The sequence below is a fragment of the Lagenorhynchus albirostris genome, chromosome 6 (genome assembly GCF_949774975.1).
Source record: "Lagenorhynchus albirostris chromosome 6, mLagAlb1.1, whole genome shotgun sequence".
Lineage (NCBI taxonomy): Eukaryota > Metazoa > Chordata > Mammalia > Artiodactyla > Delphinidae > Lagenorhynchus > Lagenorhynchus albirostris.
The window spans coordinates 58,750,279-58,894,457 of record NC_083100.1 but is presented as its reverse complement, the minus strand read 5'-3'; the positions used below and the strand labels follow the sequence as shown (position 1 = coordinate 58,894,457).

Below are 144,179 nucleotides of genomic sequence, written 5' to 3'. Positions count from 1 at the left end.
TATACTATGTGGAATACTGGCAAAGCCTTCTAGCTAGAAGTATGCAACTGTAAATGAGACGAGCTTGTACCCTCTGTCCCACTGTGCTCACCCATGGGATCTCAATTGTACAGAGTACTTGCTTTTTTGGAGAGTTATTGAGTTGAAGGTTTCATCTCTGTTCTTATATTTAAGGTCCTCCTTTGCTTCTTTTTTGGGAGGAGGGGAGAACTAGAGGTCCACAGCATGTCATGTCATATGGATATGCAATCAATATTAACCCCGAATCATTAAAGAATATGTCCTTCATAAAATTAGACCTTTGTTACTCTTTATACTCTGAGTAAGCATTCACACACACACACACACACACACACACACACACACACTCTATATTGTAAATCAATGTACCTCAATAAAAAATATATATATATATGTCAAAATAAGAAAAAGCGACACTCTAACCACCTACAAATTAACTATGTGAGTTTCCAGGAGCATTCACAAAAGCAATACCATAGCATTATTCTAGCCTGAATTCCTGCCCCTTTACCACACAAACACACAGCCAATTCATCCCACCTGCCAAATGACCAGTTTGATGCCTGCCAGTGAACTTCTGGGAATACTGTACTGTATTTGTGAAGACATATTCTAACCCTTACCCACCACCCCATCTCTTTGTATTACCAGGGATCATGCTAAACTGCCCTTTAATCTGTCACCGCCCCCCCAGCATGCCCAATGATCAATGGTGCCTCCACGTGAAGCCTCACTGTTCCTTTTTTTTTAATCATAATCCTTTTTTTTAACATCTTTATTGGAGTATAATTGCTTTACAATGGTGTGTTAGTTTCTGCTGTGTAACAAAGTGAATCAGCTATACGTATACATATATCCCCATATCTCCTCCTTCTGGCGTGTCCCTCCCTCCCTCCCTATTCCACCCCTCTAGGTGGTCACAAAGCACCGAGCTGATCTCCCTGTGCTATGCTATCCTCACTGTTCCTTGACTGGAGCATACAGACGACTCCTCAAGGCTTAGCCCCCTTGCAGTTGGGCATGGCCGTGTGACTAGTCCTGACCATTGGGCTGGGAGGAGGAGGGAGTGCCCTTTCTGCGAGAAAGCACAGAAAAACCCCATGGGACCCTCCAGGGCGATGAGGGGCAGCTTACTCCAATGGGCTTCTAAGTGGCTGTGTGGGCAGAGCCTCCTGCCGACTGAGGGGAGCACGTAACAGGAGCAGGAAATGAAGGTTGCTCTGTTAAACCCCGGAGCTTGGGGCGTGCTTGTTTCTACAGCAACCTGATGAATCCAGAGACTTCAGCTGGCATTGCTTCTAAGCCACCTGGACCAGGTATTGTCCCTATAAATGTTCCGCACCTTCTCCAAGAAGCTCTATTTTCCGACCCTGTGGAAGGACACATAAATTTAGTTGCACAGATAGAGAACTTCTCCAGGAGGTGCCTTCTAGCTCAAGAAACACCACCTTCTTTTGGCCCGCCTCACGCACCCCTCTGCTGCTCTTCCCAAACACGTTCGTGAGCATCCTGGAAAGACAATTGCTGGGAATCCCTGTGCAGCTCTCTTCCAGGACGTTCCTCCAGGGCAGCTCATACCCAGAAACCAGCTCCCTCGGGAAACTAACCTGCCCTTAGTTGGCCTCCTGGCTCTCCTCCAGCCCACGCACTGAATTCAATTCACAGCCCACTTCTCTGCAAAGCAGACTGAGACTCGCCTCGGTACCTAGGAGAGACGCTACGTTCTCCCTCAGTTCATAAGCAAACACCTGTATTTCTGTATTTCTCTCTCCTCTACCAAGGAAGGAATCAGCTGCTTTCCACTGGGAGCAAGAAGCGGAAATCTGAAGCGCAGTCCCGAGGTCACAGGGATGATCTCACACATCTTATCATCCATTCCAACGCAGGCAAGTCCTGGGTACATGCTTCCAGCTAAAGCTCTTCTGTGCTCCACTTCTGAGTTGCCAGGGTTTCCTTGCCTGCCGGTTTCAGCCTGCTCCCTCCTGTTATTTTTAGATTTGGTTTTACTCCTTATAAAGGGCCAGGGGTGGAGATGGGGAGAACATTTTTCCTTTTTCATTGGAAGTAGATGACAAAAGACAAGTCACTCATGGGGATAACAGGAGTCGCACCGTCTCTGTCCATTCCCTCCACCAGCTGCCACTGAGCAGAAAAGCAGCCACGCTAATCCAGTCTCCTCTGACTTTTCTAGAAGACACGCATTATCTAAGCAGGTGCCTACTGAGATTCCATCGGAAAACGGCATATGGTGTTCCCTTTCCATTCCTGCTCGCAGAATGATTGCATCTTAGAGCTGGTAGGGAGCGCCTGTGATTGTCTTCACGTTACCAGGGAGGAGCCCGGGGCAAAGGGAGGCCAAGGGAGGTGACCGAGAAGGTCTAACCGCTTGAGGTCTCTCCAGTTCCACCTTGCAAACACTGAGCCTGTCTGCTGAATCCACGTTTCTCTGCTATCAAAATAAAGCAAGAGCTCCTTCCAGGGAGGAACCCCTGCCTTGTATTTTCTGTTGCTCAGGCCTCAGGAACTAGCCCAGGCAGGTAACGGTTCAGGGCGAAGCACTCGGCCTTCGCTCATTCTCGCACGCACACTTCTTGCTGTTTACCTCCTTTCCAATGACTTTTTTCTGTCTCTCAACCAAATGTAGCCTTGCGCATACTCTGTAAGCCTGGATATTTGTTTGCTTCCCTGTTTCTTGACTCAAAGATAGTTTAATTCCAGATTTTCTTACAAGACTTCATTTAGACTCAAAGTCCCATTATTAAATGTGTTTACAGTTGAGATGTCCCAATATTGGATGTAATAATTCAAAAGTCCTAGTCTGTGTGCTCAGGTAAGTCACGCGGAACAAGCACAGTACTTGTGGTCATAGCATGGAATGCAGTTTGCTACTGTCAGACTCTTGCCTTCCTTCCTTGTTGCCCCAAACGTAAGAAGAAGGCCATGGGGCGGGTGTGACCAGATGACATCACTTACAGGTTATCCGCGGGATTGAGCCAGGGAAGGCCTGGTGAGGACAACCTCCGTTTCCTGTCCTACAGCTGATGGAAAAGGCATACATTCTGGAATCTCGGTGCTGCACACCAGGAAAATTAGGACACTCGACTGCAAAAGACAGAAACCCAAACTAGCTTGAGCGAAAGCGCAAACTTATTGGAAGGCTCACATCCCCATCTGGGGTCTGGGAAGGGCAGGGAGGCCACTGGACGTCAGAGGGGGCCGGGCCCAGGGCCTCACAGCCCCCATGTGCTCTCTTTCTCTCCCTCTCTCTCTGAGTCAGCATTATTTCTCCCAGGAGGGCTTTGTCCATGGAGTGCAACCACGACCTCTTCCTCATTCCCAGCTTAAGCACTGGGGAGAGGTTAGCTCCCTCTCCCCAGTTCCAGCTGCAAAACCCCCAGGGAATGATTCGGTTGGTCTGCCGAGGGTCAGGGCCCTCCCCCTGACACCTGGGTACTGCGGGTCTTTCTCAGATGAGGAGAAATCATAGCCGGCCCCGCAGCTACCTTGATTCACTTCCACTGCCACATGTGGCGATGGGCAAATTCCTTAGCTTCCCTGAGCCTTGCTTTCTTCACTGTAAAATGAAAAATTAGGGGTTTTTTTTGGGGGGGGAGGCAAAGATAATCGCTTCTTCAAAGAGCTGTTGATCATTTTACATAGACAACCAATGTCAGTGGCTGGTGCAGAGACTGGTGTATATGAAGCATCAATAAATATTCATTTTCTTTCAAGGTGAGTCTTAAAGTCAAGGAAGAAGTCAGCGCGTTAAAATGGAGAGGAGAGGGCTTCCCTGGTGGCGCAGTGGTTGGGAGTCCGCCTGCCGATGCAGGGGACACGGGTTCATGCCCCGGTCTGGGAAGATCCCACATGCCGCGGAGCGGCTGGGCCCGTGAGCCATGGCCGCTGAGCCTGCGCGTCCGGAGCCTGTGCTCCGCAACGGGAGAGGCAACAGCAGTGAGAGGCCCGCGTACCACAAAAAAAAAAAAAAAAAAAAATGGAGAGGAGAATTATTTGGAGCACAGGGAACCAAGTGGGAAATGCTATACAATTCAGAGTATGAGGCACTATAGGCGTTGTTAAAAGGAGGGTAATTGAGTCTTAAATCATTCCTACCCTTAAATCACACACAAGATCTGTATTCTAGAAAAAGGGGGGCCAGCATTAGCTATCGGGAACCTGGAATGTCAAGGATATCAATCAATCTGTAGTTTGTGAGACATTCTCTGCTATCCAGGGGAAGATTATTTCAGTCAAGTAACATTTTAGGGCCAACATAAAAAGAATTGTAAAAGGTTCGGATTTTGATGAACTCCAAGGAGTAGAAGCTGCCTTTGCGCACATTCCCTTTATAACTTTTTGGAGTCAGGCCAATGAACGGACCCAGCTGTGCAGTAGGATAATTTGAATTTACTACTAGTTCTACAAAAATATACCCTGTGTTGTCTTCCCTCATACATTTCATCCTTAAGTTTTATGAGAGGAAAAATAGACTTCATATTAAACATTTCTTAGGTACGATTGCTACACCAGTGCACCAATGGAGCACTGAAATCAATAGATCGTAAAATTTCCAGTTTTCCCAAAGCTTAGAGAGTTTAGTGCACCTAAGATTTGGTGGTTTATGCATTTGAATCAATTTAACTCACACCAACGTCTGCTCTTGATAAAATACTATGAAATTTAACATCTTCCTGGTGGCACAAGATCAAACTCTATCCCCTCTCCCTACTCTTCATCCCTTTCTTCCATAGTCTGCATGTCATCTTCTCTGCCAGTTTGTAAATGACCATGACGTCTGACAACTCACTAGAATTCACCCACCCAAGGACACACTTGTGGTGTGTGGCGTCCTGCACAGTTCAATCTCCACACCTGTCAGGTTCATCCCACCCCCTTGAGCTTTAACTCAGCCCAGAGCCTGGCCCTAAGACCCAGCCCCTCAATGAAAGCATCCTTTACTGTCCCAGCACAAGGCACATTCTCCTCCAAGCTCTTACTTAACAGCATCAGTACTTTGATCTTAATCAAAGGCTGCCTGGTATTGCAATTTCATCTTTACGTGCCTGTGTCTGGGACCTTGCTGTGTACTTGTTCCCTGGTACCCAGCACAATGCCGATACACGGTTGAGGCTCCATAAATACGTGCATGGGTGAATGAGTGAGTGAATGGGACGCTTTTCTACACAGCTTGGCATTTAAGTCTTTGGGAATTGAGGTCTATGTCATATTTAGGTCTAAAGACAGCAGATTTTGGCTCAACCCTGTCAATTTCTCTTATAACAAATTGTCTCATGGATCTGGAGAAGCTAAGATCAGCATATGGAGATAGAATGAAACAGGGGGCTGGAAGGATGAGCTGTGGGCAGGCACAGGTGTGGGGATGGTGACACAGGATGGGGCAAACATCTCAAATCCTTGTCCAAGAACCACATGACCTGCATTCTGCCCCTCGTCCATCACTAAAAAGCAGGTTCTGTGATCTAGGGCAAGTCACTGAATCTTCCTGAGCCCAAGAAAATTCATAGACATCTACCAATGTGTATATAAATTCCTCCTCTTCATTGGCAGAACAAATTCCAGCATCCATTTGAAAATCTAAGTCATGGACCCACTGTTAACCTGGCAGGAGACTTGCTACCCCAGGAGAAAATCATATGCAGACCTGAGGGCTGCTGGGATAAATCATGACATTGTGCACAGGCCATCAAGATCACTGACAGGTGACCCTCATCTTTAAGGATCATCTATCCCCTCTCCCTTGATACACTGGACCCCTGAGCATCCCCCTACACCAGAAACCAGACTGGCTAGAAGAGGAGGAAGGGGGAGAAACTCCCAACGTTTGAGCATTTACCAGTAAGACCCTGAATTAACTGTTTTAAAGCAGAAAATAGAGATATCAGTCTTCAGTTTTCAATCAAAAATTTTCCCCCGGGCTTCCCTGGTGGCGCAGTGGTTGAGAGTCTGCCTGCCGATGCAGGGGACGCGGGTTCGTGCCCCGGTCCGGGAAGATCCCACCTGCCGCGGAGCGGCTGGGCCCGTGAGCCATGGCCGCTGAGCCTGCGCGTCCGGAGCCTGTGCTCCGCAACGGGAGAGGCCACAGCAGTGAGAGGCCCGCGTACCAAAAAAAAAAAAAAAAAAAAAAAAAAATTTCCCCCATCCCCTAAATCATCTGTGAGATGGGGTTCAAAAATAAGTTGAGGTAAGTTATATTCTATACAGAAAAGCCCTACCATGCTGACCAATGTTCCACAATAGACCCGCTCGCTGCTTTAGCTGAGTCCATTCTCTACCATCCATTAGGAGATCCAGTACTAATGCCCGAGGCTGAGTTTGGGATGAAAAGAGGGGGAAGTCCTAAAACACTTTTAGCGTTTTTTTATAAATATATTTATTTCAACATTTAAAAAAAAATTGTCAGCAAAACCACCAGCAACTCCAAAACTCCAAACTCAAATATTTCTTTTTCTCACATAGGCTTGTGGGTCTCCTTCTGCACTTCATGTTGCTTTAAGGCTGCGTTTCCAAACCTCCCCCAAGATAAGAGCCATTAGATGCCTATTAACAAAACTAAGCCCGAACCCGTCCCTGGACAGTCAGGTACAGCAAGTTGGGGCAGGACCCAAGATCCTTTGTTCCTTAACAGGTGCCCCAGGAAAGGAGGGGAAACACTGCTTTAAGGCAGTGGTTCTCAAAGTGTGGTCACTGGACCAGCAGCAACAGTGTCACTTTGGATCTTGTTACAAGTGCAAATTCTCCTCCACCCCCAACACACACACATCTACTGAGTCAGAAGGTCTGGGCGTAGGGCCCAGTGGTCTGGATTTTACCAAGCTCCCCAGATGATTCTGATGGGGGAAGGGGGGGGAGGGGGAGGGGGAGGGGACGGCAGGGGAGGGGAGGGAGAGGGGGAGGGGGAGGGGAGGAAGAAGAGGAGGGGAAGGGGAGGAAGAAGAGGAGGGGGAGGGGAGGAAGAAGAGGAAGGGGAGGGGAGGAAGAAGAGGAGAGGAAGGGGAGGAAGAGGAGGGGGAGGGGAGGAAGAGGGCGGCAGGAGGAAGAGAACTAATGTTCTTGAGAGGTTCCCGTGTGCCAAGCTCCAGGCCCCAGTCATTTTCTTATCTCCCTTTTGTAGAGGGCGATGGGAAGCCAGGGCAGGGTACGAACTTGCCCCCGGTCACACCCGTGAGTAGCAGAAGCTCTCACCAGTCAAGATGCGAAGGCTGCTGAGGGATCAAGGATGCCAAGGGACAGGAAAGAGACTCGGAGGCGGCAGACGGAGGATGCTCGAGGCTCACTGGGGGCCAGAGCTGTGACACAGTGACACTTTACAAATTAACCTCACCAGCCGGTTTAGTCTAGGCACGACATTCTGGATCGTGGCGGAGCGAAGGGAGGCTTCCCGTGGGGTCCAGAGCAGCGGGGGCGAGGGAGAGGGCTCGGCACAGGGGCTTGCGGCAGGCGCATCTGCCAACGGGCACAGATAGATGTCCACCTTCAAGCAGCCAATACACACACGAGCGTGTGCCAGCAGAAGGAGAGTCCCGGTTTAACCCGGTGCGGACACAGAGCATAAGGGTTTTTGTGGTTTAGGAGATTTAACTTTTGCAAAAGCCCTTTGGCGTCCTGCTTAACCCATCTTTAATGAGGTCCCAGATGTCTCAATTGGGCCTCGAGCACAAGCACATCCAACTGCATCCAAGAGAACACGGCTCCCCTCCCCCACCGTAAGGCCGTCCTGGGGGCTCTGATCGGAACCTGAGGTGAACAGTCATTGCACGGGAAGAACTAGTAGGGAGAGTGGTAGGGAGAGGGGGGGAGAGATTCATGAAACATTACCCAGATTTATCTCAACTTTCACATTTGAGCTCGGAAAACACACCCAAAACATAACAAATAGGAGGAGCTCATTGCTTCAGTGTTGCAAGTTTCCAGTCTGCTAGGCACGGGCATCACAGTTTTGTCATCTTCAGAGGAAATGTCATCCAGCTGGGAGGGAGGGTGAGTGGGAGGAGGGAGGGGCGAGGCCCACAGGAAGGTCAGAGGATTATGACAGAGCTGGGAGTCTCGGGAGATTTCAGTGAAAACAAATCACAAGTTTGCCACTTCAGAGATGTTAACCAAATTATGGCACAGAAATTCCTCAAGAAAAATGTGGACTGAAATGTATTGTTTCTGCAATGCTCTGGCAATCGTTTTGCACAGATTTAAGAAAATCAGAGCATATGGGCTTCCCTGGTGGCGCAGTGGTTGAGAGTCCGCCTGCCGATGCAGGGGACGCGGGTTCGTGCCCCGGTCCGGGAGGATCCCACATGCCGAGGAGCGGCTGGGTCCGTGAGCCATGGCCGCTGAGGCTGAGCGTCCGGAGCCTGTGATCCACAAGGGGAGAGGCCACAACAGTGAGAGGCCCGCGTACCGCAATAAATAAATAAATAAATAAATAAAAGAACAGTAGCAAACAGCACGTGTGGAAAGTTTACCTCGTGCAAGCACGTCCTGACTATGTTCTAGATGCTGGCTCGAGTAACCAACGTGGCAACCTGTCCCCAATTACAAGGGAGGAACAAGAGAGGCCACACGAGTGGCACAAGGAAGAGCCAAGGGGTGACCTCAGGCAGCCTGATTCCAGAGCCCATCATTTCTTTATAGTTATGTGCTCTTTGCTTATGCTATAAATCAGTGACGTTTCCTAAGCAGCCCTAAGCACTGTCCTAAGCAGTTTACAGGTATTAATTCATTTAATTCTCATTGTTATGAGATACTATTCACACACTTTTCTCTTCTTTCATTCTTTCTTTTTTTTTTTTTTTTTGACAAATGAGAAACTGAGGCACAGAAAAGAGATGTAAATTTTCCCAGGTTTCATAGTACGCAGTGGAGCCAGGGTTCAGAATTAGGTAGCCTGATTCTGGGCCTCATGTTCCTCACCAGCCAGTTACTGCCTAAGAAACGCACACATCAGTATTGAGGAAAAGCTTTCAGTGAAAGCGTGAAAGCAGGAAAAAATTCTGCTGCCTGAAATCTAATCATGGTCATGGATGGGGAAAACCTCCACCTGACTGCCCGCATTAAGGCCGAGGGAATCATGGGAGCAGGTGATGAGCTCACCCCTTGGTGTTGCTGCCGTGCGAGCCTGGGTCCCAGTTTAACATGCATAGCTTAGCCTGGGTACCACCCTCTCGGCACAGGTGGGATGGGTCTCCACCCAGGTCAGGGCATCCCTGAACTCCGTTGTTTTTCTCATAAATTTGGTCCCTCTCTTTAGTTTCCCAAGCATGTGGATCTGCCCCAACTAGCACGTTGAGTAACCAACACTCCAGCCGTGTCAGGGAACCTAAGCTCAGCCTGCTGCAGCCTGCTCCAACCCAAACCCGCGGGAGGAAGTGACGTTTATGGAAAGGTATACTTACTCTAGGTCCCAGCCTTGCATTTAGATGCACCAGCAGCAAGTTGAATCCCTGCACTATGGCACCCTCGTCCCTCGTAGAATGTCTTTCCTAGAGCTGCATTTGGATATTTTGCTGTCAACATTTACCAAAAGTCCTGTGTGAAGCGGTCAAATGAAACGCTTTACGGCATCTGCCGTGGGAAAGTTTTTGAGGATATTGTCCACTGTGTCACCCAGGCCCCAAAGGAAAAGCCCAAATAAAAAACTTCCTTTTTTTTTTTAAGCTGAGAAAAGCTTTGCTTATCTTGAGAAAATAATATGTTTTGTCATTTCTGAGCATGAAAATTATGTCCTAACTGTCCATCACTCTTTCTGTCTCTCTCATTTTTTTAAACTTCTAGGCAGCTCAGAATCAAACTTGAAGTTGTGGGCCTTTATAGCCTATACCAGGGGCCCCAGAACCTTTTTTTTTTAAATCTCACCATCTCCATAAGGGAAAAATTTAAAGATAAATCCCTATTAGGTATAGGGATTTATCATTAAATAAAAGATAATATAGGGCTTCCTTGGTGGCGCAGTGGTTGAGAGTCCGCCTGCCGAGGCAGGGGACGCGGGTTCGTGCCCCGGTCCGGGAAGATCCCATGCCGCGGAGCGGCTGGGCCCGTGAGCCATGGCCGCTGAGCCTGCGCGTCCGGAGCCTGTGATCCACAACGGGAGAGGCCACAACAGTGAGAGGCCCGCATACTGCAAAAAAAAAAAAAAAAAAAAAAAAGATAATATAAATCATAATATACACAGAGCTTGAAGTTCATTGTTAATGAATGGGGATATAAATGCATATTTCAAAGGGTCTTCTAATAATTTCAAAATTATTTTAGCCTCTTCTTTCAGCCCCAACTAGATTATATTTACTTCTAATTTTATTTATTTATTCATTTATGGCTGTGTTGGGTCTTTGTTTCTGCGCGAGGGCTTTCTCTAGTTGTGGTGAGCGGGGGCCACTCTTCATCATGGTGTGCGGGCCTCTCACTATCGCAGCCTCTCTTGTTGTGGAGCACAGGCTCCAGACACGCAGGCTCAGTAATTGTGGCTCACGGGCCCGGTTGCTCCACGGCATGTGGGATCTTCCCAGACCAGGGCTCGAACCTGTGTCCCCTACATTGGCAGGCAGATTCTCAACCACGGTGCCACCAGGGAAGCCCTATAATTACTTTTAATGAGTCTAACAAAGAGCTTGCTCAGGCAACACCAGTACCTTCTTTGCTTGAAGATAATACCAGTATGAAGCAAAACCGGCAGTTTCTTTGCAGAAATATTTTTAAGCTACTATCCTCCTTTTATGAGGATATACTTAAACATGGGCAATACAAACTAGAAATCCACTTAACTGGACGCACGTGTGCTGCAAGATGCCCCAGGCTGCACAAGGAGGCTCTGGGGTTCTCTGGTTGTAGGGCGTCTGCCCAGGGTTCCTCAAATGCCTTCCAGAAGTGTCAGGGGCCAGCTGAGGGAAGCACATGACAGACACATGTTAGATGGCACTAAATCTTAACACCTGTCATTCTAGATGAAAAATGTCTCTCAACATTCTAATGTATTTTCTTCCCATACCACAAATGTTCTCATATACGGACGCCTCTCTGGAACCTACCTGTACCTCTGTCCGTTTTTATCTTTTCCTGGTCCTGACTCCCTACTTATGCTTTTCCTCGCCCTCACTCTATTCTTATTTACACTACCCATTATTTTGGCCTGTGTTCTCGTTAAATCCTCTATGGAATGAGAGTGTGTGTACATTCCTACATGTTGTGAACAGAACAGATACGAGAAAGTGAATGAAAACACTTTTCCTCAAAGTCCTTATTGTTATTTTAGCTGATCATATATCTGAGAATCTGTAAGTTTGGGGTTATTCCATACACCTATGTCTCCGAACATTTCAAGGCCATGTTCAAAGGAATAAATGTGAGCTGGCATTGATTATCAGCAGAAATGCAAATATTTCGGCTTTAACGAGATGTTAAGTATCTACCTAATCAGGATTAGGTTTGATTAGGAAACCCTGAGAAAACAGTGAGAAACCCTGAGAAAACAGTGACTTTAACCCACTAGGTTTTAGCCTTTCATGGAAAAGAAGTTCAGAGAAGGTTTCTCTAGGGTTAGTCTGGCAGCTCCATGAAATTATCTGGGACGCAGCCACCTTCAGTCACTCCCAGGATGTGGTCTTCATCCCTGTGCTCTAAGACGGCAGCTGGGGCTCCAGCCACCTCGTCCGCTTTCCAGGCTAACAGCAAGAGGAAGAGGGGAAGGGCGTGTGTCCCTAAGGACACACCGCAGGGGGCTCCACACCACTTCCCTCACATCTTCTCAGCCAGGACACAGTGAGACGGCAGGTGGGCGGGAAACGGAGGCACTAAAATCAGGGAGAATGGATACTGGGAGAACAGCAAGCAGTCTTGGCCACAAGCGCTTTAAAATTTGAGATTTTCATTAGCCAAGTACAGGATCCAATACTAGAATTGCATTCAACAGAATTCTAATTCTAGGCCATCAACTTATAACTGATTCCAACCTTTTCTCTTTTTTTTTCTATTCGAAGAACTATTATCCATTGCTACCCAAGGGTATTTAAAACAAGAATCATCCCAGGAATACATTGTACATTGTAGAAGCCCTGAAACATGTCTCTGTGAATGCACAACTAATACAGACATATCAAAAGACAAACTTTTTCTGCTTAATAGAAACCACAGTAAGTATCTTCCTAAGACATTGTTTTGCATCAGGTTTTGCAAACCTGATCCTCCTTCAAATGCATTAGGAAAGTCAGCTACTTCATGGAACCCACAGTGAATGTGAGGCAGGGATTTGGGATGGGGGAGACTCCCATCTTATAATGTGAATAATCACACTCTAAAACATCTGTATCAGAATCTGAAATGTTCACTTATCAGATTTTCCTAAATTAATACAATCTCACAGATGATTTTAGCAAACTAAAAGAAAGCCTCTGAAATAAACCCCAAATGTGAATCTCATCATGGGTCATCATTTCCCTTTTTAAGTCTCATCTCAGCCATTGCCATGTGTTCTCCAGTAAAGGCCCCACTGGGAAGACAGTCAGCGGATGTTGCTACTTTCCCATCGACTTGACTTCCACAGTGGGAGATGCAGGCAGATGCTGAGTGGCGATCTTGCTGAGAGGATTCATTGTGCGACCATGCGCACCTCTCATCTTTCAGATGCCAAATGTTCCAAGTAGAAAAATACCTCATCTGGTCACTGAGTGGAATAAGACAGGCGGTGTTGCATTCATGAGCTCACACCTCATGGGTGACATCACACTCTAACCAGGAGGGCCTGTGCAGTTTATAACTAACCAACCCTCAAGCCTAAAATAGACAAAAGTTCTCCTTTGCTGGGCCTCATGCCCCCTCACCAAAGCTGGAGTGCTTGCTCGCTCGAGTTTACAGGAGAAGTCCAGGAATCTGGAGAGCTCCACTAAGCTGGAGAGTAAAACACGCTGGGAGACAGGGGTTGAATTTAACTGTGTCCCTTACCAGTAATGAAACGGCCATCTCAAGAGGTGTGGTTTCCAGAAAGCTGCCACCATGTGAGCGCATTCATCGACCCATCAACATTACTTCCAACCCACAGGAGGGGAGGAAATCTCTTCCTCCGTTTTGTATTTTTCCTCCTCTGAATTTTAAGGGAAAGAGGAAAATTATAAAATCAGGAGACTGCCTATCCCCTGAGACATTTAAATTTAAGCTGGAGCAAGCACTACCCCTGTAACACAGGCAACAATTTCACCCTGGCAGGGAAGTGGACTAAGTGACTTAATGGGTATTTTCCATCTCTAATTTCCATGATTAAAAGAAAGAGGTTGAGAGGGGTACATGTGGAGCCTATTGTGAGTTTGCCAATGAATCCTAATTTAGATCAAAGAGAGCCTATGTGACACTGAACCATAAACACCCTAGTGTGCGTTACTTCAAGGAAGTTGTTAGTGTGTCCCCGATGGCTATTATGGGATATAGTTGCGCTCTATAGGCTTCACCCTTCAATTACTAATATAGAAGAAAATCCCATATAAGAGGGAGGAATGTAAATGAGACCTCTGCTCTTTTGAACATTTTATGCACTTGCCAAATTAAAATTTGCTGTGGACTTTGGTTTTCCCTGAACGCTGTTGGTAGTGATCATTTGGCTCGTGGGATTAAATCTGACTTTCCAAAAACTATTTCCGATCAGCGGGCAGATTTCCAATCTTTGTGCGCGCTTTGCTCAAGACATGGATCATCAGAACCAGACTGGGAACAATTTTTTTGAAGTTTTCAAAGGTAGGGAAGAAATCCTCTTTCATCCTCATCTTTCTTTGTGCCAGGCACTGTTCAGTGCAGGTTGAGAGGGCTGCCACTGAGAGAGGAGCCCAGGGGTCCAGAGGCACAATGTCACACCACACTCGTGCACTGCCCCCAACACGTGCATGTGCTCCTGCGCTTTAGGGACGTGGGTCTGGCTCAGTAAGCACAACCATGCTCAAAGGTGTGGGGCTTGTTCACGCTGAGTTTTAATGCACAATTTCAGGATGAGGACAACCACAAAGGTCAACTTGAACAGCATGATTTTTATGCTACTTCCTTCCCTAGGATTCTCCTGTCCTCAGCCTTTTGTAGGGGAAAAGGATTGAGAACAACTTTGCATTTAAATGAGGAGCTGAGTGTAGGTTCACATGGATGAATGGCCCCAGGGTGAGGGACAGCAGCCCCGCCTCTCCAGGGGACTCTTCAAGACCAGCAGCCCTGTGGCTGACAGGGTCTTGGTGCTCTGGCCTGGTGTCAGGCTTGAGCCTCTGAGGTAGGAGAGCCGAGTTCAGGACATTGGACCACCAGAGACCTCCCAGCCCCACGTAATATCAATCGGCAAGAGCTCTCCCAGAGATCTCCATCTCAACGCTAAGACTCAGCTCCACCCAACGGCCAGCAAGCTCCAGTGCTGGATGCCCCATGCCAAACAACTAGCAAGACAGGAACACAACCCCACCCATTAGTAGAGAGACTGCCTAAAATCAGACTAAGTTCACAGACACGCCAAAACACACCACCGGACACGGTCCTGCCCACCAGCAAGACAAGATCCAGCCTCATCCAGAACACAGGCACCAGTCCCCTCCACTAGGAAGCCTACACAACCCACTGAACCAACCTACACAACCCACTGAACCAACCTTACCCACTGGGGGCAGACAGCAAAAACAACGGGAACTATGAACCTGCAGCCTGCGAAAAGGAGACCCCAAACACAGTAAGCTAAGCAAAATGAGAAGACAGAGAAACACACAGCAGATGAAAGAGCAAGGTAAAAACCCACCAGACCAAACAAATGAAGAGGAAAAAGGAAGTCTAACTGAAAAAGAATTCAGAGTAATGATAGTAAAGATGCTCCAAAATTGTGGAAATAGAATGGAGAAAATACAAGAAATGTTTAACAAGGACCTAGAAGAACTAAAGAGTAAACAAACAATGATGAACAACACAATAAATGAAATTAAAAATTCTCTAGAAGGAAACAATAGCAGAATAACTGAGGCAGAAGAACGGATAAGTGACCTGGAAGATAAAATAGTGGAAATAACTACCACAGAGCAGAATAAAGAAAAAAGAATGAAAAGAATTAAGGACAGTCTAAGAGACCTCTGGACAACATTAAACACACCAACATTTGAATTATCAGGGTCCCAGAAGAAGAAGAGAAAAAGAAGGATTCTGAGAAAATATTTGAAGAGATTATAGTTGAAAACTTCCCTAACATGGGAAAGGAAATAGTCAAGTCCAGGAAGTGCAGAGAGTCCCATACAGGATAAATCCAAGGAGAAACACGCCAAGACACATATTAATCAAACTATCAAATACAAAGAAAAAATATTAAAAGCAGCAAGGGAAAAGCAACAAATAACACACAAGGGAATCCCCATAAGGTTAACAGCTGATGTTTCAGCAGAAACTCTGCAAGCCAGAAGGGAGTGGCAGGACATATTTAAAGTGATGAAAGGGAAAAAGCAACAACCAAGATTACTCTACCCAGCAAGGATCTCATTCAGATTCGACGGAGAAATTAAAACGTTTACAGACAAGCAAAAGTTAACAGAATTCAGCACCACCAAACCAGCTTTATAACAAATGCTAAAGGAACTTCTCTAGGCAGGAAACATAAGAGAAGGAAAAGACCTACAAAAACAAACCCAAAACAATTAAGAAAATGGTAAGAGGGACATACATATCAATAATTACCTTAAATGTAAATGAATTAAATGCTCCCACCAAAAGACACAGACTGGCTGAGCGGATACAAAAACAAGACCTGTATATATGCTGTCTACAAGAGACACACTTCAGAGCTAGGGACACATACAGACTGAAAGTGAAGGGACGGAAAAAGATATTCCATGCAAATGGAAAGCAAAGGAAAGCTGGAGTAGCAATTTTCATATCAGACAAAATAGATTTTAAAATAAAGACTATTACAAGAGACAAAGAAGGACAGCCTCTTCAATAAGTGGTGCTGGGAAAACTGGACAGCCACATGTAAAAGAATGAAATTAGAACACTTCCTAACATCATACACAAAAATAAACTCAAAATGGATGAAAGACCTAAATGTAAGGCCAGACACTATAAAACTCTTAGAGGAAAACATAGGCAGAACACTCTATGACATAAATCACAGCAAGATTCTTTTTGACCCACCTCCCAGAGAAATGGAAATAAAAACAAAAATAAACAAATGGGACCTAATGAAACTTAAAAGCTTTTGCACAGCAAAGGACACCATAAACAAGATGAAAAGACAACCCTCAGAAAGGGGAAAATATTTGCAAATGAAGCAACTGACAAAGGATTAATCTCCAAAATATACAAGCAGCTCATGCAGCTCAATGTCAAAAAAAACAAACAAGCCAATCCAAAAATGGGCAGAAGACCTAAATAGACATTTCTCCAAAGACGATATACAGACTGGCAACAAACACCTGAAAGGATGCTCAACATCACTAATTATTAGAGAAATGCAGGTCAAAGCTGCAGCGAGGTATCACTCACACCGGTCAGAATGGCCATCATCAAAAAATCTACAAACAATAAATGCTGGAGAGGGTGTGGAGAAAAGGAAACCCTCCTGCACTGTTGGTAGGAATGTGGATTAATACAGCCACTATGGAGAACAGTATGGAGGTTCCTTAAAAAGCTAAAAATAGAACTACCAAATGACCCAGAAATCCCACTACTGGGCATATACCCTGAGAAAACCATGATCCAAAAAGAATCATGTACCACAATGTTCATTGCAGCTCTATTTACAATACCCAGGACATGGAAGCAACCTAAGTGTCCATCGACAGATGAATGGATATAGAAGATGTGGCATATATATACAATGGAATATTACTCAGCCATAAAAAGAAACGAAATTGAGTTATTTGTCATGAGGTGGATGGACCTAGAGTCTGTCATACAGAGTGAAGTAAGCCAGAAAGAAGAAAACAAATACTGTATGCTAACATATATATGGAACCTAAAAAAAAAAAAGGGTTTTGGAGAATGTAGGGGCAGGACAGGAATAAAGACGCAGATGTAGAGAATGGACTTGAGGACACGGGGAGGGGGAAGGGGAAGCTGGGACAAAGTGAGAGAGTAGCATATATGTATATATACACTACCAAATGTGAAATAGATAGTTATTGGGAAGCAGCTACATAGCACAGGGAGATCAGCTCGGTGCTTTGTGACCACCTAGAGTGGTGGGATAGGGAGGGTGGGAGGGAGACACAAGAGGGAGGGGATATGGGGATATATGTATACATATAGCTGATTCACTTTGCTATACAGCAGAAACTAACACACCATTGTAAAGCAATTATACTACAATAAAAATGTTTTAAAAAAGAGACACTTAAACTATAATTTTAAAGAAAACTTAAATTAAAAAAAAAAAAAGATGAGTGTAGAGCCAGGCCCTGTGCAAAAGCCAAGATGCTTATTAGAAAGAATGAATACTGCAGATATTAACCATTCAGGGAGATTTGCCATGTCCAACAATGCATCTTGTGCAGTAAAGCAAACTCCTTCTTTGCCATCTGTCTCATACTACAAAGGGATAATAATACTAAAATCATTGCTTAATGAGTAAACTAAGTAGAGGATAATTCCCTGGTAGATCATACTGGTGTTCTTCTCCAAAGGATGCCATATTCTCAATGAGGCAGAGAACACAGGGGAGAGTGTGTGCTCGTGCACAAACGAGGATGCCTAAAATCAAAAACCAGTGCAGCATATGTCAGTATTTAAAGGCCCATCAAAGAAACATCCAACTTTTCAGCTGTAACCCAAATATAAATTTTCCTTACCCCATCAATTAGCAGATTACAAAACTTCTGTAGCAGGAAGGCCATTCTGCCAACAAAGCCGTAGCATTTGGAATGGGTCCAGGTCTGACAGATGGTGTGGAAAAGAGGTGCAATGAGACGTTCCCTATCAGCAGAGGCAACTGTTCTTCCGTGCAGCAAACGTACCCTTCGAAGGGAGGAGCCCCAAGTTGAAGTGCATCTCCACACAGCTGGAGAAGCCTACACACATCCAGAATCACCATAGTAGTCAGTGACAAGCACGACAATGGGCTTGCTTAAGGGGAAGCATTTACAGAAGGAAAATACGCAAAATACTAAATAACCGGAAACCTTGGTTTTGGGCACCTAAAATGTGCGCCCCCAACCCTAAGCCGATGGGCATAAAAAAGCAGAATCACATCTTCTCCAAGTAAGACATGATTGCTAAGTTAGGATAATAGTTCTTGCTCTCTTTGGAATACTGACTATACTATAAACACTTGAATGATGTAACCACAAGGGGAAGACAAAGAACATGTGTTATACTATTATTAAGTGCCGCCTGTACATGTCACAGTCTGTTTGCAAAACTGGCTCACTTAGAAACAGCACCTACCCAGCTGCACAGAAAAGCTTGATTCGGGGTTGGTGATCAGTGAAGTTATTATGAATAGTAATAACAGTAATAGCTCATTGGATTTTAAAAGTGAGTTAAAAAATGTAAACACTAATTGACGACTTTTAAATTGCTTTTTAAGAATTTAAATTCGCTTTCATTAAAATCAAAGAAGCAAACCTACTTCATCAACTGAAATGTTTTTAGGTCAGTAAAAGTGACTTTGTCGCTATTTCTTTAAATTAATAGTGACCAAGCCACTAGTAAGCACCAACAGTACACAACCTTTGACGCTTTACACGTGTCAACCTACTTAACCCTCTAAACAGCCCTACAAAATGGAAAAATTCTCACCATTTTAGAGGTAATAAATTAAAGATCCTAGAAAGGAGCCTGGCCACAGCAGCAATAACGCAAAGCACTGATATTCCAAACCCCGGGGTCTAGCTGGAAGGCTGTTTTCTCTCCATGCCACTGCAACGCCCTCAAGGAGGGAGTGGCTGCTTCCTGCAAGTTCTAAGTCAGACTTTTGCCTTCAGATAGAGAAGTGCCACCTGTTGATGTGCAGATGAATTGACCCAATGCAAAACAACCAGTTTCTTTATGTCCTAATTCCTATTTTAGCTAGCTCCAGGTCTTGGCTAGTAGAACATGATTTTGCACCATGAAGTTATTTGCACCCAAACACAGGCTGGAGTCTTACGTTGAAGCAGCTCTTCCTGAAGGTGTTCCTGCAGGACCAGGAACCTGGTTCCACCTGGATGACTGCCTTCTGCCAAGTGAGAGATATACACAACACATAAGGAGGGCCTGGCACTTTAGATCTTCTGGGTGCCCTTCCTCCTTCTACTGGTGCCCACTCACTCACAGAGGCTGTGGTGGCCAGGTGCTCTTGTTGACACGGCATAGAGAGGAAGACACCAGGGTCATCATCCTGACCACACTGGCTAAATCCTTTCCAGCTGCTTTAGCAAAAGTGGACTCTGCCTTCACACAGAGGATGCGTTTTCTTTGCCATCATCTTGATCGAACAAAATAGCACATGTCATGCTCTGTCTGCAATAGCTCCCGATGAAAGAGACTATAGACCTGGCAAAGCATTGGATGCTGTAGAGATTTCAGAACCAAAGCAAGGTTCACCCACCAAGCCTGGAGGGAAATTTTATGACTAGCACCACTGTTTTCACTTTACAACGACCTATAAGAAAGGTCGTGATTAAAACACAGTGATTAGGACTTCCCAGGTGGTGCAGTGGTTAAGAATCCTCTTGCCAATGCAGGGGACACGGGTCCGAGCCCTGGTCCAGGAAGATCCCACGTGCCGCGGAGCAACTAAGCCCATGCGTCACAACTACTGAGCCTGTGCTCTAGAGCCCGCGAGCCACAACTACTGAGCCGCGTGCCACAATTACTGAAGCCCGCTTGCCTAGAGCCCGTGCTCCGCAACAAGAGAAGCCACCACAATGAGAAGCCCGCGCACCGCAGCCAAGAGTAGCCTCCGCTCGCTGCAACTAGAGAAAAGCCCGCACACAGCAACAAAGACCCAACGCAGCCAAAAGTAAATAAATAAAATTAATTAATTAATTTAAAAAACACACACAGTGATTAAAACAACAATTAACTTGGTCATCAGTTTAAACTTTTCAACCCAGGCCCCTGCCCTATATCCACACCCTGAGAAGAGAAGAAAAAGAAAGCACAAAAGCCTCGCAGAAGTAACAATTGCCTACTTTAATGCTGGCAACGTATAAGTGACAATTATGTTGTTAATTGATAGTTATTTCAGCGAGTTGTCATCCATGTAGATTGTGCAGATTAGCCATGTTGTTTTTGCATTGTGATTAAAACACCGAGTAGCTGCACAAAAACTGTTGTATTCTATGGTAGATACACTCTAACAACTCAGAAGAGAAAAGGGGCCAAGGTTTGTTTGTTTGTTTTTGCATTTTTATTGGAGTGTGGTTGATTTGCCGTGTTGTGTTGGTTTTGGGTGTGCAGCAGAGCGGATCAGTTATACATATACATTGGTCCGCTCTTTTTTGGGTTCTTTTCCCACATGTGTCATTACAGAGTATTGAGTAGAGTTCCCTGTGCTATGCAGTAGGTCTTATTAATCGGTTTTGTGTATGGTAGTGTGTATGTGTCAATCCCAATCTCCCAATTTATCCCTCCCCCCCTTTTGTGCTTTGGTTGGAGTCCTGGTTTTCAAACTCTCTTCTCAGTGTGTGCACAATAATTTTTTACTAATTACAAAAAAAAAAGATACAGATGACTTTTAAAAGTCTGGGAAATACAACGTTTTGTTAAAACGTGATTTTTAGCAGAAGGCTGGATTAGTGAAATGCAATGTCTAATTAAAGAAGTTTTTTCCTATGTAAATGAAGTATTAATTAGACAGAAGGCAGTGAAAGAGGGAGTGATAGTTAGCAACATGGTTACTGAACAGGCCGAGGAAAATATTACTCCTGCCTGCGTGAGGCTAACGGAGCCTGTCCCTGCAACTCTCTCTCAAGCTCATGACAGGGGCTGGTTTCTTTTTAGGGCTGAAGACCAGAGCAAGTAAAACGCCAAAGAAGTCTGGCCTGAAGGAAAGATTTAGAATAAATTCACAGCCCAAGACTAAATAGCAATGGATAACTCTACATCCTTTAAAAGAAACTCCCAACACTCTACATCTTACTTAAGTTGTCTGTGGCTTTCCAATCTTACAAAAACAGACTGAATCTCAAAGTTTTCCTACTGTGTAGAAGCTTAAAGCTATAGCCATTTGATTAGTAACATAAAACAGTGATCTTGAAATCTGAGGGCAGCAACTCCAGAAGGCCTACTGGCCCCTCCAATCTCATGGGGACAGTCCTGGCCACAAGATGGCAGCTGCCCAAATCTTGGGTAAGTGACCTTTTGGAAGTAAACAGAGTCTAGAAGCCATTTCATAGAGTTTCTCCTTTTGGGGGGAGGTCTGGCAGGTCTCTACTAAAATGCAAATGCTGTGGCCCAATCTATAAATATTCATCCAAGTTTGTATCTGGAAGAGTAATATATTATTAACCATTAGCAACTTCGCATCGATTTATTAACCAGATTAGAAGTCTAAGAGGAGAGACCTGGATTGTGTGCTGACTTTGGGGGGCCAGGTAGCAGGACCCAGGTGGAGAGAAGAGAGAGATGCAGAGAGAAGAGGAATAGAGAAAGAAGAGTGGCACAGTGCCAAGAACAATCCGCCTAAGTTTCCTGTCTGCAGCTGCCGTTTGCAGGAATCATATCAGCCTTGGTTAAGGGGCGTATTGGATCAGAGCCACCACGCGCCGTTATGCAGGACAGAACCTGGACAAGAGTGCAAGTAGGGACTGAAATCTAGCCAAGTCCCCTTGCCAAGCCCTGAGTCCTAGAGGGGCTGCATCTGCCCCGAGTGCCTTTCTCTGGTTGGTGCAAATACTTGGCAGTGGGAGCCCTGCATCAAAATCATTTTCAAGCCTTTTTTCACCCATGGAGGGACAAGAGCATGTTGACACTTCCTGGTGGCACAATCTTCTCCCACTTTGGGGAAAGTGACGAGGGACCTCATCGCCTTCCACGTCAATGGTACACCCAGGGCAATGTCCCCCAGTCACTCTCCTGACATTCAGGCTTGTCTGGGAGGTGACAGAAGGCAGAGGACTGTAGCCCAGAAAGAATATCGTGGCAGTTATCAAATTACTTTCAATGACAGAGCTACTGGAGCCAAGTCTGTACTGGAAACATTGTGGGCACTGATCTATCATCAGGGTGGTCAGAGAAGGACAGCGGAGGAAGCTTCCATTTTATAAGAATCCTATTCAATGGAAATCAAAAATGAAACATTTTTATCTTCTCTCATTTCTGCTACGTTATTTACTGGAAAAAACAACAACAACTGGAATCAACGTTAGGGAGATCCCTGTGCCCTGTAAGATATCTCTCCCGACACTTTCAGGACGTTAGTTTGCAGGGTTGCTTCTATCATATTTTGACAAGGAAGAAGTGGCCAATTAGCTCATTATTTCTTTTGAGCAGCGCCAAGAGGCTCAGAGAAAATCTTGTCTGGCCTTAGAGTATCTTACCTGATGAAGATAAACAGCAAATGTTCATTCTAGTTTTGCCCAAACTTTTTTCTACAGCTTTTTCTCTGGCCAATAGCAGAAGCTGAGGCTCACTTCGCACCTGTGGTCATCTGGGGTCCCCAGCCCTTTTTTACTCTTTCTCCTCTTTGCATTTTTCTTTTTAATCCATAATAATCTTGGCCTATGTTCTTAGGTTTCCCAGACCCACTAGCCATTCTGTATTACCATGGTGTTTATCATCATCTTGAGCTCTTGACAAAAGCAGAGGCAATTCTCCGTCATGGTGAAACATTTGCTAAGTACTGACAAATGCTATTTAAACATCTCCAAGAGGAGCTACTTTTGATGTGATAAAATAAAAGATTACAGAGTAATCTTTAGTCATAATAATCTTATTATTTGTGATGACCCATTTGATTTCACAAAAATAATTCAAAAGGGAGGAAGGGCAATGCACCAGTTACTGTCAAAATATATTAAGAGGTATCATGGCAAGAGTAAAGTTATTAGGTTAATCTACAGAAACTTTGATTTCTCTGGAGTCTCCCTGCCCACAATCTTCTGTTCAATATTTACTCTGTTGACAATACCTCTTAATGCCTAAGAACTGCTTTAAGATTTTTGAAACAGGAAAAAAGTCATTAACATATATTTGTTCCAAAGGTGTACAGACACTGATGCTGTAATTATATATCATAATAAAGGATATATATAATTCAATGTCCTAAAAGCCAGCTTGCCTGAAAACATGTAGGAGATGATTTGGGCATGTGTTCAGGGACGGAGCAATTTGGTAGTTAGAAAATAATTTAGGCAGCAAGCAATGTGGTCTGCTTTCCCAAACCACAGAGCAAATGTAATTAAAAGGGGGAATGGAAAATATTGTGGGTTTGACTTAAAAAAAACTGGATAGGGACTTTTCCTGACTAAAATTGTCTCTTGTTACAAATGTCAGCATAAGGAAGTATGGATGCAAAGAACATGAAACGATGGTAGATCTGTCCAGGCTCTTCCTCTTAACCACCTGGTACGCAGACAAATAGTGAGAAAGACAGAGATAACTCTAAATGGTAAAGCTGGTAAATTCAGATACTTCATCCCCTCCGATAAAAGCCCTGTACCAGCCCCCTTTCAGTCTTTTGCTGAACTAACATGTAAGGAAAAGAAGTCCAGAGAAGGAAAACAAAGAATCTGGAGGTTAACATAAAAAGAGAAAGACGTATTTCGACAAAACATGGCTATCCCTGCCCACCCCCTTCTGCTGCCCTCAGATTGCTGCAAAAATGCCAGAGGAGATATATGATATAATGCTAGGGAAATCACCACACTCTCTGTTATACATTATTCTATTGATACTTGGAATTTCTTTCTTCATAAAGTTCCAATTTTACCTGAGACTTTCCAAAAAGCACAAGGTCTTGAAAAAAATATTTAGGGCAGCATCACATGGTTATATTTTACTATCTAACACCATCAGTGCCATCCTCAGGACTAGAGAGATTGGTCATTTTTTCTTTTGTTAAGGTCAGGTTCCCCAAGGGGAAGTAGTGAAATAGGGTGAAAGCATGAGAACCAAGAGGACCCTGGTGCCAGGAGCTGGGGACCTGGATAGGCTCCAGCTGAGGGAGCCAGAAAGTGAGCTGATGATACAGATATGCAGAGCAGTTCTCTGCTTTGAGCTCAGACTGACCATTGCCATCAATTCACATTTCTCACTGGAATGGAAGCTGAAAATAAATCCACTCTCTACCCTACTCAGTGAGCCCCATCTGCTCTACAAGGCACAGGAGGTCTTCCCAGTGGACATTTCACAAACTGGAGCTGCCCCTCTCCTGGTGCAGCAAAGATGCAATAGAAGCATCTCAGACAGAAGGAAAAGAATTCAGGGTGCAATTAATGTCAGGCACGGTAGGCACAGTAGTGCCTAGGCTCACAATATGTTTAGGGGTCCACGAAAATGTTTTCAATTTCTTTTAAAATCAGGAGAATAATGAACCCAGCAATTATGCTCCTAGGTATATACCACCCCCCAAAAGTTGAAACAGGCATTCAAATAAATACTTGCACACAAATGTTCACAGCAGCACTATTCACAATAGCAAAAAGGTTAACAACCCAAACGCCCATCAGTGGATGAAAGGATAAACAGAATGTGGTAAATCCATACAATGGAATATTATTCAGCTGTGAAAAAGAATCAAGTACTGATACATGCTACAACACAGATGAACCTCCAAGACATTATGCCAAGTGAAAGAAGCCAGATACAAGTGGCCGTGTATTGTATGATTCCACTTATATGAAATATCCAGGATAAGTAAATCCATGGAGACAGAAAGCAGAATAGTGGTTCTCAGAGACTGGGAGGAGAGTAACTGCTTAATGGGTACAGAGTTTCTCTTTGCAGTAATGTTTTGGAACTAGGCAGAGGGGGTGGTTGCACAACATTGTGACTACATTAAATGCCACTGAATTGGACATTTTTAAATGGTTATGTTATGTGATTTTAATCTCGATAGAAAAAAGAAAAAGAAAAAAAATCCAACCTGGATTATATTCATCTTGGTACCAATGTAGTCATAAAATATATGGTTTTTTATTATTACTTACGAAGGAGCCCTTAAAGGCAAGAGTGCCTAGAGCCCACAGAAGTCATAATGCATCCCTGACAGAATACACGATCCCAGAGGCAAGCCGGAAGGAACATGAGGAAGTGAGAGATGGATTGTGGCCGGAGCACAGCAAGTGAGGTACAGACTCATCTGAGGAGGACCAACCAGGCCACAGCAAAGACTCAGGATGCTATTTGAAGTGCCAATCAAGAGTTTTAATGAGACTGATATATTTTTTTAAAAAATCATTCTGGGCTGCTACTTGGAGAGTAGATTAGTAGGGGTTCAAGAAGAGTGGTTATGGGGAGCCCACATTAGGGGACATTGTCATAATCCAGGCAAAAATGATGGCTGTTGGCCAGGATACTGGCGGAGGAGATGTAGAGCGATCCATGCCTTTGAGACACCTGGAATATCAACGGGACCCATATGGGGGATGAGAAGGGGGCTGTCCAGGTTAACTTTCACTTTTCTGGCATGAGCATCTAGATGCATATGATGATGCTAGTCATTCAGATAAATCCTGAAAGTCCAAGTTTAGGGGAAGACATGCAGAAACTGAGTTTTGAATACATAAAGTTTGAGGTACCTTCAAAACTGCCAACAGAGGAGCCTAAACAGATAGTTCAATATCTTAGCTGCAACTCAAGTGAGGAGTAGAGACAGAACTCTGGGAGTTGCCCATGTCTGAAGTAAAAGGAAATCCCCAGAATGAATGAGGTCATCCAGTAAGAGTGTAATGTGAGAAGAGAAATCAGCTCAGGAGCAAGCCTGGAGAACACCTACCATTTAAGTGTCAGGTAGAAAAAGAAGAAAAGCCAGCAAAGAAGAGGAGACGTGGAAAGAAGCAGAAGGAAACCCAGGAGGACCGTGGATGTTAAGGAAAGCGACTGTATCAAGAAGGGGAGAATAGCCAACTGACCCGAACACTCTTGTCAAGCAGGATGTGAATGTTTGTGTCACAGGATTTAGTGACATGGAGGTCATTCAAGACTTGTCAAGAGCGTTGTCAGTGGAGTGATGGGGCAGAAGAAACTGAGAGGAAACTGAAAAGAGTGAAAGGAAGGTAGGTAGAGAGTGTGGACCACTCTTTCAAGAAGCTGACTTCACTCACCTTCGCTGCCTGTCCATCTGGCAAGAGAGAAATGAAGGCAGAAGAAACTTGGCCAGAAATAAAGGAGCTAGCAACCTGGCGCTGCTGATTCTTAGAGATCCGTGATAAGCACGAACAAGGCCCTTCTGCAGCCGGAGGCCTGTCTGGCAACTTGATAGTAGCCACCCTGGGATCCTGCTAGTTTTATGTCTGTTTGGAAAGGGACAGTCTTCTCTGCCCTTGCAAAGCAAAGCCAGAGGAATAAAAGTTTGCAGCTTGCCCCCCAGCAGCTTTCAAGTTGAGAGGGGAGCCTCAGGAACAAAGACTCTGGGGCAGAATCCCAAGAGCCATCTTCAAATAATGTTAAAACTCTGTACCAGCGGCAAGAAGTTGGCTCCTGTGAATAAATTCAGACGTTCTTTCCGTATAGATGGTTAAGAGCATGCCCAGCACCAGGGCTGAAGGCTGAGCCCTGCCCCATGATTCTCCTGCACATTCCTCCACATCAGCGGCTCTTAGCTGCTCACTTCCTTTCTCCAAGCCTCTCCTCCCTGTGTCCCAATCTTAAATTTTGGGACACAAAAAATATCTCAAAAGCTGTCCCTTTAATCTTTTTACCAGTTGAAGAAGGAAGCAGGCCAGCAGAGAGGAGCCAGATACAAGCCCCTGGGCTTTCTGGGTGGTGTTTACACCTACTGCCCCTTCCACCTTGTCATCAGAGCAATGATTTTACAGGGCGGGATTATTATTTTTTTCCTTCTTCACCCACTGTGATGAGAAAGTTGGTTGTGCGCATATGTTGCTGCCTTGTAGTCTCCAGTTTCCACTTCAGGGCTGACTGTCTCCAGTAGTAGAATAGATTTTGAAAAGACTTTGGCCAGAAAGACAGACCCCATTAGCAACTTTTCTTACTTTGTTTTTTTCCTACCCTGAAACTCGGCCTATCAAGTAAGCCTTGAGCTCAACAGTAGAGCCTGAGCAAGTCAGCCGCTATGTTCTTTCTTTGAATGTCACAGAAGCTTTATTAGGCACCCTCATGTATATAACCCCGTGCCAAGCAGACACAGGGCCCACATCAGGCTCTTGCATGCTTGGTGTATGATGTTCCAGATGTCACAGCTGTGGACAGTTAGCAGGTTTATGCTGTAGCTCTTAGAGGATCATGTGTATTAAAAAAAAAAAGTTAATCTTCCCCTAACTTTGAAATAGAAGGAATATGTTGCTATAATGGAAAGAGTACATGAAACTAGAGAAACCAGGTAGAATTTTTTAAGTCAGAAAGGTAATTATAGTCAGAATGTCATCAGCCTCTCTAACTATATCCTTCAGGACAGGAACTATGGATTGATAATTCTTTTATCCCAAGTGCCGAGTATGTATCAGAAGACTCAAACAGGGTTACGTGTGGGAAAGAAAGGCAAATGGTAGTCAGAAACAGGACAGAGATGTCTGTTACCACCACTTCTACTTAATATTAAGCTGCCAATGCAGTAAGATACTTTTTGTTTAAATAAAGGTATCAGAATTGGAAATGGAGACAAACCTTTTCTTATTTGAGGCCCATTTGACTGTTTACATAGAAAATCTTATAGAATCTATAGGCAAAATATTAGAACTAGCAAAAGATATAGAATTGACAAAATCGATTTATAAAAATCAATAGCATTTATAGAGACCAACACTGATCAATTTACAAATTAACTTAAAAAAAGCCTATTCCCCAGAAAAAAAAATTACATAGGAATAAATGTAAAAATAAGATGTGTTAAGACCTTTCAAAGAGAAAACAATAAAGGACATTAAAGTGGACTTGAATAAGTGGAGATAAAGAAGGTCCGTGGGTAGGAACAGTCAGAACTATTTTGAAGGACAGGTAAGGGGTGGGCAGAGGAGACCTGCCCTATCAGACATCAAGATGTGAAAGCCATGCTGTGGACACAGGGGGAAGGGGAGGGTGGGACGAGTTGAGAGTAGTGCTGACATATATACACTACTATGTGTAAAATAGATAGCTAGTGGGAAGCTGCTGTATAGCACAGGGAGCTCAGCTCTCTGCTCTGTGGTGACCTAGAGGGCTGGCATTGGGTGGGGTGTGGGGTGGGAGGGAAGCTCAAGGTGGGGGGATATATGTATACATATAGCTGATTCACTTTGTTCTACAGCAGAAACACAACATTGTAAAGCGATTATACTCCAACTGAAAAAAAAAAGTGAAACCCATGGTATTGATTGTATGGTCTCAGCACAGGAAAGGCAGAAAGAAATCAAGGAATAGACCCACACGCAAATGGAAACTTGATAAATGAGAGGTAGCATTACAATGAGTGGGGAAAAGTTGGGCCATTCAATAAGCTGTGCTGAGACAACTGGTAATCCACATGAAAAGTGTTAGGAACTTCACACCATGAACAAAAATCATTTCAAAGTGGATTAATAAGCCAAACTGAAAGACAAAATAAGAAAATTTTTAGAGAAAAATACTTTTATGACACCAGAGAATTTAAGACAGAAAAGCTACAAGACATAGATTCAATAAAACTTTTGTAGAACACTACCACACATACAAAACACCATAAACAAAGTTAAAAGATAAGCCAGACTGGGAAAAGATATTATCTGCCCATATATATCTAAAATAATATGTATCTGGAATATTATTATTAAGAATGCTTAAAAATCAATGTAAAATAAAAATAACCATAAAAGCAAATGGGCAAAGAATTCAAATAAGATAATTCCTTTCAGAGGAAACATGGGTTATAAACATAACAAAAATATGCTCGACCTCACCAGAATACAGAGAAATCAGAATCAAAATCATGAATTATTTCATATCATTCATGTAGGAATGGAGATATATATAAAAAATATTTTAGATATATATATAAATATATATTTAAGTGGCAACACTGGGGTCTCTGCAAGAAAGGATTTCCCCAGTTTGAAGTGGGTTTCTGCAGCTGATGGGCTGATCTATGACTACTTGAGCTGGAATATGGATGGAGATGGAGGGGGAAGAATTGGGAGAAAACAGGGCAAGAGGCCACAGCACAGACTATACTCCCAGCCCCTGGGAAAAGTGAACATCATGGAAAACAGCTAGCTAGGCCTGAGCCTTCTTTCCAATATTCAATCCAAGAGGGCTGTATACTGTGTGAAGAAACCCCTACAGTGAGAGGCTGTGGGGAGTACCACACCAAGGCATGGGTTGAATGAGAGTTAAATGGTAGAACCAGTAAGAAAAACATGCATTGTTTCTGCTATAGTTAACATTGTTTGGTTATGCCTACTGGTATCAATATCTTTATATATACATGGCTTTGTTTTTCTGATTCCTTTTTAACTTTTTACACCTGCTTGTCTTTCTCCCAGATGGATTTTAAAGCACTTTGTCAGACTCCAAAATAAAATTCCATTGGTTTTTTAACTGGAAAGAAATACCTGCCAAGTCCAAGGATTTGGGGAGAGTGTGGGAAAATGTGAACTCCTATGTACTGTCACTAGCAGTGGAATTTGGAACATACACCGTGGAGATCAATTTGGCAATATCTGGTAAATCTGAAGATAAGAATATCTTATTGACCAGTGACTGAAGTTCTAGATACATACCTCAGAGAAACACTCACACACATGCACAAGGAAACATATCAAGTATTTCATTGCAGCATTGTTTATAATAGACAAAAATTGGAAATAACTGAAATGTGCATCAACAAGAAAATGGATAAACTGTGATATACTCAACGAACTACAGCATTTAAAATGAATAGTTTAGAGGAACATGTGTTAACATGGATACATCTCAAAAACATGAGTGCAAAAACAAGTGCCCAAAGATTATGTACAGTATGATACCATTTATATAAAGTTTCAAAAACATGAAAACAACCCTATATATGCACACATATAGTAAGCATTTAAAACCATTCATGGTATCATTCTGATAAACATCAAATTCAGACCAGCAGTTACCCCTGCGTGTGAAAGGAAAGAAATGCAATGAGACAGGACTATGTAGATTTCAACTATAGCTATAATCGTTTCTCTTTAAAAGAAACAAGCAAATATGTGTAAAATGATTAAGACTGTAAAAGCTGGATGGTGGATACACAGGTATTTGTTATATTGTTTTCTATATTTTTTCTATATATTTGAAATGCTTCATCAAAAAGGCACAATACGAATACTAGCAATTCTGTTAATGTCTGCTGACAGAAAACCAGGGGGATCTAAGTGAATGAACACATTAATACAAGATGGGGATAATTATTTCCAAGTGTAGGAAGATTATTGATTTCTCTAAGGCTAACATTTACTAATACTTAACTATGTGCCAGGCACTGTGGGAAGTGGTTTACATGCACTAACCTATTTAATCTCCTCCATCACCCTTATGAAGATGATGCTACTATTACCCCCATTTTACATTTTTAAAAACTGAGGCCCAGGGTGGAAAGGTAGAGTCCATGGTCACACAGCTAGTAAGCAGCAGAGCCAGGACATAAACCCACGTGTGCCCAAGTCCAAAATCTATGCACTATGTTACACTGTGAAAAGTTTTCACCTTTACTAAATGATTCAAGATGAAAAAGCCACACAAATTTACCAACAGTAAAAATGGGAAAGATGCAATTAACTAAGAATTCTTAAAGGATCTGGATGAGAGGAAGCTAAGTAATTGGGTACACACAATTAAAAGTGAACCAAACTGCACCTGAGTCAGAAGACATCATGAAAATATAAGACCATGTGGTGGAAGATACTAACCATAAAGCTAATGCTGGCAAAAAGTCAGTGCTCCGTTAAGACCAAACACAGACACAAACATAGACACAGCCCTCTGATAAGTATCCTCAGACTGTAGATGGACCTCTAGGGCTTTTAATCAGTTCTCCTGGGCACACCTTATTGGCCCTCCAAAGCTCACCCTTTCTGACTCATTCAGGCTCTATGCTGAGTTTTCCCTCACCTAAACCTAACTGATCTGGCACTAGCCATGACTTTTCATTGGTATTTTCTACAGCACCAAGTCATCAACCATTTGAACCAGCGTATTTTATTCAAGAAGGAATTGTATCTCAAATATGTTTTAGTTGGCACTATTTGGTAGCAAGTAACAGCCTCTCAAACTTAAGAAAAACCTGAGGATAGAAGTGGGGGAGTCTCTGGAAGGTTTTGAGGGTATCTCATGGAACCCAGGAACAGGAAATGCACAAGCACAAAACATTGGAACAAAAACCAAAGTTATCAGGAATCAAGGCAGCCATTCTCTCTTCATCTTTTTCTTCTGGGATTGTATGGTCTCTCATCTTTGATTTATTCTCTTTCTGCTTCACACGCAGGTTCCAAATGCAACTTCCCAAGACATCAGTTTTCCGACTCCTGGGAGAAATCATCTAATTGGCTCAAATTTGACCAGATGTCCACTCCTTGTCCAATCATCTAAACAGCTCGCCCCTGAAGGTGGCAGGAAGTAATATTCAGAAAATGGGACATAAGTTGGGCAGATATCCTAAAAAGTATCTACCCTAACACTTCCTGTTATTTCACTGTTGCCTATTAATTGGAGGCTTAGACATCTTTTGGAGAAATAAGCTGCATTTCTTTGATGACCTCTTCCAATTTTAAGGTTGGGACCACTAAATTATAAATGTTACCTTTCAATCAAAATGAACCTCAAGATTCTTTGGCTGGTTCCTAGAAATGTTAAACTAGAATTCTCTATCAGGGTGTAATTTCTGTTTCCTTCTTTCCTTCTTATTCCATCCTTTCTGATGAGGCAGTCACTTCAGACACATTGTCCACTATCAATTTAGATTCTATAGCTCTCTTTTCAGATTTCTGCTTTGAAAACTCCCCCTCATTCTGAAGGTAAAAATCAATGCATGAACCATATTTAAACAATGGACGCCCCAAAACACTGGTCCCTTCACTACGGAAAAGTGAAATCTCCAGTTAATAAACGTGTAGGGGACAGGGGAAGATATCATTTATTGAGTCCCTAGTGTAAGCCAGGAACTATACTAAATGCTTACATTTTAATCCTCGCAACAATCCTATGAGGGATACTATTGTTAGTTATCCCCTTTTTATGGATGATGAAAATGAGGTTTCAAGAAGATAAGAAACCTACCCAATATCACACCATATAGTATGTAGCTTAATATGGATTTAGGAGAGAAGCAAGGCTGTTAAAAAGCTGGGGGGTGCGGAGAGGAAGGCTAAAGGCAATAGACTCCTTTTTCAGCACATCATATATCTTAAAATATGTAATTTAAAAAACCGATATAAATCATGTTACATGACAGCAAATCATGCAGCTTTTTCTAAATTTCAACTCCAACTTCGATATGCATTTTCAAAGGAAATAATAGTTATCTCTGAGTAGCTCAGAGGTTAAATTCCTTCATACTCTTATTTTCTTAATATTTATCAATGTAAGTATCACTTATATAATCAGAAATTTTCCCAACAATTTTCTTAATCCTGACTGAGCCACACATCTGCCCATCTTTCTTCTCTTCACCACTTAATTTAGAATATCCTATGCTTCCTGTCTCCATAGCCTCTTTTCCTGTGTCCTCAGTTTTTGACCCATCGACTGCTAACAAAGATCAGTTGGCAACTCCTTATTGCCAAAATCTTTTCTGTTTTCATCTAACTTGACCTCTCTACTGCATTTGATGTTCATCACCATCTTGACACTCAGTTTCTATGTCAGTCTCCTTGAGGACTCCTCTTTCTCCACCAGTTCCTTTAACGTGGCTATTTTCCAAGGTTCAGGCCTTTGCTCAAATGAATCCCCATGTAGTGTTTGAACAGTTTTAACATTAGACTACAATGAAGACCTATGATCCCAAAAAGATTAGGAACCACTGGTAAAGATTAAAATCTGATCCCCTTCTCAATTTGACAGCCCCTCCTCCAAAACATCCCCACTCCATCTCTCACAATTTCCCCTATCATCCATAGCAAAATTGCACTGTTCCTTTGCTAGAGCCATCTCCTCTGCCTGAATTTCCCAACTTCTCCATGCAGAATTCTCCCTCTTTTAAGTTTCTAGAGCGCTTTTTATCTGCCACTAGCATGTATTTACCACAATATATTTGATTACACACAAATCTGCCTGAACAAGACAAGGGGCCAAGTCAGTATTATCTTTGTGTCTCCAACACTAAATAAAAAACATGATTTCACTAAAGTATCAAATCTTGTTCCCAAGATATTGACCAATTTTGTTCTGTGCTGATTATCAGACTACAAAAGACTTACTGCTCACTCATGGCAAAAAGTTTTAAAAATACTGTTTAGTAAAACAAATTGTTCTCTTACACTGAAAACAATTCTTTTCTACTTAACATAATTAAAACTGAAAACCAAATCGTCTACTAGGGGAGCATGACCAACAATATTTTAAAACCAAATGTTATTATTAATAACCCCACATTTCAAACAATATTGAATACAATAAAAATTTTAATAGAAAAACTCTGGAATCATGAGTAAGTCAGTAATAGGATCCTTACTACAATTAAGATACTAAAGGGATGCTTGCTCTATTTAGAGTGATTCTAACCCAGGAGTGTTTATCAGAGCCACTTGAGGAGCTGTTAAAAATACATACAGTTGACCCCTGAAAAACAAGGGGGTTAATCCACATATAACTTATGGCCCTCACTACGCCTGATTCATCCACATCTGTTAACTCAACCAACCAGACTGTACAGCACTGCAGTATTTACTCCTGAAAAACAGCCGCGTTTAAGCAGACACCCCACAGTTCAAACCCACCGGCACTCACGGGTCACGTGTGTATATTCTCCATCTCCAGAAATGTAGATTTAGGTCAAGAACGAAGCTAGGCCTGTGGACATTTTTAAATGGTCCCAGCGTTTTCTGATGAACAATACTGGCTAAGAACTATTTTCTATGAAATATGTTTGACATGCTTTCAAATTACATGTACATGTATTTTTACTATTTAAGCATTTTCACTATTCGGAAATAACTTAAGCATCTTCATTATTTTGCCCAAAGTTACTTACAGGGCACCCGGCCTTTTGCAATAGGTGTATGTCTTTAAAACTTTATTAAAGTAATTTAATAATTACTTTTAATTTAATAAAGTAATTGAATTACTTTTCAAAGGCATTAAGTCTCAACAGAAAATAAAATTTTCTTAAGTGTTTATTTTCTTTAAATTGAGGTATAGAGTATAGACACCTAGTCCACTAGATGAGTATGTTCTGATAAACAGGAATTATTTGTATGTAAATATACTGAATATGCACTAACTCTAGCCTTTACAAAAATAAAGCAATTGCCAAAAACACCTTATTGAAGAATATACTTACACTAAGAAATATTATACCATACACAATACTAATAGATTTTATAACTAGAAAAAAATTACTTCAGGGTAATTCTTCAAATATTAAGTTTCCAGAGTATATTCAACATTTTTTCAATAAAAATCAAGAAGTATTTAAAATCACCTTGGTTGAGGTTGAACAATAACTTTCATTTCTTTGTTAGGTAAAGATCCAAAATTCACAGGTATATTCCAGGTGGGCACTCAAAAAAATCTAAAAACTTATTTAAATAATATTTAAGACTACTTACTATCTTCATTGCATTCATGTTCTAAGAACTGATAAAATTTGCTTGGAAACTCATGGATCAAAAACTCTCTATAAGCTTACTATAAATTTTCAATATTAAAAACAGCTCTACTATCGCACTCTAAAAAGTTTTTTAATTTCCTGACTTAATAGGTGTTTTTGCTCAAGTGAGCAACCTCCTCACATAATCCTCTTCACACAACCTAATTTTTTAAATTCTAGAAATTATTTACAGGAGTTTGAAGACTCAAATTCTAACCATGTAACTTCAAAATAAATGTACATTCATTAATTTCTATGATTCCAAGTAATACTTCCTATTTCACGTCACAAGCTTAAGTCTCACATGAGAAAAAACTTTGTGTTTTTATGTGTATCTAGCATTGTCCTATGCGTTCAAAGATATTACTGACAGTATCAGATTGGGCCTGGAAAACAGACAATGGAAATCTTTAACCCCACTGTATACACGTAGAAAGTAATTGGATTTTTTATTTTAAAATATCTAAAATAGTCGTATTAATATCCTGTTAATTTTTCCTTCCCTCTTACCCTGCCTTTATGATTAGACATATATAAATTCAAAAACATAACCCTTTCAAATAACTCTTGCCATGGTTACCAAAGCTTGTCTTATGCTATCATTTTCAAGAATCTTCATGTAAACTCAAGTTTTTGATAAATCAATATCCTGCATTGCTTTAACAGGGGAAACAAAGGAAAAATAAGGTTTGCAAAATGGATTGATAAAATTCTAATGAATCAATGTGGGCTAAAAGATTTTTTTCAAAAGTTCTATTTAATAAGTTCATTTTTAGGCAAAAAAAATAGTAATCTGCTAGAGCCTCTACTCTTCCCTTTTTAATATACCTGTTTACAATAATCTCAGCATCTGAAATCAAGAATCTGCAAATAAAATGCTAAGAAAAATAAATCACACTGATTTTCTTACCCCATACCACTGCAATTATTTTAAATGCATAGGAATACAACAAACTCAAAAGAAAAAAAAAATAGTGTTTTATTAACTACCACACTGTTATAATACACTTTAAACGTACAATAAGGTAGCCTTTAAATTTGAGGTGGTCTTAAGAATAACAAATGAACAGAATCCCAAATTTTTGAAATAAGTGAACTGCTGCAGTTATAGGTATACATTTTGGAAAATTGTATAGCTCTTACAAGACCAGCAATGAAACTTTATTTTGTACATTTTTTAATAATTGAAAATATAAACAATAATTAAAAAATAAAAAGAAAATACAGCATAATAAAAAACATACATTTCTCAATTAAATGTACTGGATACATATAAATTTTAAGGGAAAAAGCAAAAAAGGAAAATGGTTGATATTTAAGTGCAGACTGACTACCTAGACCAAAAACAAAACAAACAAAAAAAAAGACTTAAAAAAATATCATAAAACCTCTAGTTCTCTATGACTAATATCCATATGGTTGGAGTATCGTCACTATGGAAGTGATTTTGTTATGTTTGCATATGTTATACTTTACTGGTAATTTACATGATGGCTTTTAAGGCCCTGGCAGACATGTGGTTTTTGGAAACAAGATTGGATTCAAAAAAAAAAAAAAAAAAAAATCACTGCTAAGACGCAATAACACCTTATTTTTTTGGTCCTCCAATACTCAAGAAAAGGGATAATTCACTATAACATTTTCTTACCACCCAAATGCCTCAACCTATACATTTTAAACTTTTTTAAACATTGGTTATATTGCCCAACTTCGTTATTGAAAGAATATTAACAAGACATTATTTTGGCAAATTAAATCTTAAACATGGCTTTTCAACAGGATTTAAAAGGTGACTATCCCTAGAGTTCCATGTTAAAATGTAGTTTTCAAAATCTTACAAGAGTAATGCTTAAAATATTGTACATAGTTAACCTAATTAAAATAATTAGCTTCAAAATGACAAATTGATAAGCTAAGTAAAGCCTACACTATGTAACATTTGCTTGGAAACTTGATTTGTCAGTTATGCATAATAAAAATTCCAGTCATCAAGAAAATTACAAAAAATTTTTTTATCATAACATGATTTCTTTCACCCACCAACTTTTTTTTTATCTTACAATAGATAAATACCAACATGTTCTCATTTTTACACTAAACCACACAGGATTGATGCATTTGGTTAGACTACCATTCGCATTGTTAAATTCAATTTTCTCTTTATATAACTTGGTAAAATTTCATTTCTTCTAGATTCCAAAAGTACCTACAAAACCCATGCAATTTTACCATTTTTAATATACTATGGAATATCATACAAAGTAAGGCATTTCAGTGTCATGTATAACCAAGTTACTGTCAATCCAAAAATTTTTGCACATCAATAAAAAGATATCTAAGAACTTAGGAACAATGTTCTTCTCACTACTGTATAAAAATAACCACGATGAATAAGTATTTGTGTAATATTTACTCCATTGTCTCATTTCCAGAAACTGTGACAAGCTGTAAAGGTATTTCAGTGTTGGTAAGGATATCTTGATTGCTGGTGGTGGAAGTATTAACAGTTCCTATCCCTGAAACAGAACCTTGTTGAATATTTGCAAGGATAAGTGTTGTTCCTCCTGCAGTAATCAAAGTATCATCTCGTGCAGCTTCCACAGATGCCAGCACTGTACTGCTAGAGTGAATACCTTTTTTATTCTGATGTGTTTTAATATGTTTGGCAAGGTGATCACTTCTCATAAAGCGTTTTGAACATTCTGGACAAACAAATTTCTTCTCACCTGTTGAAGAAATTACGTTACTTAGTCTTTTAAATTTAACATTAATAGACTCATCATTCCCTGAGAAAGAAAATAAGCCAACACTGACAGTTAGGGACAGGGAGCAGAGTTCAATTAGAACTATATTAGCTTCATGAGCTGTCCCTGCAAGATTTCTCTCATAGAATACTTTTCCCCTAAATAAACATGTCACCTTTATTTCTGGATGAAAAGCAATCTTCAAACTTATTATACACTGATATTCAGGTAAGAATTTAATACCTCAACTATGCTAATAGTTTTGAAACATCTGTTACAAAATACCAGCTTAAAAACGACTATCTGTAGCATACTTCTCTAAAGAAAAATACACTGTTTTAAGCTATATTTAAGGTATTATTAACATGTCAGATCCCTGATACTCAACCTTCAACTCTTAAATGCGAATTTAAGTAACTACAGAGTACTTCTAGATTAAAGCCAAGACACAAGCTTGAAGTCTAATAAAGACTGAGTAGTCCCAAGAATAATGGAGATGGCCAGATGACCTGATTTCAGCTGGAATAATCAAGAGCAAGCCTAATAAATCATGATGTTAAAAGTTAATAAGACTCTATGATGCCTAAATTTGTTTCCCAGCTTAAATACTTATTTTAAATACAAAAGACAGACAGAACTTCTATTATGTTGAAGACCTACTATGTAAGACAATTAGTAGAAGATAAGGCAAAAGGCCAACCTACAAGGAATCTAAGGAGAACTCAACCAATAAACAAATCCAGTATTTTCTTAATTTATTTTCTTCAAAATGTCTTTCTTACGTATCTCTTGTTCCAGCACCTCTCCTCTCAGCAGGTCCTCATCAGACCTCATGCCTGAACTATATTACAATGGCACACTAGTCTCTCCCTTTCCAATCCAACAAATCAATGCCAGACAAATCTTCCTTAAATACCAAATTTTATTACAGTACAAAACTTCACCACTGTACTAAGTGGTATGGGAATGCAAGAGTAACCTGCAGATAACTGAACAGTTCAGACTCTCCATTACCTAACTTCCAATGACTTCTATAACGTGGTTCAATCCTACGTAACAGAAATGTGTTAAATAAAATCTCATCTTCACTCGTGACAAATGATCTCACTTCTTCTATTCATATACTATTCTATTCTTCTGGGAAGGTATTTCCCAAAGCTTCTCTCGGAACATTAGCCCTGAGACATACTCCATGGCAAAATGGCAAAATGGCACAATGAGAGGTTGCCACTACCTCCCGCGACTTGGGAGATGTACAGTGCTCATTAACATTCTATTAAAGGTCCTAAGAGGCATTCCTTGAAGGTACTTGTATAGTAACCCTCTTTAACACAGTGTTTCCTACACTTATTTGATCATAGACCTTTTTTCCCTTTTACATTATTTCTTTTTATATCCTGCTGATCAAATTCCACTGAGGAAAATTCTATTATAGGGCCATGCTCAAAAATGCCTTACTATCCCAACAATAATGATCTCTGCCTCCAAGCACACTTTATCTACTTTCTTATATTGTCCATTGCAGTTTCAAACAGGTTAAGCTCATCTGTCTACCTACCTGATGAGACAGAAATTAAAACGAGGAGAGCATGTAACATAATACTACATACTTCATGGGTTATTTTATATATTTAGATCTAAGAGACTTCAAAATCCATATCGTCCACCGTTTCACCATAGTTCTCTCTTCTAAGCTCTCTAAACTTTGTAAATGCATTATATATTTTTCAATTCTTCAGTATTGAGCATAGACTGATGAACACCTTGATCATTAATGGCAGTAGAAGAAAAATATCTGTATATGTTATATTAAGTTAGAATTCAATTTGGGTCATTCCTAGGTCCATTTCATGTAACAACCACACAACACTATGTGTTAAAACAACTAAATGAAAGAGTCTTCACATCAACAATGCCTTGGTTATTCCTCAGTGAAATATCTTTTGCTTACCTCACACACATTAAAACAAGAAAGGGTGAAATGCCTGAATTTATCAGAGGAAAAGGAATTATTATTTATTACAGTGTTAAGGAGGAAGAAGAAGATAATGATCAAGAGTAATAACACACAACTAATTTAAAACATTAACATAATTAACAATGATGAGATAAATGTGGCTTAAGACACTGAATAATATGAAAACAAAAGCTAACCAAAGTCTGCATAAAATGAAACATTATTTTATAAAATAAGCCATACTGACTTGTTTGGAATTAGTGTTTTTAAATTGGTGTTACTGAAGATAGAAATATGATGTAATTGGTCATATTTTTAAAGATTCAGTTCAGTAAGGTATGCTTAAAAAAATTTCAAGGTAGTATGTAGCCTTACAGTTAATTTTTATCTGTTAAAAGTAAATATTAGTAACCTGTATGTGTTCTTCTGTGCCTCTGTAATTCATCACTTCGAGTAAATCTTTTACCACAGAACATCCAGTTACAAATAAAAGGGCGCTCCCCAGAATGCCAACGCAGATGAGCTCTCAGATGTGAGGTCTTCCCATAGACTTTACCACATCCTGGTATATGACAAATGTGTTGCTTCTTTTTCCCAAGATTGGTACCTCTAAAAAACACACACAGAATAATATATACTTATATGAAAATATTCAAATGGACATTATCACTCATATCATACTCCCCATGTTGAATTTCAAATAGAAGACATTATCACTGTGAGGTCAATCAGAAACCAAGATCATTTAAAATCAATTTAAAGAAAAATTAATAAGTTTTACATATTCATTTTACTCCACAACTAATGTGAGTGTTGTCCAAATGTAAATATGCTCAAGAAATATATAATTTAAAAGAACACTTCATACATAAAGAGTAAAGTTATTTATTATTCGGTCAGAACCATTCCCAAATTCTATGCATAGGCCCAATCCGATTAAATTAGTTGTACCAGAAACTAAATGGCCTATTCAAAGTCATGATGTCAGCTAATTTAAAAAGTAAATAAACCAACAATAAATGCATAACTAATCATAGGTACAATTAAGGCACCTTAAGAAGACTTTAAATTAAGATGATATAAGCATTATTTATTCACATATTTGTATGGCCACACCCTGAATATACACTGACTTGGAGAAAATCAGAGAAAAAAATCTAGACAAAGCTATTGTCTTAGATCCCTAGAACTACATGAAATAAATTAAAATTATCTTTACAGTTAAAATTCCCTATTAACCATGCAAAGATACCCAAAATTATAAATCAGAGAAATAATAAAATGCAGTTTCTCCACATTGCAAAATTTGACATCTGTTACATTTCAGTATTTGATACCAAGAACAGGGTTTAGAAGATATGTGCTTATTAGATGGGTGAACACAGGTATCTTAGCCTAAGCAAGAAGAAAACGATTTTGATTCCAGAACTGATATTCAAATCATATTAAACACTACAGAAAATGTTATTACTCAACCTCAAAAAAAAAAAGGCTAGTTACTGAATAAAAACAAATGAGTTTATAAAAAAATGACATTTTAGACTCATCAACTGTCAAAATCATATTATTATATAAACTTTGCAGTTTCTCTGAGATTACAAAAAGGTACATTTAAGACCCCCCCCAACTTCCCCTCCTCCCACAATCTCACAGTCTAGGTATAGCCTGTAAACCTTCCATAAGCCTGTAAATCCTCCTGTATATAATATACCTATCGTTTTTCAAATTTTACTGGAAAAATGCATATTTCCCCACATTTATATTTTAATGTACTCACACTCAGTAGCATGTGAAATTGCCATAGGACAAACAGTGCTAAACGGTGCAGTGCTGGCTGTTAGATGCCATAGGTGTTCTGAACAGGGAGACATCAATGTGGGCTCCAGTAGTTAGAGAAGGCTTCGTGGAGGAGGTGGGTAGAATTTAGATAGAAAGGAGGGAAGGCATTCCAGGCAGAGGAATAGCATAAGTAAAGACAAGGAGGAGTCATGCTGTTGTCTCAAGGGCAAGGATGTCATAATCTAACACAATTCTAGTTTCTGCTCCAGTCCACCCCCAATTTCTACTCTCTTCAAAGAGCTGAGTTGAGTGAAACAGGTTTTGCTGGCTCACCTGCAATGCCAAAGTCTTAACCAAAGCCAATAATATTTCCATTTAATTTAGCTTTTTAAATTTGTTTTATTCTTAAATGGCCCTAAGAAAAAGAGCAATGTCTGTGGCTATTGGTGTACAAACCGATTTTACATATTGTGTTCACCATAGCAATTTCACAGAGAACCCAATTCAGTTCACTCTACACTCTTATCTTCTTGCCTCTCTTCTAATCCTACCACTCAGGTGAATCAATGTGCTTTTATAAATTCAAAAGTGCTATTTTACTAACTTAGCAAAATTTAGCTTTGAGAGCACGAACAAAGCACAAGACTATAACAAATTACAGCAACAAATATGAGTTCCCAAAGAACCAAAAATCCAGGGAAAGATGTTTTCATCAACTGAATTATAAGGTAACAAGACATACTCGTTGTCTGAAAATGGGACAGGCAACTAAGAAAAAAAAATGGAGACGGGGCACACAAAAATATACAATATAAGGGAAAAAGTCCAATACCGAGGTCCAAGTTTTTATTTTAAAAAAATTTTTTTACTCAAGATAAGATCTAGATATGCCAGATATGGATTTATGGCATGTGATGTGAAGGAAGAGAACTGAAGTGAATTTATCAACAAACTTCAAGTAGTAAAAGATTACCGTAAGTTTTCCTCTTGATTTATATAGTTACACCACTAATGCCTATTACATGATCTTACAAAACTAACAATTTTAAGTTCATTTTCTTGACTGCTTAAACTTGCTCCCAAAATTTTAATAATGCAAAGACAGAGTGACACAATAAATAAAGCTAAATTCTGAGTAGAGGGATTAAGAAAAGTTAAGTAAATCGAGTCTTTTGCTTGGGACAGGAGAAACGGAACACAAACTGAAAGGCTAACAGGGAAGAAAACAGATTTTACAAATTAACTTAAATTTTTTAAAACTGGATTGAGGTTGTCTAAACCACACAAAACCTATATAACAATAACGCCTTTAGAATTTATTTTACTTTATAAAATTGTCTCTTCCACTAGAGTATAAAGTTTCTGAAGTCTGGTTCTGCTTAATAAATATTGGCTAAATGCCCAAATGAATACAGTTTTTAAATATTTAATTATATTTTACACCTTGCTCAAAAAGGTAAAAAAATAAAATTTAGTTCTCTAAAGATGCCACTTTATACGTACTATTATTTTTTTAAAAGAATACTGTTGCGGAAAGGCTAATATTCTAAAATGTATGAAGTGCCACCTACCTCACCTTTGCAGAACAGGATTTACTATATGTTGTGCTTCTATTAATTAGATGCAGCAACTGTCAATGATACAATTGTGCCTATCATGAGTATATTAGTTGAATTTTGTTCAAATGAGCTCTAAGAAACAACAGTTGTTTTTCTTAAGAACTTCAATTTTAATTGTTAGAATAAGTTATTAAAAAGTGAACTCACAAAAGTTCTGGAAAAATATGAGTATTTTTATAATCCTCAGTTTAAGGAAGACTTTTAATAGCATGATAATAATGCATCTCAACTAAAAATTTTGTGCTTAAAAAAAGGTTTGCAAGCTTTAAGTGAGAACTTTCTTTACTTGTGTAAATAAATGCATTTTGCAAACCACTGACAAAGTTGAAAGACAATGTAAAACTGGAAAAAAATATGTGCACGTATGACAGACAAATTAACAGATTCACAAAAGACAAAGAAATAATTCACAAAAGAAATTTTGAAATGGTAAAATAACACAACAAAAAATGTTCAAATAAAGTAACAAAAATATACTGAATAAAACAATAGTGAGGAATTACTTCTCATCTCTCAGACTTTAAAAGGTTTTTAAAAATTATAAAATCCATTGTTGGCAAGGGTGTGGGAAAACATACTCTCATACACCACTGATGGGAGTATAAATTGATACAACCTTTCTAGCAGACAATTCCCTTTGATAAAACAATTCCACCACTGCCAACTTATAATGATGAAATAATCAGATGTGCAAAGATATATGTGTAAGAATTAGAATTTCAACAATAAACTCCCAAAAGTTGTTAAATTCTTACACATCCATACCATAGAATACCATACAGTCATAAAAAACGGATACAAACTCTATGTACACTTGGAAATATGATCACAAAAATTTTCAAAAGAAAAACAGACACATAAAACAGTGAGAGTAAAGTCTGGAAGGATATATACAAAAATGTTACAACAGTCATCTTGAAGTAGGGTAGAAGTTTGGTATTCTTTTAAAACTTCTCTATATTTCTGAATTTTTATGAACATGTATTAATTTAATAAAAATAATTTTAAAAGATTTTCAATTTAAAGAAAAGAATAAGCAAAATACAGGCAAGGCCTTGACCCTCAGTTACATTTGACTTTCATGAAAATTTATCTTGAAAGTTCCCGTAAAAATGAGAGTAAATTTCAGAAAAGTTGTCTAACCAGAATTCCACACTAACTTATTTAAATTGACCAAAACATTTCAAAGAATAAGTAAAACTTCAAACAAGTGAATAATTACCAGTAGGAAATACAAATGCCTAAGGATCAGATGGAGAAGAAGCAAATTCACCTGGGAGGCAGTACACTGCAGTGGTTAAGGCCTTGATAAGAAACTGGGTCCAAATCCCAGCTGTGTATGCTGTAAAGAATCATTCAACTTCTCCATGCCTCACTTATAAGACCATCTAGAACACAGTAAGCTCTCAGTATTAACAGTTACTAGTCATTACTATCATTGTGAATGGGCTGGCCAATGTACAAAACAACTCAAAAGGCAGAGAGGCTCTACTAGGTCAAGTTCATTAACAGGGTTTTTTTTTTTTTTTTGGTCTATTTAAATAGTTCATTTCTGAGAGAGTTATATTAAGGTCTTTCACTATGACTAGACGACATGGTTATAATGTCTTTAGAGTTCTATCAGTTTTTGCTCTATGTATTTCAAAGTTGTGGGGAAAAGGTACCATGGCTATTAAATCTTCTTGGTGAAAACTTCATATTATTAAGAAATATATCACTGGGCTTCCCTGGTGGCGCAGTGGTTGAGAGTCCACCTGCCGATGCAGGGGACACGGGTTCATGCCCCGGTCTGGGAAGACCCCACATGCCGTGGAGCGGCTGGGCCCGTGAGCCATGGCTGCTGAGCCTACGCGTCCGGAGCCTGTGCTCCGCAACGGGAGAGGCCACAACAGTGAGAGGCCTGCATAATGCAAAAAAAAAAAAAGAAATATATCCCTATCTATCCATTTGATATTTTCACCTTAATCTTACCATGTCCAAGATTCCTTTTCGTTAACATTTGCCTAGTAAGTCTTTTCCATTCCTTTACTTTCAACATTCCTGCACCAATTTGAGATGTTCCTTATAATCAATGTAAGGCTGGGCTTTATGTCTTTTAAATATGATCTGAGAGTCAATCTCTCAATTATTAAGCTTAATCCATCCACATTTAATGTAATTACTGATCTGTTTTGAGTTTATTCCTGTCATGTTATTATTTCTTAATATTTCTGAAAACACTGAATGGAGATATTACAGTTCCACTTTTTAAAAAATTCCATCATTAAGGCTTATTATTCATTTCCATTGAAAATGGAAAATACTTATGCTTTATTAACAATTTCTGAACTTATATAACTGCTATTCTCAAGCTAAGAATCAACTTTTTATAAAAATTTATTTTTATTGGAGTATAGTTGCTTTACAATGTTGTGTTAGTTTCTACTGTAGAGAAGAATCAGCTTTTTAATCAGTATTTAGGCAAATCCACTGCTGGTTTGCAAACAGACTAATATCCAATATGGGCCTGTTAAATGGCATCTTACTATACTTTTTTTTTAAGTAAACTAAGTAATTTTAGTTTTTTTAAAACAGGCATTTAGAACTGAAAATTTGATTTCATATATTTTGTTCTCTAACTTTTTCTGCCACACTCATACAGACAAACACACAAGATGATCATGTAATGAATAATTTCCCTTAGTTAAGTGACATGGCATGCAGCATTTCAAAAATTAGGGTGATGATATTAACAGTCTAAAAAGAAAAGTATGTTTCGTGTGTGCATACCTCCCACCACCTTCTTTACAGTTGGGACAGGTGCAAGCTACCCTTCGAAGTCTTTTTCCTTCTTGATGTTGTTGGTCCCCTTCTTCATCTACCACCTGTACTCTTAAATGTGTTAGATCATTGGTATTCAATGTAGAATCACCACTGAGCTGCCACTCTTCAGGATCAGGTTCTTCTTCCTTGATCCTAATATCTAAAGAAGAAAACAAATACAGATGAGAAGCAGCCCACTGGCCCAAAAAGATAGCATGAGATCTGAGCCTCTCTAAGGTAAAATGAATAAATACTATGTAAAAGTAAAAAATCATCTGTTTGTGGAGCATAATCATTGCTCCTTGTTGTGGATTATTCTTTTAAAACAATCTATTTTATTCTAAATATCAGAGATTAAGCCAAAAAGAGAATAAAGCCACCATGAGAGCTTGCTTTTAAAAATTCATTAAGAAAGCCAATTTCTTTTGAGCAAGCTGAGTCATAAAACAATCTGAAACTTCAGTTATAATTGTTCAAATAGTCAATAAATCAATGGTCAACTCAGAATAGAACAAATTCTAATGCCTGTTAAACCTCTTTTTTACAGCGTGTATCAATTACGCATATTTGTAGATACTATGGGAATGCAAAATGTAGGTCCTATGGGAATGAAATTATGCCTATCAGTAGGTACAATGAAATTATTACTCATAAACTTAAGTTTTAAAGTCAATCCTTACTAAAAATCTATAATGGCCACAACCACAATATCATTGTGGAAGGAGGTGCATAAGTATGAGAGAGTTTCTATTTTCAATGAGTTTTATTATAAAGCAGACTGGGAAACAAAATGAGCATGCAATGGTGAGGAAGAGTGGATATGGCAGGAAGTTACATTGTTCTGTCAGCATAGCCAAACATCTTTCTTTGTATCGATAATGATATAACATCATTTCCTTATGTGAAACTAAGAGGTTTTTTTCAACTCAGAAAACTAATTAAAAGAAAAAAAAAGAAAACAATACATGAGTGCTAGCTTTGGCAGCACATACACTAAAATTGGAAGGATAGAGAAAAAATTAGCATGGCCCCTGTGCAAGGATGACACACAAATTCATGAAGCATTCCATACTTTTACAATTTGTATGGCAACACAAAAGACCCCGAGGAGCCAAAACAATCTTGAGAAAGAAAAACGGAGCTGGAGGAATCAGGCTCCCTGACTTCAGACTATACTACAAAGCTACAGTAATCAAGACAGTATGGTACTGGCACAAAAACAGAAATATAGATCAATGGAACAAGATAGAAAGCCCAGAGATAAACCCACACACCTATGGTCAACTCATCTATGACAAAGGAGGCAAGGATATACAATGGAGAAAAGACAGTCTCTTCAATAAGTGGCACTGGGAAAACTGGACAGCTACTTGTAAAAGAATGAAATTAGAACACTCCCTAACACCATACACAAAAATAAACTCAAAATGGATTAAAGACCTAAATATAAGACCAGACACTATAAAACTCTTAGAGGAAAACATAGGAAAAACAATCTTTAACATAAATCACAGCAAGATCTTCTTTGGCTCACCTCCTAGAGTACTGAAAATAAAAACAGAAATAAACAAATGGGACCTAATGAAACTTAAAAGCTTTTGCACAGCAAAGAAAACCATAAACGAGATGAAAAGACACCCCTCAGAATGGGAGAAAATGTTTTGCAAATGACGCAACCGACAAGGGATTAGTCTCCATAATATACAAACAGCTCATGCACTCAGCATCAAAAAAACAAACAACCCAATCAAAAAATGGGCAGAGGGCTTCCCTGGTGGCGCAGTGGTTAAGAGTCCGCCTGCCGATGCAGGGGACGCGGGTTCGTGCCCCGGTCTGGGGGGATCCCGCATGCCGCGGGGCGGCTGGGCCCGTGAGCCATGGCCGCTGGGCCTGCGCGTCCGGAGCCTGCGCTCCGCAGCGGGAGAGGCCACAGCAGTGAGAGGCCCGCGTAACGCAAAAAAAAAAGGGCAGAAAACCTAAATAGACATTTCTCCAAAGAAGACATACAGGTGGCCAAGAGGCACAAGAAAAGATGCTCAACATTACTAATTATTAGAGAAATGCAGATCAAAACTGGTCAGAATGGCCATCATCAAAAACTCTACAAACAATAAATACTGGACAGGGTGTGGAGAAAAGGGAACTCTCTTGCACTGTTTGGTGGGAATGTAAACTGATATAGCACTATGGAGAACAGTATGGAGGTTCCTTAAAAAACTAAAAATAGAACTACCATATGACCTAGCAATCCCACTACTGGGCATATACCCAGAGAAAACCATAATTCAAAAAGACACATGCACCCCAATGTTCACTGCAGCACTATTTACAATAGTCAGGACATGGAAGCAACCTAAATGCCCATCGACAGACAAATGGATAAAGAAGATGCAGCACATATATACAATGGAATATTACTCAGCCATAAAAAGGAACAAAATTGGATCATTTGTAGAGATGTGGATGGACCTAGAGTCTGTCATACAGAATGAAGTAAGTCAGAAAGAGAAAAACAAATACTGTATATTAACACATATATGTGGAATCTAGAAAAATGGTACAGATGAACCTATTTGCAGGTCAGGAATAGAGATGCAGACATAGAGAACAAACGTGTGGACATGGTGGGTGAGTGGTAAGGGAGGGTGGGATGAACTGGGAGATCGGGACTGACATATACATACACATTATCATGTGTAAAACAGACAGCTAATGGGAACCGCTGTATAGCGCAGGGAGCTCAGCTCGGTGCTCTGTGGTGACCTAGATGGGCGTGATTGGGGGCGGGGGAGGGAGGTCCAAGAGGGAGGGGATATATATACACATATAGCTGATTCACTTCATTGTACAGCAGAAACTAACACAACATTGTAAAGCAACTATTCCCCAATAAAAAAAAATTAAAATGAAAACAAAAACCCCCACAATACATGATTTAGAACAAACACTGAATATAATCATCTTTGATAAAACATAAATTCCTACACATTTTAATTTTGATTTATGTAAACTAAAAATCTTAATGGACATTTATTTTAGATTTACACCAGTCACTAATAATTGGAGCCAAAAATAGCCTAAAGAAATCAAATGTGCCCTAATAGCTCCTGAATTTATACTAATGAAAACTAGAATGTGCAACCAAGAAAAATGCCTCTAACAGTTTAAAATTAATTTATTTTATCAGAAAAACTACAACTAAGAATCAAGGGGGGAAATGGGAAGAGAGGGCACTCTGGCCTGGGCAACAGGGTAGATGGTTGTGCCATTCACTGCAATAGGAAACACTGGAGAAGGTTCAGGTGGAGGTAAAGAAGGACAGTTAATTCAAGGTTGCTGGTCACAGAGTCTTAACAGCTTGTGAGACAAAACAGTAAAAAAGCTGGATCTACACAGATGGAGTGCATCCAAAGTAGTAGGTTAGATCATTCAAGGACTATAAGTAGAATGAAGAGAAAGCAGCCTATGAGGAATGCAGACATTTAAGGAACAGGCAGAAGAGGATGAACCTGTGCAGGAAAGGCGTACCCAGAAAAATGTGCTACATTAAAGAAAGGAAAAGTGGTCAACATCAAATACTGCAGAAAATTCAAGAAGGAAACTAAGAAAATGGGCAAGAAGTGAAAAAGTGTTTAATAACAAGTACAGATATGTCTGGCTTGAGAGGGAGACAGAAACATGACACTACAGGCTAAAGGGGACCAAAAAAGAGAGTCTGGGGGAAGAAGTGTTTTGTTCTATGTTTGAAGACAGGGAAGACTTGAACATGTGTAAATGTTCATGAGAAAGATCCACTATAGAGGGAGAGACTGAAAACACAAGAATAAAGTCCCTAAGAAGTCAGGAGGAGATGATGAGCCATAGCACTTACAGGCTTAACTGCTGGAGCACAGCCACCTCCTCTATTACATGAGGGAAGAAAAGATATAGGCACATTCATTCAATAAGTGATTAGCTACTATGTGCCATGAACTGTGCTAGACCCCAGAGGCAGAGAGAATTTGATGCCTAGAAATTAAGGGGAAATGGTTTCTATTTCCTCAGTGAAAGCATGAAGAATTAGATATGTATAAAATTCATCCAAACACACAACATAAATGAGTACTGACCTCTGTTCCTTTATAATCAGGTGTCCACCTGCATCATTATGACAAGACATTTAAATATATGCACAAATACCGCATAGTATTAGCTTTTTTACAAGTTAAATAAAAGACAGCATATGGATAGCACATATCCAGAGTTGGATAAATTTTAAGTCCATAAAACGAGGAATTTTGTCAGATGTTTTTAAAGCTACTCATCTTACATTATTTGTGACAAGACAACAAGGAAAAAGGACGACAGAATAATATTAAGAGCAGATAAAGGAGTCTAGAGAGAGAGAAGATTTAAAGAAATCGTAGAGAACAAATAAAGCAACTGATGAGAGAGGGCAAGAATGAAATACAACCTGACTGAGGGGATAACGATATTACAGGTCATTCCTACTCCTATTGTTAATTCTCTTAACTGGAACCTACAAAATATCTTTAAAGAGTGTGTCATGGCCATGGATACTTATAACTTAGTTCTCTTTCCTATTGAATTCCAATAAAACAAAGGCACATAGAACATAACATGTCCAAACTGAACACATCTTGTCCACTCACCAAACCTTCTCCTGCTTCCCCCTTTATTGATAATTGCAAGCCACCTAATGGCTCAAACCATCAATTTCAGGTGAGTCCTGTCAGTCCATTCCCAGCCTCTCATGTCTCGCTTCTGCCAATCCAACTTTTACAGAGCTTCCAGAATCTTCTTCCTAAATACAAAATCTAATGGCATCACTTTCCTGATTCATTACCTGCACTAATTTTCTATTTTCTACAGTATTAAGTACTAACTTGTTAATTTGGTACTCAAGAACCTTCTCAATCTGGCCGCAACTGCTCTTCCAACTTCAGTATTAAAATACTGAAATTCTCATCACTGTCAGAACCCATGTCCTTTCTCAATGTCACACCCATAAGTATATGCCTCTCTTGCCTGGACTGTTTTCTAGCTCTTTTCCTTTTTCATGTAACCAACATCTACTTATCCTTCAATATTAGTTCAAATGTCATCTCCCTTATACATGCTTATGGTAGAATTAGTTCTACTTACTGGCTCATACATCCCTTTAGATAATAAATGCTTCACTCAAAAGTGCTCAGAAAATACAATCTGACTAAATGAACAAACCCTTCCTTAAGGAGGAACTTCCAGTCTAGGTAATAATCTACCTGGAAAACTCTGCCCTCTACTTCTCTATGCTCCTTCTATCTGCAAATAATACATATAGAGAAGATTTAAAAATTTAATTTTATCTCAAATGGATACTTAATTTTCTAGCATTACTTACTGAAAACAAAAAAGAGTCAGTTCATATGGACAGGACCACAAAGTGCTCATTAAAGACAATAAATTATTTGCCCAAGAAGTGTTATACCCAATTTTTAATCATTTTTCTTGCTCATACACATCTGGAGTATTTTAGAATCTTAATCATAAATTTCACCCATCTAGTAAATCTTAAATAATTCCTCTTTGCCAACCTGCATTATCAACTTAATACAGACACCTTTAAAAACAGGTCTTCAGGGCTTCCCTGGTGGCGCAGTGGTTGAGAGTCCGCTGCCGATGCAGGGGACACAGGTTCGTGCCCGTTCCGGGAAGATCCCACATGCCGCAGAGCGGCTGGGCCCATGAGCCATGGCTGCTGAGCCTGCACGTCCAGAGCCTGTGCTCCGCAACGGGAGAGGCCACAGCAGGGAGAGGCCCGCGTACCGCAAAAAAAACCAAAAAAACAAAAAAATAGGTCTTCAGTACTAGGCAGTCAAGTTTGTATCTTCCTCTATATCTTAGTGTAGATAATAGCAAAATATTTTTTACCATGCTGCATTAGTGTCCTGCATGGTACCTAGTTATCCTCAGAAATCTACTGTTTATAAAGCTCAGGAGAAGGGGAAGTGATACCCATCAAAATGGCCCACAGAAGTATGAAAAGGTACTCAATATTATTAGATATCAGGAAAATTAAAATTAAAATCATAGTGAAATATCCTACACATCCACCAAGATGGCTAAAACTTTTTAACAGGTCACCTGTTAGCAAAGTAATAGAGCAACTGAAACTCTCCCACACTGCTGGTGGGTGTGTAAATCAGTATAACAACTTTGGAAATCTTTTGACCGTATATTTTAAAGATGAACCTATGTATACCCTATAACGGAAGCAATTTCACTCCAACGGAAAGGCACATACACATGACACCAAAAGTACAGAAATTCATCCTAAACTGGAAGTAACTCATATATCCACTAGTGTTGGAATAGAAAAATCATAATATATTCATTCATACAGTGTAATATGTTAAAACAATGAAAATTAACAACTTACATGCAACAGGAACACCACAGACATAATTTTAAACAAAAGAAGGCACATACACACTCTCTCTTACATATAATACCTCTATCTATAGAGAGACAGATATACCATTTAAATAAAGCTCAAAGCAACAGGAAACACTACTATACAGTGACTGCCTACCTTTACGAGGCGTAATGACTGGGTACAGGGAGATTGAGGAACTGCTGGCAATATCTTATTTCTTGATCCAGGTGGTAATTTTTCCTATGTGTTTGTTTTATAAAAAATCATCGTTACACACCTATGATTTGTACATTTTTCTGAGTGTATACTATACTTTGAAAGATCATTCTAAATAAAAAAATTTAAAGTAATCTATAGGAGATGACTTAGGGAATTTGTTAAAGACAGTCAATCAATGTTTGTTGTGGTTTCATCTCTAGTTCCTGTATAACCAACTAGCCCCTTCTCCCACCACTGGAATTAAAAACAAAAACATAAATAAACAAACAAAACCTTAAGATGACTGGGCTCCCAGCAAAGTATTGCACTGGATCTGAACCCAGGCATTTGAATTTCGGAGCCTGCACTATTAAGCACTAGTCCATATGAAATTAATAAACCCCTCGTTAAGATAACGCAGTAGCAAGACCAAGAAATTAATCACATTTTATTTCTCATTTGAATTTCCAGTGTCTTAAACGCATGATAATACACTTCCATATTCAGTAAGTAATTATTAAGAATCTACTGGATATCAGACACTGTGCTATGGGACAAAGAATTAAAGGGAAAAAAGAGAAAAAGAAAAAAAATGTCTAAGGGATTTTATTGTAAAAGAATAAAGTCATAATCAAAAGAAAAAAAAGATGACTGTGCTCCAAAAATTAAGTCAATTTGAAGTTTAGGACATAATGTTATTCTCTACAAATATGTGAGTGATTACAATATGCCAGTCACTGTTCTAGGTTCTAAGGATAAAAGTGAACAACAGTTAAGCTCATGTCTTTATCAAGTTTCCTTTTTAGTGGGAAAAGACAGAATAATCGAGTAAATATGGCTGACCCTTGAACAATGCAGAGTTAGGAGTGCCATTGTGTAACTTATAGTTCTCCTTCCGTATACATCTGCCTATTCAACCAACTGCAGATCGTGTAATACTGTTGTATTTTCTATTGAAAAAACTCTGCATGTAAATGGATTTGAGCAGTTCAAACCCATGTTCAAGGGTCAACTGTACACAGCATTTTGTGTGGTGGTGAACTGTTATGGGAATAAAGTGAGGTAAGGATAGACAGAAAGTGAAAGGAGAGAAGTACTTGCTGTTTTAAATAAGTGGCCAGAAAAGGTTTTGCTAATACGGTGACATTTGACCCTGAAGGAGGCAAAGGAGCAAGAAGGTGGGGGAAAGTATTCCAGGTAGAAGGAAGAGCAAGGTGGATGTATGCTTGGTGTGTTCAGAGAAATGCAAGGAGGCCTGTGTGGCTAGAAAGAAATGAATGTGAAAGAAGAGTAGTAAGTAACAAGATAGCAGAGATAAAAATGTAAAGGTGGGATAAGATTATATATGATGTTATACATTGTGTACTACCTTGTAGGCCACTAAAAGTTTCCATTTTAGGGCTTCCCTGGTGGCGCAGTGGTTGAGAGTCCACCTGCCGATGCAGGGGACGTGGGTTTGTGCCCCAGTCTGGGAGGATCCCACATGCTGCGGAGCAGCTGGGCCCGTGAGCCATGGCCACTGGGCCTGCGCGTCCGGAGCCTGTGCTCTGCAGCGGGAGAGGCCACAGCAATGAGAGGCCCGCGTACCGCAAAAAAAAAATAAAAGTTTACATTTTATTCAGTGAGTGAAGCCACTGAGAGTAGAGGGGTGATACAGTGGCGTAAAACTAGTTGTTAATGAGTAAGTGGTAAGGAATGGTCAGAATCAGGAAATACTTTGTAGGTAGAGTCAAAGACATTTGCTAACAGGGTTTTATGTGAGGTGTGAGAACAAGGAGTTAAATGTAACTCCAAGGTTTTAGTCCTGAGCAACTAAAAAGATGGAGTTGCCATTAACTGAAACAGAGTAGAGTGGGGGTATAAAAAATTACGGGAGAGGGGTGCCATTCAGGGGTCCATTTTTGGATATGAAAGTTTTGAAGTACCTATGAAATACCCAAATGATCATGTTGATTAGGCGGCTGACGGATCTGGAGTTCAAACAGAAGTATGGCCCACAGATATAAATTTGGGCATCATCAACATTTACAGTTGGTTACTGAGAGTCACCTGGAATGTAGTATATATATATATTTATAGGAAGAAACCCTAGGCACTTCAAAGCTGACAGGCAGCGATTAAAAAAAAAAAAAGAAAGAAAAAAAGCCAGTGAGACAGGAGGAAGCTGGTATCCAAAAGCCAAGTGAAGAAATCATTTCAAGAAGAAAATAATCAGGGGCTTCCCTGGTAGCGCAGTGGTGGAGAGTCCACCTGCCGATGCAGGGGACACAGGTTCGTGCCCCGGTCCAGGAGGATCCCACATGCCGCGGAGCGGCTAGGCCCGTGAGCCATGGCCGCTGAGCCTGCGCGTCCGGAGCCTGTGCTCCGCAACGGGAGAGGCCACAACAGTGAGAGGCCCATGTACCACAAAAAAAAAAAAGAAAAGAAGAAAATAATCAAAGATGTCAAATGCTTGTCAGTCAAGTAAAATGAGGATTGAGAAATGACTTTTGGATGTAACAATGTGGTAATATCTTGACAAGAGCTGTTCCAATAGAGAAGTGGGAATACAACCCTGCCCAGAGTACATTCAAGAAAATGGAAGGAAATGAACTAGAAACAAGTATATACAAGTCTTTCCAAGAGTTCTGCAGGGAAAGTAAGCATTATAAAAAGGGCACTGAAGGTCCTAAACTAGCCCACAAGGGTAGATTTAACACATAGTGAAATAGTGTAAACTCACCTTTATTTTCAGTAGCACTACCTATATAATATACACTAGTAATATAAAAATGAACATGCTTATTTAAACTTGACTTTTGGTACTTAAGGAATAACAAGTTTTAAACGCAAGAAAAACATGTAAGCAATGGAAACAAATTCTCAAGGACATTTGAGTATACAGTTAAGAACTTTATAAACTAACAGCACTGGTTTTTGATTATATCTATTCTCTACCTCAAAATGCTTAAATGTCCACTTCACCTGGCCTGGTATATGACTGACAGTATCTTTGTGCCATAGTTATAGTTGTTTTCAAGGCCTACCCCAATAAAACAAGTTTGTGAAAGGGATATATAAATGAAAAAAAAATTTTTTCCAATTTCCTGCACACCTCGGTAAGAGCTAAAGGAAAAGAGAGAGAAACAGAGACTTTAAATGATGAAAAAATACACACACACACACAACACAGTATGGTTACAAAGATAAGACTGATTTTCTTGTATAGCCAATGGACAAACACAAAATAACAGAAAGGTATTATTTTAACATGTCATTAATACACTTTAAGTAGAGGAATACCAAAAAAGTAGAGACTGGCGTACGGAAGTGTGGTGGTGAGGGTGTAGATGGATCCAACTTCCCACAGACACCACTATAAAGCACTGATGACTTCAAAGAGTTTGGCTGTTTTTGTGGATTAGGAAGAGGATGAAGCCAGTGGTCTCCAAATCTTCTTGATTGCTCGACACTATTAGTAAAGTTGTGAACATGCACCCCGTAAATGTGTTTATTAAGTATATACAAGTAATACTATTCTAACTGATTATTAAACAGTATAAAACACAAATAGTTATATAAGATAAACAAATGTATTGTTAACTGCGATAGCTCAATATTAGATAATGTCACAACAATATTTAGGTAAGATTCAGTGTTATCAATAGCAGATGGAAACTCTACCATTTTCAATGATACTTGCATTTCTTTTCTATTCAATCCATGGTTTCTTTACATGAATATTAAAGCCACTTGTCCACTCTGAAGGACATTCAGTTAAAACCAAAAAATACAATTCCATTTAATCCAAGCATATCCAAGTACATATAAACAGCAATATGCAGCAGCATGCTAAAAGCAACAAAAAGTGGGTAAGTGAGCAGGCTTATCATATGTAACACAAACACAAATGACATGGAATTAGTGAAGGCACCAATGGCAATCTGTATAATCAATATTAGTTAAGCATTAATAACAAGAGTATGTTTAGATTTCTATTAAAAATATTACAAGAAAATGTTAAATGCCTCCTCCTGAGACTATTTGCTACTTATTTGTCAATAGAGCTAATTGAATATTTAAGATAAATTATTTACTGGTTTATCAAGTCTGAAACATGCATATTTAAATAATACCAGATAAATATGAATTACAGTACTATTGATAAAATGAGACATTCTCCTTTATCAATAGCGTATCATTAGGATTTTGTTGTTCTTACCAAAGGCTTTCATGTTCTCTGCCTTCAATTTTTAAAGTACTGATGAAATTACTTCATTTGATTCTGAAAGTTTATTTTCCTTACATTTTTCTTTAATCAGTTTCACCTGCTATAAAAATCACCTAAAGAGAATTACAGGATAATCCTACAAGATCTCGTATATTGTTTAATTACATTTTCACGTTCATAACTATTTAGATTCCTATGGACATTTCAGAGCTACCAAGTCTTTTTTTCTAGTTTTTCTTTCAATGGGATAGTTCTAAACTATAGACATGGATTCCTAAAAATATAAGTTCACTAATCTGATCAAAAGAGGTTAACACTTTAGGGGAAGGTTTTAAAACCAAATTTTCTTTAACAAATATAAACTTTATATATATAAAATCTCTGCTTTAACATGAAGCAATCTCTTTCCCATAAACCCTATCTCCTTAGATTTGGATCATTACTCTTCTATGACTGCTCCCTTCCCCCTCCCCCACTTAAATTTAATCTTTTATTTCATCTCTACTAATCTTTTTCAAATCCAACCCCCTTCTATTTTTTTTTTTTACAGCAGTTTCCCAAATTATTTTCAAACCTTTTCTACCCAACTGGAGATTATACATTAATAGGAGTATTCTTCCTAGTAAATCTAAACAATACAAGCTTTTGTAAGATACACACACATAGATATAAACATAACTGGAAATGACTGATTTTCTAATATGCCTTACAGAAGACCTCATTTTACAGACATACCACAAATATATGAGAGAGACTATGACCTGCAATTAATACACTGTGAACAGTGAAATACTAACTTCACTTTAATCTGAAGTACTAAATAAGTTACTGTTAAAGGAAGTGTTCAATACCATATGCTAACGCATATATATGGACTTTTTAAAAGCTGTACTCGTGAACCTAGTGGCAAGGCAGGAATAAAGACGTAGAGGTAGAGAACGGACTTGAGGGCACGGTGGCGGGGGGAGGAAGCTGGGATGAAGTGAGAGAGTAGCACTGACATATATACACTACCAAATGTAAAATGGATGGCTAGTGGGAAGATGCTTCACAGCACAAGGAGATCAACTTGATGCTTTGTGACAACCTAGAGGGATGGGATAGGGAGGCTTAAGAGGGAGGGGATATGGGGATATATGTATACATATAGCTGATTCACTTTGTTGTACAGCAGCAACTAACACAGCATTGTAAAGCATTTATACTCCAATAAAGGTGTGGAAAAAAAAAGGAACAGTGTTCTACTCTATGATGACGATAACATATAAGATTTACTACTTGTTGGACACTATTACAAGCACTTAACATACACTGACTTACTTCGTACTCCCAACTACCCTAAGGTTTTAGTCATACTTTTCTCCCAACTTTCTAGATGAGAAAACAAAGAGGTTAAGTTATTTGCCTGAAGTCACACAGCTAAAAAGTGGTGGAGCCAGGACATAAGACAAAGAATTATGCAAAACCGTATTATAAACATTGCTAAAAATCAGTTCCCGCGCTTTTAAAAATGTCCGTACCTAGCACCGCCCCTCCATCCAAATACTGGCAACCCTACGGTGGTCACTATAATAATTTGGGGAAAACTGGGATGGGAAACATTACCTGTGTGTAACTTTGCAAAGTCTGAGACCTCTGAGGTAGAGCACAATGTAGAGTAGAGCACAATGGAGGGCAGATGTCAAGGGCCCGACAACATCTTATTCAAAGAATCCATGTTCTTAGACAACAGATTTGTGATTGCCGAGAGGGAGGGGGTACGGGGGAGGGATGGATTGGGAGTCTGGGGTTAGCAGATGCATTATATACAGAATGGATAAACAACAAGGTCCTACTGTATAGCACAGGAATGGTATTCAATATCCTGTAATACACCATAATGGAAAATAATTTTTAAAAGAATGTGTATATATATATAACTGAATCACTTTGCTGTACAGCAGAAATTAACACAACACTGTGAATCAACTATACTTCAATAAAAAAACCAGGGGGCTTCCCTGGTGGCGCAGTGGTTGAGAGTCCACCTGCCGATGCAGGAGACACGGGTTTGTGCCCCTGTCCGGGAAGATCCCACGTGCCGCGGAGCGGCTGGGCCCGTGAGCCATGGCCACTGGGCCTGCGCGTCCAGAGCCTGTGCTCCGCGGTGGGAGAGGCCGCAGCAGTAAGAGGCCCGCGTACCGCCAAAAAAATAAAAATCAGTTCCCTCCCAGGGCTAGTTCCCAGGAATAGCAGTCTAGCCTCCTTACATATGAATATGTAGTTTTAATTGTAGTTTGTTCAAACCAGTGCGACTTAAAAAATCTGGGGACGATAAAGAAAATGTATAGACATACAATGAAATATTGTGCAGCCTTAAAAAGGAAATCTTGTCATGTGCTACAACATGGATGAACCTTGAGAACATTACACTAAGTGAAATAAGCCAATCACAAAAGGACAAATGCTCTATGAGTCTACTAATATGAAGTATCAAAAGTAGACAAAATCATAGAAACAGAATGTAGAATGGTGGTTGCCAAGGGCTAGGAAGAGGAAAGAAGGGGAATGGATACAGATTTTCAGTTTTTCATTATGTAAAGTTCTACAGCCTGTTGCACAGCAGTGTGAATATATTTAACACTACTGAACTATACACTTAAAATGGTAAATTTAATGTTATGTGTCTTTTACTATAATTTTTAAAAATCTGGGAAAATCTCCCGTTACTTCCCACTCTCAGAGATGACTTATGTTAGGAATCTTACAGATGAAATCTTCAGTGTCACAGATAAGAAGTTCAAATTAACTATGAAGGATACACATCAATATAAGATATTACTGCAAACGGTACTCTTTGCTAAGATTCATCCCTTCCTCCATTAGCTGCAGAGACTAGTTTTCCTCTCTAATTTCAGATTTATAAAGACTACTTTAAAACTATTCCGAAGTTTTTTAAAAAGTAAAAGCTGTTTTCCTCCAACACTCCCCCAGGTTAAAATAATACCAAAAAGATAGTTCTCAAAAAGTCCTGATTGCCCTCTAAGAAACAATAAGAAAGTGATTTGTTACCAGCAGCTCTCACAACTCTCACTATTCAAATCCTAACAGTACCAAACATTCATACTAAGAGTAGATTCAATTTTTAGAGACAAGATGATAACCAGAAGTCACATGTTATGAATACTAGTATTTAAACTGGAAGATATAATTTTGCTCTTCATTCAAAACAAACCGTGACCACAATATAAATTGGATCTCTACAGTAGTTTACCTCCCTAGCACCTAATCATCATTGGAATAAGCAGAACACCTCCTCAGCCTAAGCAATTCAGGACCAATTTTTTTTTTAAGTCTTCTTAGGAAGGCCAAGAGGGGAAATATACAAAAACGTAGTAAGTTATACATGATTTTGTTTTTTAACCTCACCTCTCACAATCCTATTCTCAGTTTTTATATCATCCATCCGGTAGATAAACATATCTTCTCCCATGTTCACAAAGCTATGTTTATGTTACTCACCAAGGGTGCAAAATATAGCTCTACATTAATTCTACTACTAATCCATTCTAATTTCATGTTGCAAGAAAATTCTCTTCCAAACTGGTTTGCAGTCAGGAATTCCCTGGAGGGTCAGTAGTTAGGACTCGGCGCTTTCACTGTCAGGGGCCCAAGTTCAATCCCTGGTTGGGGAACTAAGATCCTGCAAGCCTCGCAGCACAGTCAAAAAAAAAATTGGTTTGCAGTCATCTGTTAAAACACTATTTTAAAAAATAGCTATGGAAGAACAGATAGTTGTTTGAATACTATGTATTATCATAATTTGTTGAAATACAATGGCAATAGCATATAGTATACTATATGCTCATCTCAAATTTATATAACCTGGGTTTCTTTTGTAAGTTTTAATTATTAAAAACTCTTTAAAAGGACTTTCCTGGTGGCACAGTGGTTGAGAATCAACCTGCTAATGCAGGGACACGGGTTCGAGCCCTGGTCCGGGAAGATCCCACATGCCGCGGAGCAACTAAGCCCGTGCGCCACAACTACTGAGCCTGCGCTCTAGAGCCTGCGAGCCACAACTACTGAAGCCCGTGTGCCTAGAGCCCGTGCTCCACACAAGAGAAGACCCCACTCACCGCAACTAGAGAAAGCCCATGCACAGCAAGGAAGACCCAACGCAGCCAAAAACAAACAAACAAAACTCTTTAAAAAATTAAACGTTGGAAAAGAGTATGGAGAACTGCGTCTTGTCTCTCAACTCAGGCGCCAGTTGCTGAAGGGGACCGGGCGAGCAGTGCTGCCGCCACCGCTTCCTGATTGGCTGCGGGTGGCTCCCTCTTCGTTCTGATTGGCAGCTGGTGAGCTGGATGATGCTGAGCAAGGGCCTGAAGCAAAAGCGAGAGGAGGAGGAGGAGGAGGGGAAAGAAGCCCTGGCAGTCGACACCTGGTGGCTGGATCCTGGCCACCCAGCAGTGGCACACGCACCCCCAGCCGTGGCCTCCCGTTCCCTCTTTGACCTTTCGGTGCTCAAGCTCCACCACAGCCTGCGGCAGAGTGAACCGGACCTGCAGCACCTGGTGCTGGTAGTGAACACACTGCAGCGATTTCAGGCGTGCATGGCACCCACAGCTGCCCTGCCACCTATGCCCAGCCTGCCTACAGCCCCAGGCATAGCTGACAACCTGCTGGCCAGCTCTGATGCCTCCCTCTCAGCCTCCATGGCCAGCCTTCTGGAGGACCTCAGCCATATTGAGGGCCTGAGCCAGGCTCCCCAGCCCCTGGTAGATGAGGGGCCACCAGGCCACCCCACTGGGGGAGCCGCACCCAGCTTGGGTGCCTTGGACCTGCTCGGCCCAGCCACTGGATGTCTGCTGGTCGATGGGCTTGAGGGCCTGTTTGAGGACACTGACACAATGTATGACAGTGAACTTTGGGCACCAGCCTCTGAGGGCCACAAATCCAGCCCTGAGGATGGGCCAGGCAAGGAAGAAGCTCCAGAGCTGGATGAGGCCGAACTGGACTACCTCATGGACGTGCTGGTGGGCACACAGGCACTGGAGCGGCCACCAGGGCCAGGGTGCTGACTCCCCCAGAGCTGGGATGTTGATCTGGTGTCCAAACTGAGCCTGGTGGCTGGACCAACTCTCCTTTGAAAGACACAGCTGGCTTCCCTAGAGAGGGGCTTTGGAGAGAAAGAATCCAGTCCTGGGCAACTTCACCTCCGTCCTCTGGTCTCTGGCTGATGGGGGTAGACTGGAATTGGCCCGTGTGATGAAATGACAGGGCCTGGTGGCTGGAATGTGACTGGACCAGGCCCAGTGCTGAATCCCTGGAGGCACAGCTTGGTATACTCTTTCCCTGATGTGGGAAAAGACCCCAACCAGTTTTTTTGAAATTAAAGCCAGTCGTGGGAAGTCTCAAAAAAAAAAAAAAAAGAAAAGAGTATGATCTACTACTTCAATGTTTAATTATTTGTATATCACTTTAAAAATACATAGAAAACGTCTAAAATTTTAAACCTTCAGGGCATGAGTTGTTTAGGATGGTAGTTTACCAGATAACTACAGGTTACCATATTTTGAATGGACATCTCTCCAGAATTCATTATATATTTACCTACCTTCTTTAGTGGGAAGCTCAGTCTAATGACTCAAATTCATTAGTAAAAATAATTTATGGTAGTAAACAAGCCCTAGAACATTGTACTAAAAACATATACAGAATTCTGGCTTTTTATTTCTTGTATCTACTTGTGGGTTTTTTGGGGTTTTTTTTTTTTGCCTTCTTCCCAACTCTTCCATCCTCCATCTCTCAGGCTACACATCCATTGTCCATTCTAATGTTTATCTTCCAAGCCAGTTTTAAACTTGGAAATCAGCCAGGATTGTTAAAACTGTGTATAAATATTGGATAAATTAGGTCTACAGAAAGAACCTAAAGCTTTTCCTAAGAAACCCAAACTGAAAACAATGAAGATGGGGACTTACCTGGTGGCACAGTGGTTAAGAATCTGCCTGCCAATGCAGGGGACATGGGTTTGACCCCTGGTCCGGAAAGATCCCACATGCCACAGAGCAACTAAGCCTGTGCGCCATAACTACTGAGCCGGCGCTCTAGAGCCCGCGAGCCACAACTACTGAAGCCCATGCACCTAGAGCCTGTGCTCTGCAACAAGAGAAGCCACCACAATGAGAAGCCCGCACACCGCAATGAAGAGTAGCCCCCACTCACTGCAACTAGAGAAAGCCCGTGCAGCAACAAAGACCCAACGCAACCCAAACAAACAAATAAATATATTTTTTTTAATGTTAAAAAAAAAAATGAAGATGGCCACAGTGGCTATACCTGCTCCAGCAAAGGGATTTTCAAACTATAGTTTCTTAAAAGACACTACAGGTGTCAGCAGAAAAGATGACTATGTATAAAGTCTCAGATCCTCATATAAATCAGAGCAACCCCGTAAGATCAGTGTTATACACTGGAGTTCTATCTAAGGCTTCATTTGAGGTTAGGTTCTGCTCTAGCACTGAACTAAAACTGATGTTGCTGCCACTGACACTAGGGTTAAAAAAAGATAATGGTTTAGGGTTTTTCCCCTACTCACCTCATTTAAAAAAATATTCCCTTTAAACAAAACAGTCCCTTGATTTCCTCAATCCTGTGTTTAAAATGCATATTACTTTTTCTAAGGATTATTCACTACACTTTCTATAGATTCAACAATCTTAATTTGAGCTTTTACCACCAGAAAGAGGAAACAATGCTTTAAATGATCCAGTAAACCATAATGATGCTACGTATAGCTTTGAACAATTATTTCTAGTTAAAATGTTACAGGTTTCATTGTTCTCTAATTTTTCCTGTGTCTTCTACAATCTCTCTGCCATATTACCTCTACATAAAAGAGAGCACTTAGTCCATGTGTGGGCTTGGCTATTATAAGGAATATAAGCCAAAAAGCTGTATCTTGGCAGTTTCAGAATTTGTACATTTTCTTCTGCCCTCAAATTTCAATGTATTCAATTCAAACATTTATTGAGCACCTACTGTGACTAAAATTATAACCTAACACATCAATCGGAACTAGTGAGGTGGTGGTACAGTAACAAACAATCCCCAAATCTCAGTGGCTTGACATAACAAAAGTTTATTTCTCATTAATTTTACATGTCCAACTCTGGTTGGCAGGAAAGATCTGCTTATCACAGTCCCTCCACTTGACACATGCTTCCAAGATTGTCTTGCCAAGGAAGGTAAAAGGTAATGTGGTAAATCACATCCTGCTCTTAAACTTTCATTCACATTTTATTGGCCACAGTAAGTCAGAGAGCCATGCCGGATTTCAATAATGGCATGAAAGGGCAATCCTATCATGTGCTTAGAAGAGAAGTGGTCTATTTATGAAGAAGCATGATTCCCAAGTCCCTGTGCTGATCAAATATTCAATTTACTTTTCCTCCCACATTTGGATACACCTGTCCCCTTTCATGCAGAAGATAACCCAAAAATCCCACCTAGTTATAGCCCCAAGCTCAAAGCTCTCAGGTCCAGACGTGGCCCTTGTTCACAAAGACCTGTTTACTAAATCAAGTTACCTATCTCCCTTCACAGACACAATATACAATGATAGACAAAGCTAAGTATAACCATAAAAAACACTCCTGTTCAAAAGAGGAGGAACAGGAGATAAAATAGTCAATAGTTCATAGCAATTCACATACCCCGCTGAACAGATAGTGTAAGTGCTCTCAGTTCTGGGGGAGAGAATTCTCTGACTGATCACTGGGAGGAATTTCTCAGTCTAGTATTCTCTGAGCCTTTTGGCTCTACCTTCCAGGAGATTTTTTTTTCTTGCCTGCTATCCTCCTCCACCACAAGTGAAGTGAACACAGGGAGTGTACATCCTTAGCTAAGAGGAATTTTCAGCCTGCTGGTAGAAGGTTAGGGGGTGGTGACCAACTCATGCAATCACACTTTCTTCACACTTTCCATGCTGGTTTCTTGGGCTGTACAACTCCCTGAAAAACTTAGACACTTCTTATCTGTTCTAGCCATTGCCAAGTGCCAATGTCTAGAACCATAGCTTTTTTTCTAGATATGTCTTTTAGACTTTCTACATTTCTTTGCTTTCTTGCCCCAAGAGACTGTGTGCTATCTATTTCTCTCTATTTAATTGTGGGTGCCCTGGAACTACCTGGCTTTAGTAGGGAATCCATACCTTTAAAAAAAAGTCTCTTTTCCCTAACCCAACAGAAAGGCACCACCCCCTTAAGTAGACCTTTACTCTGAATCACCTTAATCCATTCAGACTTTTTAACAATGAGTGATGGTCATAACGCTGATTGCCAGAAAAGTTTTAATTATCTGCTCAAAAGGCTTCTTAGTTTCATCTCTTACTGACTGACAGTGAGAAACAATTGCTTCTTCCAATCCTACAATTCCCCAAATTTCTGGCCTCTCTTTATTGCTCTTCATTCCCACTTGCAAACTAGCCAATCATGTTCTAGCTCATTTTTTTTCTTCCATCTTGTCAAATGGAGCCAACAACAGCTAAAATACAATTTGTTTTCCAGCCTCGTCCCTAAAGCTATAAATGCATTAGGTACATTACTGGCCTTCCAAGTTATCGCAGGCAAGTTTTACCAAATGCTTCTCTGCATCGCATCTTCCCAGCCTCTAATATCAGTTTCCTTGCTACCTGACCCCTGACCAATGCAACGTTTGAGGGGTTCTGTTAGAGTACCCTACTGCTTGTACCAACTTTGATTTTAGTCAGGATAGGTTACATAAATGCTGCCCAACAGAAATATAATTCAAGTCACATATGCAATTGTAAAGTTTCTAGTAGCCACATTTAAAGGGTAAAAAGAAACAGTGAAATTAATATATTTCATTTAACCCAATATACCCAAAATAATTACATTTCAACCTGCAAGCAATGTAGAAATTATTGAGTTACTTTACATTTTGTTCATACCAAATCTTTAAAATCCAGTTTATATTTTTATACTTAATCACATCTCAATTCAGTCTAGCCACATTTCAAGTGCTTATTAACAGCATCATGGAGCGAGTGGCCACCATATTAGACCATGCAGGGCAAAATAAAATTGCAGTAGCTAACAGCCCCTGAAATCTCAGTGGCTTAAAACGAAGGCTTATTTTTTATTCATGTCCACCGTAGCCAAGAATGTTCTGTATGCTTTCCTCACTTACAGATCCAGCCTGGTAGAACAGTCAGTAGAGCATACATAGTTCACTGGCCAAAGCAAGCTACACAGCTGCATCCAACTTGGTTGTGCCCGGAAAGAAATCCGGAAATACAGGTAGATAGCTCTAATGATCATCACACCCAATTTTTAAACTGCAATTAAAAACTTCCAAATTATGTCTTCAAAGAACTATATCTTTTAAATTTTCCTTTTTTCCCAATAGACACCTACTTCAAAAAGCAAATAAAGCAATGACGTAGTAAGCTACTACTAGATAGTTAGAACTCTAGGACAAATGCATTTTCTTTGCTATGAAACGTAACTTTTTCAATAAAGTTTCTGAAGAGTCAGTAAAAGCAATTGAAAAAGTGTGACTAGATCTCAAATACTATTCCTTTTACTTCATTTTGGCAAACAAGTACTTCAAATCCTCTATCTTTTCTTATCAAGCCTTTCCAAGGGACTACTGCCACTGAAACAAGGCTGAAGAAAAATTAAATGGCAGAGGAAAAGCCACATTTATTCCTCAAAAGTGGACAAAAGAGAGGAAAATAACATTAATCAAAACTAAAGATACTTCTACTACTTTTTTCTAAAAGATTTCCTTATCTCCTTTAGAAGTTAACATTCCGCCATTTAACACTGTAACATAAAAACCAATTGCCTGGGCTTCGCTGGTGGCGCAGTGGTTGAGAGTCCACCTGCCGAGGCAGGGGGACACGGGTTCATGCCCCGGTCCGGGAAGATCCCACATGCTGCGGAGCGGCTGGGCCCGTGAGCCACGGCCGCTGAGCCTGCGCGTACAGAGCGTGTGCTCCGCAACGGGAGAGGCCACAACCGTGAGAGGCCCGCGTACCGCCAAAAAAAAAAAAAAAAAAAAACCAATTGCCTATTTATTCATCCCAAATAAAGGTATTACTTCAAAGCCTAAAGTTCTACTTTCACAGGTCTAAGGCTGAAACCCCTTTCTTCTAAAAAATAAACTCTTACACTCTATTCCACCTTCACTTAAGCATCCAAAGAAAGAATTTTACCCTATTAGAGGACCCAAGATACTGGCTGGATTACATGAAGTTTTAGGTATTAAACGGTATCTCAGTGAGGTATAAGTGGTAGGCAATAAAAGAGCATCATGACTTTCCTGACGGCACAGTGGCTAAGAATCCACCTGCCAATGCAGCGGACACGGGTTCGAGCCCTGGGCCGGGAAGATCCCACATGCCATGGAGCAACTAAGCCCATGTGCCACAACTACTGAGCCTGCACTCTAGAGCCCACGGGCCACAACTACTGAAGCCCGTGCCTAGAGCCCATGCTCCGCAACAAGGTAGCCCCTGCTCGCCACAACCAGAGAAAGCCTGCTCACAGCAACGAAGACCCAACGCAGCCAAAATTAATTTAAAAAAAGCATCACAAGGAGGGACTAATGTAAATAAAACAGCAAATTTTGCTTAGGGAATACATGTGTGCTGGTATATATGGGGATTGGTTTCATATAACCATTAATACCGCCCTATAAAATCCTTGTTTTGAAGCCGGGTATTCTACCTTAATTATGAATCAGGGTAAAATAAACTCTTAAATAAAGAATAAGTGATAATATCTCGAACTAATAAGCAATCAATGTAGACGACTTTCTGAGAGAAAATAATAAGACAAAGCCAAACCCCAAACAAACAAACAAAACCAAAACTATACTGAATCCAAACTAAACTTTCTGATGCCAGACATCGAAGAGAAATACCTGTTTTTCTGCTACCCAAAGAAATCTACTACCCACTAAAACTTTATAATCCTAAAAGAATATCTTAGAAATGGTACCAAATATACACATTTTCATGCATTTTTATTAATGCTAACAGAGTACCTAATTAATTTATAGTTCCCATCCCCAAAAATCTCCCCCAAATCTTTTTTATAACTTTCTCATTCAGTTTACCTACTTATAACTTTCTCATTCAGTTTACCTACTTATGACTTCATGTTATCACCTCTCTTCTACAGAATTCCAGTCCTCTGTCTTGAGCTCAGTCCTCTATCTCTACCACCAATAGTCATTGCAACCTAGCACCACAAATTCAATCCATTAAAACTGGTATCCCTTTACTTCCCCCAGATCAGTTTCCCTTCCAAACTCTGCCCATGGTATGATCTTTTTAAAATAATGGACTCATCTTTTTTGTCTGTTTGTGGTATGCGGGCCTCTCACTGTTGTGGCCTCTCCCGTTGCGGAGCACAGGCTCCGGACGCGCAGGCTCAGTGGCCATGGCTCACGGGCCCAGCCGCTCCGCGGCATGTGGGATCTTCCCGGACGGGGGCACGAACCCGTGTCCCCTGCATCAGCAGGCGAGCTCTCAACCACTGCGCCACCAGGGAAGCCCTAAAGGACTCATCTTTTATTCCAGATAGCTTATCACTAAATCCTGTAGATTTATCTTTTGAAATGTCGAGCATTTTTACTTCCTTACTTTATCCCTGTATAATTGAAATAGCTTCCTATCATCTACAGTGCCAGTTTCTTCCCATTCCAATATATTCTTAAAGTACAAAGAGTTGACTTATTCATGTTATTCATTTGTTCAAAAACCTTCAAGGACCTACGTTAAAAATATTAAAATCCTCACCAATAGTACTTAGCGCTGTCTACTCTTACCCAAACATGTCCTAACAGTCTCTGGTCCCCAGACAACATCAAAGCCTTCTATTTATGCTGTTACTGCATTTCCCAAAGTGTTTCTCACAATTAACCCAATGAAATACTTATCTCCAGAGATGTATAGTCTAAAAAAGAAAAAGGATGCTGCTTCCTTTCCTTAAACAGTCAGGTTTATTTTCCACAGGATTTCTCAGACTTTAATAAGCTAATGAGAATTTTTCATAACCTATTTAATAATACCCATTAATATCTTACAAGCCATTTTTGGGGAAATGCTGGGCTATTAAACTGTCTTCTGGATAGACTGTCTCTATTCTCACTTATACGGCTTTTTGCCTTGTTAGAACATACCTTCCCCTCATCTTTCTACCTATACAAATCTATATTCCTCTACTGAAGTTCTCTCTTTTCCATAAAATCTTCCCTGACAGCTGGAACCCTCTTTGATCTAAGACTTCTCTGAACTTTAATTCTTCTAAATTTCCTCATATGCAGACAAGACTAAATCTAAATTCCTTTTGCTTCTCTTGTTTTTTTCCCCCCACAGATTTATAGATTGCTTTCTGAAACATAATTCTCAATGCCAAGAGTCTTTAAAAAGCTACACATTTAACACAATTACACAACTGGAAGCAGTATAAAATAAACAAGTACCAGGAATCTCACACAACTGAACCAAGTTAATCATTTCAGAAGCAAGCAGGTAAAATTTACATTATATGTTACCACACAAACCTATGTTTATCCTGTACCTATTACTGACATTTCATTCATTCACTCTCAAAAAATGCAGAGATCAAAAGATGAATAAGAAATAATTGCTGATTTCCAAAAGAAGACAAACATGTTAACTGTAATACAGAAACATGCTATTAAAAATAAAGGAGGCAGGAGTCAGGAAAGGCTATGGGATGAGGTAGTATCTGAGCTAAGCCTTGGAAGATGTCCACTCAAAGGTTACTCCTCTACTCCTCCCTGTTCCCAACTGTGGTTCAATGTTAGTGTACCATTTACCACATTACATCAGAATCTTCTACCTGACTGCCTAACCCAATGGTTCTCAAAGAAAAGGGGGGAAATTTGGCCCTCCAGTGGACATTTGGCAATGTCTAAAGCCCTTTTTTTATTGTCATGAATGAAGGATTAAGGGGTGCGACTGGCATCTAGTGAGGGATGCTGCTAAACATCCTACAATGGAAAGGACAGTCCCCACAACAAAGAATTATCAGGTCGAAAATATCAGTAACGTGGAGACTGAGAATACCCAGTCTAATCTTTAGATTATCAACAATTCTGGTGCAAGAAGTATCTTATTCACCTTTGTATGCCCAGCACTGGACACAGCAGGAACTCTATACACAGTGGTAAGTAAACCTCAATTTAAAGGCAATGGAATACAATTTTACATGTCAATTATACCTCAATACAAATGAAATAAAAAATAAAGCAATGGAAGAGCCAGTGAAGATTTTAAAGAAGGCAACAACATGACCTGTGTTCACTGATGTAAAGGATATACTGGAACAACTTCCAGTATCTTCCAAAATTAAAGATGTATATAATCTCTAGATATATATCTATTCTTCAGATACACATATTTTCCATAAGTGAAAAAAAAATATGTGTATAAGGATATTCACTGCAGTATAATTTGAAGATAGAAAATAAATACCCACCAATAAGGATCTTACTAAATGACAAGATACTTGTTCAATAGAACACTGTTACTGTCACTGCTAAGAATGAGATAGCTCTCTACTTGTAATATTAAGAGATCCAACATAAAAATTTTTTATGCAGAAGAATGGTACAATTTCAGGGAATGGTAGAGAATACATAGGTATGGTAGTGTTTGTAAATGTATCCTTCCACCAGAGATATTCCATACAGTTAAAAAAAAAAAAACCAAAAAACTGGTAACAATGGCTATCTCTAGGGAGAGAAACTGGGGGGTTAAGATAAGGAGGGAAAGAGACTAACTCTTTAATGATTACCCTTTAATATATTTTCTGAATGCATGCCTTGTGCAGGTATTACTTATTATTCAAGAAAAAATTTTTCGAAAAAGAATTTTAAATGCACTATAAAGAGGAAAGATTAGAGGCATGGAAAACAAATTATTGTAACAACAGCCTAGGAGAACAGTAAAAGCCAGACTAATAAAATGAGAATGGAAAGGAAGAACAGATCACAAAAACATGGCAGAGATAAAACCAAAAGGACTTGGAACTTTCTACCAGGAAACAGAAAAGAGTTAACCCTGCACCTGCATGCAAGCAACTAAAGGTAACTGGAGAAAAAACACAATTGTACTAATTATTCAACTGAGCACCCAGTAACACCTGCAACTGTCTCACCAATAATTTCACTTTGCAATTGTCTCAGATGACCATTTCATGCCTTTTTCCTTCTTAAATTTCTAAAACCTGTCCTCCTCACCCATCTCAGCTTCTTGTAACAAAAGGAAATCAGAAGCAACCTGACAAGAATGACCTTATCTTCCTACCAACACATCTGTACCCGCAAAGCCCTATCCCATGCCCTTCCCATTAAAACATGATTATTCCCACTCTTCTCTGTGGCCAACCTCTATACCTGTGTCCTGTATTTCATCTTGCTTGCCTTCGTAATAACTTTCCTCCATTATACCTTCTTCCTGCATCATCAATTTCTTCCTTTTTTTTGAGACATTCCCAGGAAAGCCCACCCTGACCTCAAGCTTACCTCCAACTACCATGTCTTATTTCAACATTCTTCTTCTTAACAGAAAAAAAACCTTAAATTATTTGTCTGTAATTACTGTTGCTACTCCCTCTTCCCTTCATCTCCTTTTAAATCACTCTATTCAGACTTTTCTCCCCAACACTCCACTGAAACCACAACAACTGGATTCCCATTCTTTACCATCTTATGTACCCTCCACAATATCTGAAAAGTTGAGAACTCTTCCTTTAAGTGGTTCATTCACTTGGCTTCCAGGATATTCCTCTCTGCTGGAAGCGCCTTCCATTTCCTTTACTGGTTGCTCCTCTACTTCTTGCCCTCTAAATGTTGAAAATGTCCTCAGATTCAGCCAAGGATTTCCCTCAATTTTGGTCATTTTAAGTTTCAGTTCCTGAATTTGTATTTGGTCCTTTTACAATCTGCCATGTCATTTTCATAACAATCCCCAACTCTCTGTTAAAAATTTTCAACCTTGGCTTTTTCCTTCCAGACCATAGTAAAACAATTGTTTAAATCCATATGTGGTATATAAAGTCCCAGTAAGTCTTACTTCTATTGTCTGATGTTTCTGCTGGTTCTCACTCATGGCATGTCGTCTCCTCATACGCCCAACTACCTCTGATTCTGTGCTAGACACTGCATTTGAAAAATCAAGGAAAATAATTTGAGGCTCAGGATACTATTTTCCAATCTTTTCTTTATCTATATTCTTTCTGTATTAAGCTACTAATTTTCAAACCAGTTGTACTTCAAAATCTCTTGGGGGCTTTTAAAATACATCTTTCCTAGGCCTAATGCAGCAATTAAATTAGAATTGGGAGGATGCTCAACACAAATTGTTGGCATTTTTAAAAAGTTCCCTGTGAGAGAGAGCAGACAGCAGAAGCAAGAACTACAATTCTGCAGCCTGTGGAAGGAAAACCACATTCACAGAAACACAGACAAAATGAAAAGCCAGAGGACTATGTACCAGATGAAGGAACAACACATAAAACCCCAGAAAAGCTAAATGGAGATAAGCAACCTTCCAGAAAAAGAATTTAGAATGATAGTGAAGATGATCCAGGACCTCAGAAAAAGAATGGAGGCAAAGACTAAGAAGACATAAGAAATGTTTAACAAAGACCTAGAAGAATTAAAGAAAAAACACCTAGAAGAATTAAAGAACAAACAAACAGCAATGAACAATACGACAACTGAAATGAAAAATACACTAGAAGGAATCAATAGCAGAATAACTGAGGCAGAAGACCAGATAAGTGACCTGGAAGACAGAATGGTGGAATTCACCGCTGCAGAACAGAATAAAGGAAAAAGGATGAAAAGAAATAAAGACAGCATAAGAGACCTCTGGGACAACATTAAATCCAACAACATTTGCATTACAGGGGTCCCAGAAGGAGAAGAGAGAGATAAAGGACCAGAGAAAATATATGAAGAGATTATAGTCGAAAACTTCCCTAACATGGGAAAGGAAAAACCCACCCAAGTCCAGGAAGCACAGAGAGTCCCATACAGGATAAACCCAAGAAGAAGCAAGCCAAGACACATAGTAATCAAATCAATAAAAATTAAAGACAAAGAATAATATCGAAAGCAGCAAGGGAAAAATGACAAATAACATACAAGGGAACTCCCATAAGGTTAACAGCTGATTTCTCAACAAAAACTCTACAAGCCAGAAGGGAATGGCATGACATATTTGAAGTGATGAAAGGGAAGAACCTACAACCAAAATTACTCTACCCAGCAAGAATCTCATTCAGATTCAATGGAGAAATCAAAACTTTTACAGATAAGCAAAAGCTAAGAGAATTCAGCACCACCAAACCAGCTCTACAACAAATGCTAAAGGAACTTCTCTAAGTGGGAAACACAAGAGAAGAAAAGGACCTACAAAAACAAACCCAAAACAATTAAGAAAATGATCACAGGAACATACATATCGATAATTACCTTAAACGTGAATGGATTAAATGCTCCAACCAAAAGACACAGGCTCACTGAATGAATACAAAAACAAGACCCATATATATGCTGTCTACAAGACACCCACTTCAGACCTAGGGACACATACAGACTGAAAGTGAGGGGATGGAAAAAGATATTCCATGCAAATGGAAATCAAAAGAAAGCTGGAGTAGCAATACTCATATATTAGATAAAACAGACTTTAAAATAAAGAATGTTACAAGAGACAAGGATGGACACTACATAATGATCAAGGGATCAATCCAAGAAAAAGATATAACAATTATATATGCACCCAACATAGGAGCACCTCAATCCATAAGGCAAATGCCAACAGCTATAAAAGAGGAAATCGACAGTAACACAATAATAGTGGGGGACTTTAACACCTCACTTACACCAATAGACAGATCATCCAAAATGAAAATAAATAAGGAAACACAAGCTTTAAATGACACAACAGACCAGATAGATCTAATTGATATTTATAGGACATTCCATCCAAAAACAGCAGATTACACTTCTCAAGTGCGCACAGAACGTTCTCCAGGATAGATCACATCTTGGGTCACAAATCAAGCCTCAGTAAATTTAAGAAAACTGAAGTCATATCAAGCACCTTTTCTGACCACAACTCTGTGAGATCAGAAATGAATTACAGGGGGAAAAAAAAAACGTAAAAACCACAAACACATGGAGGCTAAACAATATGTTACTAAATAACCAAGAGATCACTGAAGAAATCAAAGAGGAGATCAAAAAATACCCAGAGACAAATGACAATGAAAACACGACCATCCAAAACCTATAGGATGCAGCAAAAGCAGTTCTAAGAGGGAAGTTTATAGCTATACAAGCCTACCTCAAGAACAAGAAAAATCTCAAATATACAATCTAACCTTACACCTAAAGGAACTAGAGAAAGAAGAACAAAAAAACGCCAAAGTTAGCAAAAGGAAAGAAATCATAAAGATCAGAGCACAAATAAATGAATTCGAAACAAAGAAAATAACAAAGATCACTAAAACTAAAATCTGGTTCTTTGAGAAGGTAAACAAAATTGATAAACCATTAGCCAGATTCATCAAGAAAATGAGGGAGAGGACTCAAATCAATAAAATTAGAAGTGAAAAAGGAGGAGTTACAACAGACACAGCAGAAACACAAAGCATCCTAAGAGACTACTACAAGCAACTCTATGCCAATAAAATGGACAACCTGGCAGAAATGGGCAGATTTGTAGAAAGGTATAACTTTCCAACAATGAACCAGGAAGAAATAGAAAATATAAACAGACCAATCACAAGTAATGAAATTGAAGCAGTGATTAAAAATCTTCCAACAAACAAAAGTCCAGGCAGGACCAGATGGCTTCACAGGTGAATTCTATCAAACATTTAGAGAAGAGCTAACACCCATCCTTCTCAAACTCTTCCAAAAAATTGCAGAGGAAGGAACACTCCCAAACTCATTCTATGAGGCCACCATCAAATCACCCTGATACCAAAACCAGAGGAAGATACTACAAAGAAAGAAAATTTACAGACCAATATCACTGATGAATATAGATGCAAAAATCCTCAACAAAATACTAGCAAACAGAATCCAACAACACAGTAAAAGGATCATACACCATGATCAAGTGGGATTTATCTCAGGGATGCAAGGATTCTTCAATATACGCAAATCAATGTGATACACCATATTAACAAATTGAAGAATAAAAACCATATGATCATCTCAATAGATGCAGAAAAAGCTTTTGACAAAATTCAACACCCATTTATGATAAAAACTCTACAGAAAGTGGGCACAGAGGGAACCTACCTCGGGCTTCCCTGGTGGCGCAGTGGTTGAGAGTCCGCCTGCCGATGCAGGGGACAGGGGTTTGTGCCCCGGTCCGGGAAGATCCCACATGCCGCGGAGTGGCTGGGCCCGTGAGCCATGGCCGCTGAGCCTGCGCTCCGCAACGGGAGAGGCCACAACAGTGAGAGGCCCACATACCGCAAAAAAAAAAAAAAAAAAGAAAGAAAAAGAAAGAGGGAACCTACCTCAACATAATAAAGGCCATATATGACAAACCCACAGCAAACATCATTCTCAATGGTGAAAAACTGAAAGCATTTCCTCTAAGATCAGGAACAAGACAAGGATGTCCACTCTCACCACTATTATTCAACACAGTTTTGGAAGTCCTAGCCACGGCAATCGAAGAAGAAAAAGAAAAGGAATACAAATTGGAAAAGAAGGAAAACTGTCACCGTTTGCAGACGACATGATACCATACATAGAGAATCCTAAAGATACCACCAGAAAACTACTACAGCTAGTCAATGAATTTGGTAAAGTTGCAGGATACAAAATTAATTCACAGAAATCTCTTGCATTTATACACGAATGATGAAAAATCTGAAAGAGAAATTAAGGAAACACTCCCATCTACCATTGCAACAAAAAGAATAAAATACCTAGGAATAAACCTACCTAGGGAGACAAAAGACCTGTATGCAGAAAACTATAAGACACTGATGAAAGAAATTAAAGATTATACCAACAGAAGGAGAGATATACCATGTTCTTGGATTGGAAGAATCAATATTGTGAAAATGACTATACTACCCAAAGCAATCTACAGATTCAATGCAATCCCTATCAAATGACCAATGGCATTTTTTACGGAACTAGAACAGAAAATCTTAAAATCTGTATGGAGACACAAAAGACCCCGAATAGCCAAAGCAGTCCTGAGGGAAAAAAACGGAGCTGGAGGAATCAGACTCCCTGACTTCAGACTGTACTACAAAGCTATAGTAATCAAGACAATACGGTACTTGCACAAAAACAGAAACACAGATCAATGGAACAAGATAGAAAGCCCAGAGATAAACCCACGCACCTATGGTCAACTCATCTATGACAAAGGAGGCAAGGATATACAATGGAGAAAAGACAATCTCTTCAATAAGTGGTGCTGGGAAAACTGGACAGCTACATGTAAAAGAATGAAATTAGAACACTCCCTAACACCATACACAAAAATAAACTCAAAATGGATTCGAGACCTAAATGTAAGACTGGACACTATAAAACTCTTAGAGGAAAACATAGGAAGAACACTCTTTGACATAAATCACAGCAAGATCTTTTTTGATCCACCTCCTAGAGTAATGGAAATAAAAACAAAAATAAACAACGGGGACCTAATGAAACTTCAAAGCCTTTGCACAGCAAAGGAAACCATAAACAAGACGAAAAGACAGCCCTCAAAATGGGAGAAAATATTTGCAAACGCATCAATGGACAAAGGATTAATCTCCAAAATATATAAACAGCTCATGCAGCTCAATATTAAAAAAAAAACAACCCAATCCAAAAATGGGCAGAACACCTAAATAGACATTTCTCCAAAGAAGACATACGGATAGCCAAGAAGCACATGAAAAGCTACTCAACATCACTAATTATTAGAGAAATGCAAATCAAAACTACAATGAGGTATCACCTCACACCAGTTAGAATGGGCATCACCAGAAAATCTACAAACAACAAATGCTGGAGACAGTGTGGAGAAAAGGGAACCCTCTTGCACTGTTGGTGGGAATGTAAATTGATACAGCCACTATGGAGAACAGTACGGAGGTTCCTTAAAAAATTAAAAATAGAATTACCATATGATCCAGCAATCCCACTACTGGGCATATACCCAGAGAAAACCATAATTCAAAAAGAGACATGCACCCCCAATGTTCATTGCAGCACTATTTACAACAGCCAGGTCATGGAAGCAACCTAAATGCCCATCGACAGACGAATGGATAAAGAAGATGTGGGGGCTTCCGTGGTGGCACAGTGGTTGAGAGTCCACCTGCCGATGCAGGGGACACGGGTCCGTGCCCTGGTCCGGGAAGATCCCACATGCCGCAGAGCGGCTGGGCCCGTGAGCCATGGCCGCTGAGCCTGCGCGTCCTAAGCCTGTGCTCCGCAACGGGAGAGGCCACAACGGTGAGAGGCCCGCATACCGCAGAAAAAGAAAAGAAAAAAAAAAGAAGATCTGGTACATATATACAATGGAATATTACTCAGCCATAAAAAGGAACGAAATTGGGTCATTTGTAGAGACGTGGATGGATCTAAAGACTGTCATACAGAGTGAAATAAATCAGAAAAACGAATATCATATTAATACATATATGTGGAACCTAGAAAAATGGTACAGATGAACCGGTTTGCAAGGCAAAATAGAAATACTGATGTAGAGAACAAACGTATGGACACCAAGGGGGGAAGTGGCGGGGGGTGGCTGTGGTGGTATGAATTGGGAGACTGGGATTGACATATATATACTAGTATGTATAAAACAGATAACTAATAAGAACCTGCTATATAAAAAAATGAATAAAATTCAAAAATTAAATTGAAACAAACAAACAAGTTCCCTGTGAGATTCTACTATACAGCCAAAAAAGCTATGACCCCAATTTTTTCATCTGGTCACTTCTATCTACATTAAAGCCTCCCAAAATTTTATCTCTTGCTTGACCTGAGCTCCAGATTCTGATATACAACTCTTTACTTGAACCATCCACTTGGCTATCTAATAGACATTTCAAATTTAACAAAGCCACAAGTCTTACTTCTCCCTTTACCCCTCCCTTCTCCAGGCTTTCCTTACTACTAGGCTTAGCCAGACTCACTATCTCCTTTTGCCTGTATTACTGCACTAGCCTTATCCTTACTCTTGTTATTCGAACCCCCAACCCCCATCACCACCTGCCACAGGGATCTGCCAGACTGATCTTCTTAAAACATAAAAACCTCCAATGTTTTCATATTAAAAAAAAAAAACCCAAGTTCCTTATCATGGCTTTTATTATCCCTGCCTACTTCCAATCTCATATTCTGACTCCACCCATTCACTAAATCCCAGCCACCTTTGCTCATTACTTTTCCTCCAGATGTCAATAAGACAGGCTCCTCAATGTTCAGATCTGAAATTCTTTTTCACCTCGTTATAAGGTTATTTCCTAACCACCCTACCTAAAATAACAACCAAGCTCCATGGTTTTCCCTATTCCCTACTATTCCATAACCCTAACTTCATTTTCTTCAAACACTAGTCATGTAAAATTACCGTGTTTGCTTATTTGTCTTCATCCACTAAAACACAAAATTTATGAGAGTGGGGACTTTTTCTCTTTTACTGTTGCAAAGAACCTAAAAAACATTACCTGGAGAACTGTAGTATAGACTCAAATATTTGTGGACTGAATGAATTATGACTGACTTCCCTAATCTTAGTTGCCAGTAAGATGGTACCGTTCATCAGAGAATTTATGAGATTTATGAAGTGTCACATGTCAAGTACCCTCACATAAAATAAAGCTGGATACAAAATCTGTCCCCAAGAACCACTAAAATGGACAAAGTAGTTTAAAGACTAGCTTTAATAAAGTTATTCTCCTAATTAAAAATAATATGGAACTACAGAACAATGTATCAAAGAAGGCATATAATGAAAACCACACATTAATTATGTGCTTTCGATTCTGTTGTGTCCATCAAGAATTCTAATCTGCATTATTACTATTACATTATGAGGTAAATTCGTTTAATCATAAATTATACTATTTCAGAAAACAAAGAGAAATGTATTTAAAAACAGACACCAAGCAGCCATTTGTTGAAGATGCATCTGATGAGTTAAACTAGTTGACCTCTCTAAGATTCCATGGTTTAAATAACAGAGATACATAATACTGTTAATATATATTCCAATGTTACTATATATACCATATAATACTACTACTATTCAATATTATACCTAAGATATTTGAGACCTCTAGAAGTATCATTGTCAATGGATTACTCATGGATCTGTGAACACTAATTTTCCACAGGATACTAAGAAAATAACAAGTGTGACCAAAAACATACATTAAAATGATTTATTTTAAAAGACAGTGTACTCTAGATATTTTTCTAGGCATAGGTATTATAATTTGAAATTCCCAACTTCTTGCACAAATTCTTGAATTGCATCAGATGACTTGTAAATCAATACAAACTGAGTTCAAAAGCTATGGTTCAAAGTTTCTCAATTATTTTACTCAAAAAAAAAAGTCTAGGGCTTCCCTGGTGGTGCAGTGGTTGAGAGTCCGCCTGCCGATGCAGGGGACACGGGTTCGTGCCCCGGTCCAAGAAGATCCCACGTGCCGCGGAGTGGCTGGGCCCGTGAGCCATGGCCGCTGAGCCTGCGCGTCCGGAGCCTGTGCTCCGCAACGGGAGAGGCCACGACAGTGAGAGGCCCCCGTACCGCAAAAAAAAAAAAAAAAAAAAAAAGTCTAGTAAGAACTTACATGTACTAAAACTCACCACTAAACAAACTTAATGGCAAACAAATGGAGAAAATATCTGTGGTGTGTGACAAAAGACTGATGTCCTTAACATAAAGATGTCTTTTAAAAATGTCTTACAAATCAGTAGTGAGGGAAAAACAAGCAAAAAACATGAAAGGATAATGACCAAACACAAATAGACAATAAACATGCAAAAATGTTCAACTTCCCCAATAATAAATGAATGTATTAGAGTCTATTTTTACCACCCCAAAACTGCCATTTGATAAAATGACATCCCAGTACAAAAAACCCCATCCTCGCAAACAATGGGGGTGAAAGAGCGTTTCTGCAGTATATATAAAAGCCTTAAATTCTTCTGCATAAGGAAATGATCAGAAGTGTGAGCAACGATTTCTATGTAACGGGAAAAAAATGAAAAATAACCTAAACACCTAACAAGAGAGGATTAGTTAAATCATGAAATATCCTCACCAAAATACTTAGTAATGAAACTAAATAATCATGTTGTGGAAAACTAATGATCTGGGAAATGCACACAATATATTATTTGGAAAAAAAAGATAAAGTTGTGTATATGACCTCAATTTTAAAGTGACCCCAAAGTGTAAAGACACAGTATGCACTATGCACCAAAAAAAGACCAGAAGATTATACAGGCAATTTACCAACTTTATTGGTTGTAGGATTACTAATTTTTTTTCTTCTCAGGACTGTCCTGAATTTCTACATCTGATATTAGTCTTTTTCTTTGCTATACTTCTTCTCCTTTCCTATTTTCTGTTGGATTGATATTTTCTACCTCCTGCCCCAGTTTAGAAGTTAAAAATTGCACTTTTGCAATAGACAGAACACAGAGGGTCTCCAGGGTAGTAAAAATACTCTTACTATACCATAATGATGGATATGTTATTATACACTTGTCCAAACTCAAATAATGTACAACACCAAGAGTGAACCATTATGTAAACTATGGACTTTGTGTAATTATGATGTATTAACGTAGGTTCATCAGTTTTAACAAATGTATCACTATGGTGAGAGACATCATGATGGGGGATGCTATGCATGTGTAGGGGCAGAAGGTAGATGGAAAATCTCTGTACCTCCTCTTCAATGTTGCTGTGAACCTAAAACTGCTCTAAAAAAACAGTCTTAATTTAAAAATATATATATATAAAATCACACTTTTGTTCTCTTAATTACTTATATCCAAATTATAAATTGATGTAAAATGGCTAAAACTATTTTCTATAAAGCTGATCCTCCTAAAAATGACAAGAACCTCTACCCAGGAACCAATCCCCACAAGTCCCACACCGCTATTTCTTTTTTAGGCTTAGTATTCCATTTCTTAACAATATAAATATTAATTTCCAAGAATAATGAATACCATGTATTAAAATACAACTGATAAAAAATGAGTTCACCATGATACACCAAAGGAAAAAAAAAAGAGAGAGAGAACCTCTGATGGCAGCTAAGACACCAACTCATTCTGAAAACAGATAAATAAAAGGAATGGATTTAATAGCTTATCCTGCCTTTCTTGTACAAACTGTGCTTCGGGGGTAACCAAATAGCTAACAAGGGAAGGATCTTTTCAGAAAAAAATCACAGCTTAACACAAAGGACTGAGAAAATTAGAAAAATCACCATTTTGCAAATCTTAATGAAATAATGAATCCAAGTTACAACAATGAAAAGCTGCTAAAACTATTATTTGAAAAGCTGAGACTTGGAGGCACATGAACCAATAAAAGACACAGTGCTTGTTTGAATCCTAACTTGATCAATTCTAAAAAGGTATTTTTAATCATTTGGGGAAAACTAAACATTACAAGGCTATTAAATAATACTAAAGGATAACTATAAATTTAGGGTATTGTAAATAATGGTACTTTGGTTATGTTTCTTAAAATCCTTAACATTAGCGCAGTTTTCAAACTTCTCGATATCAGAATCACCTTAAGTTTTAAAAATTACTGAGGACTTCAAAGAGTTTTTGTTTATGTGAGTAACACCTATTTGCCAGAGAACAAGGGTAAAGGAGAATGGCTGACTATGAAGTTGCATATGGGAATGGAGAGAGGTGGTAAAATGATACTATATCTTAATTATGGTGGTGATTATACAACTGTGTTCAGTTACTGAAAGTGCAGAATGGTGCACTAAAATTTTAGAAGGAATTTTACTGTATGTAAATTATGTTGTTAAAAAAAATAGAAAAAAATCCATTTTTAAAAAATTTGAATGAAGATTTCAGTTGTCCTCTGCTTATATATCAATATTTTCCATATTAAGAATCAAAACTGGGAACATTTTAAAGGTTGATTTATTAATTTCAAAGTAACAAACTCATAAATGTTAACATAAGTAACATCCTCTTATGAAAAATATATATTTTTAAAAATTAGAATAGTTTGACATTTTTGCAAATATCTTTAATATCTGGCTTCTTAGAAAATAGCTAGATCATACTAAGTTAAATAAGTCAGACACAGACAAATATATGCTATCACTGATACAAATTAACATTTACAAAACAGAAATGTAATCACAGACATAGAAAACAAACTTATGGTTACAAAATAGGAAAGGAGAGGGAAGGAATAAATTAGGAGTTTGGAATTAACAGATACACACTACTCTATATAAAACAGATAACAAGGACCTACTGTATAGCACAGGGAACTATATTCAATATCTTATAATAACCTATAATGGAAAAAATCTGCAAAAGAATAGATATATACATATATATAACTTTACTGCTTTGCTGTACACCTGAAACTAACACAACATTGTAAATCAACAATACTTCAATTTAAAAAAAAAAAAAAAACAGCTAGATCTTTATATCTGCTTCTGTGTTCAATCTGCTGTGTTATCATATATCATATAGCCTCTGAAAAACTCCACTGTACACCACTTGTGAGGCAAAAATGAAATAAGCAAATAGCATCTTGGTATTATTATGAAAATAACTTGGACCTCACAGACACCTATGAAAAGGGTCTGGGACTCCTAGACCACACCGTACAAATCACTCCATTAGTATTACTGGGTAAAGTTATACACTCTCTGGAATTTACTTTAAAATACTCCAGCAAGAGTAAAATTTCAAACAGTGGGAAAAGAAGAAAGGCAGAATGTTGATAACTGTTGAAGCTGCAAGGTGGTTACCTTAAGGTTCATCATACATTTATCTGCTTTGGTGTATCTCTGAAATTTTCTGTAACTTAAAGTTACTAGTGTTTTACGGTCAGTTAAATTATTAATTTTTTACCCACTGTAATCACTACTATGTCCTCATTTCCTCTGGATCCATTTTTCTACTTAACACTTCAGTAGTTAGTTTCATAAGGGTCTTTGAATAAGAAACTTTCAGTCCTTGATTATTTTAAATATCTTCATTATATTCTAACTCTTAAGTAGGATTTTTAATTGCATACAGAATTCTTGCCTGCTGGTTACTTTCTCTCAGTGCTATAAAGATACTACATGATCTTCTGGTATGTGTGTGGCTGATGAGAAGTTTGTAGGTCTGTAATTTGTTAGCAATATGACTTTTCTGTTAAAATTTAAGATTATCTTTCTCCAAAATTTTAGTTTAAGACAGGGGTGGACTTATTTTTGTTTATCTTTCTTAATACTTGAAGCAAAATTTTCATCTGTAAACTATGTATCTCCAACACCAGAAAATTCTCAGCCATTATCTCATCCAACACTGCTTCTCTTGCCATTCACTCTATTCTCTTTTTCTGAAAATCTTATGTTGGTGACTCTCAATCTTTCAAGTCTCTACCTGTTCATTATCTCTAAACTATATTCTGAGTAAATTTCTAAGTATATTACTATTCACTCATTTTTTTCTATGTCCAGCCTAAAGATTCTCCTGTTTGTCCCGCCAAATTTTTCTATTTCATCTAAACAATGCTATCAAGACATACCACTACTAGTAAAAAAGAAAAAGCACTGTAAATTAAACACTGACATGCCATGGTCGGTAAGATATACTCATATCTCAGAAGAAATGTTAAAACGTTAAACAATTCGTGTCTTTGAATCAATGAAATATGCTTCTCCTTTCTAGGATTTCTGGTTGTTTCTTTTACACATCTACCTTTTTTGTTTCACAACTTCTTTTCTAAAGATGCTACAGCTTCCTTTATCTCATTGACAGGTATAAACATACTGATTTTAAAGTCTTTCACAGATTTTTAAATTATCTTTCTTTAATTGGACATGAATTCATCTCTTGATTGTTGATTTTACTGGCTATCTTTCATAGATTTTCCCTTCATCATGTATTTTGCAATTTTGGTTTTCAGGCTTATACTGAGTATAATTTTTCTCTCTGCATTATACCTCCATGCCTGGCATTTTTCCAAGTGTTTCCACCAAGTCTGTCTGGCCCTAATGTAGACCTAGGTCTTTTATTGGCTTCAGAGCTAATACTGGAGATGTCATAAATCTAGACACCAAGTTAATCGCTCAATGGTTCAGACTGGTTCAGAATCTGATCACAAGATTGTTGATGTCCTCCTATTTCCCCATGTCCTCTTCTCATTTCTGTAAGTGTACAGCCTCATTTAAGCTGTACCTTAGAGTAACAGACAGCAACAAACTTTTTTTTTTTTTTTAAGCTCACCTCTACAAAAAGGAATCCTACGCCAGGCCCTGGTTTTAGGCAGTGAATTTGACTCTTAGCTCTTTCTCATGTGGGGTCTTTTTAACTATATTAATAGATAATTAAATAGAATATAATTCCTGACCTAAATACTTAACAGGTATGGTCACCCTACCAAAAAAAGTAACTAAAAATTAAGCAGGATAAAAAAAAACTGTACAAGCAGTATAGTTATGACAATATTTTAAAATGTGCATGACACCAAGCTTTACATATACCCAATCTTAGAGGATAAGCCAAAATCGGGTAGAGAACTAAAATTTGAGAAACTGGCTAAGTCTTGGCTTGAATTTGGGAGAAATTTTCTCACTCGAAAAGATGTCAGAAAGATCGCCTAGCTTCAAATACACAGCAAATGGTAGAGTAAAAATTAAACTTCAAAAACAGCATGCATTTCTCAGTGGGCAAGGAAAAGAAATAAAGGGAGTGAGTGCGGTTGCAGCTTGGGGCCCAATGAGCTCTATGTTCCAAGGAAGATGGGGGTTTGGTTTCTAAGGGATAAGAGGCACTAAACATACCCCTCATGAGGAGAGACCCTGAATCAGATTCACTTCTTAAAACAGGTTGGAATAGAGGTCATTTTTGTGAAAGAGGAGCTTAGAAAAAAGGTCAAAGAAATTGCAGAGTCCTAGTAAAAAAAAACGGTGTGGTCTCATTTATTTGGGAAATGTGTTACATTGTTTCCATACTCACCAAAATGCAAACCAATGGTGTCAAAATTTTAAGCAGTTCATCTGTGCATACTATGCTCTAACACTGATAAAGGTTTTTTTTTTACTGATTTTTCATGTAAGAAAACACATCCTAAAATAATTTCTTCCTTCTTGCCAATTAAAAAGACAGTACACCAAGGGGTAGTTTTCCTATTACCAAATTATCCCCAAATTACAACTTCCTGGTTTTTATTTCTAAATATGCTGTTATGTACTATGCAGCATTTTTATTCTGATTCTCTTTAACTTTTATTTTCTCAAGTTCTTTCCCCATTCCTTTAAAATTTGGAAAAAAATTCAAATTTAATGGCCTTCTGGAGTGCTTATTTTACCCTCCCTTGCCAACATACAATAAACTAAATTATCATCCTAAAAATTCGATTTTGTATTTAATTCAAACACTGTTGCTATTTTGATAGTATTCTGGAAATAAATTATTGTACTGAGCACTTAGTGCTTTATATCAATCTAATTTCATGACCAACATAAATCCACAAAATTACAAATAAATTCTCTAGAGGTGTTTTTCTAACATGTATAGATCTCCATAACTTTAACTTTGTGGAAGCTTTAAAAACTGGTTTCTAAAAACTATCTCCTATGTCCTCAGAAGTCTGTCATCTACCAGTATTCTCAAACTTTTTGGTCTCAGGACTCTTTCTAAACTCTTAAATATTACTGAGGTCCCCAAAAAGCTTTTGTTAATGTAGAGTATTTATTTTGATATTTACTGTATTAGGAATTAGAAGAGAAATTTTTAATGTTTTGATTCATTTGAAAACAATAAATCCATTAAATGTTAACACAAATTAAGATTTTATGAAAAACAACTATTTTCCAAAAACATACATAAAAGTTTAATGAGGAGAGAGGTCATGTTTCACATTTTTGCAAATCTCTTTAATATCTAGGTTAAAAGAAGACAACTGGAGTTTCATATTTGCTTTTGCAGTGTGTTGCAATACGTGGTTTGGGCTGAAGCATATGAAGAATATCTAGTTTCACAAAGATATGTGGCTGGAAAAAGAAGTAATCTGATAGTCTTCAGCCAATTGTGGTTATTCTTCTTGGATACTATACCAAATCTGACAAGTGCTAAATTTCTTAAAGGTCAGTTGCAATGTAGAATCTGAAACTATATTGGTAAACTTTCCACATGCTTGTTGTTGGCCTATCTTGAACTCTGAACAGATGGATCTTTTACCCATGCAGGATTTTGTAACATGAGCTGATCATCTGAAAACTACTGGTTCACTCAGTTATCATAAAGATCTTCCAAATGATGGCATATTTCATTATAATACAGTATCCCCCAAAATGCTATTTATTAATATTAATATCACTGTCCATTTCATCATAAAAGTATGTAATTATTAACAAGTTACCAAGTTCATAGTAGTAGATTCAAGTTTTCCAAAATTCTAATTTTCACTGGAAAGCCCAAATTTTATCATTGGTAGCAAACAGTCAAGTTTTTTTCCTTTTAAGGACAGGCTCACTTAATTCATTATACTTTTTAGAAAATATCTGTCACTTAAGTACATGAGTCTCTCAATAACCATAGTTTGTCAGTCTTTCAAGTAAAATGTGTTTCCAAAAAATAGCACCTAGTTCAGCTTGCAACTCATACAATTGCTCAATTGAAAACAATATATATATTTTCAAAGATAATCATCTTATTTTGGTATGCAGAAGTGCTTTATTAAAGTATACTTCCCATTTTGTCATAAAGAATATTACAAAGACATGCAGCAGGAACTACAAATCAGAAACACAATGAGATACCACTTCACACCCATTTTTAGTATATCTAAAATCAAAAAGGAGGACAATGATAAATGTTGGTGGGGATATAGAAAAACCGGAACCCTTTTGCTGGTGAGAATGTAAAATGGTACAGTCACTTTGGAAAAACAGTTTGGCAGTTCCTCAAAATGTTAAACATACAACCCAGCAATTCCACTGCTAAGTATATACCCAAAAGAAACAAAAACATGTCCACACCAAAAAACTGTACACGAACGTTCATAGCAGCATTATTCTTAATAGCTAAAAAATGGAAATGTTGTTCATCAATGGATAAAGGAATAAAATGTGGTATATCCATACAATGGAATATTATTCAACCACAAAAAAGAACAAAGTACGTTTAAAGGCTACAAGACAGATGAACCCTAAAAATATTATGGTAAATTAAAAGTCAGACACAGTGAGCCACATACTGTATGATTCCACTGATAAAATATAATAGGCAAATCTAAAGAGACAGAAAGTAGATTAGTGGTTGCTGGGGGGCTCAGGGGACGGGGCAGGGAATGTGGAGTGACTGCTAATGGGTATGGGGTTTGGGGGAGGTGCTGAAAATGTTCTAAAAATAGAGAGTGGTGATGGGTGCATCAGTCTGTGCCTATATTAAAAACCACTAAACTATATACTTTAAAGGGCGAGTTTTATAGTATGTGAATTATATTTCAATAAAGATATTATTTTAAAAAGGACATGCAGCATTCAAGGGTCAAGGTTTAGTAAAAATAACTCTTTTGACTTGTTCATCAAGGTCATTGCTCAGTGAAGCTAGCTAGCATTTTTCTTTAACTGCAAGTGGATGGTCATAAAGAATACAACTACTAGTACAGTTTAGCATCACAGCTTTGATTTGCGCTAAAACACAGCAGTTTTAGCCATCATCAGTGAAAATGTCTATACAAGAAAAAAGGCAAATAAACTGTACTATTTTTATGAAAAGTAGTTTGATATCAAGGACCTCTGACAGGGTCTCAGGGATCCTCAGAGATCCACAGACCACACTTTGAGAATGCTGCTCTAAACCATAGCTTCAGAAGGCTCAAATGCAATTAAAGGCTTTCTAAGCACAGACAATTCCTATTTTCTAAGTATATATCACAAATTCCTCAAAAGAAAAAATACTATTACTTCAAAAAATTAAATCCAAGTGTCCCAATTTAAGAGTTTAGAATCACTGACTCAGTGGAAGGTTATAACAGCACAATCTCCACAAAAACCAAAATAATGACGTAAAAGAGTAAAAGTAAGAATTTAGTGTACAACAAAGGATTCAATAAAACACTATCTAAATAAATAACAGCACTAAGGTAATGAGGATACTATCTTTTAAAAGAGATTTATATTTTTATTATTAAATAATTATGTACTACTTAATTCTTAACACAACAAAGAGTAGACTTCCAAAATTTCTACCCATGCTATCAATAATAACATATCTAACATAGCTAGGTTTAAGTACTTCACACTTGTAAGAATAAACTATCACAGAACTGAAGAATTTTAGGTCTAGAAGGTACCCTAGATATAGTTACCTAGGCCAACAGCTGCATTTTACATGCTGAGAAAACTGAGTTTGCAAGAGAAAAAGTAACTTAGCCAAAACCACACAGGCTAGCTAATGGGTGAGACAGCATAAACAGTACCTACTCCTAGTACCATGTTTTCACTATACCAACCTGATTGCCCAACCAAATAAAATGCATAGAACATTTAATTTACATCACACCAAGAACAGCCAAGACACCTTACATGCCAAATAAAAATTTTGTGATGCTTGAGAGTACCAATCAGATGTGAAAAAATGTACAAAACTAAGTGACGAAAAACAAATGTAATTGGCATAACAGAGAAATGAATCTTTGACTTCAAAAACTACAATCTTTCAATGAAGAACAATTTGAAACATGTTTTGGTGTTGACTTTTCACAAAGACACAGGGAAATGTATCATCACCTTTAAAGACAGCCAGATACTGATGAACACCTCACTGAACTTATCTATAGCATGACATGACTTGGAAAACTCACCTGCAGGACTGTCAGCATTCTCTCCGGGGTGTAGTTGTATACCAGTAGAATCTATAGAGTTTACTGTAACTGTCTGTAGATTTGGCAACTGACCAGTGCTTAGACTAACTGGAGTTGAAGTCAAGGCTCCACCTGCTGCAACTTGACCAAGCGTGAGTGTCTGAACAGGCGTCAAAGTTATTTGTTGGGCAGCAGTATTCTGTATTTGCAAATTCTGCAAGTTCTGAACCCCTTGTACTTGAAATGTTTGCCAAGTTATCTGTCCAGAAGGGGTCACTGTCTGTGCCTGAATTAAAAAGGTTCCAGGATTCAGCTGCAACTGAAGATTTTGCAAAGCCTGTTGTGATATATTCTGACCACTGGCTTGCACACCATGGATTGTCTGTGGTGTAATACCTTGCACAATTTGGGCTTGACTGGTTGGCTGCTGAGACTCTTGAAGTTGCAGATGTTGTACAACAGGCTGTGCTGTAGAAACCTGAATATTCTGAGCCTGTGTCTCTTCAGAAACAGGCGACTGGATATAATTTCCCTGAAGATCTGAAGAATGGACTTGCCCACTAGTAGTAGTCAAGCTATTTGTATTTTGTTGTAATATACCTGTACTATCTATAGTAACAGGCAACTGTGATGAAGAGGATGTTGGCACAAATAAATCTGTCTCAGTATTAGTTTCATTAATATCAGGAGAAACCCGCTCACCAGTCCTTTCTGAATTGTCTGAACTATCCATAGCTTGTCCTGTGTTTATCAAATGTCCATCAGCATTAATGCCTGCGGTCATTGTCTGAGAACTGCCCGAGAGTCCCAAAGAATCTAGATCGACACTATTGATTGGTACAAAGGTAATATTTCCTGGAAGACCAAGAGGCACATTAGCAACTACTTGGGTTTGGCCAGGAAAGGATGAACCACCAATTGCAACTCCCTGAACCTGGACTTGACCAGTCTGTGGTATGAGATTCTGGATATTAGCAGGAGGTGTTCCAGAGGCAAGCAAGGTTTGATTAGAGCCAGGAATGATCTGAATTTGACCACTTTCTTGATTTATACCCCCATTATCTGAAGAGCCTGTGAAACCAATCTGAACCTGCTGACCATCTGATGACTGAATCTGTGGTATTACTTGATACTGAACATTGGACACTGTACCATTTGATGAATCTGATCCTGGTGCAACTGAAAATATTTGCTGATTCTGCAAATTCTGAAGGGGAAGGACATACTGCCCACTGGAAGTAGCAGCACTTGGAATCTGTACTAGATTACCAGCTTCATCTTTTATAGTTGTAGGTGTGGCTGACAAAACCTCCCATCGGTTTGGTGCTCCTCCTAACTGTGCAGAAGCCAAATCACCTGTCTGGATAAAGAAAACAAAAAATGTTATGTGATATGTATTTGTGGTACATTTAATCCAATCCTCAAAAAACTGATATAAATCCTACCACCTGAAAATAAAAGTTCTCTTAGTAACACAACACAGCTCAAATACAGAAGTACTATATAAACTACAATAATCATCATTTCCAATTTTGTTAGTTATTGCAAAGATAAGCCATGCTATCTGAGCAGGAAAAAAGTACAATTAGAATATTATTTGTTTTATGACTACCAACTGATTTTCTAATCCCTCACCTATGATCTACAGTTAAAAATAAATAAGTAAAAGTAGAAGTAGCTAGAGAAAAGATTACAGACAGCTCAAACCAAACATACCTCACTGAAAAGAGTTCAAAAGGTATAAAACTCACTAAAAACATACCACTAAATCAGGTACATTACATACGCATACGAAAAAGAAATATCAGAGCAGTATCATCAGTTCCCTGAGTTAGAAAAAGTTAAGATTTGTATATTACTGCTATCAATGTAATTGATAGCAACCTTAAATCAAACAATTAAAGCTACTCTTTCATGGCATGTATTAAGGTACTCCAGAGTAAACTCAGGGTGAGGGCGATTCCTTTAGTGAGCCATCAAATTCTTTTTCCCATGAACTACTAAAAAAATATGAGACCTTAAAAAATTTTAATGAGGAAAGGTTATTGCCCTGTGACCACCACTGCAAAGTCAGCCCATCTGAAAGGTTTTTCTTGAATCTAAAAGCTGGAGGATATAGACTTGCTTTACCTACTATTTCTACCTAAGTCTGCAGAAGAATGCTAGACATATACATTTTGTATTCTGTGACCTGCTAGAATCTCAGATATCATCTCCATATTTTATGGATTAGACAAGACTAGAAAAATACCAATGGAGGAAAGTAGAAAGCAATAAAACCCAACAAATCAATGTCAAATTTTTTTTTGACATTGACATTCAAAGGGTAAATTTTTTAAGGAATAATAACAGTAACATCTAACATTTGAACCGTTCTTTTATATGCCAAAAACCACTTTTATATGCCAAGAACCATGATAGGGATTTATAAGATTATATCACCTGTTGCTTACAACTATCCTATGAGGTATTATGACTATCCCCATATCACAGATGACAAAATTGACAGACAAAATCACACAGCTATCAAATGGCCAAAACAGGATTTAAAAAAGCCAGTCTAACTCCAGAAGCCAGGCTCTTAAATACTATACCATACTTGTCTCCCACTAAGACCAAGGGTAAAGATGTGGGGAATGAGACCCTATATGAATTAATCACCATCAAAATAATGCCATCCCTAACCCATTTCCTTCTAGATCTGTATATGATTTCCCATAACTCCACACACCACTAGACAATGAGAACATGAGCATATCTAGCCCAGAATTCTCAACCTAGGATCCATGCCTGGGATTCAAGGGATCTTTAAATCCTCTAAAATAGCATACCAACTTTTTGATAGAGGGCCTGGGGTGGGGGTGGGGGCAATGGTATCTAGAGTTTCTTCATATTCTCACAGGGGGGTCTTGTGACCATAAAAAAAAAAAAGGTTAAGACAAATACTGTTCTCTCAACATAAACCATTCCACAAAATTTAATACAAATATTGTACAACCAGATGAACCTAAAAATTTAAGAAGACTCACTACCTAATTTTCATGTACACACACAGTTGAAGAGTATATATTTCAATAGATGAACCACAGTGTAATGACTCCATTCAAGACATTTGAGCCTATCTGCCAAGATGAAATAAGGATGAGTAAGCCCATGAGATATATAAGGTCATCTTCAAGTGGTTCACAATCTATCCAAGCAGACATACACACACAAGCTACTACTATGTGAATAGTGGTGTACACTAGGCATATAATCAGAACACTTTGGGGGAACACAGAAAAATGAAAAAAAAAAAGATTTCACATAAGAGATTTTTAAGTAATTGTGGATAAAATTTAAGATTTCACTGTGTGTGGTTAGGAAGCAGAAATACAGGCATTTACAAGGTATAGAAATAAAGTCACAGACTTTTAAGAGACTCTAAAAAAATAATGTATAGTTTGGAGTTCTAGAGGATCCAGAAAACATTCATATTCATAGAAAAGAGTAATGGGGAACAGGACTAGACATTTTTATCAGGGCCTGTAGTAAATGGTTTCACAGGTCCTACTAACAAGTTTGGACTTTATCCTACAGATAGTGAATGAAAGCTATAAAAGGTTTTGAGGCAAGTGAGTGGCGCAATCAGATCTGTGCTTTATAAAGATAAACTAAGACCTAGTGAAGGAGACTGAAAGGCTGAAGACAATAAAGGCAGAGAAACCGTAGGACCCAGTACAAATGTCCAGGCCTGAACTAAAATAGTGATCTATCTTTTAAACACAAACATTTAAACTTATCAAACTTAAATTGTTAAAATGAAGCACCAGACTTTAAAAGTAGCCTACATTCTTCAAATTCTACCTGGTATAAAAATTACAAGCTTAAGTAATCTTTCCCTATATTAGAGTAACAATTCATGTTTCACTTCAGTCTCTTGGCTTTTTTTTTTTTTTTTTTGCGGTATGTGGGCCTCTCACTGTTGTGGCCTCTCCTGTTGCAGAGCACAGGCTCCAGATGCGCAGGCCCAGCGGCCATGGCTCACGGGCCCAGCCGCTCCACAGCATGTGGGATCTTCCCGGACCAGGGCACGAACCTGTGTCCCCTGCATCGGCAGGCGGACTCTTAACCACTGCGCCACCAGGGAAGCCCAGTCGCTTGGCATTTTAAATAAACTAAAGATATTTAAATCTATCCTTTATACTGAAATCTACACTAAAGTATAGTGCTTCAAATCCAATTCTTATCTTCTTAAGGTTATTGTTCACCTATGGAGAACCAACCTTGAATTTTTTCTGACCGGCATTAAATATACAATTTTTCAACTTATACCAAATATAGTATCTTACATACAAATTAATTTTACAATGCAGTCATTCGTAGGTATCCCCAGGATATTGGTTCCAGGACCCTGCAGATACCAAAATCCCCCATGCTCAATTCCCTTACATAAAATGTATACTACAGGCAGACCTCCAAGGATGCAGAACCCACAGATATAGAGAGACAACCGTACTGGCATTTTGTCTCTTTTTCATCCTTAAAATAAAAAGTCAAATTTATGGCATCTGAGTATTTTTTTTAACAAAATCTTAATAAGAGCAGATATTCAACCATAAGTGAACAGCTTTCTAGTTCAAGAAATTCCTTGAAAATACTTACAACTACTCAAATGACAAGTCTGAATAAATACTAGAACCCCCTTCTCCAGAAGCTAAATAAAAATAAACTACAGTACCACTTTTCCCAACAATGCAGGCCATTAATTGAAGGGAAATCTCCAAACCTAGGACAAAATGATATACTTGAACTTTTTTGAGTAAACCTAAGGTTAAGAGCATATATAAAAACTACTTATGAACACTGAAACAAGAATACTAGACTTTCATAATATAAGCTAAGACTATAAATGCTTAGAAGGGAGTACATTGCACTAGAAAGGAAAAAATTCATAACTGGGTTCTAGCCTAGCTAGAACTGTGGAATCATGTGTGATTTAGAGCAGGACCTTATGGGAAAAATATTACCTTGCAGGGTCATAAGATCCTAAAGAAAGTGTTAAGCGTCATAAACTGTAAAGCACTATATAATCCTATATTATCCTTATGATAACTAAGATTATGAAGACAGATTTGAAAAACATCCAATTGCGCTTAGCATAATGAGCAATAAATACTTACTGAATGAATAAAAGTATTTTAAAATTATTGCAAAGGAAATGATAGGAAAAATGAATAAAACCGACCTTGAGATATTACAGTCTTCAATGAAAAACTCTACACCAATTTTAAACCAATTCCACAATAACCCCCCAATATTTCAAAACTACAAAGCCTACTAAAACCATTCATTTGTAAGAGAAATTTCGTCAGCAGCATACCAAAAAAATAGGTAAATTAGAATCTGAGACCAAAAAACAGTTGTAAGAATGTGTGATGGGGCTTCCCCGGTGGCGCAATGGTTAAGAATCTGCCTGCCAATGCAGGAGACACAGGTTCAAGCCCTGGTCCAGGAAGATCCCACATGACATGGAGCAACTAAGCTCGTGCGCCACAACTACTGAGCCTGTGCTCTAGAGCCTATGAGCCACAACTACTGAAGCCCGCGTGCCTAGAGCCCTTGCTCCAAAACAAGAGAAGCCACCGCAATGAGAAGCCCATGCACCACAATGAACAGTAGCCCCTGCTCACCGCAACTGGAGAAAGCCCACACACAGCAACGAACACCCAACACAGCCATAAATTAATTAATTATTTTTAAATGTGTGATGTTAGGCTACTGGAAACACTACAAAGGGAGGGAGACATAAAAATACATATCCCAAGCAAGAATTAGTATTTGGTTTGGATTCAAGATAACCCTCTTCATTAAGCCTAGACATTAAAAGAAAAATCCACCAGTGTTTCTCTCAGTAATTCTAATATTCTTATTGACAAACAAAACACCTATTAACATGGACACTGGCATTACTGTAAAAGGTTGTAACTGAAGGTAATCCGAGTTTCCCTCTGTATACAAACACATAATCACATGGTAAATAAGACCACATCCAAGAGTAGCCCTGGGACACTGCTATAGCAAATTCATTACAAGGGCATTCTCCACTACAACCAGGCGTAAAATGGACACACACACACACACACACACACACACACACACACACACACACACACACACACACACACACACACACACACACACACACACACACACACACACACACACACACACACACACACACACACACACACACCAAGGATATCTTCTCCATAACAGCTGTGTAAAGGAAAAAAATAAACTTCATACCAACTTGTTACATCACATTTAGAAAGGATTATTAACCTCTCAGTTAATGGCTTTATGAAAGCCAGAAATGGGCAAGGAAAGAATATAACTGGAAACAAGTGTGAAGCTAAGGTGAAAACAAACTTAAGAACCACTCTTAGGCAAGTACTAAAGTTTCTTAAAATCTTCAAAGGAACGGTAAAGAACACAGACTGCAGATACAAAAACAATTACCTAATGAATTCCTTACAATGACAGTATAAGTCTTATTTGAAATAACAGCCAAAATAACTTTTTTGAAATAAGCTATTATTCACTTTGTAGTTCACCAACATTTACGTAGTAAATGAACACTAAATTTACAAGTTAAACTGAAATTCAGGCAATGCCTTTCATAATATTTACTTGTTCAATTTATTACACTGAATTACAAACGAAATAAACAAATTAGTAATTCACAGGTTCACACAAATGTAGATTGGACAAGTTAATATCTCATAAAGGTCTACTTTTTCTTTTCTTTTTTCTATAAATTTATTTTATTTTTGGCTGCGTTGGGTCTTCGTTGCTGCGCGCAGGCTTTCTCTAGTTGCGGCGAGCAGGGGCTACTCTGTTGCGGTGCGCAGGCCTCTCATCGCAGTGGCCTCTCTGGTTGTGGCTCACGGGCTCTAGGCATGCGGGCTTCAGTAGTTGTGGCACGCGGGCTCAGCAGTTGTGGCTCACGGGCTTAGTTGCTCCGCAGCATGTGGGATCTTCCCGGACCAGGGCTCGAACCCGTGTCCCCTGCATTGGCAGGTGGATTCTTAACCACTGCGCCACCAGGGAGGCCCAAGGTCTACTTTTTCTATACCTTGATCTATTAATAAAACTACACAACTCTTAATAATAAGTATAAAAGCCTTGCCATCAAACCAATTTTGAGAGTCCACACTGTGGGACATTACAGGTGAGACTGCTTTGTGATTAGACCTATTCAGCTCTGTACTGAGGGTAACCAAACACTCTTGGCCAGGATCCAGGATGAACACATAACATACTCTAACAAATTCTAAATTGAAAATATGTAAAGCAAATCTGCAGTACAGCTATTGGCTTTTCAATGCCCTTTTAATCTTAAAATACCAAACTAGGGCTTCCCTGGTGGTGCAGTGGTTGGGAATCCGCCTGCCAATGCAGGGAACACAGGTTCGAGCCCTGGTCTGGGAAGATCCCACATACCACGGAGCTCCTAAGCCTGTGCGCCACAACTACTGAGCCTGCACTCTGGAGCCCGCGAGCCACAACTACTGAGCCCACGCGCCTAGAGCCCATGCTCCACAACAAGAGAAGCCACCGCAATGAGAAGGCCTCGCACCGCAACGAAGAGTGGCCCCTGCTCGCCGCAACTAGAGAAAGCCTGCGCGCAGCAACAAAGACCCAACGCAGCCAAAAATAATAAATAAATAATTTTTTAAAATGCCGAACTAAACTAGTATAAAGTTGCATTTTATGTGTATATTTCCCCTTGGTTTTAAACACAACAATACTATATGCAATGTGGTATCCTGAACTGGATTCTGAAACAGAAAATGGGCATTAGTGAAAAAATGGTGATATCAGAACAAAATCTATAGTTTAGCTAATAACACTGTATCATTGTTAACCTCCTAGTTTTGACAAATGTACCATGGTTATATTAACATTAGAGGAAGCTGGGTGAAAGGTAAAAGGTACCTCTCAGTTCTATCTTTGAAACTTTTGTGTAAATATGAAATAAACCCAAAATAAAATTTTTAAAAAGCACAGCTCCAAAAAATCTCTCCCTAAACCTCTCATAATTCCCAGCAATTTGAATAAAGTAACATTATCCAAGCACATTTTTAAGTGGGGAAAACTACTATGAAATCACTTAAATTCTTTCATTTTCTGAGATGTCCATGTCTAAAATTCATCTTTGAACTGGAAAAATAATTTTCCCATTCGCTAAGGCAAACATACTCAAGCAGTCTTACTAATTTTTACTCAGTGAAAAATGTTATGCACAGGTACCAAACATACAAAGAAAAAATGCTCAGACTGATTCTGGTTCATGTTCATCTGGCGGGAAATGTGATGTCAGTAGAGATTTGGCAGTTCAGAGGAGCTGAAGAGGCATGGAAACAACTTCCCTACAAATATATGGCCACAGCAGGGTAAGGTTGGAGACAGTATTCTATTCTTTGGGTGAGACTCATGTACATACACATATTTTTCACCTGTAACTTCCTCCTTCACTTCTCTCCTCCCCCAATCACTGAACTGATATCTAAAAACTTGGTAAGTTGCAGTTACAAAAAGTTTTTTGTTCTATTTGAAAGATTAAAAAAGATAAGTAGAAGCAATCTGCTTTGCAATTTTACTCATGCAATGGTTTTTAAGATAAACTTTTTTTGTGTGTGTGTGGCATTGTGGGCCTAACGGGATATAGTTCATAAAAGAGGTTTACCAGTCCATAAATTTGTTTAAAAAGTAACAATGCCTCTCACATACATGATTTTAAGCCTTTACATTTTAATCTGCTTACAAGAGGACAAAACCTAAAGTCATACTTTTAAGTCATTAAATCTACTCACATCCCTCTACAGTATAATTTCAAACACTAAAATTAAAAATACAATATTTAATATAGCCTAACATTAGCTTCACTTTTAATGCCTTGGAATACTAAGAATTTCCTCCAGACTATACCAAATATCAAACTTTTTTGTCCACATTGACAATTCAAAATATCACGAAACAAACCGATTCCCATAATCCACATTAAAAAAAAAAAAACACGCAAAAATGATGGGAGAAGTTCCAATTATTTTAATAAGTGAACACATCTACATGTTAAACTAACGCAACAACAAAGATACAAACGAATATAAAATTCACAAAAATCTTAGAAACAGTTTATAGCTAATTGGTATGAAGCCCTCCTGTAACACTGGCCAGCTCCTCCCCCTGCCCCCGACAAACTAAAAATCCTATAAAGAGAATCCCACCACATCTTATCAGACTGGCAATCACAATAAAATGAAAATATAGCTTTGCCAACCAAATTCAACTAAGTATGGTATGCATTAGCATTAATGTAAATATTGATATAATTCCATACACGTACTTTTGTTTCTAACACTGGTATACCTATTCAATTTCAAGAGCCAAAGTACTACGTAACTTCGCCGATTTCAACGGTCACTTAAACTCCATTTATGAAAAATTACTGTAAATTTAAGTAGTCTGCAAAAACTAAAATTCGACAATTTAGAATGGCCATCAAAAAAGCACTCAAAAAGTATTCAAGTGTTCATTCTTGTATACAAGAGTAATTCAAAGAGTAAACCTTTGTTCCTTTTTGTAAAAAAACAATTTAACACTTAAATCGGTAAGATCTAGTAACTTCCAGCAGGAAAAGCCCCGAGTTCAAAAAATACTAGAAACTGAAGACACTGCCTCCGTAGCTGATACTATCTATGGCCGATAGGCTGTGCCTGAAATTTCCGTAGCGCTCGGCGAAGGAGTTTTCAGCACTGATACGAATTGCTCTAACATCCATTTTGGAGTCCTCTACCCCCACCCTCTCAGACTTCATTTTGTAGTGAATTTGGATGGAGGTGCCGCAGTGACAATGTAGAGAAAGCCTGGTCTGGCTTCTAATCCGAACAAGCATGCGAAAGAGCAGGAAAGGGCGCCCCGGCCGCGCGACCGTCCCTCTCCGGGAAGGCGCGGGCGCCGGGGAGGCCTTTCGGGCGGGATGGCGGGCGCGCCGCGGGCCCGGGATGGCGGGCGCAGGGCCTCGGCGGGGGCAGGCCGCGCGCGAGACTTACCGCTCCGGCGGCGGCGGGGGCCCCGGCTGCGGCGGCCGCCTCCTCCTCGTCGTCGCCCGGCGATGGTGGCCCTATCTTGCTGCAGGTAGCGGCCAGCAGAGCGAGCGGTGACGGCTGAGTGTCCTACCCCCGATGGGCGGGTTCAGAGAGGGAGACAGGGGGAGGGGGTGGCGGTTAGGGCCGGGCCGCGCTCGCACAGGAAGTGCGACTCGGGCCTCGCAGGCTGCACCCGGGCGAGCGCCAGCCCGCGCTCTCCTCCTCCTCCTCCTCGCCTCCGGCTCGCACGCACACGGGCTCCACCGTCCGCGGGAAGGCGGGCGGCGGGCCGCGCGCCGGGCCTCCACCTTCCGCCCGGAACCCAGCCCCGGGAGGGCGCAAGCTCACACACACTCACACTCTCTCTCACTCACTCACACACACACACACACACACACACACACACTCACACACACACAAAAAGACGGCGGGCGGGGGAGCGCGGGCGGGGTCGGAGCGTTGGCGCCTCGGGCGGGCAGCTCCCGGGGCGGGGGGAGGGGAGGAGAGAAGCGCGGAGGGAGGGGAGAGGCGAGGGGAGGAGAAAGCGGCGCGAGGGGGGAGCCGGGCCGGGGCTAAGCCGCTCCTCACCTGGGCCGCCGCCGCCGCCACCGCGCCGTTTCCGTGCTGCTGCTGCTGCAGATACTCGCCGTGGCCGCCGCCGCCGCTGTCCACGTCCAAGGCAGCCATTTCCTCTTGTTTCACGGGCTTTTCGGGAGCTGCAGGCACAGCGCGGGGGGGGTGGGGGTGGGGAGGAAGGCGGGTGGAGGAGAGGGAGGGGGCCCGCGGGCCGAGGCGAAATTACTCCGAAAGCCCGGACCGAGTCCCCTTCCCCTCCCCCACCCGCCCCCCGGCGGCGGCGGCGGCTGCTCCCTCCTCCCCTCCTGCTGCTGCCCCCGCCCGCCGCTGCCTGTAACCCTCCTCCTCCTCTTTCCCTCCTCCTCCTCCTCCCCGCGCTGCCCCTGCCCCCTCTCCTCTCCTCCCCTTTCCCTTCGCGCCGCTCGCTCTCACTCGCGCTCGCTCCTCTCGCACCGTCAGTCACTCACACGCTCGCCCGCCGCCCGCGCCCGCACACGGGGGGATACGCTCCCGGCGGCCCGGGCCGCCAGCCCCGGGCCCGGCGGGGACACTGCGTTGCTGGGGCTTGAGGGGTGGACGGTAGCTGGCGGGGAGGGGAGGGAGGCGGAGGGGATTGCGGCTTTCTGCCTCTCACAGACACTCGGTCGCACACAGGGGGCCGGGAGCCGGCGGCGGTGGCCCCCGGCTGGCTGTGGTCGGCGGTAGCGGCGGCGGCGGCAGCAGCAAGGGTTGCTCTCTCTCGGCTTTACGTACCGGTCATAGTGTGTTTAGGGCACCTCAGGCGGGGCTCCCCGCCGCCTTACACATGGTGAGGAGCGAAGGCGGCGGCGGCGGGAGAGGATGCGGGAAGCGGCGGCGGACACGGCCGGAGCGGTCCGGGGATTTTTTTTTCCTATTTTGATTGACTGTGCGGGAAACACAAAAGGTGGAGCCTCCAGCCCAAAAGGGGGGAAGAGGGTGACAGCCCGCCCGGAAGTTCCGCCCCTCTTCTCCGCGCTCATTCGCCACCACGCTCTTCGTAGGCAGTGCTCATTGGCCCGGATGCCCGTCCGTCACTCGGCCAGGCGGCGCGCTTCCTGTTTGCCCCCCGGGTGGAAGGGGAGAGACAATGAGCGGTCGTGGCGGCGAAGGTTCCCGAGAGCGGCCACGGCTCGCCTGTTACCCCGCTGTGGCCGCCTAGTTCGCCGGCTGCCGCTGCCAGGCCGAGGCGAAGGCCTCTTCCACCTTGCAGGCGCTCGGAGCAGGCCCCAGCAAGCTGTAGGGGGGCTGAGCTGGGGAGGAAATCCGTCCCCGGAGGATCCGGCTCCACTCGACGCTTCCTCCATCCCGGCGGCAGCCGGATCTCCCCAGGGCGCTCTCGGAGCCTCTGCTTCCCTGCGCTGCCAGGAGGCCGCCGCCGCTCAGCCCCGGGGCTGCTGCTGCGACCGCTGCTGCTACTGAGCAAACCGGGCCCGCCCCGCGAGCCCGGGAGGAGGGAGCTGGTATTGGGGGAGACACCCCCTCCGAGGCTGGAGGAGGATTTTCTCTCGTACACGTTCAGCTCTTAGATTCAGTCTGAGCCATCTCGTTCCCATCCCCCTTAGCCCTTGGTTTCCCAACCAGTCTCCCACTTTTACGTACCCTGGAAGCAGGCATTTTAAGCAGGAAAGAAATCTCAATTCACCTCACAGATAGGAGAGCTTTCATTCTGGCCAGTGGCACCAAAGCAGACAAATATATTTCATTTAATACGTAGTGCGTATATTCAAAGGGACACAATCCTTTAAAAAAAATGTTTTTTTCGGCCACATAATCATTTTGTTGCACAAACATAAATTATTCCCTGCTTCTTAATCGTCTTGGTAACGAGTGAAATATCTGAAAAAGCCCATCAATAATTGCCAGCATTTTTAAAATAGTGAATCTCAGCGAAGTTTTTTTTTCTTGGAACATTTTAGTTACACTTTAAAAATCCCGTTTCGCTTACTGGATTAGGTTAACACTCCTTTGCTCTTTGGCATGCTTGACATCTTGATGTCATCCTGGGTGGGAGAAATACTCAAGTTGTGTGTGTGTGTCTGTATGTTGCCAACTAAGAGACATCTCTGCCTATTACCTTTAGATCTAATTGCCAAGAGAGAGGTTAAGCTCAAGAGGTAGAAATGCTGTCCACCATACGCTTTTTGTTAGAAATCTGACTCCAAGAATTAGTGTTCCAACTGTGATTATTATATTTGTTTCGTAAATAAAGTTGTGCTGGGGGCTGGAGTTGTAAAGCCCAAGCACTTGAACTAGATTTTGTGTGCGCTAACTGAAAAGAATTTAAGAATTCTTTTATGAGAGACAGAGCTTGCATCTCAGTTTTTATATTTTCATCTTCTCATAGGATCAGAAACATTGCATGGTTAATGGGCACTTAATTGTACAAAAGACGGAATTTCCAGGGAAATGACCTAAAAACCACAAACATGCAAAAACAAGACTTGAAATTCTACATCTAAGAATGAAGTTGATGTCTTCTAACAGTGAGAACTTTTGTCTCATAAGTAGAAGAATCACTTTTTAAAGTAAATTGTATAAACTCTCCCTGTACCATTTTACACTTAAATTCTAAAGGAAAATTAACGTGTTCTAGAATAAGCTGATTTTTGAAGAAGAAAAAGAGGGATGGGAGGCTTCAGGGGAGGACAAGTGAAAACAAGTGGAGTGGGAGAGAGGGAGGGAAGTCACAGTATTGTCACTCTTTCTACTGACATGGATGTAGTGGATAGAGAATAGCTCTTTCCCTAGAAGAGATACTTCAGACATTTTCAGGTGTTTTTCTAGGAGTGGGGATGTGTTTTATGAGTCTAAGCATACTACCTCCATGCCCCTTTCACAAAGTCTTAGTCTAGCCACCCATAGAAAGCAAAGTACTTGGCCACAGAAATTCAGTTCATTTCCTCACTGATACCAATTGACAAATGGAAATAAAAAATCATTTTCAAACATTTTTGGTCCATATACCATTCTGACAAGATGCAAAAACAGTTCATCTAATCTAACTGGAGAAATAATAACCTACCAGAGCTAACTATTCTGCTTTTAATGAAATGCTTTTAAGAGACACATATACCAAAAGTATCACTACTACATAATCAGATTCAGAGGACCTGCTCAGACCACACTGAAAAGAGTTATTGTCATGGAATATCTTAAGAAGACTGGAAATGAAGGTAGTCTCTGGAAAGAACATCTTTTCTTAGCTATTCCAGTACTGTAGTCAAATCTTGAAATACAATTTGTGTTAATTAAAAGATATTTGTTTTTCGGTAGAAGACGGCCTCTCAATGGCACTTACTGCTACATTACATAGGAACTCAGAAATTGCAGTTGCTTATCAAGAAGGGAAGCGCTGTGCTGGATATTATTTATACTTTCTCCTTTCCAAAGATGATTTGAGGAAGCTCTATGCTGGTCACTGTTTACATCACAGCAGGAGATCTGAATGTCACTTTATTTTCCCTTTTTCTCAATTTCCTCACTTACTTTTTTAAATCTTATTTGTGTTTTTGTAAGTTAAATCCTTTGGAAACCGTGATGAATGTCAAAGGGCCTCAAAGACCTACAGACCCACTGGCATGACATCTTCATGCATCTTCAATCCCCTTTTTCTCTACAAAGAGAAGAGGGCACTAAATAATACTTGGTTCACATCTGCAGGAGCCTAGCCATTCTGTATTAAAAACAGCGACAGCCCTGGTTAACTGCACCACAGCTAAAGGGCTCTGCCCTTTCCTTCACAGCCCCTACTGCCTTTCTTCCCTTCTGAACATCTATTAAGTGAACAGTATTAAATTGCCAATATTCACCCATTTTTTGTCTAAAAAGGTGGCAATTTTGTATAGTTCCACCTAAGTCAATGTCTATTTAACATAAAATTTGTTGAATTTGTTGCTATGATTGTGACCCTCCTTTTACCCACCTCTGAATCTCTTCAGCTTGTGTACACTGGATTTCAAGAATCTTCAAGTTTGTTCTACTTAATCACTATCATATTTCAGAAGTATTCTAGTTGACATTGACTAGGTGTACTTAACCTCCTTCATATTTCATATCTTCCCTACTTTCTCAAAAATATACCTCAAAAGGGCTTCCCTGGTGGCGCAGTGGTTGAGAGTCCGCCTGCCGATGCAGGGGACACGGGTTCGTGCCCCGGACCGGGAAGATCCCACATGCCGCGGAGCGGCTGGGCCCGTGAGCCATGGCCGCTGAGCCTGCGCGTCCGGAGCCTGTGCTCCGCAACGGGAGAGGCCGCAACAGTGAGAGGCCCGCGTACCGCAAAAAAAAAAAAATATATATATATATATACCTCAAAAGCCGTGTCTCCTGTCTTATTTTTACTTAGTCTACCAAAAAGAGAGCTTTTTGAGGTTTTGCTATGTGCCAACTCCTTTGCATCTTTAATCCTCACAGCCCTAATAGGTAAGTATCATAGGTTCATCATTGTATAGATAAGGAAACTGAGGCTAGCAAGGTTTTCAGACTTGCTCAGTGTCATTTTCAAATAAATGGCAGAGTCAGGCTTCAAACCCACGCGTCAGTCTCACCAATCAACATATCAAGTCTTCCTAAATGATCAACTGAAAAGACTCACTTACCCGTTATGTAAAAAATAAAGAAAAGAGAAAAGATAAACACAATAAAGTAGATCAAACATACATATTTATAAGGAAGATCATTTTTTTTTTTTTCAGTACTAGGGCCTCTCACTGCCGCGGCCTTCTCCCGTTGCGGAGCACAGGCTCTGGACGCGCAGGCCCAGCCGCTCCGCGGCACGCGGGATCCTCCCGGACCGGGGCACGAACCCACGCCTCCTGCATCGGCAGGCGGACCCCCAACCACTGCGCCACCAGGGAAGCCCAGGAAGATCATTTTTAAAGCAAGTCTTCTTAGAATGTGAACTCCTTGTGTTAGGGGTCATATATTTTTTTTTTTTTTAACATCTTTATTGGAGTATAATTGCCTTACAATGGTATGTTAGTTTCAGCTTCACAACAAAATGAATCAGCTATATATATACATCCCATATCTCTTCCCGCTTGCGTCTCCCTCCCTCCCACCCTCCCCATCCCACCCCTCCAGGCGGTCACAAAGCACCGAGCTGATCTCCCTGTGCCATGCGGCCGCTTCCCACCAGCTAACTACCCTACCCTTGGTAGTGAGGGGTCATATATTTTGAATGCTCTAACCAATACTGAACACGTTGTGGATGTTTAATTAATACTAAGCAGAAAGACTGTCAAGACAATTATCTTGTGGGAAAATGAATGATGAATTAAAAAATTACAATTAAGCAATACATACTGTATGATAAAATTTCTTTGACCTTATAATAGTTCACCTCTTTCAAGATCAACTTTCCCAAGTGAGTTAGACCCTTATTTTCATTCAAGTTCCACACCAATGATATCACCATGGTACAAAAGGACTGATATTTTTACAATTCAAGAAATCCCATTCTTTTCATTCAGGCTATTGATGTCCCTGGGTATTCTAAATTTTCTAAGTATCTGTAACACTTCTGAAGTCATCTTCATGTCAGTCCAGGAAGCTTAGTCTACTGCCATATTTCTGAGTTGTTGCAATTTTCTAAGAAAAGGTGGATTATGCATTTCTACCTTGTTAATAATCTGTCTTAGAAGAATATACAGTGCTAGAAAGTATCTTGTGAATTATCTTTCTTTGAATAATATAAAAATGCTAGAAATTCTCTTGGTTATAAGTTAGCAAACTTATGAGGTAACTTTACTTAAAAATATTAACACTTAAAAATATACTTAAGGGACTTCCCTGGTGGTGCAGTGGTTAAGAATCCGCCTGCCAATGCAAGAGACACGGGTTCGATCCCTGGTCTGGGAAGATTCCACATGCCGCGGAGCAACTAAGCCCGTGCGCCACAACTACTGAGCCTGTGCTCTAGAACCCGCGAATCACAACTACTGAGCCCACGTGCGGCAACTACTGAAGCCCACGTGCCTAAGAGCCCGTGCTCTACAAGAGAAGCCACCGCAATGAGAAGCCCGCGCACCGCAACGAAGAGTAGCCCCTGCTCGCCGCAACTAGAGAAGGCCCGTGCACAGCAACGAAGACCCAATGCAGCCAAAAATAAATAAATTTATTTTTTAAAAAAAGATTATTATAAAAAAGTATATATATATACTTTAATAATACTTAAAAATAAATAAACCTGATGCCATTAAGTTGTGGTGTCTCTCAATGATGAACAATAACCTTCAACATGAAGTGTATTCAAATTTATTTCATGATTAAATCTCTATCTTATAATGGAATTTTTTGTTTTTGTTTGTTTGTTTTTGGCCACACGGTGTGGCTTGTGGGATCTTAGTTCCCTGACCAGGGATCAAACCCTGGGCCACGGCCGAGGTGCCGAGTCCTAACCACTGGACTGCCAGGGAATTCCATTTTTCTATCCTTTAATTCTATAAGCCAGACAGATCTACCAACTATTCTCAAAAAGAGCCAACAATGCCCAAGGCCTAGTTAGATGAGGTAAGAGAAAGAGGAAAAAATAAAGAATGAGGTGGCAGAGAGCAAGCTGGATAGAACTGTAGAAAATATTGAAAAGAGTTTTTACCTGCCTTGAGGAATAGAATTTTTCCAATTACCCAAAAAATGGCTGAAATGCTGCACCATGTCATCACTCCATTTCAACTCTAGAGTCGAGTAAAAAAATAAAAGCAATTATACACACACATATATTTATTATATATAGAAATATGGGTGTACATATATATATATACACATTATATACAGTAAAATGCACAATGGCTAATAAATTATGGTATATTCATTAAATAACATTTAAAATAAATGAAAGATGATTCATCATGGATAAATCTCAAAAATAATAGTGAGTGAAAAAAAGTTATAGTAGAATAAACAATATACCACCATTTATATAAAGTTTAAAAACATACCGACTTATATTCTATACTATATATGGATACATGTGGAGTAAAACTATAAATCTTGAATGGGAATGATAAATACTAAATTTTAAATGTTGATTACCCTTGGTATGGAGAGAAGGATGGGATCTGAACGGATTTCATATTTCAAGTTTTTCTTAAGCTAGGCTGAGTATACTATCCTTATGATATTTTTCTCTATTACTGCCCTGTTTGCCTGAAATATTTCATAATCATTATTTTAAACAAACAAACAAAAAGAATAAATTAATACATGAGTCTATGGCAGAGGTATTAAAAATAAGCATGCCCAGGCAGCTGACTGACTGAAGGAGTGGAGGGGAGGGAGAGAATGATTCACATATGACTAAGTTTTCCAGCTTTAGTAACTGGAAAGATGAGCTGGGAATAAAGAATATAAAAAATGGAATGGGTATGGGACAGACAATCATGAGTTTGATTTTAGATGTGTTGAGTTGGAGGTGCTAGCAGGATATTCATGAGCTATCCAAGTTTACAGACTATTGTAAACTTGAACTCATAGCTAAAAAGAGAAGCAAATGCAGGGCAGGGATTTGGGTGCCTGTGAAATAACAGAAAATACATGTATTGCTCTCTGCCCCCTCCCCACACCCCCAGCCCTGTTCCTGGCACACAGCTCCTGTCACTCTTGTGATTTCCTAAGTGATAATAGCACTAGGAGGATCTTTTGTTCAAATATTTGGCTTTGACCCTGGATCTTGACACAGAGCTCCTAAATCCGTTGGAATTTCCTGGATGATAGGAGTATCTTTTGTTCTAATGAGCTGACTTCAAGTGGGCTCCTGGATGGGGGCCAATTACTATAAAGACCAAGCCACGATTAGAAACTTGGAACTTTCAGCCCCACCCCCTATCCTCTGGAGAGGGGCTGGAAAATGAGTCAATAATCGGTCGTGCCTATGTGATGACGCCTCCATAAAAATCCCTGAAGTATGGAGTTCAGAGAGCTTCCAGATTGCTAGATGCTAGGAAGGTGGCATGCCAGGAGAGGGCATGGAAGCTCCTAACCCCTTCCCCAAACCTCACCATACGTATTTTTCATCTGTCTGCTCATCTATATCCCTTACGGTAAATGTGTCTTCCTGAGTTCTGTGGGACATTCAAGCAAATCATCAAACCCAAATATGATGTTGTAGGGACCCCAACTTATCGCTGCTCGGTCAGAAGTACTGGAAACAATCTAAGACTTGCAACTGGTGTCTGAAGTGGGGACAGGCTTGTGGGGCTGAGCCTTTAACCTGTGAGATCTGACCCTAATTCCAGACAGTGTCAGAACTGAATTGTAGGACATCCAGCTGATGTTGGAGAACTGGTTAGTGCGGGATTAAAAACACACATCTGGGGACTTCCCTGGTAGTCCAGTGGTAAAGAATCCGCCTTCCAATGCAGGGGATGCAGGTTCGATCCCTGGTCAGGGAATCAAGATCCCACGTGCCAAGAGGCAACTAAGCCGGTGCACCACAACTACTGAGCTCGCGCACCTCAGCTAGAGACGCTGTGTGCCGCAAACTACAGAGCCCACGTGCTCTGGAACCCACGCACCACAACTACAGAGCCCACGCACCCTGGAGCCCGTGCACCACAACTAGAGAAGAGAAAGGCCACAACTAGAGAGAAGCCCAAGTGCTGCAACAAGGAGCCCACACACTGCGACGAAAGATCCCACATGCCTCAACGAAGATCCTGCGTGCTGCAACTAAGACCCGACACAGCCAATAAATAAATAAATATATAAGTTTTTTTAAGAAAACACACATTTGGTGACTAGAAGTGAAGCGTTCTGAGGATTATGACTGTGACAGTAAAAAGAGAAACCAGGAGTTTTCCCCAGACAAAGCCCTTAACATCTTCATACGCCTCTGTCCATTCTCCAAACATGAACAAGTCCCCCATCTTTAAAACCCCTCCATGTGACTCTGCAGTTTTCTTTAATTTTTGTCGTCTTTCTTTCCTTTGCTTGCCCAAGGTCTCAATAACTTGCTCTCTACCTACTGCCTTACTAATGCAATGCTACATCAGTTTCTGTCCCTACCATGCTACCTGAAATTGCTCTTAAAGGTCTCCAATGACTTCCTTATTGCCAAATCCATGGATTGTCCCTACGCAGATTTTCATTCTTTTTCGGCATTTGACACTGTAAACATTTCGTCCTTAAACTTTCTCCTCCCTTGAAAGGTCATCGGCTTTCTGGTTTTCTCTCAAATGAGTATTTCTCTATATCTTTGCAATGCTGTCCAATAAAACTATGATGAGGGGAACATTTTGTTTGCACTGTCCATTACAGTAGCCACTAATCACACGTGGCTAGTGAGCATTTGAAATGTGGCTATTGTGACCCAGGAAGTGAGTTTTTAATTGTATTTAATTTTAATTAATTTAAATTTAGATGGCCACATGTGGCTAGTGACCACCATACTGGACAGTGCAGGTTTAGTGTTTCTTTCCCTCCTTCCAGCTCCTAAATGATGAACATTATTCCAGACTCAGGTTTTGATTCCCTGAGCTTTTCTTTACAAGCTCATCCCCTGGAAGCTCGACCATTCCTGCAACTTTAGCCATCTCTATATTCAATCCCAAATCTCTGTAATTGTCTCCTGTCACCTGAGTTCCAGTTCCATAACCTCAAGCACTGTAAATTCCTCTGGAATGTCTCACTTTCACCTCAAACTCAGAATGTTCAAAGCTAAACTGATAACTTTCTACAGAACCAGCTCCCCTCTCCCTTGTGACTCTCCTATCTCTGACAGCAAGGTTCTCGTTTTCTCAGATGCCCATACATGAAATTGCCTTTGACACATTTCTCTCTTTCTTCTCTCACTGGCAGCCAGTTACGAGGTGCTAACAAGTTTTCCTGCAGAATCTCTCTCAGCTACCCTCTGAAACCACAAAATTTATTGAACCCTATTCCATAAGATACTGCTTGGTCTCTACTGCCAAGAAGCAGATAATCCATTTAAGAGACAAAAGATAAAAAAAAAAAAAAAAAGATAAAAAAAAAGATTAAAAAAAAAAAAGAGACAAAAGATAAACATACACAAATCCAGATAAAACAGAAGAGAAATAACAAAGTCTAAAGTCCACTACATACATTGCTAAAGGAGTATCTTCCAAATTCAGAAATCAATGAGGGTTAGACAGCTCCTTCTGAAAGAGATCAAAGGGTGCTTTGCCCTGTCTGGAATTCTGTAGCTCTAGATGGTACTCCAGACTTTCCTGCGCCCTTCTTTTCTGCATCTGCCACCAAATTAACCTTCCATTGCCTCAAAAATGTTAGTGAGGGCTTCCCTGGTGGCGCAGTGGTTGAGAGTCCGCCTGCCAATGCAGGGGACACAGGTTCGTGCCCCGGTCCGGGAAGATACCACATGCCGCGGAGCGGCTGGGCCCGTGAGCCATGGCCACTGAGCCTTCGCGTCCGGAGCCTGTGCTCCTCAACGGGAGAGGCCGCAACAGTGAGAAGCCCACGTACCGCAAAAAAAAAAAAAAAGTTAGTGATTCTCATGATCTAATGCATACAAACCCCTCACTGCCCTATGTGTGTAATCACTCCTACCCCTGAACCTTTACTCACTCTACCACCAGGTTTGTCCTGCCCTCTCCCCTGTGCTCTTGCAAATTCAAACAAGCTTTTAAGCCTCAGTTCAAGTCTTAACCTCTTCCATAAAGCCATTACTTCCAGCAATTAGTAATTCCTTGCTTTTAATTTTCCAAGACACAAAGAGTATGTACCCTTAATATTACGCTTAATTCATGACCACGTTGTCACCACTGTTTCAATCCTACATGTTTTGTGCCCCAGCATGATGTCTCACCCTTTTTCTGTGACTTGTAAGTGGTGATTCTCAAGGAAGGAGAGGAGTATGATTTGAAAAGAAAACAACTCTTCATTTGTCCCACTGGGACTTTTTTTTTAAAGCTATGACATTAACTTATTTGAATTTCAAATATTAAAAGAAAATGTTAGATTTTTATGCTTTATCAAAAGAGACATGTTTGATATAAGTTCAGGAAACAATTCTATTTGTTGAGCAAAGAGAAAATAATGAACAAACATCTATTAAATGGTTCATTGATTTCAATACACCACGAATTTGTATTCTGTTAAGATGAAAGTCTCAGACATCTTATTTCATGGAGAAACTGCTAGTGATATGACCTGCTGATTGTAAAGGGGCCACAAAACTAGCATTCACCAGCTGAACAAATCATCACAAACTTGTAAGGAAATCTTTAAATGTCTTTATTATATACCGTTTGATATATATAAAATATGTGCAATATATATGTAAATTATAAAGCATAATAAATAATAAATTAGGTGACTCTACCACCTAATAAGATATTTCTGGTATTGATAGACTACCCAGAATACAAGTGTTCTCTCATCCCTGACAGCAAATGTCACTATTTTCTTTTTTTGGGCCGCACCACGTGTCTTGTGGGATCTTAGTTCCCTGACCAGGGATTGAACCTGGGTCCTTGGCAGTGAAAGCTTGGAGTCCTAACCGCTGGACCGCCAGGGAATTCCCAAAGCATAATTATTTGCTCTAATTATATATATTCCAGTGAGTTATTATTTTAGTCTACTACATTAAAAATACACTTAATGTTTTTACTTAGAATATTAATATTTAAACTCTATAGTTAATATTCCTTTCTTACTCATAGCATTTGAATTATTTTATTTCTAGCATGCTTATTTACTCACCTAATGAGTTTTCATTCTTTTACTCTATTTTGAACATTGTGATTTCGTATTACTATGAGATGATCTTTCTTCTTCATATTTCCTCCACCTTGAATTGAGTAAGCCACTTATCTGCTTCTGTTCCTAGTCTACTCAAGTCTTTTCATTCCTTCTTTGTATTGACTGTCCCTCCCTCTCATTTTGTATAACATACAAAACTGCATGTTCCTTCTTCTAAGTCATTGACATATAAAATGAGTAAAATTGGTCCTAATATTGATCCCTAGAGCTTTGTAATCCATCCATTCCAAACTATTCCACACTTTGATATCAAAGTCAATGTTTAATCTACTTAAGTAGTTCATCCTTACACCTTACTTCTCTAACTTCCAGATTAGTTGTTTGTATAGTATTCTTTTCATGGTGCTTTATCCCAAGTAATTGGTTCATGGCTTCCCTCAGCTGATATTTGTTGTTAGACCCAGAGGTTATTTCACATAACTGAGGCAGATAAGATGTGAATTCATGCTGACTTTTTAAATTAAATCATAGCTTTCTGATACTTTCAATCATTGATTTCCTGCAGAATTTACCAATGTCTTGTCCTCCATGAAATTTAAACTTAATAATTCTGAATCTTCAGGAGAAAAGGAATATTTAGGAAATGAACAATAATTTAATGAAGTTTGTATTTATTATAACTGGTATAGACATAGTCCGTAAGTATTTCAAGTCATCTTTATCTTGATCGATGAATTCAAACATCTATTAAGAATCAAGAAGAGAATATTTGAATTACAATTGTAAAAAATCTAGTATAGTCCAAAATCCATAGAATTGTGCCTGAAAAGGATGTCTTATTGTATGTAAATTTTACCTTGATTTTTTTTAAATGGGAAGAAAAAAAGTAACTAGAATCTTCACTTTTAAAGAATACTGGAGTGAAAGACTCTATAAGAACAGTATAGGGACCTGTGCATAAAGGGGTTCAACCAATCATGGAAACTTTTTTGAGAGGAGATGAAAGCATATGAACAAAGGCTTAGAAATGAATATTTCAAAAGTAAGTAAAATCCATGGATAAAGCAATGGAATGAAAGAAGTAAAAACTTTTAAAAGTCTATTTAATGTATACTAAAAGTGAATACATTTAAAAGGCCACCTGCAAACAAGTATCTCTGAAAACACAAATGGCAAGATAATAAAAAGATGAGTAGTGTATATTTCATATGTAGAAAGTCCCTCTCCCAGGCAAACCAGGATGGTTAGTCACCGTACAATGTTAACATTTTATATTACCCTGGTACATTCGTCAAAACTAAGAAACCAGCATTGGTGAGTTACTACCAACTAAACTCCAGACTTTATTTGGATTTCACCTGTTTTTCCACTAATGTTCTTCTGTTCCTGGATCTAACTCAGGATACCACGTTGTGTTTAGTTGTCCTGTCTTCGTGTCCTCTGACCTGTGACAGTTTCTCAGTCTTTCCTTGCTTCTCACAACCTGGACTCTTTTGAGGAGCAATTGTATTTCGTAGAATGCCACTCTCAATTTGGGTTTGTCTGATGTTTTTCTCATGTTTAGACTGGTGTAATGGGCTTTGGGGCCCTAATTTATTTTTAAACTCTGCAAATGTCAGTGCTTATTTTCATGGTTACGTTAGTCCTTGTGGACTTTAATTTCCTCAGAACATCATTTTAATTTTAAAAGGGGATTAAATCACTTGTCTAGGAGTCAGAGTGAATTTTTAGTTCTAGAGAGAGTCCTCACATTACTATTCCACAAAGAGCAAAATCAAATTGCTTCAAACTCAAAAAATTCTTATTTAAAATTTGAAAATGATAGAGCTCATTGCCCACGTTACCTTTGAAGCCATAAGGCTTCTTCCACTGGCACCATCCTCAGGGGATAAAAATATACCACCATTTGGCTAAATATATAATGCTATGAAGGTTTATTTTTCTATTTATGAAAAGAAAATATATTCTCTGTAGAAAATTTATAAAACAGAGATGATGAAAATGAAGAAAAATTAAATGCAATTCCACTAACCTAGAAAAACCACTGGTTATAACTGTTAACTTTCTTTTCCATCCTTTTAGTCTTTTTCTCTATCCATCAGATTTTCTTTTGTAAAAATTGGATTATACTGTTATATGCTAATTTTTTAAATTATTTATTTATTTATTTTTCGCTGTGTTGGGTCTTTGTTGCTTCGTGCGGGCTCTCTGTAGTTGCAGTGAGCGGGGGCTACTCTTCATTGCGGTGCACGGACTTGTCATTGCAGTGACTTCTCTTGTTGTGTAGCACAGGCTCTAGGTGCGTGTGCTTCAGTAGTTGTGGCATGTGGGCTCAGTAGTTGTGGCCCACAGACTTTAGAGTGCAGGCTCAGTAGTTGTGGCGCACGGGCTTAGTTGCTCTGCGGCATGTGGATCTTCCCGGACCAGGGCTCGAACCCGTGTCCCCTGCATTGGCAGGCGGATTCTTAACAACTGCACCATCAGGGAAGTCCCGTTATATGCTAATTTTAATTAACTTTTAAAATTTGACAAATTATGAATATCCTTTTATATAATTAAATACCTATGACATCATTTTAATACCTGCGTATTTCATAGTATAGGTATATTATTTAACATCCTTGTAGCTAAATAGTTACACAGATCCATGATAATTCCTTGAAGTTAAATTCCTTTTCTTTTTTGGCTGCGCCATGCAGCTTGTGGGATCTTAGTTCCCTGACCAGGGATCTAACTCGTGGAAGCACAGAATCCTAATCACTGGACTGACAGGGAGTTCCCTAAAGTTAAATTCCTTTAATTGGATTTGCTGTATCAAAGGGTACACACAGTTTTAAGGTTTCTGATATGCACTGCCAAATTGCCCTCCAATTTATACACTCACTAGCTACTTATAAAAGTAAGTACCCATTTCTCATATACTCACCACCTCAGTTTCTATTTTTATTTTTAATCTTTGCCAATTTGATAATCAAAAACATGGCTTTTTGTTTAAGTTGAAATTCTTTGATTACTAGCGAGGGTGAGCATTTTTATATAGTTAGTACCATTTGTATTTCTTATACTGTGCATTATTATATTATTATACCCTTTGTTGAGGTATTCGCCATTTTCTTCTTGATTTGAAAGTGCACTTTTTGGGCGGTGGGGGCCACACCACGCAGCATGCAGGATCTTAGCTCCCCGACCAGGGATCGAACCCATGCCCCCTTCAGTGGAAGCGCAGAGTCCTAACCACTGGACCATCAGGGAAGTCCTGAAGGTGCACTTTCAAATGACATTAAACTTCTCTTATATATGTTTCAAACACACTTTTCCCAGTCTTTAACTTGTCTTTTAATTTTGAAATTCAGAGGTGTGAAATGTTCTCATTTGTTTTCTGCCTTTGATAGCTGTTTTGGGGTTTGGGTTTGGTTTTGTTTTGGTTTTAATATTGAGCTCAGTCCTGAATCCTGCCTGTCCCTATTCAGGGCACATCATGCGAGTCTAAGGCATCCTGTAGCACAGCAGTTTCAGCAAAGGTTGACATGTTCCCTTTCCTAATGAAGCAATGCCCTGAGTCCTCACAACCCCAAGCTTTAGAAGAGGAAAAAAAGAAACAAAAAAGAAATGAAAGCAAATTCAAAAGCACACTGCCCTGAACACTGCCAAATTCAGGCTGCCACCAACCTCCAAGGAAATAAATTCCAAAGATAGTAGTAACTCTCAGTTAAAATAAAATTAAAAAAAAAAAGCCCACCTCTTAAGACAAATCAGCTCCCAAACCTCAAAATCATCTGTTTTAGCAGCTTTAGTGTTGTGCAGAGTAAGGCTTCCCAGCCCACTGTTTGTGAGCACCCCCGCCTTCAAGTCCTTCCCGGGGGCTCCTGGCTCCTTCTGCACAGGGAGGAGAGCCTGGGCTTCGAAGTCAGGCTCAGGGAGGCCAGGAGTTCTCTTCCTGCTTCCCCTTCCTCTTGCCTAAAGTCATGGCAATTTCAAGGCAAATGTCAGAACTGAAAGTTATTAGAAAGAACCGGAAAGATTTAAAAGCCTTATTCTCCCCCTCCCTTTTTTTTTTTAATGAAAACATTTAAGACAGCAAAAGTTTTACATTAAATTTCAGCCAAGAAAAAACAAATAGAAAAGAAAAACATAAGGCAAGAAGAAGACCTGGTTCACAGGACAGTAGACATAGTCGCTTTTGTGTTGTGAATCAAGGGGTCTCAGGAAGGCCTCCTCCTCACACATTCCCCAGAATATCTCCCTACCACAGACTCACCATAAATGGTTCCTTTCTTTCTTTTTTTTTTTTTTTGGTGGTACGCGGGCCTCTCACTGTTGTGGCCTCTCCCGTCGCGGAGCACAGGCTCCAGACATGCAGGCTCAGCGGCCATGGCTCACGGGCCCAGCCGCTCCACGGCATGTGGGATCTTCCCAGACCGGGGCACGAACCCGTGTCCCCTGCATCGGCAGGCGGACTCTCAACCACTGCGCCACCAGGGAAGCCAATGGTTCCTTTCTGAAGTGCCTGACCCAATACCCAGATAGAGTGGGTGTTTGTGAGTAACTGTTAGAAACATAGAAATTCCTGGGAAGTACTGGAGTATATGAACTAGGTGTTTATCCTCAAGTCTTCAGAGATACAGATTGCTCTCCAGAATAAAGAGGTACCATTATACCCCCAGAGTAAAATTCTGCTTGATTTGCCCTTTCCAGTTGAGAAGGGGATCCTGATGGGGACAACAGCCCATGTAGCTTTGAATAAAGTGGGAGTAGGAACTGGGACAGGGCACTGCTGGTGCCTGACGCACATGCTTACTCTGCCCATCAGGTAATCCAGCCTTGGTCCTGAGGGAGATACCACACTGATGTTCAGTGGTATTAAAAATAGGAAAGGGGACCTACTCACTACTCCCAGAAGCCAGTCTAATTCTGAAGCTGCAGATCAGAACAGCTCAACATTCAGCCAACAACCCCAGGTCACATCCCTGATTCTAAAAGGTTCCAGCCCAGCTCCTGTTCAAGGAAGTTGTGATAAATATTTTAACACTTGTAAACTGCCTGCTTTCTAGAGTTTCCTTGTTGATGACCTTATTTTGCCATCCAGCTGCAATATTAATTCAGCATGGAAGGGGAGTGGAGGGATGTCCCAGCTTGAGCCTAAGCTGGGCTCAGAGCCAGGATTCAGATCTGTCTAGGCATGTCTGGTGCACTTGCCAGGCAGGAGTTTCTCAGCACAAGGGATGCAGGAGGCTCACAGATAATAGCATCCTAAGGCAGTGAGCGTGGAGGGACACATCACAGGTATCAGAATCACCAGGGAAACTTTTAAAAATGTGTACACCCTGCACAAATGCATTCCCCATTCTGATAGTGTGTGTGTGAGCGTGTGCGTGTGTACACATGGGTGCACACTAGCAAGGAGCACTGCTTTGGAACCAAAATTGGCCCTCGGAGTTACACAGGTCAGCCTGCACCAGGAGCACTGAGGACCCCAGAGAATACAGCGTGGCTTCCGTATGTGACAGCTCCCAATGCATTGACAGCAGGACCCGGCTGCGTAGCTCTGAACACTGATGGCTTCCACACTTAAGGGACTGTCTGCATCAGGAATTCTTTTTTTTTTTTTGCGGTACGCGGGCCTCTCACTGTTGTGGCCTCTCCCGTTGCGGAGCACAGGCTCCAGACGCACAGGCTCAGCGGCCATGGCTCATGGGCCCAGCCGCTCCGCGGCATGTGGGATCCTCCCGGACCGGGGCATGAACCCGTGTCCCCTGCATCGGCAGGCGGACTCTCAACCACTGCGCCACCAGAGAAGCCCTGCATCAGGAATTCTTAAACTGGAGACCATGGACTCCTGGGAGTCCAAGAATAGGCTGCAAGTGTCCATGAACTCTTGAAAACTGCATGCAACTAACTGGGTATGTATGTTTATTTCTCTGGAAATAGGTCCTATAAGTTGCACAGATGCTGAAAAGAGGATATGATTCTCAAATGGTTAAGAACTGGCAAGTGCCAAAGAATACTGGGGCAGGCAGACTGGGTAAGGTTTAGAACACCACTATAGTAGATTTGGACCAAAGCCAGAAAAATACTGTTTTTTCAGTTACCGTGACTTATTTTTACCTTGAGGCATCAGTGACCTGGTGAAACATTGAAAATATGAAATCCCACCTATGCTTCAAGCCCACCTCAAATACCCGCACCTCCTCCCCAGCCAAAAAGTGTTGCTCCCTTGCCTGAGCCTTGTTGGTGTACCTCTCGAAACACTGAACACGTTCCCCCTTGTATTTCAGATAGGCACGTGCACACGTCATGTCTCTTCTACAAACTATAACCTTTGAGAGTAGGTATCATGTCTTATCCATCTTCTTTCTGTTACCGTGTCCAACACAGCATATTTACTTAGTTATTGCTGGAGGAGGGAGTGAACAGATCACAAATCCATCCTATCTGCCAGACTTTTTTACTCTCTCTACTAAAAGCAACTAACCTATTTTCTTGTAAATTATGCATCTTGAACGTATTCCTTGTAATTTATATTGTCGTAGTTAATTGATTTACTTCTTTACACCTTATCCAATATTTACCTGCTTTATCTGTTTACTTGGTTGCAAATTGCTTAGAGGGCAAGGATCATGTATAACTCAAACTAGGTAAACCCACATGCCTCTTGGGAGGAACACACGGGGCTAACCAATGAGTTCAGTGCTTTGGCCAACACACCCAAGAGGAAATCTTTCATAAGAAGACACAGACTCAGATGGAACAGAGGTTGCTAAAAAAGAAAAAAGCAACTCTTAACAGGAACTAAGCAGAAGAGCAAACTCATCAGGTTGTGGAACTGAATTATAAAGAGGAGATAAACCAAAGAGAACAGCCTGAACCTGCCTGAGGAAGAAGAGTGTGAACCAGAAACAGCCCTGCCTCAGAGGAGGTGTGGCTGGACAGCAGTTCAGAGCTTTGGCCCTGGCTCCATGCAGGTTTTGCAAGAGCTGCCAGGTTTTTCCTAGCCCTGTTACCCTATTTGGATTGTTCCCTATTTGTGTCGGGCTTTTCTTGTGTTCAAAAAACCCTGACTGCCATTATTATACGTGCAATGATGTTAATGAAATTGTTTTACGAAGTTAAATCTGTTTTTCAGAGTGGAACACAAGCCAAGCGGAGAATTTTTCAACTGCTCTGAGCACATCCCTGAGTATCAGAGAGAGGCACGCGCAAAGACAGGGCAGCTCTCTCCTCTTTTTCTCCTCTTGGTCTCAGTTTAATATTTACTTACTTACATATCCACCCACACGTTACCATACCCTTAGTTCTCCACAATCAAAGTCTGGAGGATTGTGTGATCTTGCTAACCATTTCAGCTTAATGACTGAATTGATACAGTATGATTATTCTGGGGAAGTTTATTAACTGATGATGGGCAGAGCCATAAATGTCAGACCAACCATTCCACAGGCAAGGGTCACACCAGAGAAAGTGCAAGTAGAAGGAGGAAAGGCCAAGCCAATTAGTGGCTACATGAATAGTAGCTTAGCTAGTGATTCAGAATTATCCAGAGATCGGCCCTAGGGCACAGGGGGTATTTTGGGGTGAATGCATTTCGATAAATTAGATACTCTCACATTGCTTATTTAGCTTATCACAAGTTTAAAGTATTCATTTGTCATTCAATAGCATATATTGAGTGCCTAGGTATGAGATCCATCATTAAACAGAACGAAAATCCCTGCCCTTGTGAAGTTTACATCCCAGCAGCAAAGAGTCCTATCTGGGCATCATCTGTCAATCCTTGCAGTAGTTTTGCATCTTCTCTAGGTCTAGGGGTCATTATCTTGCTTGTCTCCGTCATTTGCATCTCTGGACCCCAAATGAGTTTGTATTCAGCTCCCTAAGTCTTTAGAGAAGCAGGGTCTCTACATTTCTGGGTCCCAGGTGCAACCTGACCCTCTCCCATATGCACATTTAAACATGCCGTTTTCCTCACCACCTCAGCCTGACCAGTGGAAATCTGTGATTACTGAGAGAGACTTCCAGGACAAAGGTTGGGGAAAATACGACAGATATCCAGTCTAACCCACATACTTCTCAGATGTGGAAACTGAGACCCAGGAAGGCAAAGTGACTTGCCAGTGTCACACACGGGGACCTGGTCTTATCCCTTGGCCCCTTCCTCCCAGTCTAGTGCTTTTCTATCATATGATAAATAACATAATTCTTGGGATCAAACAGGCCAAAAGAGCCAAAAGTGACTATAGAACAGAGGTGGAGCAGAACAGACTCAGAGACAGCTCACACTTGAAGAATAATACTAGGGAGGACTGACTATTTTGTTAGACCTGAAATCCACCCTAGCTTATGTGTTTGAGTACCTTGGCATCACATCCTCTCCAGCACCCCAGACAGGATGAAAGCAAGGCCCAGGACCTGGAGTTGGGGGTCTGTCCTGAAAGCTAATGCAGCTATTGGCCAGACTGTAGGTAAGTTAGAATTTAAAAATCTGTGTTCCATAAACTAATCCATGTATGTGTTTTTACAATTGTTTTCTCAGTTTACTAGGGTGAGCCAGTTTTGAAAGGGTCCAATGTTGTCACAGCTGGGCTGGACTCCGCTAAGAGGAAAGAGAATATTTCTAGATCTCACTCAATATTGGGATGAGGAAAAACAGTTGCTTGAGCCAACAAACCTGACCATGGGACAGAGGGAGCTGAAGCCATAGGAAGCTTGAGCTTGCCCACCCGCGGAGATTTTCTTTTAAAGAACCCTCACAAAATTTAAAACTTTAATAAGAAACCATATGATTCAAGGCACATATACATAATTCATTAGTTTTTAACAGTCCTTACCAGACTAATCAGTTAGCAGTTAAAGAAGAGCACGGGGTTGGGATCAGAAGACTTACATCCCTCATGTGCCAGCTTTATGACTTGGGACAAGATCCTTAACTTTCCTGAGACTTGACCTCTCCAGCCACAGAGTAGAGAGAGTAAAACCTGCCTCATCTTACTCTCTCTGTTGCAAAAATTAAATGAGCAAGCATATGAATGCTTTTTATAAACTGTAAAGAACTATAAGATTTTAATTATCATTGTCAATTAACGTTCAACTTGAAAATTTTCCTAATTAAACTCAACCTTAAATTTAGCAACAATATGAACTTGACACTCTGTTTGGGGGTGGGGGCAGGGGCGACGGTTGCATGTTACCAACATCAAAATTTTTTTTTTTTTTGTGGTACGCGGGCCTCTCACTGTTGCGGCCTCTCCCGTTGCGGAGCACAGGCTCCGGACGCGCAGGCTCAGCGGCCATGGCTCACGGGCCCAGCCGTTCCGTGGCATGTGGGATCTTCCCGGACCGGGGCACGAACCCTTGTCCCCTGCATTGGCAGGCGGACTCTCAACCACTGCGCCACCAGGGAAGCCCAACATCAAAATTTTAAAATTCAAAGAAACAAAACAAATTCCTACAGGTATAATCATACGAATAAAAATTACTTTTCTTTCTCTTTTAAATGAAAAATACAATTTCTTTCCCTTGTCAGGAAAAGTTTTTTAAAAAAAGAGCCACTGGGGTGAATTTTCTAATATACACTTCAGGAAGCAGATAAGATATTATTTACTCAATTGCTGAGTGCTGGAGCAGAGTAAGAATCAGTATTAGCTGCCCATCCTTCAAAAGGGCTCACACGGGACTTCCCTGGTGGCGCAGCGGATAAGACTCTGCGTTCCCAACACAGGGGGCCCAGGTTCGATCCCTGGTCGGGGAACTAGATCCCACATGCATGCCGCAACTAAGAGTTTGCATGCCGCAACTAAGGAGCCCGCCTGCCACAACTAAGGGGCCCATGTGCTTGCAACTAAGGAGCCAGCGAGCCACAACTAAGGAGCCCTGGAGCTGCAACTAAGTAGCCCGCCTGCTGCAACTAAGGAGCCCACATGCCGCAACTAAGGAGTCAGCAAGGCGCAACTAAGGAGCCCGCCTGCTGCAACTAACACCCCATGCAACCAAATAAATAAATATTTTTAAAAACAAAAACAGAAGGGCTCACACTTTTGACTGCAGGAAAATGTTGTCTCATCAGATCCTCTACTTTCATTTTACACCATAGAAACGTTTGTTACTTGCTCCCAAATTGCATGAAGACCTTCTTTGCTGAGATAAACAAAGCTTTGCCAATTTTAGTACTTTTGATCGCAAACTGATTCTACAGATCTGGCTGCCCAGACAAGCCGACTGATGGGCAGATATTTATGAGCCTGCACATAACTGAGGGATGCCCTTACAATGCAATAATTCTTAAGCCCAAATCTGCCAACCTCCAGCGCATAATTATTTTATTTTTAAAATTGCACCCTGTGCAACACAGCCCTTGGGTACTTGTAGAGAAAATGAGCACATTATAAGAAATAAAATACTACAGAAAAACTAATAGCTTAAACCCATTAAAAATAAGAACCCACAAAATAGCCTTACTGCTGCGCCACTGGGAAGGAACAAAATCCTTTAACCACTAACACCGGGATGCACTGGAAAGAAGTGACTTTGCTTAGGCAATGCAGGAGAAGCAGGAGTAGGTAGAGGGAAGAGGGCTGGGGGGGAAAACATCAAGCTTTATTTGGAGCACATTACTTCCCAGCAGGCCCACCAAAGGTCCCCACATATGGCCCAGGCAGCACTGGCCCACATCTGCCCTGAGGACCATAGGTAGGTAGGTCATATTTGGTTTCTTGAGATGTGTAGTCCAACTTTACATCACTAACTGAAGCCTTCCCTATTTCATTTTCCTGCCAGACTTAGAACTTGATGTCACCTCCCTCACTTTTCCAAATAGGAAAAGTTATTTTATATGTTATTTTAAAACTTAAATAGAACTTATCTATTTCATATACACAAATCATAACAGTAAAAATGTATAAATAAGTGTACACAGGCATATGGCATACACACGTTTACACACACACTCCCACATGTGTATCTGTGAACTTGCCCTTCCCCAGATGACAACACAGGATAACATAATTAATCTACTAGCCAAAATACAAAGCCAGTAGGCATTCTTGAAATGAGTGTACTCTAACTTTTCTTTAAGCCTCCACAAAGTTTTGCATTGCTATCAAAATATTTTTGGAAATTCTGTAATGTTTCTCCTTTTCCCTTGGCTTCTTATTTCTGGCAAGGACTAAACCCCAAAATATCTTTCCTCTGGGACACTGAAATAACTGTCCCAAGGCAGCTGCCAGAGCTAAAGCTATTCAGAATTTTAGGACAGATTTCAAGGAAGGCCATTTGCAATTTTAATTATTAGAGTCAAAAGCACCACCTTCTCAGATTCTCTAAGAACAGGTATGGGGGCGGGTGAGGGGTAGGGGTGGTAATCTTCCTGGATTCTCTCATTTTCGTTCATGACTCTTATCTTCTGTTTCACTTCTGCTTCTTCCCTCCTTCTGTCTTTGCCCACCCCTCCTCTGGGTTTTATTTTAGATGTAAAGAAAAAATCAGCAAACCACCCCCTCTCCCCTCAGTGCTCTGAAGTTGTATTCCTCCTCTGCTAACTTTCCGAAAGCTCCCTTACTATAATGGTGCCACAGAACTGGGTTCTTTTTACCCAGGACCACCTCCCTCAAGCTTAGAACAAGTTAGAGGAGGTATCTGGTAGATAAAGAGAGAAAGAAAGAGGTCTTCACCAGCAAGTACAGCTGCCTGACTGGCCCAGACTGAGGGACTTCCTGCAGACAAATAAGGTTTGTACCCATTATGTAGCACACAGGAACCTTGACTGTGTTCATGCCCAGGCTATTCACCTTTACATCAGTGGTTCTCAACCCTGGTTGCATCTCAGAATCACCTGGGAATGGTTACAAAAAGTACCTTTGTCAAACAAAAAACAAAACAGAAAACAGACAAACAAAAACTTTGTGCAAGTCTGATGCACTGAATCTGGGCCTGGGCCTGAGAGTCTCAATTTTTTAACAGCTCCCAGATGATTCCATTGTGCAGCAGCGTTAAGATTTAGCTCGTGGAAGCTATCCAACCCTGAGCTTACTCCCTTCCTTCCAAATACACCCCAGGAGATTCCTCTGCCTGTTCTCACACCAAAGATTTCTGGGAGCCAGGAAATAGAGTACCACAGCCTAGGGAATGCAGTTTAGTTTTCAAAGAGAAAGGGGTTGAAAAGAGAGGAGGTGCCAGGGCAGGGGGGAGGCTGGCCTTGGTGCTCCTCCGGGCCCCCCTGGATGTGACGGCCCACAGCTGGTGTACGTGAGGCCACCTCCTCTCCCCAGGGTCTGATTCTCTTAGGACTTGGAGGATGAGATACTTTAGGAGTCATAATTCTCAGTTTCTTCCTTGCCTGGGTAGGAGAGGGGGAAAACTAAGTTATGGAGGACGCTGGAGACTCAGGAACTGTGATGCAGAGACTCGGGAAGAGAATACAATCCCCAGCCAGCAAAAGGGCAATTTAAAAATTAAGTCACATCTATGCTGAAAAGGTTAGGATACAATAACGAGTATGATTTTACATGCAGATCGTAGCTGGAGAGACACACAGCTGCTGCCGTGACTCAGCCACTCCTGGTCACAGGACTCAGCTGGCCTGGGGAAAGTGGCTCCGGAAGCCCCCAAACACGACGGCCACTTCAGACCCTCCAGCTGCTCCCCACACAGTTTGGAAAGAATAAGGAGGCCCCTCCATGGAGCCCAGAGTTCTAACAAACCCCCGGGGCTTCCAAGCACCCCCCCGGTTGCTGAGGCAACTGGTGGGCACCGTCTGATTCTCCTGGTTGGAACGGTGCTGGGAGAGGGGCCTGCCCTGATGCTCAGCTCTCGCTCAGAGATTCTTGGCTCTCTGCCAGCCTCCCTCTGGCATGTTGCCGGCTGCTGTTGTGCTCTTGGCTTCTTCTATACAGACAAGGTCTCCCTGCCTCTCCCTGTCTTTCTTCCAATCTCTCTCTCCCCAGCTGTCTCAGGGTTTATGTGGGAAAGCATGAGCTTACCCGCTATGAAAGAGACTTTCAAAGCCATGCCTTCCCCTGCAGCCTCTGGAGTCCACCGTGTCCAGGCTGTGTGAAGGGGACTGAACCGGAGCGGGTGACTATTTGCATTCTCTGGGTAGAGTTGCTGAATGTTTCTGGGTTTCCCCTGGCACGGTTCTGATTAGTGAGCGTCCAAAACTCAGGTCCTTGCCCTCAGAAACAATCGTGAAAAGCACGGGCAGCAGGACTAATGCAGATGTGCAACACGGATGGGTTCCAGCTAGGAAGGAGCAGGGGTTTACCTTTTCTTGTTCAATTAAAACCCTCCCCATTTACACGACCTTGGTGCTTCCAACTTAATGAAGTTCCATTACTTCAAATTCTGGGTGTGTTTCTTTCTTTTTTTTTTCCTCCAAAGAAGTTCAAGCAATGACCAAATGAGAGTGAATGATCTCTCTTTCAGATAATGAACCTCCAGAGGCCAGGCTGAGCTGTGCCTCACCAAACCAGCATGTGTCAGCCTGTGCTGGTCACCACCACTCCTTCCAGACTCAAGCTGTCCAGCTGACTCCTCTGGGGCTGGGGGATGGTCCCTTCTTAGAGCTTCAGCATAATATTAGTAAACATGTGTACCTCCCAACTTCAAGAATAGTGTTTTTTTAATGAAATGAAACCATGTAACCTACTGTATTTGCATTCGAATCTAACAGTCAGACCTGGACACTGAATGTGATGTATCTTTAAAACTTATCAGGGTGATCACATACCAAGGAAAGGGAATAGGAATGCCCAAAGGCAGGTCCTCCTACAGGAGGAGACTGGCAGGAACACCCTGCCTGGAACAAGCACTCCTGCTAGAGGGGTTTCTTACCCTGTTTTGTTTTTAGAAACCAGAAAAACATGAAATGTAAAAAGGGCTCCAGTTCTAACCATCCCACTCAGACCTGGCCCCAGGCAAAATGAGAAACCCAGCCAGCCGGGCCAGGCCAGGCTTCCAGCCCCATCTGCCCCTGTAAAAGCCAAGAACCCAGTCAGGGACACCCTACTCCCCAGCCCAGAGGAGACAGAGCAGCTCAGGGGCACGTGCATTCCAGAAATCTCTGTGTATAGGAAAGAGAGCAGAAAAGACAGAGAAGTATATCAGGGAGTCAATATAATAATCAGCATGATAATAATAACAAAAATAATAATGGCCATGAGGAGTCTTATCCTAGTTCTGCTACTTAGAGGCTTTGTAACCTTGGACAATCATTTAATCTCTCTCTTTCTTCACCCGTAAAATGGTTATAGTTATCTGTGCTGCCCTTGTCCCAAAGGTGTCATAAGAACCAGTTGAGATCATACAAAAGTTATTTTGAAAACTGCAAAGTTGATTTGTAACCGTTTAGAATATTTATTCTTTTTAAGACTACTTATACCTACTGGATAGTATCTTAGTTATCAGTTGATGGCTAAATATGCAGAATTTGGTGGGCACACCTGCTATACTGTATTTTTCTTATACTAGTCCAAACTCTTACTGAGGATATATGTAAATAGCCTCATTGCGTAAAACCAGTTATCACAGCATTTGCTAAAGGGGGCTTCTACCAGTGATGTGGTCTGGTTTCAAGGGTCCTTGAGGGGTGCTCTGCACAGCTCTGAATGGGTGGTGCACATCTTTAACTAGACCACATAAAAATTCTCTCTATTCTTGTTGAGCGCAGCTATCTCTGTGATTTGTGAGTAGGCTGCTCGATGAGTTCAAAAAAACATTTCCCTCTAGCTCCAGCTGGCAAGATGTCAAGATTGAAAAACACATTTCCTGGTTCTCTTTCTTGCCCCAGTTGGGATGAATGACCCTAATTCTCACCACCCCATTTCCTTAAGGCATTAGCAGTGACTGAATCTCTGCCCATCCCAATGAGCCTCACACAGACAATTTTAATGCACAGCGGCACCCATAATAGAGAGAACTATGTTGTGAAACTTCAAATTTACCTTTAATTCCATCTTTGACAGAGCAAATTGCAGCCATGGGTTATACTTTGCTATGGTCACTTAACACTAGTTGGAAATTCAGGCACCCTTCAGTTTGTAAAAGTTTCCCTCTCCCATTAGCCCCAGATCAAATAGAGGCATCTCCATTTCTATCTTGATGGCTTTCAGTCCACGGAAAGGGTTCATCTTGACAAGGAGGTGGTATAGGAAGGACAGCCAGAAGCCAGTGTCCCTGAGGAACTGGGGACGTAATAGGAGAGAGGCAATGAGACAGCCAAGTGTCCTCTTACTGTACATACATTCACTGTGCACTTGTTAAGTGCTGCTGAATGAGGAAGGAGTTTCATGAAACACAAAAACACTACAAGTAATATTCACTCATTCTTAAGTGACCAAGCATAATTCATCTGCTATAAAGTTTCAGAGAAGAGAAAGATAACAGCAACATCACCATTGACTACTATCTCTCTTTACTCTCACAACAAACCCATGAGGGACTATGATTCCCATTTTATAGATGAGGTAATAGGAGGCTTAGAAAGGTTGAGTAACTTGCCTAATAGTCAATAGATATTGGGTGGTAGACAAAAATTTCCAATCCAGATTTATCTGATTCCCAAGCCCTTTCTCTTTACCATTATACTCAGCTGCCTACCATTGTCCGGAGGGGTGAATCAGGAAACCTTTAGGAAGGTGAAGCTTGAATTGGCGCTTGAGGGCAGTGTATGGTTTGGATTGCCTTGGATTAAGGAAGAAGGGAAGACAGCATAATCCAAATCGCTGAGTTTGTATCCCCAGAACACAAAATACTGCTTCATATATGGTATATGCTCAATATCTATTTAAAGAATGAATGAATGAGAAACAGTACAAATAAAGACAAAGAGACGGGTCCAAGTATGGGGAGCAAGGGCTGGGAAAGGGAAACTGAGAAAGTGGAAGGGGAAAGAAGAACAAAGAGACCAGACTGGAGCACAGTATTCACTGTGGCAGGGAGCTGAGGTCATCTAAGCCAGGTGGAACTATCTGATGGGAGAAAACTGTAGTGTGAGCAGTTTGGATTTAGTCCTATGCATGTTGTAAAATTAATTCCTAAAGGGGGACCCGATAAGGTGAAAGCCATGATTTAGAAGGATTCGTCTGGCTCTAGTGAGCAGGAGGGACTGGAGGTGGAGGGACCAGAGACAGTGAGACCAGCAGACGATGAACACTGGGGGACTCACTCAGGAGGACCTGGGGGCTCTGATTGGTGAGCTAGGGTAAGAGGCAAGCACAAACTTGTGTCTTAGTTAGACAAGAGACGGAGGTGTTTACAGCAAGCAGAGGACTGCAGGGAAACATACAATCTCTCTTCATCTCCAGGGCACTCTGATATGGAGATACTTTGAAAATATTCAGCTAAGCCTCACTGTACAAACAATTACCTTTAAAAATCTTTGGATACCAGGTCAAAGGAATTGGCTACTGGTCTAAGCAAATGGTTACATGTACTTTTTTTTTTTCGGTACGCGGGCCTCTCACTGTTGTGGCCTCTCCCGTTGCAGAGCACAGGCTCCAGACGCGCAGGCTCAGCGGCCATGGCTCACGGGCCCAGCCGCTCCGCGGCATGTGGGATCTTCCCAGACTGGGGCACGAACCGGTGTCCCCTGCATCGGCAGGTGGACTCTCAATCACTGCGCCACCAGGGAAGCCCTACATGTACTTTTAATGATCTTCATTGACTTGAGTTTTTAAGTCCTCAAATTCAAGCAGTTCTTTGGTTTAAATTAGGTAGATCCTCTTGCTAATAAGAGTTAGGAACCATAGGTGGCCATTTGTACAGAAAATTCCCCAGCCAGATGGCCAGCTTGTTGAGAACAAGGATGGGGCCTTCTCCTTTCAGGAGAACCTCACAGTGGATTCAGCACTGGCTACATAGAAATGAACACTTCACAAATACATACTGTCTTGACTTTCTAGTCACTGAGAGAGATTTGTCCTTATGGCCTATGCAGACTTGGCACTCAGCTGCTTCTGGTAAATGCTCAAAGAGCAACTGGAGCATCAAACACTTGTGTCCAACATCAGTTCTCTGACTATACATCAGTTCTCTGACTATACATCAGTTCTCTGACTACACTTTGATCACATGCACCCACAGGGGCTGTGCCTTTAAGAAATGCACCTTAGGGTTCTTAGATATTAGTAGTATTCTCTGAACAGAAGACGTTTTGAAAGTACAGATATATAGATGTCCATCAATCATTCAACAAACATTTGCTGTGTGCCTGCTATATATTTATATATATATATATATATATGCACACACACACATACACACACACACACACACACATATGCCAGGCACTGTTTATGGCGCTAAAAATATATCAGTAAACAACATGGGTAATCCTGCCTTCATGAAGGTTACCTTCTAGTAGAAGGAGAAAAATGATAAGCAATAAATATAATAAAAAAGTAAATTAGTAGATTGGAAAGTGATAAGTACCATGGAGAAAAGAAAGAGTATGATGGTTGCGGGTGGTATCACAATTTTAAATAAGGTGGTCAAAGTTGGCTTCATTGAGAAGGTGATATTGATAAGCGACCTGAAAGTGATAACTGTCCGTGTTGTCCATTAGTTATAATACTTAAATTTAAAGTCTTTCTTCAAACTTAAGGTAAAAATAAAACATTAGCTTATATCTGGTATAAGGAGAATTGGGGACTGGCCTTCTTATTATGAAACTAATCTGACACATATTTTATACACTTTCATTTTAACAACAAAAGCAATTAGAAAACTTAATCTTCCAAGGGAAACTGTGTTAAAATACCATCTCCAAAATCTTTCTGTGTAACACAACTCCCCTCGTTAAAACACTGGCCCCGGGCTTCCCTGGTGGCGCAGGGGTTGGGAGTCCGCCTGACGATGCAGGGGACACGAGTTCGTAGTCCTGGTCCGGGAAGATCCCACATGCCGCCGCGGAGCGGCTGGGCCCGTGAGCCACGGCCGGTGAGTCTGCGCGTCCGGAGCCTGTTGCTCCGCAACAGGAGAGGCCGCGATAGTGAGAGGCCCGCACACCGCGATGAAGAGTGGCCCCCGCTTGCCGCAACTAGAGAAAGCCCTTGCACAGAAACGAAGACCCAACACAGCCCAAAATAAATAAATAAAAAATAAAAATAAAGGAATTCCCTTAAAAAAAAAAAAAAAAAAACACTGGCCCCACCTGTCAGTGGGGCTCTCTCTCAGGTACCAGTCTTCCTCTGAAGACTACAATAACAACTGCTCTCTTACCAAGATTAAAAACAGAAACCAAATTTTTGTAGGGAATAATTAGTAGCCGACAGCAAGTTTTAGCATTAATGCAGCAGCATATGAACAAATTACAAAAATTTCCTTTGCTAGAGAAACAGCAATCAGCTGTCTTACCGATCACCCAGCAGCCTTTATTTCCCACTTGGTACTATATTTATGGCTTTTATGGGGAAAAAAAGAGGCTGAGAATTATGGGTTGAATAAATTTGATATCTGTCTAACCAATGATAACAATTCACATTTAAGTGCATATTATTAAATTTGTAATCTCTCTTCCAGATTCTAATCTATTGTAATATGCTTCTTTTCAAGACTTTCATATTTCAAATGGCTCCCAAATCTAGAAAATTATCTTACTGGTCAGCTAGCCAAGGCGTTGACCTTGAATGAAACCAGTTTAGAGAGAGCTCCCCTGGGGTACTTTCAAGAATTCTGAAACATAATGTGTCTGAGAAATTAGCAAATTCACAACATGTGTTTCTGTTACATGATTATAACTGGGTTTGTGAGTGGTGTTCACGGCTACTAAGTGGTCTGCTCAAAGATTCACCCCCAATACCTCCACATGCCTGCCTCCTGCCCGCATTCCTCTGCTGGTGTATAAATCTTCACTCTGACCTTGCTCAACACAGCTCAGGTCTTCCCCGATTCTGGGCTGCCAAGACCAGAGTACGTGGCTGAAACATTTTTGAATGCTCATGTGAAAGGAACTCAACTTCTGCTTTTGGGTCATTTAGTAACAGTTGCTCTATTTCCTTTTCTTCTGTTAAGCAATTCTATTTGCACAGGAAAATATAACCAACAAGTGACTTTTCTTTTTACCAAGTAATAAAAACAATGATAATAAACTAAACTATGCTAGACATTTACATAACCTACTCCATGCTCACTGGTGACATCTGACAATGTGTTGTGAGCCCTTTCAGAGGAGAAATAACAACGAACTTAAAAGAACTTTACAGAGAAAAGAAAGCATGGTTTAATTGTGATTTGACCTGATGAGAAACACTTCCTGCTTCAAGCAAAAAAACTTCAGACTATTAGGCACATTATCAGACTGATGTTTGAATACCCCTGTTTATTTTCTCCATCTTTTGCCAGATGTTCAATTCCAAGACTTGGTCTAGAACCAATAAATACTTCCTGTTAAAGCACAGGCAGGAAATAGATTCTTCCACAGGAAGGCTCAACAGGAAAGCTCAAGCACTATCCCCTTGACCTATCCATTCTTGAGGCTCCATTCATGACTTTCTACACGCATCGAGCAACACTGTATCTCACTATAACCTCAACCATCCCCCTATTGTGTAGATGAATTGACTGTGACAAGGTCAAGTGATCTGCCCAAGATCCAAGCACAGGTGTCAGCACCAGAACTCAGGTCTCCAGACTGCAGAGGTGCTCTATTGCCCAAGGTTACACAAGTAATTAACGAAAAGTACAATTATTCCCTGCTTGCCAGCTTCTAGCAACACCCAACTCCCCTACCCTCTAGTGCCTCCCTCAACACACCTAGCCTGTGCCTCACACACAATGGGAATGTCTTACTGCTATAACCTGCACTTGAATACACTCTTCTATGTCATTTGGTTGAGTGCTGCCTGTCTTAGATGCAGCGGTGATATTCAAAATATTTTACAACTGGTATGGCCTAGGCACTGACCAGTCAGAAGGGATGCTGGCTTACTGCTGGAGGACTGGAGGCTACCCTCCCCTTGCAATAGGCCCCTGTAGCTGCAGGTGTGGGGGGAGATGAGAGGAGACTCCAGGAAAGCCCTGCTTAGGGCCAGCTTCTGAAGGGAAACTTGTAAAGGATCCCGTCTTCTGTAATTTGTGCACCATGTGCACAATGCTTCCGGTTTATTATTCATTCAACAAATATTAAGTAACTACAGTGTGAGGAACCTTATGAGAAAAGCAAAGGCAGTCACACATGCCCCCATGTCCTACCTTATTCCCTGGTAGAATAGATAAGAAATGTATCTCAGTAGCTACAATACAAACCAGAACTTTGTCTATGTTTTAGGATAGGTCCAGGAAAATGGGTATGGCTGTTGACAAAAAAAGAAGAGATCCTTTCTGGTTGTAGATCATAGAAGGCCTTCTAGAGGGCTCATTACAGCTGTGGCTTTTAAAGGGTGGGGAGGAGTGATGATCATTTTCGTAATATATAGAAATATTAAATCACTATGTTGTGCACCAGGTACTAACACTGTAGGTCAATATACTTCAAAAACAAACAAACAAACTCATAGAAAAAGAGATCAGATCTGTGGTTACCAGAGGCAGGGGGTAGAGTGAGGGAGAACTGGATGAAGGTGGTCAAAAGGTACAAACTTCCAGTTATAAGTAGTAGGGATACAACATACAACATGATAAATATAATTAACATATATGAAAGCTGGCAAGAGAGTAAATCCTGAGTTCTCATCACAAGGAAAAACATTTTTGCTTTATTTTGTATCTATATGACATGATGGATGTTCACTAAACTTATTGTGGCGATCATTTCATGATGTATATAAGTCAAATCATTATGCTGTACACCTTAACCTTACACTGTATGGCAAGTACATCTCAATAAAACTGGAAGGGAAAAGAAATGAATGAATGAATGAATGAATGAATGGTGCGGAGGATTTAGCGAGGAGGAGCTAAAAGGGATGAACATTCCAGACTGCGGGAAGAAGATGAACGGCACACATTCCTGAGAAATGGTAGGGTAGAGAAAGTCAGCAGTGGCTGGACTGAAAGGCGCTGGAGCGCACTGGTGGTGCCTGTGTAGGCATCTGCTCCGAGTGGTGTGGCAGACCAGGTAAGGGGGCTCAGCAAGGACCACATGCTCGGATCAAGGCTCCCTGGGGTTCAGCGCGTGCTCCCTAAGGGCCCTCTCATTTCCAAACTGGCCAGGCGCTCCCTCCACACCCCCTCCCCGTTCTGACAATACTAGAGAACAAATAGGCATTTGCCAAGTGGCCTAAGGGATTACATGCCCTTGCCTGGCTCCGAGGATTCAATGTTGCCCCTGGAATCGCTGCCCAGGAACAGGATGCATTCTCTCAGCCTGCTTGGAGGCAGCCCAGCGCTGAACCTGGCTCCAGTCCAGTCCAGTGTGGGAGCCAGGAGAGAGTACGTGGCAATGGGCGGTGGGTGCTCCCTACTTCCTAGCACTGACTCAGCTGAGGCTGGAGGTGGGAAAGGGGAGGGTTGGTCAAAGGCAGATTTAAAATAGGAGTAGGCAGACAACACGGGGAGAAGTCATTTGAGAAGAATGATGGATTTCTCAGAGTCTGCTGTAGACAAAATTGGAAGAGAGTTAAAAGTTGTTTTTACCGTCTCCTATAGAATATAAGCGACCCTCATAATTTTAGTTGAATGACAAAAACTAGCTACGTGCTAATTGGAAAGAGTGTGGTCTCTGGAGTTTCCTAATCTGGTCCAAGTCCCTTCCTTGTCAGGAGAAGAGCACAATTCCTATTTACCTAGAAATGATGCATTGGCAGGGAGGGTTCATGGATTCATGATGAAGTCTAGGAAAAGGAAAGTTAGTGAACAATAATTTGTTCTTGCCTTCTCTATCATAAGGCAAGAAAGATGGAGCTCTGTTCTCCATGACTGGTAGAGCCTTAAACAAAAATATTTGTAGAGCAAATGCAGGTTAGGATAACCAGCTACCCTTGTCTGAGGACTGTGTTCCCTGAGAACAGCCAACTCCCTCTGTTCTTATTCTACACCCACCAATCTGCCTTCTGATCTGCAATCTGGTTTCCTGAGTGGACTTGCTTTAGAGCATCCTGTATACATAACTAACTCCCGTTTTCAAACAAAGCCTTTCTTCTATTGCATTATTTTTCACATTGGAGTCTTCAATCATATTCTTAGAGGTCCAGGAATTCTTTAGAATAATTTTTAAATTTTGTGTTTTCATTTTAAAGATAATATAAAAATTTTAACACAAGCATCACCTGGATTGCCACCTTTTCATAGAATAATGCCAATGTTCAGGCTAGATTTGCATTTCTGACTGTTTTGATCAAGTGATCACATAAAGTCTCATGATGTAAGTACGAATACAATGTTTCTCAAAGTGGGATATATTCAAGAGTCTACAAGTTCTCAAGTTTGAGAAATATTTCCTATTTTAAATAATCTGACAAGCTGGTCTATACGTCTGTTTCTTGTAAGTCGGGCTATATGAATTCATCCTTTCCAGCCTAATCACCCTGAGGGAAGGGGCCCGGTAGTTATTTGACGTGTAAGGCTGAGGATCACATCTGTGGTATCTGCACCAGTACACTGCCAGTCAGTGAAGCAACCAGCCAGATGATCTCCTCCTGAAAAGCTCTACTCTCTTCTATGTGATAGGTGGATTGTAATTGGTTAATCAGACAAACCCATCTTAGATTTGAAATAGAAGACTTTCTGATCCACGGTAAATCCCTTAATCTCTGCTCTCAATTTTGTAAAATACAGGTGATACTAGCACCACCACTACTACCAACAACAGGGATCTTGTGCTAATAATTTCACACTTTCTGCCGTGCCGGGTCTGTCTGGCCCTGCTCCTGACACAGTACACTAAGGGGCTTACAATTTGCCGAGAGACCAATGAGATAGGGAGGCATGAGAAGGAATATTTTGGGAGTCATCCCTGAGGTCTGAAGACTAGCTCTGGTGGAACTGTGATAAGTGTCTTCAGGCAAATAGCACATCTCAGAGACACCTTAGAGTCTGGGTGGGGGTAGCAATAAGCCTATTTCGGAGGCAAGTAACAAAGGACTCATTGGCTCTTGTAACTGGAAGAATGAATCGCTGAGAGGAACCAGGCCTCAGGACCATTTCTTTCTGCCGCTCTGCCCTGCCACCCACAGTTTGACTCTCCTCATGGGCATAGGATGCCTGCCATGTGCTTCCTCATTTGGACATGCTTCTGTTCAGCATTCCAAGCAAGAATTGTAAGGTTCACCCTGATTAGAGTCCTCCTTGACATCTGTCTTCTCCAACGTTCACATCCAGTCTGTCAGAAAATGGTTCTACCTTCAAATTTTATCCAACATCTAACACCTCTCACCATCTCTGCTGCTACTACCCTATTGCCAATCATCAACATTTCATCTGCACTACTGGAGTCATCTCCTAACTGGTCCTCCCTGCTTCTGCTCCTGTCCCTCCTACCGCAGCCTGAACGATACTTTAAAAATATAAGTCAGATCATGTCACTGCTCAGAATCTTCCAATTGATTCCCGTCTCACTGGAGTAAAAGCCGATGGCCTTGCAATGCCCTGTAAGGACATGGTCTGACTCCCCTGTAACCTCTGACCTCAGCCTCTGCCACCTCCCTCCCTTTCGTACTCCACTCCAGGCACACTGGCCTCCTGTTTCTGTTAACAGGCCAGGTGTGCTCAGCTTCTGACCGGGGACTTTGTACTGGCTGTCCCCTCTGCTTGGGACAGTCTTCTTCTGGAGAACCACGTGGCGCACCTAAGTCATGTTGTCAGTGAGGCCTACCCAGGACACGCCTTTGAAAACTGTAATGCCCGCAGACCCTCTGCATTCACAGTCCTTCTACACTGCTTGTATTTGTCTATAGCACTGCTCACCTAGTGTATTTATTGATTTGTTGACTGTTGACTCCCAGCTAGAATGTAAGGGATTTGTATCTATTTGTATTATTGATGTATCTCCAGACCCTAGAACAGTATTTAGTTCATAGCAGATGCTCAAAAATTTGTTGAGTGAATGAATGAACAAATTGGACTGGCTTGGATACCCACTCTTCTTCTGAGCTCTTAGTTGGGGAATGCCTAAGTCCTTAAAGCTAAGAGTACAACCTACCAAGGTTGGACCAAGCTGGTGTCTCCAGAACCTGGAATTTAGATTATGCTCTAAGAAAGAATCTAGCACAAATCAACAGATAATCAGTGAGGTTAACAGCACCTATGATGCTTATTTAACACGATTATCCTTGGGTCCCACCATAAACTTACAAATCAAAATTTTGAGAGGCAGGGGTCACAAATCTGCTTTTTTTTTTTTTTGGTGTGTTCATTTGTCTCTTTTAATCAGCAGCCTGAAGCTGATTCTTTCATTAACTAAAACAGAATAGGCTGGGTAGTACGTGTAAATGCTTGGCAGGAGCAACCCAGGTGTACTGTAAGACATACCTGGAGTACGGCAAAGAAAATTGAGATATGATACATGGCATTGACCTATCAGAAAAAAGAACGTATAAACAGAAGAAGGAAGATGTAATATCATGTCATCTGCAAATAGTGACATTTTTATTTCTTCCTTTCCAATTTGGGTTTTGTTTTGTTTTGTTTGCCTAATTGCTCTGGCTAGGACTTCCAGTACTATGTTGACTAAAAAGTGGCAAGAGTGGACACACTTGTCTTGTTCCTGATCTTAGAGGAGAAGCTTTCAGCTTTTCACCATGAAGTATGATGTTAGCTGTGGGCCTGTCATATATGGCCTTTACTATGTTGAGGTACATTCCCTCTATATCCACTATGTTGAGAGTTTTTATCATAAACGGATGTTGAAATTTGTCAAATGCTTTCCTTCAGCAGGATGATCATATGATTTCTATCCTTCATTGTGTTAATGTGGTGTATCACATTGACTGATGTGTGGATCCCTGGAATAAATCCCCCTTTATCATGGCGTATGATCCTTTTAATGTATTATTGAATTCAGTTTGCTAATATTTTGTTGAGGATTTTTGCATCTATGTTCATCAAGTATATTGGCCGGTAATTTTCCTTTTTTGTGGCATCCTTAACCCTGGTTTTGGTATCAGGGTAATGCTGGCCTCGGAAGATGAGCTTAGAAGAGTTCCTCCTCTTCTATTTTTGAAAGAATTTGAGAAGGATTGGTATTAATTCTTTGAATACTTGGTAGAATTCACCAATGAAGCTGTCCAGTCTTGGACTTTTGTTGGTTGGGAGAATTTTGATTACTCCTTACCAGTAATTGGTCTGTTCAGACTTTTTATTTCATCAAGGTTCAGTCTTAGTATGTTGTATGTTTCTGGGAATTTACCCATTTCTTCTAGGCTGTCCAATTTGTTAGTGTATAATTGTTCATAGTAGTCTCTTATGATCCTTTGCATTTCTGTGGCACCAGTTTAACATCTCCTCTTTCATTTATGATTTGATTTATTTGAGTCCTCTCTCTTTTTTTCTTGGTGAGTCTAGCTAAAGGTTTGGCAACATTGTTTATCTTTTCAAAGAACCAGGTCTTAGTTTCATTGATCTTTTCTACTTTATTTTTTCCTTTTTTCTTTAGTCTCTTATTTATTTTCACTCTAATCTTACTTTCTTCCTACTACTAGCTTTGGGCTTCATTTGTTCTTCTTATTCTATTTCCTTGAGGTGTAAAATTAGGTTGTTTATTTGAGACTTTTATTGTTTCTTGAGGTAGGTATTTATTGCTATGAACTTCCCTCTTAGAACTATTTTTGCTGCATCCTATAGATTTTGATATGTTACATTCCTAATTTTCATCTGTCTCAGGGATTTTAAAATTATTCTTTAGATTTCTTCTTTGATCCATTTGTTGTTCAGTAGCATGTTGTTTAATCTCCACATATTTGTGAATTATCCAGTTTTCTTCATAAAATCAATTTCTAGTTTTATACCATTTTGGTCAGAAAAGATGCTTGATATGATTTCAATCCTCTTAAATTTATTGACTTATTCTGTGACCTAACATATTTTCTATCTTGAAAAATAGATAGAGAAGAATGTATATGCACATGAGAAGAATATATTCTGTTGCTTTTGGATGGAATGTTCTGTAAATATCTGTTAAGTCCATTTGGTCTAACATGTCATTTAAGACCAATGTTGCCTTATTGATTTTTTGTCTGGATGATCTATCCATTGATTTAAGTGGGTTATTAAAGTCCCTTACTATTTTTTTTTTTTTTTTTGTGGTATGCGGGCCTCTCACTGTTGTGGCCTTTCCCGTTGCGGAGCACAGGCTCCGGACGCGCAGGCTCAGCGGCCATGGCTCACGGGCCTAGCCGCTCTGCGGCATGTGGGATCTTCCCAGACCGGGGCACGCACCCGTGTCCCCTGCATCAGCAGGCGGACTCTCAACCACTTGCGCCACCAGGGAAGCCCAGTCCCTTACTATTATTGTATTGCTATCTATTTCTCCTTTTAGATTTGTTAATATTTGCTATATATATTTAGGTTCTCCTATGCTGGTGCATAAATATTTACAAGTGTTATAAATTCTTGTTGGATTTACTCTTTTATCATTAGGTAATGCCCTTCCTTTTCTTTTAGTCTTTGTTTTAAAGTCTATTTTGTCTGATATAAGTATAGCAACTCCAGCTTTCTTTTGGTTTCCATTTGCACAGACTATTCCATCCCTTCACTTTCAGTCTGTGTGTCCTTACATCTAAAGTGAGTCTTTTGTAGACAGCATATAGGTCAGTCTTTTTTTTTTTTTTTTTTTATGGTACGCGGGCCTCTCACTGTTGTGGCCTCTCCCGTTGCGGAGCACAGGCTCCGGAAGCGCAGGCTCAGCAGCCATGGCTCACGGGCCCAGCCACTCCGCGGCACGTGGGATCCTTCCGGACCGGGGCACAAACCCGTGTTCCCTGCATCGGCAGGCAGACTCTCAACCACTGCGCCACCAGGGAAGCCCTCAGTCTTTTTTTTTTTTAATCCATTCAGCCACTCTATGTCTTTTGATTGGAGAATATAGTCCAGTTATATAGATATTTAAAGTAATTACTGATAGGTATGTGCTTATTGCCATTTTGTTTATTGTTTTCTGGCTGTTTTTGTAGTCCCTATCTGTTCCCCTCTTCTCTTGCTCTCTTCCTTTGTCATTTGATGACTTGCTTTAGTGGTATGCCTATATTCCGTTCTCTTTCTCTTTTGCGTATTTACTATAGGTTTTAGCTTTGTGGTTACCATGTGGCTTACATATAACAACTTACATCTATAACAGTATATTTTACGTTGATAACAACTTAAGTTTTCTGCCATCCCCATTTATAAGAATGCCAGTTATAGTGGATTATGGGCCACCCTACTCTTAATCTTAATCAATTACATCTGCAATGAATGACTCTATTTCCAAATAAGATCACATTCCAAGGTACAAGGAGCTAGAACTTCAACATATGGATTTGGAGGGGACACAATTCAACCCATAAAACCATCCACTTCTCTCATATGATTCTGAGATCACCAAACAACTTTCTGGTTCCCCAGGTACACAGGATTTAGCAGTGAGGGTCCTGGAGAACAAACAGGAGTCTCCTGATCACTGGAGATGAATTTCCCCATTGTGAACTGGCATTCTGTTCAAAAGACTTCAGTGAGTCTGACTAGCATGAATCAGTCCCTGAGAACCTCATCATTCTAGTTGCATTGACAATGTGAGTTTTGGGGACTACACAACTGTGATTACCTCTCATTAGGCCTGTTTGCAGAACTGGTTGGCTTCTCTCTCTGATATTATTGTGTTCTCTCTATATCTACAAGAGGGAGCTCCATCTCAGCATTTAGAAAAACAGCTCGTGAAGCCAGGAGATATGCCTAGTGCATATCCCTTACAAGCCCTATTTCCAAGCAATCTCCACACCAAACCTAAGGTTCCAGGCCTAACATCCTCAAAAATGAAGAACATCACACTGTGTGCCCTCATTTAAAAGGGGTTAGAGGTACCTGAGTTGCAGGCAGGTATTCCCAGATATTTTGCCAAAGATGGTCCATCCTTCCCTGGCCACATCTTCCGTGAACAACAGGCATTTTGAAAGGGGTAAACTTCTGAGAGCTAGTCCTGCAGATCAGGGTAAATACATTTATCAACCCAGGAAAATACCCATCTGTCTTTACTATGCTCTCTGGCAGGATAGCCCCCAATACCTTTTTTATCTGGGAAGCTCCACCAAGAAGGAAGGTCTTGACTTCAACTTAAATATTCTTGCTTGCCATATCCTTTTCTGGTACCATCAAATATCTTTCAAGTGCTGTGTCCCTGGAAAGAATACAGGACTTAAATGGAGGTTCTCAGAAGCCCAGATATTGTCACAAACTAGGAAAACTGTTTTCTTATATTAGCTTAGACATTTTATCAATTAACTTCCTTGTTCTATCCGTAGAAAAGGATATAATAAAAATGGCCTTAAAATGGCTCAGTTATGGTTGGTTAACTATATAACATGAACTCTGTGGGCCATTAGCACTAACTCTAAGCTTGAGAGTTTTAGATCCAAGCCAGGTTTCTTTAAAACTCAAGCCACACATCCAAAACTTGAGTGCAAGGAGATTTCCAAACCCTGGTGGTTGACCCAGAAATTTAATCCAACAAAATTTTAATATAGTAGAAGCCCTCTTAATGAAACAATGCTTAACTAACTAACTGGATTAACCTTCACTCTCTATCCCTCTCTAACCCCCACTGATGCCAGGTGCACTGAATGCTAGGTGACTACTCTTTAAAACAGTATTTTTCAAACTGTAGGTCTTCATATCAATTTACTGGGTTGAAATAAATTCACTGGGTCATGACTAACATTTTTTAAATGAAACATTACAGAACAGTTGAATTGCATCCTTAGAATCAGTTATTTATTCTAAAATGTGTTGATGTCTATTACATAAAATAATGAAATGAGTGCAAAAGAAAAAAACTCAAAACAAATAAAGTGGACATGAAAAATGATATAAAAATGAAGTTGAATGATTTCTGAAAAGACTCTATAAAGGCAGGTCACTAAAAAATAAATAATAAAAATTGATGTCAAATTAGTTGTGAGCTAGAAAACGGTAAAAGATGAAGAAAAAAATTGTAAAGCCTAAAAAACTCCCCACTTATAATTGTTTTACAAGTGTCTTTATGTTCTCTCTCCACTATAGAAAAACAGAGGCTGGAAATCATAAACACAATGACTCAACAGTGGGACCAGGGCTTCCCTGGTGGCACAGTGGTTAAGAATCTGCCTGCCAATTCAGGGGACATGGGTTCGAGCCCTGGCCGGGGAAGATCCCACATGCTGCAGAGCAACTAAGCCCGTGGGCCACAACTACTGAGCCTGCGCTCTAGAGTCCATGAGCCACAACTACTCAGCCTGTGCTCCAGAGCCTGTGAGCCACAACTACTGAAGCTCGTGAGCCTAGAGGCCATGTTCCACAACAAGAGAAGCCACTGCAACGAAGAGCCTGCGCACCGCAATGAAGATTAGCCCCCGCTCACCGCAACTAGAGAAAGTCCACGCACAGCAGCAAGGACCCAATGCACCCAAAAATAAATAAATAAATTTATTTATTTATTAAAAAAAAAAAAGTGGGGGCTTCCCTGGTGGCGCAGTGGTTGAGAGTCCGCCTGCCGATGTAGGGGACACGGGTTAATGCTCCGGTTCGGGAAGATCCCACGTGCCACGGAGCGGCTGGGCCCGTGAGCCATGGCCGCTGAGCCTGCGCGTCCGGAGCCTGTGCTCCGCAACGGGAGAGGCCACAACAGTGAGAGGCCCGCGTACCGCAAAAAAAAAAAAACACCAAAAAACAAAAACAAAAAAAGTGGAACTAACGCAAGACAAAACTATGAGTAAGTTTAATCAGAGGACCCACCGTGAGCCCAACACCTAAAGACTAGGGAATGAATGTATACACTTTAAGTAAAAATAAGAAGTTTAAGGTTTAAGGTGTTTTCTAAGCCTCAATCATATCTAATAAAAGGACTTATATATTTTTAAATTTTGGCCAGTCCTTGGAATATGGTGGACTTGACCATTATAAATTCACTGCCCCTATCAAGTAAGGAATCACAAAGCATACCCTTAATGTATCAGAGAATATAATAAGAAAACATAATTAGGGTAAAGTATGCAAAAAATAATAGTTTCACATCAGGAAGGACTACCCACTTATAAGCTAAAGATTTGTAATCGGCCCAGATAACTAGTTTTCTATGAAGCTTCTCCTGTCTCCTCCTTCTCACTGTGCTCTTGCCCCACTACAACGGGCTACTCCTTCGTGTCCCACCGGCTGCTGTAAGTATGCCTACTCATGGACGTATCAAAGCTCCTGTGATAATTCTCTATAACATCATTATTTATATATGCATATCCATCAATGAGACCCTAACCTCCTGGAAGATAAGGACAAGGTCTTGACCGGTATTCCCAGCATCAGCACAGGGTGTGGCATTTGGAAGGTGCTTAGTAAATTTTTGTTGAATGAAAGAATAACTGTGCAAATAAATCAAGCTGTTGTGCTCATTTTCAATAAAAACAAGGTAACTCTGTTTGAAGTAAATTGCAAATTTGAAATTAAAAAAAAAGTGTTTTCCAACAGCATTTGCTCACTCACTTCATGTCTCTGGGTCCCATTTTGGTAGTTCTCGCAATATTTCAAAGTTTTCCATTTTTATTATATTTGTCATGGTGATCTGTGATCAGTGATTTTTGATGTTACTACTGCAAAAGACTATGATCACTGAAGGCTCAGATGATGGTTAGCATTTTTTTAGCAATAAAGCATTTTTAACTAAAAAAAAAAAAAAAAGTTACAGTAATACAAGCAGAACAGCACTGGTGCATCTCTAAGCCAAAAAAGAAAATCACTCGAAAGGTCAAAATTCACTAGACTGCTACAGCTTGGTTGAGATAACCATTAAGACCATTTTGCCTTGACTCTGGATTTAATATGAACCCTTCTATGATTTTCATTCCCTGCCTTGGATCTTGATCCTTCAAAGGAAGTGCCTAAATAGGCAAGACAAGTATTCTGGTCACTGAAAAGGAAATGTCTTTATACTTCAAACTAATCAGTTGATTTTCTAGCACGAATCAGAAAAGATTCACTAGTCTGAAAAAGAAGAAGAGAAAACTATTGCTTTATTCTCAGGATTTTTTTTCCCTCCATCTCTAAGTATCCAAAATATGATCATTTTTATAACCTAAATTATATAAAGTACTTTTCCTAAGTAACACAGTAATACATACTCTGAAAAGTATGGAAAGGACTAAAAAGTATAAAGCAGGAGAAAAAGAACCACTCATAATTCTACTCCAGCAGGGCATCAACTCTATACTTCGTCATGTTCACTTCCAACTGTCTTTTTTACAGTTTTCCTTATATAATTGAAATTACTATAATGATACCTTTTATGAACAAGATAATGAACAAGATAACCATCTATTAAGTTTTTTCTATTTACCCTGCCCCATGAAGAGCTTTCCTTTTTCATAACTTCAAATTTTCTAGAAAAATCTCTCTCTAGATAAATTTTATTAATTATTCAATCCACATGTATTGAACACAAGCTATGTGAAATGTATCAAATTGGTGTCAGAGTATACATAGAAATGACAGTATGTTGAAAGAACTTAAAAAGCAGGTTGAGGAAACAATCCACCTATATGTACACAAAGAAAACATGTCAAGCAACCCCCTGTTTAATGGATTAGGTGGCAAAATAATGGGGTGCATAAGAGGGGATACCCAGGGTAGCTTAGGAGAAAGGGGGCTCATGGCTCTGACAGATAAGACTAGATAAACTCTACATGAATCATTTCATTGAATCCTCCAGTCAACCTTGTAAGTTGAGTATTATTATTATCTCCATTTCACAGTGGTGGAAACTGCAGTGTAGGGAGATTAAGTAATTTGCCTCAAAGCATAGAGCTAGTTAGTGGTGGAGCTGAGATTCAATCAAAGTCTTTCTCCAGAGCCGGACTCAGCACTGCCTTCTATAAGGTGTCCAAAAGCCCAGGGGAGTCAAAGAATAAGGGGAGACATCCAATTAAGTGTTAGCAGAAACGAAAGTATGAGCTTGTTACCTGGGGTCGGGAAGAGAGAGTAATAGGCAAGAAAGGAAAACAAATGCAATAAACATGACTATTCAATGATAGGTTTCCTAGGAGATCACCACGGGCAGGACAGGAAGGAAGACAAGGTGTCTGGACCATTCTTCAAAGATGCTCAGCACTTCGGTCCTACTGGAAGACGGCTTCCCAGGGGACCTCCTGGCTTTTTGATTTCGGACACACTGCCTCGCTTTCACCCCACCACTCGGTATGTTTGGGGAGAGGGGTTCCTGGAACAAAAACATTCCTCTTCATGGATGCACATTCCGGCTCACATACCTCGGTACATGCTCGCATTCACACACCTTAACCTGGAAGTTTCCCCCTCACTTCTTCTGACAGTTTCCCACATGAGGACCACAGAAATGCAGACCTCACTCTCAGATATTGGGAGCCCCTTGGAGAGGTTGGTTGGGGAATCGGAGGAGTCACACTGAACCCCGGGCCATCAAGCTCCCGCTATTCAGACGAGCACCTGAAGCTAGGTGCGCTCTTGGCCAATGCCTTCTACAGAAAGCACCGCGCGGCCACACTCCAGCCTCACACCGCGTTCGGTCATTAGTGCAGCTGAACCGGCCTCAAGGGCTGCGGGGCCTCCGCCAGCCGCCCCTCCTTCCGCGGCTTCGACGCTGACTTCCGCTCCCTTCCCCGGACCGCGACGCCCCAGCTGTCCCCCAGGCCGCCCGGGGACGTCCGGGAAACAGCAGTTGGCGCTCCCCTCGACGTACGCAAGCGATCACCAGGCACCTCGTACGACTTCCGCGGGCCCGACCAGAACTCCGGGGACCCAGGCGGGAGGGCGTGGCCAGGAACCCCCGCCCCGAGCCCCGCCCCCCGTGGCTTGCGTTCCCTCCCCCCACCTCCACTCCGCCTCCACCTCTCCCCACCCCTTCCGGCTCTCCCTCTTTCCCAGCGCCCACTCTCTTCCCACTCTTACTCCCTCCCTCTCCCTTTTTACCCTCCCCTCCCTGTCTGTTTGCCATGTCCCCTC

The 144,179-nt window shown here is 40.4% G+C and overlaps 2 protein-coding genes, 1 long non-coding RNA gene and 1 other non-coding gene across 9 annotated transcripts; 2 read left to right on the top strand and 2 right to left on the bottom strand.

Annotated features, from left to right (window-relative positions):
* Positions 1 to 35,807: 35,807 nt before the first annotated feature.
* On the bottom strand, positions 35,808 to 100,844 carry SP3 (Sp3 transcription factor). Of its 6 annotated transcripts, none has more exons than XM_060152623.1 (8): positions 100,182 to 100,844; positions 99,896 to 100,011; positions 99,441 to 99,557; positions 98,817 to 98,930; positions 88,720 to 90,079; positions 45,721 to 45,913; positions 39,966 to 40,162; positions 35,808 to 37,578 (listed from the first exon to the last, which is right to left on the bottom strand). In XM_060152623.1, the coding sequence occupies exons 1-8, from the start codon at positions 100,186 to 100,188 to the stop codon at positions 37,262 to 37,264; spliced, it is 2,421 nt and encodes an 806-aa protein (XP_060008606.1). In that variant the 5' UTR covers positions 100,189 to 100,844; the 3' UTR covers positions 35,808 to 37,261. The 6 variants fall into 6 exon arrangements, with proteins under 6 accessions (XP_060008606.1, XP_060008605.1, XP_060008609.1 ...); XM_060152622.1 differs by having other exon boundaries at positions 98,817 to 98,939; positions 100,182 to 100,843; XM_060152626.1 differs by lacking the exon at positions 99,896 to 100,011 and having other exon boundaries at positions 99,441 to 99,568; positions 100,182 to 100,843.
* LOC132522547 (U6 spliceosomal RNA) lies at positions 46,723 to 46,829 on the top strand. The gene has a single exon (XR_009541285.1). It is a non-coding gene; the product is annotated as a U6 spliceosomal RNA (small nuclear RNA).
* Positions 60,823 to 61,985, top strand: LOC132522294 (SERTA domain-containing protein 1-like). The gene has a single exon (XM_060152629.1). The coding sequence runs from the start codon at positions 60,929 to 60,931 to the stop codon at positions 61,643 to 61,645; it is 717 nt and encodes a 238-aa protein (XP_060008612.1). The 5' UTR covers positions 60,823 to 60,928; the 3' UTR covers positions 61,646 to 61,985.
* A 10,950-nt stretch (positions 100,845 to 111,794) lies between the features above and the next one.
* LOC132521772 (uncharacterized) lies at positions 111,795 to 143,952 on the bottom strand. Its single transcript, XR_009540959.1, has 3 exons — positions 143,468 to 143,952; positions 139,044 to 139,356; positions 111,795 to 111,869 (listed from the first exon to the last, which is right to left on the bottom strand). It is a non-coding gene; the product is annotated as an uncharacterized LOC132521772 (long non-coding RNA).
* Positions 143,953 to 144,179: the final 227 nt, after the last annotated feature.

Coding starts and splice junctions, on each gene's coding strand:
- LOC132522294 (XM_060152629.1), top strand. CDS start 60,929: ATGATGCTGAGCAAGGGCCTGAAGCAAAAGCGAGAGGAGGAGGAGGAG.
- SP3 (XM_060152622.1), bottom strand. Junction 90,080..98,816: donor CCCCCGCCGCCGCCGGAGCG/GTAAGTCTCGCG, acceptor TTCTTTATCCAG/ACAGGTGATTTGGCTTCTGC. Junction 45,914..88,719: donor GAATGCTGACAGTCCTGCAG/GTGAGTTTTCCA, acceptor TTTCTTCTTTAG/ATATTAGGATCAAGGAAGAA.